Below are 144179 nucleotides of genomic sequence, written 5' to 3' on the forward strand. Positions count from 1 at the left end.
CCCCTGTAAGTTTCAAAAATCATAATCTAAGGGGGGATCTCCAGTTTTATTAGGGCAGCCCAATTTTTTTGCAGCCTTCCCCACCCCAAGAATCAAAGTGTAGTTCGAACCCTGTCTGCACCATTTTATTTATGCATTCCCAGTTCACAACCCTACCAAGTCTCAGGAACTCCTGGGCAACCTCCTCCTAGCCCTGGCCCTGGCCAAGCTGGCCATGTGCCTGACCAGGAAGGAGGCTCTGGCCAGGATGGTCCCCAGGGGCTGCAGGGCTGCTTTGCTTGCCCTGCTTCGCTCTCAATCCCAACTCCTTACAGAGTCCCTGGAGACCCTCCCAGCCACAGCCTCCTTCCTGGTCAGGCACACAGCCAGGAGGTTTCTGAAAAGCCAAAGTACCAGTGACACACAATGAGAATGTGCCTTCTTCGTCATGTCTCCAGTCCAACCTTTCTATATGACCTGCTCCCAATATTCTGCACAGGCCATTGCTTCTGGTGTTGGTGTTGCCAGATCTTGTGGGGTGCGTTGTGGTGCCATAGGGCATCTCGGGATATAAACCATGGTGTGCTTCTCCTGACAAACACATTGGTCAGTTGTGTGGAGACCACATGCTTTCATGAGAAAGATGCATCTTCCAAGACCCATTCTCAGTCTGTTCAGGCTTTGCCATGTATGCCATTTGTAGTTGGAGCCAGATGCTAATTCATCACTGGGGGTAATTCCTCACCAGCTCTCTTCAACAGTTTTGTTGCCTAATTTCTCCCATTCTTTTTGCCAGAGGGTAGTTCTGGCTGATTCTGGTGATGTGGTCAATGGTGTGGTAGAGGACAAAAAGCTATTTCTTGATGAGAGGCGACTTTTTTTTACTGAATGCATAGTTAATTTGTGGGATTAATTGCCACAGGAGGTGGCAGAGGCAGATGGTATAGCCAGGGTAAACAACGGACCGGATAAATTCATGGATAATAGATAGCTCTATTAATGGCTACTGAACAGAATGGTTGGAGATATTTCCTTCCAATAGCAGAAAGGGTATTGAATAAGGCATAGATCACTCTAGGGCAGGGGTCGGCAACATTTTTGGGCAGAGTGCCAAAATACTCACAACCTTGACTTACAAGATGTTGGCATGTCAGGAGTGGACACTGGGGGAGCTGCAAGTGGCTCGATTCTTGTTGTGGCAGTAGAGCCCCAGCCCCTTCCCTGCCGCCTGCCCCAAGGCCCGTGTGCCAAGCAAAATGCCTTTCTGTGCCACATTCTGGCACATGGGCCTGGGGTTGCCTACCCCTGTTGTAGGGAAACCTGGCTCAGCACTCTCCCTGTATAGCGTCCCCTTCTATCACTGTCAGAGACAGGATCCTGGGCTAGATGGACCATTAGTCTTAAGAAGTGCCAGTATAGCTAGTATGGCACTTCTTAGGTTCTTAACCCTTTCAGACTCAAGACCCCCTTGGACAATGCCAGCTTGTAGTTTTCACTTGTTTCCTGACTACAGAAAAGTGCAAGAGCAAAAAACTCAAAGACCCCAGTAGAGCAAACTGTCTTTAACACTCTGGATTCCTTTTGGAATCCTTTGGGTTTATCTTGTGAATCACATTTGTACTGACATCGGGTGGCACCCCATAGCACCCTGAAAAGGGTCTCAAGGCACCCTGGGGTGCTGTGGCAGCTTAATTGAGAATCATTGCTCTATACACTTGCCAGTGACAATGAAATCCAGGGAGGTGAGCAGGAATGCCACAATGGGCTGCAGTGGCCTGCTCCCACAGCACTGTTACTTGTGGGGGCAGGAACTACCCCAGCAGTGTGCCTGGCTGAGCAAGTGAGTTACTCTGGCTCGTGCCCCTTCTGTATTGGCAATGCGTAGGAGGTGCATGTGCACCTCCTTAGATTGGCAGTGCACTCCCTGAAAGAACTGGCACTGACACTGCTGGCGACATCTACGGGCAGTCGCCGATCACTGCTGGCTGCCGTTGACACTGCTGGTGGCATCTGCAGGTGGTCACCAATCACTGGTTGATGCACGCAGCCCCCCAGCCGCCACCGCCAATACCTCCACAGCTGCTTGCAGGAGCTCCCTGCTTATCATCACCACCTGCGGGCAGTCTCCATGCCCTCCCCGCCCCCCGCAGCCTCTGGCGGCATGCGTTGTTCACGCCCTCCTGCGATGCTGAGAAAACATGTTTGCTGAGGGGTGGCATGGCTTCTGTGCCTCACCAGGTGAACCAGAATGGTTTAGTGAATGGAGTCTAGGCAACTCAATCATCTCCACTAATTCTGTTTGTGGCAGGGCTGGTAGTGCCACCTGTACTTAAGGTTGCCCACATTTAACAGCCAGGCTTTCTGGTTTCAGGTTCTTTTAAATGTTATCAAACCTAAATCATCCAGCATCGATGGTTCTACATTGGTATCTGGTTCCTGCTGAACTGTTTTGAGTGTCAACCATAACAATGCTCCAGCTGCTTTAGGAGTGAAGCTGAAGAAAATGCACTGTGTTGCCCAGGTTGAAAACACTCCTTACAACTGCATGATTAAGACACTGTGCTTTGAGCGGGGATTAAAATCTGGCAGATAACATCCTGGTGTCAGGGATGTGCCAGTGGCTGTTTCCATTAGGAAACCACCCAAAGCTGATTAAGCTCCAGCCCCTCTCAACCCTGTGGGTTGACTGGCCTAGCCTGTACAGCCACCACCCTGACAAAAAAAATCCCATTGTGTGCTTCAAGCTCAGGCTGTAAGGGCTGACTAGAAGTAATTGCTGGTCCTTACTGCTGTAGGCCTTTTTTGTCTCAAGCACAGGCATCAAGAGATGCAAGACTTAATGTGCTCCTTGCTGACAGCCAGGCAGCCTGAAGAAGGAAAGATTCACACACAAAACAGTTGTCACCTTGGGGTGTGGAGGTACATTGGTGCAAGTTTTCTACAGGAAGACTGGGAGCACCCTCTTTCTCACCTGCCACATCTCGTTGATAATTATTATGAATAGGGAGGCCGCCCTCGAGACTGTTTGGACACAGTCCTGATGGACACCACTGAATCCTGTGGGGTTCATGGGGGGGTGGGGGAGGGCTTTTGGGTCCTGCACAAAATGGTTGCCTCATGGGGCACCCTGAGCCTTACGGGCTAGATGCGTACCTACAAAGCCACCCCTTTACCACACCCCAAGGCTTGCAGATGGTATTCACACATGGTCCCTCTGACGCCTTAGTTAGCTTGGCCTCTGGTCATCGCTGGGCTCTCCATGCCCCCGGCACTGGTTTCCCCACATTGTAGTGCCCACCCTGACTCACGAGACCTCCTCCTTCCCCAATAGCCTCAGCCCGATGTACTGGTCTATAAACAGCAACTAAAATATGAGCCCCTGGGCTATAATGTAATATAAGCAGTTCAGGGTGTGCGCTGTCCCTTTAAATAAGTCAACCCCCACTAAATGCCTTGCAGGCCAGAGTACCGGGTGAGCTCCTGGAGCCCCATTTGCCTTAAGTGCCGCATATCAAGCAGCCACAGCATCTCTGGTGATTCCTTCCTGGAGGCTCCTTCCCCTGGCTGCTGCCAGAGAACTAACCCCTCCTGGTCTCAGCCCTGGGGGTTTATATATGTCCAGGGCCCTGCCTTCTTCTGGTCAGCTGACCAGGTGCAGGTGCAGGCTAATTCCCTTGTTAGCCTGCTGCCATAGTAACCTGCATCTGTGGGGCAGGTTTGCCTCTTAGGGCCCTCTCCCTAGGTAGTTTCTGCTCTTAAAGGAGCAGGCACCTTAGTGCCCAGCAACACACACAATCCACATTTTATCAACTCCTAGTCTTTCACCTTCTGATAGCTATGTCACCAGATCTTTCCAGGTCTATACACATTTTATAAAAATACTTTAAATTAGGTCCTGCCTCCTCTGCCTCACCTCCCAAATACTTCAAAAATCATTTGAAGTTATAGCACCCAGACAGAAATAAACCACTCATTTATGGACTGGGTGATTAAATGTTTCTGAACCCAATTAAAAATACTGTGTCCTAGTCATAATTCAGTTAACATTTACTTTTGTGCTTACTGTTCTGCAGGATAGAAGATGTGTGTGCCTCGACTCTGCTGAAAAAGGCATCGTTCAACGGCAGCGCAACTAGCTGCTATTCACTCCATTCCTTCTGCTACACACTACCAGAACCTGTCTAGAGGAATCACTAGCAGAGGTTTCAAAGTGTATGGGAGACACAGAGGATTTGCTTTGGTTAGCCCTGTGGTTTTCAACATTTTTTAGGCTCAAGGCACCCCTCCGTAACTTTTCTGAATTCAGTACCACTTCATTTTAAAATGCCCCCTCTTAGCTTTCATTTATTTTTAGCAATTTTTCAGTGGCAAAGAACTCAGAAAGACAGCAACAGGTCAGAATGTGTTTGATCCCTGTTTGAAATCATCACACACAAGAGAAAGCATTACAAATTGCTTTCACAGAACATAGCTCAGGGGAAAAATGTTGTGAAGTATTGATTTTACAGAATTCCCCTCTAGTGATAATGAAGCATCTAGATTTTCTTCTAAATTGTTCTGTCCTAATCCAAGAATGTAATGTTTTTTTTAAAACAAAAACAAAACATAAAAAACCTGGAGGGCAGAGGGTGGGAAGAATGCTGTATTGTTACAATCCATAAGCAGAAGAGCGATTGTGGAATCTGCTTTTGAAGATGTAGCAAGTTGATGTTTGTATTAAGAAATGGACCATAATTAAAATGACATCACAAAAATAGGTATGGCCATTACTATTATATAACTTACCCATGTCACACTTTACACTTCCATAGCATTTTCAATCTTTAGAAATCCAAGACATTTACAAAAGGTGGAAAAGTAAATTTTCTCTCATCTGATCAGATTTCCACCAGATCTCAACACTGAGAGGTACATCAAGTTCATCTGTCTCTAATGAAGGGATAATTTCCTTATTTTATATCCCCTATTATGTCATGATTTCAGTGCAGCTTCTGGGATTCAGGTCCCAGATCTAACCTTTTGATCTAACCCCATCATTCACAGGCAGACAAGGTTCTTTGGGTAGATGTGGTATCTTTTATTAGACCAACTAATTGGAAAAAATGTTCTTTGTACATTTTTGGGTACAAACACCCTTCTTCAGGCATACAGAGTCTTACCAACATACACACATACCCACTCCCCAACCATACTCTCCGACACACACCTCCTACACAATATACAAGAGTAAGACTTTATTTTTGAACTACTATGCAATCACCTCTATATATGCTATGCAAACACACATAAATCAGGACAAAAATATTTTTGAAATAAAATTAAAATATATTATAGCACGTAGGAAAGACTTAGCTCAGCTGGACAAGGAGCGGAGCCACCAGGATGCTGTGCTGGAACTGGAGCTCGGCAAAAATGAAATTGCAGTGGATGGGAATACTGTGGTGAAGAAAAAAAGGAAAAAACTGCTGAGCCAGGAGGAGCTGGGACAGGCTCCCATGTCGATGTGGGCACACTTTGTAGCTGGGACCAATTTGCTGCCTGGACCCCTGAAGCCAGGATAAAAAGCCCGGCGGGAACTCAGCAAGGGGGACTGGAAGTAAGGTCCCCGACCAGCCCATAGGGGTCAGATCCAGAACACAGTCCCAGTGCAGGGATGTGGTGGCTGCCCCAGGAAGGGGCTTTCTTAAATAGTCAGAGCCAGAGACAGCCCCATAACTTACCTGAGGAGACTCCGTGGATATCAGATATCTACAGCACAGACTGGATCCCGGCAGGACCAAACAGGGCAAGGACCGATAAACAACTGACCCACGACAAGTATAAAGCCTGAATTGAGAGTGGGACACCTGGGGACAGGACAGCCTGGGATCTGCATGAATTAGGCAAGGTGCGGTAGAGAATACTCAGGTCGAACAACGTTCCGGTCCCACTATCATAGATTTAAAGGGCCAAGACACCCAAAGTGCACATGGTACCAACTCTAGTGGCCCAGAGAATGACAGCTTTGGTTGGCGCTAGGCGGGGTGTAGGGGAGGAGGAGCCCCAAGCAGGAAGGACAACCAGGACAACTGAAGGAAGGTACTAGGAGGGATGAGACAGACCATCTTCCTCCCCATTGAAATAATTTTCCAGCAAAGACATGGCAAGTGAGACCCCCCAGGACACAAACCAAGGTACAACCCATTAACAAGCCTGTTTCTTCCTCAAAGTGATGGCAAAGCCAGAAAACACCACACAAACTCGATGCACAGGTGAACAGCACAGGAGACTACATAGTAGATGCTTGACTTTCAGTGTATGATTTGGAGGTTTTTTTGGTACCAAGATGGCAATTTCCACCCCTTCCCTCCCCAAGAATACTTCTGGGGGCAAGGGGAGGGACTTCTGGTGGCAAAGATCAGTGGTTAGGGGGTGGGACTTCAAGTCCCAAGATGGCAACCAGGGGCCGGGGTAACTGCCAAGGGGCAGGGCTACTGTTGCAGCCCTTGACAACTCACCAAAACTCATTAAGGGGCCCTCCAGCCAAAATAATTGCCCACCCCTGATCTAACTCCACAGTAGATTAAATATTTGTGTTTTGCTTTAACATTGGAGATGCACCAGCAGCTGGTGCATGAGAGAAAAAGAAACAGGAAATTGTGTATTCTATTAAACTTTTCAAAATAAATTGTTATTTTTGTTTTGTGGAAATATCATGTTTTTTTAAAAAAAAACTTTTAGAGGTTTTGCATTTTATATACATTTGTTCAGTTTTACAAATACCCTGAAAATTTTGAATAAGAATACTTAAAAGTTTTGACCAGAATATTTAGCCATCTTCATCCCTTTGAAAGGATCTGACGACATATAGCTTACTTCCTTTTTCAGTAAGGAGTAAAAATTATTTAGTCTTTCATTTTGTATACAATTGCCTTTTACAAGCTATTTTCACATATACCTATATATGCATCACATCCACAGTATGAGTTTTGACTGCAAAATCCACAAGCTTTGTATGTGCATATTCAGTGTGCCTCACAAAGGAACTCTGATCTTGTTTGGCATCCCTGTGCTATACTGTAATAAATATTAAACAATAAGCAATATTTGGTATATCAAAGCAACAGGTCACATTAGAATAGTCTTCTTAGGGTGCAGAAGATAATTATAAAAAAAACTCCTGCTAAACTTAGTAAGAGGTCAGCGGTGGCAATGATTGCAGCCAAATTAATTTCTGGTGTGCATTAATGATTTTTAGTCATGGAACTCTTGCTAGTATCCAGTAATAGAAGCACTGGGGCATAATAAAGGGATTGAAGGTGAGAGGAGAAAAATAGAAAGGAGGCAATTTACTTGTTTTGTTTCTTTTTGCTGTTGATGGGAGTTCTAGTTTGGAGTGTCAGTAACATAAAATAAACAAAAAGATCAGTTTGGCAGTAAGGTGCAACAAGTCAGTGTATTCCCCTTTTCAGTGGAAGGATATAAACTTTTTTGCAGATTTCAGAAACACATTTATCTTGAGGGAAGAAGAGGAAGAATATATGAGTTATTTGTGAAATCTGTGTTCAAACTAGCTAGGGTCTGGCAGGTTTTCTGGAAGTAGTCACTGAGGCCCTAATCCTCCAACAAGTTTTACCCCCCCCCCCGAGCACTTCCCAGGATTCCCATCTTGAACACACTCCAAGTAAGCTGCTCACTTCACTTCATTCAAACCCACTGCATCTGGACATATTTGTCTAATAATGACCTTTTCTGATCCCTAACATATTGAGAATTGTTTTTTAGGATGCAGTGTCTTGTCCATTAAGAACTGGACGTTTCCAAATCTGAATAAGTCATGTGATCAGCAGCTGTTAGATTTATTGGTCCCTCAATTTAGTCTTCTGAATAGGTTCCCTAACAACACAATTGTTAAGTGCTTCTCCTTGGAGTAGCAAAGCATCTTTCCTTGATAGGTACGGTGTACATACAATTTTGAAGGAAATCTGAGATGGACACACATGCGCGCACATACCCCACTCTCTCCATGGATGAGCTGGGGCTGGCACCAAAGCAGCAGCACAAGTGGGAGCATGAACTCGCTGCAACCTTTCCCCCCTCTCCCCCTGCCCCACGCACAGCCCAGAGCCAGCATCTGCCAGCCACATCTGCAGCAGGAGCGCACAGCTGGACTGAGCCAAGTTATTAAGTATGGGGTTCCTCCCCCTGTCACCAGCTATAGCTCAGGGGTCTCCATTCCTCAGCAACGATTGGCACTGCTGTGATCCGGGCACCATGAGGACCCATCAAGGCACACCCCCCTTACACATGCCCCCCCATACACACATGCATAAGTATGCCCCTCCCCTTGCACATGCATACACACACACACGCACAACCTTGCAGCTCCCAGAAGCACTGATGGCAGGGTGGGATAGGACACCATGAAGCCCTGCGGACAGAGAGCTTCCCCTCCCACTTCTGGCAACCATCCGGGGCCACTGTGTTCAGCCCATGCCTCAGCAGTGGTCCCAGTACCAGGACATGAGGCTGCTGGCAGCAGGTGGCCGTATCAGCTCACCTTACACAGCTGCCTGAGCCCTGGCCCTAGACTCCTCCCCTGGCCCAATCCTCACCCCAGGTAGTTTGCTGTCACCAGCCACTGCTCAGAAGCTGGGATGGACAGGTGTAGGCAGGGTGGCACCAAACCTGGACTTTTGCTTCAATTTTCACTCACTGGTCGGTAGAACTGGAGGGTCTATGAAATCCACGACTGTCTCAGGCAAACCAGGACATATTGACACCCTATGGATAGGGGACGTAACAACCATCCAAAATGTCAGGCACAGCTAGAAGAAGAAATGTGCTGCTACATAAATAGGTATATAGGCAACCGTTGATCCTCTGGATCATGGAGTACGTGTTAAAAGGTCCAGTCAGGTGCCTGATGAATCTGCTTGTGGCTGAAAAGCCCAATTCAAGAGTGACACAGCTTGTTACAAGTTTCACAAATACGTGTGTTGTCTGAGTTGGAGTCCAAGTTTACAGCACAGTGCTTCTTTTCTCTTGTTTTGCTTCCATCCACTGGATCAAAGCAGCTTCATATTGTTCTGCACCCAGTGCCAGGTGCTCCCTCCAGATCACAGGAAGAGGCTATGTAAGCACAAGGCCCTGTTGTTAATGTAGATATGCAGATCAGACTGGTTAGGACATTCATGACAGCACTGTACACAGAGACAATTGGTGTTTAATGTACAGCAGTAGTTATTTATTTAAAAATTCCTCTTTTCATGCTTTGTCTTGATATTCCAATAAATCTGTATGGTACAGATATCTTCATTGCACCAAGTTACTTCAGTGTACAAATTAATAAAAGCTACCACAGCTGAGTGCTAAGAATAAATGTTTTCATTTCTTCTACAGGTTTATTTAAGTTTCAAGATTGGCAAAATAACCTGTTTCACACATTCCTGATGATTTTTTGCATTATGCTCAGCAGCCTGCTCACCCTAAGGGACACAACAACATTGTTCACCCTTAATTGAATAACAAGATTACTTTACCTTAATCTGGGTTGACTTCTGATTAAGGTGCTGATTCAGCAAGGTGCTTAAACATATGAATATAGTTCAACCGAAGTCTGTGTGAATATCAAAAAGTAAACACGAGGTTTCTATTACCATTCACAGTTTCATTTACAACCCTGATATTTAGATGGTAATTTATAGTGTTGGGCAATCAGCTGTAAATTGTACTGTATTATCAGGATCCAGGCACATCCTGTAATCATTTTCTCCTAGCACTATGGTGCACATAGCAGTTTACATAAGCACTTATCCTAAAGTTCAGCTTTACAGAGAAACACAATTAACCTCAAAAAGGTCATGTTTATGTGATCACCACCCCTCAGTCACATCGCTCCAAGTGACACCTTAAATTACATAAGGGAGAGTCTAGTTTTATTGACTTTGCACACATTTGATAGCACTTTATGTAGTCAGAGTACTGTTTCCCTTGTGAATTTTCACATATAAATAAAGAGAAAAATATTGTTTAAAAAATGCACAGGAAAGCATGAGTGGGAAAGCCACAAGACTGCCAGCAAGATGCTGTCCCAGATGCTATTCTATGTTAAAAAGCCAAATAACTTTGGATAGATAATGTAGGGCTAATGAACTTGCAGCATCAGAGGCAGAAGTTTTCTCTTCCATTACATAGTTACTGCAGATTGTATCATATCCTAGCAGGGGTAGAGCAAAGGGGGGCGGGGAGAAGGGTTTGGGAGGACTTGCGTAGAAATGTAAGAAAACATCTTGGTATCCCTGCCCCAACAATCTTTGGCTTCTTTACCAAGTCAAACAAGTTTGGCAGCGGTAGCTTCTCTGATGCAGACCCCTGCCCACTAAGACAACAACCACCCCCAATTTCAAAAAAAATCTGGGTGGTGACATCTTTCACTCATTCACGTGGACTGGATATGAAATCCTGGTGACCCAGACAGAAGTCACCCTATATCCCAATCACTTCAGCCACTCTTGTTTTTGAATTTGTAGGCTAACAAGAGTTGGCTAGAGTGATGATGAACATAAATTTTGTTGTTAAAAAGTCAGTGCTGGCAGATCTCATTGGGCACAATTCTAATTAAAGCTTACAGAAGCCTTGCCTGAGTAATGACTGAAGATTGGCCCCATAAATGTAGATGGGAAATTAAAAAAAAAGAAAAGCCAAACTAAGCAAAAAGCCCCAACCCAAATTAACATACGTAAAACCAGATCAAAATGTTTCATCAGGTAAAAAAATTATTTAAAGGCAGCTAACACTAAGAGTGTTACCTTCAAAAATAAGACATACAAAATGTCTTCAAGTATTTGAAACAAGTACACATTAGGTAGTCTACCTCCTTAGCACTATGGGAGCACTTGGGCATACAAAACATTTAGGAACTATATACGCTCAGCTAAAAGCTTTTGGCAGTTAGAATAATAGAAAATTAGGGTTGGAAGGGACCTCAGGAGGTCATCTAATCCAACCCCCTGCTCAAATCACAACCATCCCCCAACTAGATCATCCCAGCCATCCCAGTTCATGCTGTGAAAAGTTTATGCTTTTGCTGAAGATTTCCCTTATTTCATACCCTTCAAAAACATCTTTTCTAAGCAATTCAGAGCCTAGCACAAAAATGCTAAAACCTGATTATTCAATTTTTCAATCATTTTCACTTTGGTCCTTACCCATAAAAGCATATGCCAGCATACTGCCCCACTTCTACTTGGAGCATGTGCAGACACACACATATACCCACATACCCACACCCACATATGTTTAACAGCCAAATTTTTCAAATGGAGTTGCACTAGTTTAGTCAATAGTGATTTTGAAAAAGTTGGAGTTCTGCCTGAGAAAGACAGTCAGATTTGGTCTTATACAGTAGCATAAATAGGGGATAGAGGGAAGCAACTGGGGAAGCAGCCTCAGTGTTGCCTCTGTGCGTCTGGGGAATGGGAACACAAAAAAATCTGTGACCGCAGTACTGTTCTGGGTATCACATGGCTGCTTAGGGTGCAGAACTGGCCAGCTATGCCTGTAGTCTTATGCTCTTAATAAGGAATGTATGTCACATTAGAAATGTGTGCAGGCACACATGAGAAAAGGTGTACCCCTCAAAGAATTTAAGTGAATGCTAAAACTTCCCTTTTGACTTTTTTAGAGAAACGATATAATTAAAAAAACCTCTTGCCTTAAGACAAAAATCTATAATTATAACACAGAACAACAAAGGGCAGCAAAAAACCTCCTCAAAAGTGTTTCCTAGATTATGCTTTAGTACTTGACAAGTGAAGAAAATGGGCTATTAAAAATGTACATGGGTTAAACACGTTCTATTCAGCATTTATTGCTCCTAGCGCTGTTCTTGATATGATTGCTAGTATACTTGTCTAACAAGTACTTTACATAAGGGAGTAGAGTCCCCAAAGAAAGTTTTTGCATTGGCAATATAGCTTCTCACATAACAGGAGAAATACATACATAGGAACAGTACAAGTTTTTAAATATCCTGTTTACAAGTAGGCTTAAAGTAAACTTAGAAAAAGTTTTTTAGCATAATATATGCACAGAATAAGTATTTGCATAATTTAATTACTTATGGCTAATATCAAAGGCCTCACTCTACCTACACTGAGTTAGCAGTTCTTATGGAAGGTTGTCTTAACCAGCATTTTATATCTGCTTCCAGAAACATACCTGTTTCCAATTAATACAAATTGGATCAGGGTTTCTCTCCTTCCACTTTCAGCCTAAGTAGGCACTCAAATTGAGGCCTATGCTGCCATTATTCAGTGTTTACTAAAGAAGCATTAACCACAGTGGTATGTCACATTTTTATAGTGATCCAGTCATCTAATCAATACAACTTCTTGGTGTCTAGCTAGAAGTTAAATGTAAATTAGATGCTTAGCCTAAAAATACAACCTTCCCAGTTGTACCACTTTCCTGTCCCATCCACACAAGTCAAAACCCTATGGATGTTAGCAAACAGGAACAGAAAGTGAACAACAAGTTATCTGTACTGCTTTTACCTGGGAAAACATTTTGCTACAAGGCTTTAAAAATTAGAGGTGTCTTGGGAAACAAGAAGCCAAGCTTCGTCATTTTTATTTCTGGACCACTGTTTTAGCAAGTATCATTTTATGCATGTCATTACCTGTGTTTACACCTTCTAGCACTGTTTCGTAAACAACTGATCATTTGATGTGCAAGTATCATAAGACAGCATAAAGTTTTATACACATGGTTCCACTTGGGTGCCATTCAGTTTGCTCTTGCTTTTGTTCTTAGAAAGAATTTTCTTGTTAAAGATTCGTGTTAGTGTTGCTCCCTTCTTTCGTGTTTCATCAGACACTGGCTGCTGCAAGTAAACAAGATCATTGTGCGATTGGCTCATTCCTGGATCCTTCTGATGGTGTCGGCGACGGAAAAAGAGTTTTGCACTTTTTTTCAGAATTCCACCTGCGTAAGTGAATGACGGGGAAAAAAAAAAATCAGGGAGATTTTAGGTAAGCTTTGTTTTGGACCAAGGCCCAATTGTGTTTTTAAATAGAGTGGTGCAGCTCCAGTTTAAAAACACAAACTGATCTTTAGTGTTTGCATTTAAGCTGCATCCTCTTGCACATCTGGTGCGCAAGATAGCTAGGAAACAAAGAATGGTGTGAGCTAATGTAAAAAATATTAAAAGTTCTACAGGTTAGAGATCAATGCTACATCTGGTTTTGATTTTAGAAATATTTTTTCCACAATACTTAACTATTTGCCAATGCAGGTAATGTACAGGCAAACTCAGCTAGATGCAAACTTTTTCAGTCCATACAAGGTGCATGCTACTGTATTTCTCCCCCTTCTCCCATCTCATCCTTCCCAACATGTACACTAGGGAGTTCTAGCCTCTTAATTAGTGGAAATATACTTATTTGGTTCCCCTCAATCCATGCAAATGTGTCATGCAAACAAACACTCTGACTGAGATTACAGTTATTATACACTTGCATAATAATTATAGTAAACAGTAAAGTCATAGAAGAAACAGTTAATCTACTGTAAGAGCAAAGAAAGGTTCACTGATATTGTTGGGAGTACTAAAGAAGATGCCAGTTTGCTCTTGGTCCTCAAAGAAGGTTGGTGAATGAAAAGGAAGAAAAGCTACTGTAAAGAAATGGATTTAGGAAAAAATATTCTTATTTGTGACCTTCTGAATTCACCCACTTTTTACGGCTAATCTGCAAGTTTTATAGGATTCTCTTCCTTACTTGCTTAGTACCAGTTGGTCTTTCAAGGCCAGAAACACCACTTATGAATGTGCAACATTAACAGTGTGCTGCAACAACCCAGGAGTTATGGGTTCTTTCATTTAATTTAGGTCTCAGTCTTTTAATACAGCTAAGTACAACAGGAAGCACAGCATATGATGAGGAAGAGATAGGCAATGACCGGGAGAACACGTTCAGAAAGAGGGCAGTGGGGGAGGGCAGAGGAAGGAAACTTATTCCACAAACCACACGCAAGAAGTGTTTGCTATATTCGTGTTGATTTTGGCTGAAATATTAAGGGTATAACCAGTTATGCACAAAATAAAGGGGCATTTTAATTCCAAATACAGGCTCACAATGGCATCTGCAAATAATGCCTTTTGATCAATGCTATGTTCAACATACATATACAAGTCAAATAATGTATTCCATGTCAGGGGTTGGCTACCTTTTCAGGCTGCGGGACAGAATGACTCAGTTTGGGTTAGAGGCAGGCTGCACATGAACGGCAGGCACTAGGAACCAGCTGGCACTGGTAGTGTTTTTCCCTGCAGCGGTAGGGGGGGCCTCGGCAGCAGTTGCTTACCCCTGCCACTGCATGGACACATGTCATCTGTGGACACTCCCCTCATGCCCCCTTTGGGGATAAGTGGCAGCAGTGGGTGCTTTCCCTGTGCATCCACTGGGAAAAGCAGTAGTGGCAGCTTGGTTCTAGTGCCCACCCACAATGCACACAGCTTGCCTCTGACCTGAACTGGACAATCTGACTGCTGAAGCCCCATGTCTGTGAAAAGGGTCAAATGGCTCTGCAAGCTGCATCCAACCTGTGGTCTGTATGTTGCCAAACCCTGTTCTAGATGTATCTACCACCTTAGCCAGCTACAGCTAATGTTGCCCAGCAGTTGCCACAATAAAAAGACCCGTCTTTAGTCTGGGCTTACCCTTCTCCATGTTTGGGATCCGTCTCAGGTTCCCTCTCCCAACAAAGAGTCAAGCCATTCTGCTCTGCTCTTAAAGTTCTTAATTCTTTGAAGTGCTTCGTGCATTAAAGTAAGACCTTGAAATCCGGCAGGGGACAGATTTCATAGTGGAATGAGGGACATGGCTGTTACAGTTCCCTGCAAAAACCACCTGAATTTGGCAAAAACTGAAAGTTTTGTGGTTGGCAAGTAGTGTCTCAGTTTGTATATGCTCAGTACATACTCCTTAAGAGTTTGGTAGCTCACTCCAACCCCACTCCAGACTTTTGTCAAGATAGGTTATTGAAGTGACAGGTAATGTTTTTATGTCCCAATCCTGTAAATCTTCCCTCTTCCCCCCGCCTTTTTTTTTTTTGCATTTTTTATAAGGTAGCTTGAGTTGCTTATTAGTTTGAAACTTTTCCCTGGTAGCTATGTCAAACCTGTTACATAGTCATTCCAAATATAACCAGTACCTCAAAGTAACTTCCTGTTCACAACACAGGTTATCAGTAAGCCTTTCATTACAAGAGTGTGGATTGTTTCTGGGAGCTGTTTAACAACAAAAATGTTAAAATTCTGTCTTCAATAAATGAACGTTACTAGCACAATTGAAACTGTGAAGTGAAGTACTAGCATGGAGTTTATACTTTCATAGTTAGTAGGGTCGGAAGGGACCTGAGCAGATCATCAAGTCTGACCCCCTGCCATGGCAGGAAAGAGTACTGGGGTCAAACAACCCCAGCAAGGTGATTGTCAAGCCTTGACTTAAAGACCCCGGTAGGAGCCAGCACCACTTCGCTTGGAAGTCGATTCCAGATCCTAGCTGCCCTGACAGTGAAGTAGCGCCTCCTGATGTCTAATCTGAATTTACCCTCTGCCAGCTTGTGACTGTTATTTCTAGTCACCCCTGTTAGTGCTCAGGGGAACAGTGACTCCCCCAATGCCTGCTGGTCCCCTCTGACTAGTTTGTAACAGGCCACTAGATCCCCCCTCAGCCTTCTCTTGTGGAGGCTGAACAGGTTCGGGTCCTGTAGCCTGTCCTCGTAGGGCTTGCCCTGCTGCCCCCTGATCATGCGAGTGGCCCTCCTCTGGACCCTCTCCATGTTGTCCACATCCCTCTTGAAGTGCGGAGCCCAGAACTGGATGCAGTACTCCAGCTACGGCCTGACCAGTGCCACATAGAGGGGGAGGATCACCTCCTTGGACCTGCTTGAGATGCATACCAAGGTGCGGTTGGCCTTCCTGACTGCATCCCCACACTGCCAGCTCACGTTCATCTTGGCATCAATGACAACACCAAGATCCTTTTCTGTCTCTGCACTGATGAGAAGGGAGTTCCCCAGCCTGTAGGTATGGTGCTTGTTCTTCCTCCCCAGGTGCAGCGCCTTGCACTTGTCAGTGTTGAATCCCATCTTTTTCTCGTCCGCCCACCCCATAACCTGTCTAGGTCTGATTGGATCCTATTCCTCCCTTCTAGTGTGCTCACATCCCCCCCACATCTTGGTGTCATCTGCGAATTTGAACAGGATGCTATTTATCCCCTCGTCCAAGTCACTGATGAAGATGTTGAACAGTGCGGGCCCGAGGACCAAGCCCTGCGAAACCCCAATGCCCACATCCCTCCAGGTCTAAAATGACCCATTCACTACCACTCTGCTGGTGCAGTCCTCCAGCCAGTTGGGGACCCATTTGACTGTGTAGGTGAAGTCCTCCAGTTTCTTAATGAGAACGGGGCAAGAGACAGTGTCGAAGGCCTTCTGAAAGTCCAGAAAGACTATGTCTACTGCTACCCCTGCATCTAAGGATTTGGTGATCTGGTTGTAGAAGGCCACCAGGTTGGTCTGACAGGACCTGCCTCTAATGAACCCGTGTTAGTTGCACCTAAGCATAATCTCCCCTGCTGGCCCCTCGTGGATATGCGCCAGGATAATTCTCTCAAAAAGCTTACCCAGGATCAAGGTAAGACTACCTGGCCTATAGTTCCCTGGGTCCTCCTTTCTCCCATGTTTGAAGATGGGAACCACATTGGCCCTCTTCCAGTCCTCTGGCACCACACCAGAGCACTACTAGTGCTCGTAAAGCCGTGCCAGGGGTCCTGCAGTGACCTTAGCTAATTCCCTCAGCACTCTGGGGTGGAGATCGTCCATCTGGAGATCTGAATACATCCAGTCCCTCCAGAGTTCCCTGACTAGATCCTTACTAACCCTTGGCCTAGGTGGACCTCCCCCAGGGTCTGAGGGGGGCCTGATCTGGTCCCTGCTCAGGAAAATGGAGGCAAAGAAGTTGTTAAATAGGTTAGCTTTGTCGTCTGGTGTGATGACCAGATTTCCTAGAGTGTCTTACAGGGGCCACACATTACCCAGTACTTTCTTTTTGCTCCCTATGTATTTAAAAAAGGACTTCTTGTTGTCCTTGATCCGGGAAGCTAGTCCCAGTTCCATCTCCACTTTGGCCTTCCTGACTGCCCCCCTGCATCCCCAAGCAGCTGCAGTATAGTCCTCCCTGGTGATGGCCCCTCCCTTCCACTGGGTGTACACCTCCCTTTTAGCTAGGAGACATTCCTGGATGCTTTTGGTGAGCCACGGGGGCTTTTGCGCCCTCCTGCTCCCTTTGTTCCACGTTGGGATTACCTCTCTGTGTTTAGAGGATCGTCTCCTTAAGGAGCAGCCACTCTTCTTGGACACCTGGCTCCCCTCCCCTCCCCTCCGGGACCTCAGTGCTTCCCTGACTATTTTCCTTAGCTCATTGAAGTCTGCCCTCCTGAAATCTAGGGCTGCTGCCTTGCTGTAGGCCTTTGCCACCTTGTGCTGGATGGTGAATTCCAGCAGGTGATGATCACTGTTGCCCAGGTCGAGCACCCGCAGCCCCCTCACCAGGTCATCACACGTGGCCAGCACCAGGTCCAACAAGGCGTCTCCCCTGGTGGGGCTGTGCACCTCCTGGGTTAGATGGAGGTCCTGCATTTGGGCTAGGAACCTACGTGAGCGGTCAGACCTGGCTGACTGCTCTTCCCAGAAGATGTCTGGAAAGTTCAGGTCACCCATGATGACCACATCCTTTGACCTAACTACCTCCGTGAGCTGACTTAAAAATTCCTCGTCTAGCTCTTCCCCTTGGTTGGGTGGTCTGTGGTAGACCCCCACTATTAAGTCTCTTTCCCCTCAACTGCCTTGTATTCTAACCCAGAGCACTTCAGTGTGCCCCTCCTCTGACTCTGTGCTACCTCATGAGGATGTGTATTCCTCCTTAATGTAGAGCACCACACCCCCGCCTTTCCTTCCTGTCCTGTCCCTCCTGTACAGCCTATAGCCCTTGATCTTCACCGCCCAGTCATGCGTTGGGTCCCACCACGTTTCAGTGAGCCCCACTATGACTGGGTTGGTGTCAGCTATCAGAAGGGTAAGTTCCTCCTGCTTGTTTCTCATACTATGAGTGTTTGTGTAGAGGCATTTGAGGCCTCCTGTGGATATGTGCGCTGGCCCCCTAATCTCAGCATTGCCCTGGCCCCTGTTGCTTACCTGTGTATATGTTTGGCTTGTTGGTCTAGGTTGACAGTAGGAGAAGCCACACCTAATTTCCAGTACAGCATCATGCAAAGGCTTCTCTGGGCTTTTTTGGTTTATACATTCTCAATAAGTAACAACAACAAATGGCATGAAGATCCTATAGTGATGGGTGCCAGTGCTAGAGATGTGGATGCAAGCTGTTGTGACTGAAAAGCATTGGAAAGTTATCAGTGTAGACCATACTTTATTCTTGTACTAGTCTGAGCTCCATTAGATGGCTGTCATGATTTCTGGGACCCCAGTAAGTCATGCTAAGTTTTCTTCATTTTGAGAACCAGTTTTCCATCTGCTGGAAGTCTGCCAAGAAGGAATAAATGAAAAGGCCACTAATCAGTTCTGCACAAAATAGTTGTCATTTGAAAATTAGATTGCTAGACCTTTGCCTTCAGACCAATTCAGCATGACGTCTCATGTTTTGTATCAGCACCAGCTAAATCTAGGTTGGTGGATCTCCTCCGGGGGGCTTTAAACTAGGCTTGTCGGGGGAAGGGGAAGGGGAAGACGAGGGAGGAGGAAGCCTTGGACTGCTAAACCAAGCAGCACCCACAAGTACAGCTCAGCCTAGACCAACAAGCCAAACATATACACAGGTAAGCAACAGGGGCCAGGGCAATGCTGAGATTAGGGGGCCAGCGCACATATCCACAGGAGGCCTCAAATGCCTCTACACAAACGCTCGTAGTATGAGAAACAAGCAGGAGGAACTTACCCTTCTGCTAGCTGATACCAACCCAGACATAGTGGGGCTCACTGAAACGTGGTGGGACCCAACGCATGACTGGGCGGTGAAGATCAAGGGCTATAGTAGGTATAGTATAGTATGGTAGGGCATGCAGCTGGGAAGGGAGCTGCTCCAGGGCTGGGAGCTTGTGGCGGTGACTGTGTGGTCCAGAGTTGGGGCAGAGCTGCAATTCACTGCCTGTACACCTCTATAGGGGTCTCCATATAAACCAGCCACAGTGATTCAGGCAGGGGCTGCTGGGAAATGGAGTCTGGCCACTGGCCAGATCTGCCATTTTGCCCACCCCTGATATAAGCACTTCTCTAGCAGGTTCAGAAAGCATGTGGCCAACTGCCAGCTGGAGCCTCGCCACCCAACTGAGATCAGTCTGCAGATAAATTAAATTTAGCATGATCAGATCAACTGTTGGAGCTGCTGCCAGATGCATGCAGTGCTCTTAAAGTTTTATGGGACAGATCACAAAGCTTCACATGCTCAGGAGGTTACTGCTGGGTTACCATACTTGGGAGTTACTGAATTGTATTAGGGCAACTGCTTAGAACCAGGCCCGCCTTGCTTCCAGAAAGACAGACAAATAGATGCACTCTGTGTAAGACGTGAACAGTGTGCTTTTAACATCTTATGAGTGAAAAGACGATTTTTGTAGCTTCTGTAATTGACGCTTACGTTAGTCACGGCTTCCAAGAGCTTTTGCCTAACAGTAACCAACACACACAGAGTCAAGTCATTTGCTGTTATGAGATCATATTCTCTCAGATCACAGGCAGATTTTTGGTAGGTTCCTATATGCTACAGGGATGGGTGCTACAGAAATGCAGAGAGATGTCAAGAAATAGCAAGAACCACTCACATCTCTGTATTTGTTATTTTGAATCCAATAATTACTATGGGAGTGGGGCAGGGAGCTCTTCCTTTCTTTATATCCCCATGGTATTTGTACAGGCAACAGATTTACAGTTAAAATGATTTGCCACTATGGTTTACTCTGATAAGAATTCTCAATATAAAATACAAAATAAAATCATTTTTTGAAGGGCAGGGTGACACAGGGAAGAAGAGAACAGGACACAAAGTTTAGCTTAACTTCTACAATAAGCGTCTCAGTAAAGCTACGTTTTCTTTAAAAATATTAATATATTAAAGACAAGGCAAGAAGAACTTACTGTGTAGGCAATTAATTCTGGTTGGCATAGTAGTCCTCTTAAGTTTACAAAGGGAATGGGCAAGAAAGATGAAGTCAGAAAGGTAAGAAGTAAAAAAACGGAAATATGCAAGAGTAAAATAATAGTATGACTTTTTAACCATTAACACTGTATGTGATGCCTAAAAAAAATAGAGAAAACATACACTTGGCAAATGCTCTCTCTCAAAATGACTGCAGAATAGTTTAAAGACCAAAAAGCATGCAAAAGCAAAGCTTCTCTTGAATTATCAAAACTAAAAATGAAAGCAGGTAGGGAGGGGAAGAACGTTTCTGTTTTACTTCACAGAAATAACTATGCTGTCAGACAACAAACATACAAGAGTATGAATCTGTAATGAACCATTTGCTTTGCTTTTCTGCTGAGCACAATACTGACATCCATGCACTATGTAAGAATGTGACAGTTCACCTCAATGATGCACTGTACTTTTTTAGCCTCTGTATTGCATCATGATGCTTCACTGCTTTTCCTTCATAAGAGAGGGTGACATGCTGAGAACTATTATTTTAAATAGACCTTTAAAAAAAACCATTCTCTTTACAAAGCTCTTCCTAGCCATTAGTATGTCAAATCACTCACTCAGCATGAGAGATTCAGGTCAGTGGAAAAAAAAGGCATGGTGTCGGGGGAGGGGGGGGGCGGAACAAGACAGGAAAACCATGACTGAGTTGGAAAAACTCTAAGGCCCCTGGCAGACGTTCACAAACGTAGGCTCCCCCTGCACCAGGAAGTTGAAAGCTTGGTACCTGGCAATCAGCTGATTGTCAGCTTGGCCAGGGACCAAACTGGAGACTGGGACCAGCCCTGGTGTCTCCACGGGCCTGACAATCAGCTGATTTTTGTCTGGGTCCAGTGACTGCACTGGGGTCTGGAACATTTTTATGGCTCATTCCTCATTTTATGGCACCTTAAATCAGGTGTATGCATAGCATCCTGTGCTAGCATGCTGTGATTAACACCTTAATTGCAGAAGGAATATAACATACAGAAGGAGCCTAAGATGCACAGGAGATCTGTTTCAGATATCTCTGTGTTTGGGGGCAGACTTTTTAAATGGTATCTGTAAAGGCCAGGAAAAGAAGGCTTAACATGGGTGGGCTGCACAAGAATTGTGTTAACTCCTAATGTGCAGCTGTTAGACTTGTTTGTCATTAGTTAAGGGGTAGCAAGTGAGGAGTCAATTGAACCAAATGCCCCCAGCACACCTTGTCTTTATTAGTCTCCATTTGACTATCTATATACTTAGAAAACAAGCAGCGAGACTGCTGCATTTCAGTTATCAGCAGTAAGGAGAGGGCAGTGGGCTCACAGGGGAAGACAGGATGTTGAGCCATGGGACCTTTTGGGTCACTTGCAGCCCACAGATACTCAATGGGCACGTTTACATGTGCATATTAATGTAGTGCACTAAACTCTGGTGCTTATTGCACTAGAGTATATTGCTCCTGGGTGAGTATTTGCATGTGCACATGGGATCATAGCACGTTGAGCTGGGTCGAAGCAGCCCTGGCTGGCAAGAGGTCTGGGAGGAGGTCAAGCTGTCAGCCTGGGGCTGCTCCCCCCAGCTCAACATGCTGTGGAGGGGCTGGCTGGGGCACGAGGTTACTTCAGCACGGATCAAGCTGGTAGACAGCCTCCACACTGAAGCACTCTCATGTCCCAGCCTATCTGCATGTGAGCAGCAGCAGGATAAATTAGTTTACTCCAGCCTAATAGAGGTGCATCGTAAACGCATGATGTTAACTGTGTAGCAAATTAGTTTACTGCACAGTAAATGTCTAGTGTAGACATCTGCATTTAAGAAGAAACTATAACAGTTTGTCCCTTATTTAGAGAAAATAATCACAGCCTGTGTTTCACTGTTTTAGTAGTCCTAATGCTTTAGAAAAGGACTAGAAGAAAATAAAAAAGCTAAAAAGGAAGAGAGGGAGAAACTGTTCAAATAGGTAATTTAATGTGTACAAGCAGCACTAAGTGACTCAGGGATATGAGTATACCTTTTGGGGGAGGGGTGTAGAATGGAGAAGTTACATACTTAGGAAAGATGGATAGAGAGAGGAAGGAATAAGTAGTAACTGTGGATTTGTGCCATTGTCACCATCATACACATTGGCTTCCATCACTATAGGTCTAAATGGATAAAACTCAATTTGCATCAAGAAAGTGGCAGTTTGGTCAACAGCCTGATCACACAAACCAGCTGGCTGGACTGGACTGAGAGGAAAATACCCTGTTACTCCTGGTGTGTGTCTTTCCAATCCTTAAAAGAGGCAAAGTGCAGGGTACCTGCATTGTTCATTTTGTGGTTAAGCAGAGGATTCCAGTAGTCAGTGCTATCATTTTGGTGCCTTTAATCAGAACCAAATCCACTCTGAGAAAAAAGGGAAGGAGCTGCTTGACAAAGACCAGCTACAGGAGTCAGTTGTCTGATACCACACTAGGCAACTGTCAGAAATTGTCACCTACCTTTAGGTTTTTTCACACTCCCTGATTCGGAGACGCTTAATGAACTCCCAGACGTCTCTTCACAGTTCTGGTCTAACAGTGCATCACTGTTCCATAGCTGGCTGCCATCATCCAAGCCCCAGGTGCTATGGTTACTTTCCTGTGGGTCAGTGGCAGGTAGTATTTGTGAAGCAGTTAGCAATAGCTTTTCATCTGAGGGGACTTTGGTGGTTGAGTCCTCCACAGTGGAAGGGTCTTCTTTACATGAGCCATCCATGGCTGCTGCATAGTCCATCATCAGCGCAGCTTCGCTGTCCTGAGATAAGGAGGTCTGTCATGGAGGGGGGAAATAAGAGAAAGAAATGCATAGAATGTTTTCTGGAGAAACAGTTTTCATCCCAAACTCTCATTATTTCTTTATGTTTCTATTTGCATTGCCCAGAGGCTGCCAGAAATCTAGCATTGTACTCTTTGTTCCTTCTTCCCAGCATGGAACTATATTAACTTTATCTTTAACAAATGAACTAGGCTTCAATTAGATCGGTAGTATTTACTTGAATCTAAATCAACCCTGAATTTAAGATGACCTTCCAATAAATTAGATGTTATCTATGGAAAATTTATATATTTGTTATAATTTTCCAAGTATAGAATTCAAAGCACAGAAAGCAGTGGCTGGAGGGGTCAGGTGACTAGGGGGGGGCAGGAAGTCCCTTTGCTCTCTGTTCCCTGTCTTCCCCCTGCAGCCCTCCTGTCCCCACCCCTGACCCTGCCATCTGCACTCCCCCCCCCCTGCTCCCCAGAGCCTCTGCCCCTCCCCACAGTGTCTGCCTCTCCTCCCTGCCTTATTGTTAGACACTGCTCAGGCTATAGTCCCTCCCCAGAGCACAGCACATAGAAGCGCAGCCCTTGCTAGCTGCATAGTAGTGTTGGTGGTGTTGATTGGCTAGGCAGCCAATGCAGCAGTGTCTGGGCAGGGGATGGAGTTTCCATGTGCTCTATGCCAGGGAGGGAATCCAGCCCAAGTTGGACCTGAGCTGCACCTGATAGTAAAGGGGTGGGGGAGCTAGAAGTGCAAAAGGGAAACAGCTGTGTGTGTGTGGTGGGGGAGGATGCTGCTATGGTCCGACACAGGCTGTGGCTTTGTATGCAAAATCTAAGTTGGGGGGCTTTCCTCCCCATATTATGACTGAAGGAAAAACCTTGTCTTAGATTTGAGTAAATATGGTATATTTTATTTATATACACACAGACATGCACACACACATACACATGCCTAGTCACCACTAGCCAGTAAGGCTGCCTATACATGTGCTCATTGGCATTCTAATTAGAACAATTAATCGAGTCTGCTCCACATTCTACCTAAAAGGCTTCAGCGTTTCAAAGATTTCATAAACATCAGGGCTGGAAGGGATCTCGGAAGATCACTGAGTTCAGCCTCCAGCCCCGGGGGTAGGAAGTCAGCAGGGATCATAGGATCCCAGCAAGATAAACATCCAGGTGTCTTTTGAAGGCGTTCAGAATAGGTTCTTGAATCACCTCTGGCAGTTCCAAACCTTGGGGGCTCAGACAATAAAGAAGTTCTTCCTTATGTCCAGCCTGAAATAGTCATGGAGGAGTTTGTGACCGTTTGATCTCATCATCCCTTGGGGCGCTCTGGTAAACAGACATTCCCCCAGATCCTGGTCAGCACCCCAATAAACTTATAGGTGGCCACTAGGTCCTCCCTGAGCCTGTGCTTTTCCAGACTGAAGAGTCCCATAACTCACAGCCTCTCATCATAAGTTCTGTTTTCCTGACCTCTGATCATGCCCATGGCTCTTCTCTGCACCCTCTCAAACTTCTCCACATCCTTTTTGAATGTGGAGCCCAAAACTGGATGTAGTACTCCAGCTGCGGCCTCACCAAGGCCGAGTACAATGAGAGAATGATGTCCTGGGATTTACTTAAGAAGCATCTGTGGACGCATGCAAGCATTTTGCTCGCTTTACTAGCAGCAGTATCACACTTAGCCAGTTTTACTAAGAGGTGATAATGGGATACCAGATCAAAGGCTTTTTTAAAGTCAGGATATACGACATCAATCTCCTCTCCTTTGTCCAGGTTATGGGTCACCTGGTTGTAGAAGGAAATGAGATTGGTCAAGCAAGACGTACCTGCAACAAACCCGTGCTGGCTATCCCTCAGGATGTTGCCATCGGCCAGTCTGTTAATCTCTTTGATAATCTTTTCTAAGACCTTCCCCGGGATAGAGGTCAGGCTGATAGGCCTATAGTTTGCCGGATCCACTTTCCTCCCTTTCTTGAAGATAGGTACCATGTTGGCCTTCTTCCAATCATCAGGCACTTCACCAGACCACCAGGAGTTCTCCAAGATCCATGCCAAGGGCTGAGCTATGATGCTAGCCAGTTCCTTGAGTACCCTGGGGTGTAACCTGTCAAGGCCAGCTGACTTGAAGGTGTCCAGCCTCTCAAGGTGTTCCTTCACGAGGTCAGCATTGATGTGGGGTAAGGAATCTCCCTCACCCAGGCATCCCTGTCCCATGATGGGCAGGGGTGCCCCATGGGACTGGTGAAAGACTGATGCAAAGTACCCATTTAGCAAGTTTTTCCTGGGTATCAGTTGTCCCATCTGGTTTAGCAGGGGTCCAGTGTTGCCCTTGCTTTTCCTGTGGCTCCCCACATATCTAAAAAAGGACTTTTTATTCTCCTTGATACTTGTAGCTAGTTGGAGCTCCGTCGCAGCCTTGGCTTTCCTGCTGCAGCATCACTTGTATTAAGCCCCTGCATGATTTAAAATGGCCGTGGGGCACTTTATCTAAACCTCCTCAAATGAAGTTTAGATAAAGTGTACCGCAGCCATTTTTAAATGTGTGGGGGCTTAATACACATGACGGTGAGGCATTTTAATTAGATACTCCCCCTCCCAGAACACCTATATAGGCAGAATGAAACTTGCATAGCTGCAAATCCAAAGGAAGAAGTGAGAATAATGAAATTTATCAGCAAAATGATCCACTGGATTGCACTGGGGTATGTGCTGCTTTTATAAACAACTTCTGTATTTTGTTCTTAAAATGTAATTCAACTTCCCCTCTTCCTGCTGCTGAACTTAGTTCTTCAGGTCTTGCCTCCTTTCCCACCCCCAATCCTTTGCAAATGTACACGTAGAGAAGGACTTAAAGCAAGACGTATCAATCAAGCTGGGTGACAGCGACCACGAGCTGATCACCTTCACCATCCGCCGTAAAGCTGGCAAGTTAGTCAGCAACACAGAAGTCCTTGACTTCAGAAAAGCCGACTTTGACAAGCTCAAGAGGCTTGTCGGTCAGGCCCTCAGGGACCATGACCCCAGGGAGATGGGAGTTCAAGAAGAGTGGTTGCTTCTCAAGGAAGCGATCCTCAATGCACAAGCTAAATCTATTCCAACACGGAGGAAAGGCAGCAAGAAGGCACAGCAGCCCCCCTGGCTCTCCAGGGACCTAGCGGACCTCCTGCGGCTAAAAAGGAAAGCCTACAGAGGATGGAGAATGGGATTCACCTCCAAGGAGGATTACTCCATGCTGGTCCAGTCCTGCAGGGAGCAAACCAGGAAAGCCAAGGCTGCAACTGAACTCCAATTAGCTTCAAGCATCAAGGACAACAAAAAGTCCTTTTTCAGATATGTGGAGAGCCGGAGGAAAAGCAAGGGCGACGCTGGACCCCTGCTAAACCAGATGGGGCAACTGACAACTGACGCCCAGGAAAAAGCCAACCTATTAAATAGGTACTTTGCGTCAGTCTTTCATCAGTCACACGGGATGCCCATGCCTGCTATGGGACAGGGAAATCCGGGTGATGGGGATCCCTTACCCTCCATCAATGCTGACCTCGTAAAGGAACACCTTGAGAAGCTGGATACCTTCAAGTCAGCCGGCCCTGACAATCTGCACCCCAGGGTACTCAAGGAGCTTGCGAGCGTCATAGCCCAGCCCCCGGCATGGATCTTTGAAAATTCCTGGTGCCCTGGTGTAGTGCCCGAAGACCGGAAGAAGGCCAATGTGGTGCCGATCTTCAAGAAAGGGAGGAGAGTGGATCCGGCTAACTACAGGCCCATTAGCCTGACTTCTATCCTGGGGAAGATCTTAGAAAAGTTTATTAAGGAGGCCATCCTTGATGGACTGGCCCAGGCTAACATCCTAAGGGATAGCCAGCACGGGTTTGTTGCGGGTAGCTCTTGTTTGACCAATCTCATTTCCTTCTATGACCAGGTGACCTATCACCTGGACAAGGGAGAAGAGATTGATGTCATATATCTTGACTTCAAAAAAGCTTTTGATCTGGTATCCCACGATCACCTCTTGGCCAAACTGCCCAGTTGTGGCCTTGGCTCCACCACGATCCGCTGGCTGGGAAACTGGCTCCGTGGTCGGACCCAGAGGGTTGTAATTGATGGCAGTCGCTCATCGTGGTGCCCTGTAACCAATGGGGTCCCTCAAGGCTGTCCTGGGACCCATCCTGTTCAACATCTTCATTAATGATGTGGACACTGGAGTCAGGAGTGGACTGGCCAAGTTCGCCGATGACACCAAACTTTGGGGCAAAGCATCCACGCCACAAGATAGGCAGGCGATCCAGGCTGACCTGGACAAGCTCAGCAAATGGGCGGACGAGAACCTGATGGTGTTTAACACCGAAAAATGCAAGGTTCTCCACCTTGGGAGGAAAAACCTGCAGCATCCTTATAGGCTCAGCAGTGCTACATTGGATAGCACTACAGAAGAAAGAGACTTGGGGGTCATCACTGACCACAAGATGAACATGAGCCTCCAATGCGATGCTGCGGCTAGTAAAGCGACCAGAATGCTGGCTTGCATCCATAGATGCTTCTCGAGCAAATCCTGGGACGTCATTCTCCCCTTGTACTCGGCCTTGGTGAGGCCGCAGCTGGAGTACTGCATCCAGTTTTGGGCTCCACAATTCAAAAAGGATGTGGAGAAGCTCGAGAGAGTCCAGAAGAGAGCCACGCGCATGATCAGAGGTCAGGAAAACAGATCTTACGATGACAGCCTGAGAGCCATGGGACTCTTTAGCCTGGAAAAGCGTAGGCTCGGGGTGATCTGATGGCCACCTATAAGTTTATCGGGGTGACCACCAGGATCTGGGGGAACGTCTGTTCACCAGAGCGCCCCAAGGGATGACAAGGTCGAACGGTCACAAACTCCTGCAAGACCGTTTCAGGCTGGACATAAGGAAGAATTTCTTTACTGTCCGAGCCCCCAAGGTCTGGAACAGTCTGCCAGCGGAGGTGGTTCAGGCACCTACATTGAACACCTTCAAGAGTAAATTGGATGCTTATCTTGCTGGGATCCTGTGACCCCAACTGACTTCCTGCCCTTTGGGCAGGGGGCTGGACTCGATGATCTCCCAAGGTCCCTTCCAGCCCTGATGTCTATGAAATCTATGAAATTTTCACAAGATCTAAAGTGTGCTTAAAAACATAAAGAATGGACCCAACCAACCAGTTTTGCAACTTTATGGTTGCAAAGAAGGCTTTACAGATTAATATTAATCAATTCAGGTTTGCCATCTTCACTTGTAATTTATTTCCCTGCACCACACTGGGGAAAAAAGGAAAGAGAAGCCAGAGCCTTATCAGTTCACATTGCTTCTCCTACATTCTCCCTCTTGTCCCAAGGGTTCTGAGAAATGGCAAACACTGCAGTACACTACCAAGCTGCTCTGCAGCTTGAAAAACCTATGATGGGAAATGCACTGAAGCTATCTGAGCAGCAAGAAGGGAGATGGGAGTTAGGCAGGGCAGTCAAAAGGTCATATTGCGAGGGTGAGGGAGCTTTTAAAAGGTTCTTGTTCTGCAGGCAAGAAGGGATGTGTTTGCACATTGTCAAAAGTCAAAGAACTTTTTAGAGGCAGATATAAAAAGGTGAAGTCCAAGCGGCATCCAGGCACACTACACAGCTAAAATACCCAGTGACACCTGTCACCAGCTGCTGGATTTCCAATAGGATGTTATCTCCACATTAGTCCTCCCAACCTCCTTAACATCCCTCTCCTCCACAAGATATTATTCTTTGCATAGTAAGGCTACATATTAGGATTAACTTGAAAGATTTCTTGAAGCAATAGATATTTATACATGTCCTCCGGGGGGGGGCGGGGGCTTTAATTAGAGCATCTCCAAGAGCTGCTCTAATTAAAGCACTTGTAGCACCACATGTATCAGCATCACCATGCTGAAAAATAAATGAGCTTTAGTAAAAGCACCCCGCTGGGATTTTTCAGTGCAGGGATGCTGATACACGTGACACTGGAATCTGCTGGAGCATGGTAATTACTACATTCCAGCGCTCAATTAATCGAGTCTGCTCCGATGCACTGTAATTACAGTACATTGGAGCAGCCTCCCTGCATGTGTATAGGCGCCCACTGAGATGATGAGCCTTTTTTTTGGGAAGAGGAAAACACACCACAAGGTTGAATGGTGGAGATGAGAACATGTATTAAAGGGCACAAGTCTTTTCAGTACACAACATTAAACAGGACCATGATGTTCAACTCTACCTTAGACACTCCTGATATAATAATGGTGCTTTTCTTTCTAGGCGATTTCAGTTTCTGCTTTGCAGACTCACTTAACTGCCGAATGGCTGCTTCAGCAACTGGATCACTGCCGTTTAACACCAGCAGCTCTGAAAAGAAAGGAAAGCATTTATGGTGGGGAAAAAAAGGAGGCAAGAACTCAAGATCTGAGTTCAAAAGCAGGAAGAGGGGAAGCTGAATTGAATTTTGAGAAAAAAAAATACAGAAGTTGTTTATACAAACTGCACATACCCCAGTGCAATCCAATGGATCATTTTGCTGTTAAGTTTCATTATTCTCGCTCCTTCCTTTAGATCTGAGGCTATGGACATTTAATTCTTCAGCTTCACATACAACTATTTGCAAAATGCCTGAAGTGGTCTTAAAGGTCTATGGAAACTCCAATGTTAAGTGTTTAATGTGCACAAACCAGGCACATCACTGCAGGGACTGAACACACTCCTCCTTCCTACCCTGATCTAGTCCTCAGGCCAACAGTTCCTGTGCTGATTGCAGAATGTCCTACATACACTCTTGGCTACTCTGAGAGAAGTAAAATGCCACTGCATGTCTCATTTCAAGCTAGATATGATGATTTCATGAATCTTTCCAATTAGGAACTTCCATGACTCTTCTGAAGGATGTGACGGTTGTTGTGATGAGGAGTGACAATTTACTTTAAATGGAAGGAGCTACAAAATAGAATCCAGACTAAAGATCCCAAAACCCACAGCCTGAATTTTAACATTTTTTATCTTGTATTAATCATGTGATTTATAAAAGGTAGAAAAGCAGGCACAGCAAGGATACACAACTTGCCCAAGGTAATTCAACTGATAGAACTGGGAAGACAATCCAGCCTTTTGATTTTCATCTGCTACCTTCCATCAAGTTAAGCCCAAAGCATCCCTTCTGGCTGGCAGGCTTGGTACTAGTCCAGGTGGCAAGTTCTGAAGTTTTCCCTCCCAGTTGCATGTACTGTAGCCTATGGTGGAAGGGGTTTAGCAGCTGTGGATTAGATGGTTTTGCCCCTTTTAAATTCCACAGCCTGACTGCTGCTCCATTTCCCTTCTCTCATACCAGATTGTTTCTGAAAAACTAATTCCTGTCTTGACAGACATCTGCTGTAACCCACTGTTCTTCCTCTAGCTGTGACCTCTGTTAACACAAACACTGCAGTACGTGACCAAAGGCAACAGCCTATGGGTGTGCTGTTTAATGGATTAGGTTAATCCAATACACAGCAGAGAAATAGGTACACTAATTGCAAGCTTCAGATGTTTTCCTTTTACCTGTATCTGAAGATGATAAAGTTTTGCTGACTGGAGCACCATGACAGCTAATTGCTTGAATAGAAAAATCCTTCTCAATCACCTTCACCTTCACAGGAGTTTTCACAGGAGACTCTGAAGAAAAAAAAAAGTTTCCTTATTATTTTTCTCTGGACATTTTAGCAGTAGTTATTTGTTATACTTGTCTGGGGAAAAAAGTTCTTCTCCCAATATAAACTTAGTTTTTAGAAGAAGCCTAATGAATTTGCAATAGAAGTCACTAGTAATATAAAAATAACCCTCACGACATTTTAAAATGAATGAATTCTGTTTAGAAGATTATTTAAGTATTATTAAAACATTCCAGACAGAATACAGGTGCCTTAAAACTGACACAATAGATTTAGGAAAATAGGGCATGTATACAGGTGCTCCTGGAGTGGAGTAGGGGAGGAAGTGGGGGAAGGATGGTACTTTAATTAGAATGCTTTAATTAAAGCACCCAAAACATCATGTGTACCAGCATCCCCATGCTGAAAAAAAGGTGGTGGGGTGTTGAGTGAGCTTTAGTTAAAGTGCTCCCACCACCATTTTTCAGCACACATGACGCTGCAATCTGCTGGAGCATGGTAATTACCACGCTTCAGCAGACTTGATTAACTGAGTCTGCTCTGACACACTGTAATTACTAGTTGACTCGCTGTCCATAGCTTTTACCCTCCTAACTATTTTGGTGTTTTAGGTTTTGTGCCTATTGCAGAAAGGCTAACATCACCAGACACATAGTTAAACCAAGCACTGCAAGCTTCTTCACACAACACCACCGATCCACTTTAAAAATAGTTGTGTAGTTCAGGATTAGACAGAGCCACAGTCTAGTCCGTAATAAACTCTGCATCTCTGGGCAGTCTCTGCAAGACTTGAGCAGTTTCACTCATTTCTCTGGTAGTTCTGTCATGCAGACAAGCATCTGCCATATACCAAAAAACCTGTTTTGATTGTGATTCTGATCCTGAAATCTTAAGGTCTGCTTTGTTCAAAATTCTACTGAATACACTAACTCTTTAATGCCTGTGGAGTTATCAGATTGTTCTGTAGTACGGATTCCTGACTCTTATACAAACTACATGCTAGAATAGATTGGCATTATAGTGTTGGGGAAGAACAAAAAGATTATTAAAACTAAGTTTAAAACAGTGCACAGTACTATGGCTCAGTTTGCATCTTCTCTCATCTGTACATACATGGAGGGGACAAGATGCAGAATCAAAGAAAGAAAATAATTGTCTAAAATAGGGCTTGGAAGCCCACTCAACACTTTCTGCCACCCTCACCTTCCATGTGGCTAAAAGACAGACAACAGGAGTACTAAGTCATGAAGCTGTGCTTCCAGAAAAAAAAGTTATGTATGTGATTAAACAAGGTGCCTCTATAATTTCTTCTAATAGTACCACATATTTCATTCTTTGTATATTATTTTTCAGTACCTGACACAAACAGCTATATATGATTCTATGATCTTGTATGAGAGCATTGAAGGTAGTCAGTGTCACCTTTTGGAAGGAACAGATTGATTTAAGTCAACTTAATTGTACAAGAAAAGATACAAATCTACCGCATATGGGATATCTGTAGTAGGATCATATTGTCCACAATCCCCGCCATTTAGATATTCACACACACATATATACACAAAACCCAAACTTCACAAGAGAGAAACCTCAGATATTCAAAATATTCACTGAGAAAAACCTCAGATAATCCTCTCTCACCTGATTTGCGAGGAACCGAACTCTGTTTCTACTAAAGAATCCTTTTGGTTGAGCTCAGTGGCGTAAGAACATACATCATTCAAATCAGAAGAAATTTTTTACCTACTGTCACAAAAAACCCAGTTAGATCTGGACAGCATTACTATTTCTGCACCTGTCCCTCCACAGGTAACAAGCAGCATGCAAACATGTGCACACATACTCTCTTCAGAAACAAATCTAGATTTACATTTTAAGCTTAACAGTCTCCTCACCTGAGCTCAGGGGAGAAGATCTTCCTTCTAGACGAGGTTTGGTTTTTACAGCAGTGACAGTAGTGACTACAGTGCCACAGGGCATCACAGTTCGATCCTTCTCTACCTTAGTAGCAGGGAGTTGAACAGGAACTTGCCAGGACCTTAACTCACTAGGTTCAATGTAGCAGAACTAGAAAAAAAGGAAGAAAAAAAAAAAGAAAAATCTGTATTTAGAAATAAGAACTGAAGCTTAAGAGAAATGGGCATGGTTTCCATAATTCCAGCTGCTGTCCCTTTCTTCAGTTAAAATACCCAAATTATTCCTTAAAAACTTTTTCCATTAGAATCACAGCTTTTATTTGGAAGACAGGTAGGGTCAGATTCAGTGCAACTCTGCAGCTGCATACACCAGTGTTAAAGCAGCACACAGCTATTCTGATTTAGTAGAATTTCACATCCACTTTGAGCTGGTGTGAATATACACAAGGCAAAAACTGCACTCTTCTGACCCTGAAAGCCCAAAATACAAGCATGTTGATACCTCTGCTGTGACAGATCCTAACACTTGGCTACCACAGCTGGGTCTGCTGTTCAGTGTAAAGCTCTGCTGTCCGGAAGGCTGCTTCTTGAACAAGTCTAAAGGTACTGTTGCCCATGCTGAAAAGGTACCTAAAATAAATGGGGAAAAAACACCACTATAAAGTCACATCTCAGCTTTCAAAATTACATATCAGTAAAGATATTGATAAGGTTCAAGGGAGAAAAGTAAAAGACCACTGCTACTTCACACTGTTGAGGCACCTAATAGTGTAAGGAATAGTGCCCTTGGACATAGGGATGGGTCTTGAGCACACCTTGTCTACCTACTCCCACTTGAACATGCCAAACCCAGAAAGTATAAAAGAGTACCTATATACGTGTGTGTGTGCAAAAGGGAGGATGATATCCCAGAGCACCTTCACTGGCATATTTCTGATCTGGGGTACATGAGCGGGAGGGATGTATTCAGGAGTCCTTGACCTTTCACAATAGAGGTACAGTGCAGACATTTTGTATTGTGCTAATACAGGGGCAGTGGGGGTGGTGTTAATCTGAAAATAGCTCTAAAGAGGGAGTTGAAGAAAAGCATTTGAATTCTTAAGTTTCTTCAGCCGCCTTTGTTTTATTTTAAAGACGGCCCTCTGGATTCCCATTAGATGGGCATAATACATTAAGAAAGCTCTTCTACTAGTCTTCGTGTGGGGAGTTCAGATGCTCTCCCTCAAGTCACCTCATATTTGTACCTAAGGGCTGTCCAACTCACTTGGCCCCATGGGTCAGATCTAGGCCTGCATGCTGCCTCTGGGCTGCCAGCTGGATAGTTCCACTATACCTTGTATCCATGAATGTTGGCAAGGTAACAAGTATGGGACAATTTATGGGAAGAGGCTAAGTTGGCGAGATCACATCACAAAGACAGCGTACAAAACTGAATCAAAAAATCCTACCTCAATGAATAACATGAGCACAGTGTCTGTCAGTAATGTGCACCAGTACTGTACATGCCAATCTGAGCACGACGGTTTAGGCAATGAAATGAAGAAATGTACATTACATCATGATTTGGGCTGCTACTCATACATGCTGAACGTGCAGCAAACAGTTACCACAATGTTTTTCTGGCTGAATGCACACGGCTTGGCTAGTTAATGGAGGAGAATTACAAAAGCAGTATAATGGAATGTCTGAACAGCTACTGTAATTAACCCAGCAGGAAATTCATTCTCAAGTGGCTACTGGTGAGAAGTGAGTTTGGCAAGGCGACAAGCACAGATTAAAGTTATGTTAATTTTGCTAACAGCACTGTTACAATCTAAGATGACACATTCTCCTTTACATTTATCCAGGTGTTACTCTTGGAAGATACAAAAATTCTACAGTGGCAAAACTACCAATTTCAGCTGAAGCCAAGTATTTTTCACCTAGTATCTTTAAGCAATAAAGCCAAGCCTCCATATTTAAAAAAGCAGACATTTCTGTCTTTTTACTGCCATACTGCAGCTGAGCATCTGCAGATGACAAGGTTAATCTTAAAAAAATGCCATTTTACCATAAAGACTCTGATAACAAACATCCCATATACTCTATAAATCCCTATCAACAGTTAAAAACCTAAAATAATCAAAACATAAACCCTTTCATGAAGCAGAGTTCTGACTCTGGAAACTGAGAAGGGCAAAGACACCATGAAATCCTTAGAAGATTTTATTACTGCTATCAATTTTCACATAAAAGGCAGGGGCATGATGATCTAAAACAAACACAGGTTTGCACTAAAAGATGGTAAGAACATGGTGCATCAAACATTTGCAATAACTGGAAGAGTCTAGCAACAAATTTTCGTAAGCAACGATACAAACTTTGCATCTAGAATTAAAACTTACACCCTTAATAATTGTTTTGAGGAAAATATTCTACAATTCAGGAAATTTGTGAGGTTTTCTTTCCCTCTACACACATATATATATTCTTTAAAAAAGAAATGCTTCTTTGCATTCCAACACACGTACACAAAGCCCCCTACATTAACTTGCTGAAAAAAACTTTTTCCATCTTTTTGCTACATCACTGGTTTTCCTCCAGAAGCTCACTAATTTCCATTGACAAGAAAATCTATGAACCAAGGGAATTTTTAGAGTCCTAATTTCCAAAAGTGGGGGAAGTAACTCAATATAAAACATGCTAGCTATCCATACCATACTTGGTGTGGGTTATAGGGGATGACCTTGGGGGAGGGATCTGCAGATACAAGGTAACCTATGGGTTAGTGACCATCAATTGATTGGATTTTCTATCTGGTGAAGGGTGGAAAGATAACCAGTAGGGCAGAAGTGCTAGACTTCAGAAAGGCCAACTTCAATATGCTCAGGAAATTAGTTAGCAAGGCACTGATGATCAAAAACATTGGTGAGATGAGAGTCCAGAAAGGGTGGTCGTTTCTAAAGGGAGCGATCCTTCAGGCACAGAAAGAGACAATCCCAATGCACATGAAAGGAGGCAAAGGGGACAAAAACCCTTCTTGGCTGAACAGGAAAACCCAGGAAAGCCACGGGGAGAAAAAATAGGTATAGAGGCTGTGGAAGCAGGGGGTAGCTACCAAGGAGGAGTATACCTACTTGGCTTGTACTTGCAGGGAGTCAGTTAGAAAGGCCAAAGCTGCAATGGAACTTAGGCTGGTGATGAAAATTAAAGACAACAAAAAGTACTTCTACAGGTACACAGGGAGCAAAAAGAAGGCACATGGTAACACAGGACCCCTACAGGGAAGACTAGGGCAACTGGTGACAGATAGGAGGGACAAAGCTGAGCTCTTCAGTGAGTTTTTTGCTTCCATATTCCTGAACATGGATCAGGACAAATCTCCCAATTGGATTAAAGACGAGCACAGGAGGGAAACCAGGCCACCAACTGTTAGTTCCGACTTAGCAAAGGGACACTTGGAGGGGCTGGATGTGTTTAAGTCAGCAGGCCCAAATGATCATCATCCAAGGGTGATGAAGGAACTGGCCAGTGTCATAGCAGAACCACTGGCCAGGTTGTTTGAACATCCATAGTGCTCAGATCAGGTCCCAGAGGATGGGAAAAAGGCCAATGTGGTCCCTGTTTTCAAGAAGTGGAGGAAACAGGATCTGGGTAATTATAGGCTAGTCAGCCTCACCTCTGTCCTTGGGAAAACCTTTGAAAAAATTATTAAGGATCACATTTGTGGGAGAGTCCAGCAGGAAAAAAAATGCTGAAGGGCAACCAGCACGGGTTCATAGCAGGTAGATCCTGCCTGACTAACCTCATTTTGTTCTATGATCAGGTCACAAAATGCTTAGATGCAGAGAACAAGGTAGATGTTACCCACCTGGATTTTAAGAAGGCCTTTGATATGGTATCTTACCCTATTCTCAAAGATAAACTGAGCAGCTGTGACGTAGATGATTACATGGTCAGGTGGGTGGCAAATTGGCTAATACAGGCTTGTCCAACATACGGCCTGCCAAGCCATTTTCTGAGGCCCGAGGTCCTTTGCTCAGGACAGGCGGGTGGGGGAGGGGAGGGGAGGGGTGCTGCTTGCCCCTGTGGGGCCGGACACATCATGTGAGCCAGGTCCCACCACCACCGTCCCAAGGGCTGCCCCAGCCGTACCTGAAGGGACGAGCTGCGGACAGCACTTGCTTTTAATTCTCTCCTGCTTGGCCCCTTGCCCCCAGCATCCCGCCCACCTCCAGGGACCCGCTGGGCTCAGTGGTTGTGGGGCAGGAACGGGGGTTGGTGCCTGGTGCAGGCAGTTGGCAGGGCAGCTCCGGGGGGACCTCAGCAGGCAGCGTTCTGGCATGACCTCTGCGGGACAAGGTGGTGGAAGCCAGCGTCTGCCACACCCCGCACTCCGGGCTCACAGCACTGAAGCCGCCGGGGCTGTATGCGCGGGTGGCTGGGCACCACGGTGGGTGGGGCTGTGCAGGTGAGGGACTGCAGTGCAGCAGCCACCTTGCTCCAGCCCCGCTCAGGCAGCACGAGCTCATGGGGCTGCATTGCTCAGGGGATGGGGATGTGGAGCTATTTATTCCTCTCCTTCAGTCTCTGGGGCTGGCTGGATGCAGAATGGGTCTCTCTTGCCCCTACCTACCAGCAGCTACCATGAACCTTGCGGTAACAGGCAGGTGCAGTAGAGCTGCACAAGCAGGGTCTCTCTGGCCCAGGACAGAGGGTGTTTGAATATGGCTCGCTGGCCCCCTGGGTGATAAAACGTTCATGATCCGGCCCCATGTTCAAAAAGGTTGGATACCCCTGGGCTAATACGATGCACCCAAAGAGTGGTCATGGACGGATCAGCATTGACCTGGAAAGATGTGAGCAGTGGAGTTCGCCAAGGTTTGGTCCTTGAACCAGTGCTGTCCAATGTCTTCATCAGTGACTTGAATGAAGGCGTGGAGAGTACTCTGTTCAAATTTGTTCTCATCAAGAAACTGGGGGACTGTGGTGTTGGCACCCACAGTCAATTGGGTCGCCAACTGGCTGGAGCACTGCACCCAGAGAGTGGTGGTAGACGGGTCATTTTCGACCTGGAGAGATGTGGGCAGTGGGGTCCCCCAGGGCTTGGTCCTCGGGCCCGCACTGTTCAACATCTTCATCAGTGACTTGGACGAGGAGATAAATAGCACCCTGTTCAAATTTGCTGATGACACTAAGATGTGGGGGGACGTGGGCACGCTCGAAGGGAGGAATAGGCTGCAATCAGACCTAGACAGGTTATAGGGGTGAGCAGATGAGAACAGGATGGTATGCAACACCAACAAGTGCAAGGTGATGCACCTGGGGAGGAACAATACCTACAGGCTGGGGAACTCCCTTTTTTGTCAGTGCAGAGGCAGAAAAAGATCTTGGAGTCATCACTGATGCCAAGATGAACATGGGCTGGCAGTGTGGGGATGCAGTCAGGAAGGCCAACTGCACCTTCTCATGCATCCACAGATGCATCTCAAGCAGGTCCAAGGAGGTGATCCTCCCTCTCTATGCAGCACTGGTCAGGCTGCAGTTGGAGTACTGCGTCCAGTTCTGGGCGCCGCACTTCAGGAGGGATGTGGACAGCATGGAGAGGGTCCAGAGGAGGGCCACTCGCATGATCAGGGGGCAGCAGGGCAGGCCCTACGAGGAGAGGCTATGGGACCCGAACCTGTTCAGCCTCCATAAGAGAAGGTTGAGGAGGGATCTAGTGGCCTGTTACAAACTAGTCAGAGGGGACCAGCAGCTTTGGGGGAGTCCCTGTTCCCCCAAGCACTACCAGGAGTGACCAGGAATAATGGTCACAAGCTGGCAGAGGGTAAATTCAGTTTAGACATCAGGAGGTGCTACTTCATGGTCAGGGCGGCTAGGATCTGGAACCAACTTCCAAGTGAAGTGGTGCTGGCTCCTACCCTGGGGGTGTTTAAGAGGAGGCTAGATGTATACCTTGCTGGGGTCGTTTGACCCCAGTACTCTTTCCTGCCATGGCAGGGGGTCGGACTCAATGATCTGCTCAGGTCCCTTTCGACCTTAGAAACTATGAAACTATGAGGTAACGTAAACACACTAGTTCAATACTTTTGATTTCTAATATGAATACTCATGTCCTAAAGCAGGAGTGGATTTACAAATGTTAGGCCCAGTTTTGAGAGCTTCTCCAAGTCGGCTGCTGGGCTTGTTCAGTTGGTTACTTTTAAATGATTCCTCTCTGCACAAAAATGTGTTCCTCCCTCTATGACTGTTCTGCTCCAGAGACTTTCTGATGTCTTAGCTAAATTGGCTATACTTCAATAGGGACAACCAGGTAAGTCAGTAGAGCAATTCTACATTACATACAGGTTTATGAAATCTGAATCTCACACATGACCCTATATTAATATATAGGACAAAGAGGGATTTATTTTGAAGTCTTAGTAATTCCCATTAAATAACCATGCAAAAACTCAGTTACCATACTTACTGTCCAACTTTCCATCTTCTAAGATCTGCAATTGTAACTCTTTTGATCTGGCATTTAATTCACTGTGAAACAAACAAAACTGTGTTAAGCCTCCATGAACCTTATTTTATTTATCTTTTATTTATATGTTTTATTGTACATTCATTTTGAATTATCTGTCCCCCTCTGCTTCACGCTAGACTACAGTATGTCTCACTAGTACAACTCCAACCAGTCTCTGGGAAAACTGAACAACATGTCAAGGACCTTACTGAGAACTTGTGTCTAGCACCACCTGACCTCAATTAGCTTGAGGAAAAGGGGGAAAAGTGAAGGAAAACTGAACTGGAAGACTGAAATTGGATCTCTTTAGCATTATCACTGGAGTTGGATTGCCTGAATGTTTCCATTAAAACATGGCCTTTATATAAACACTGCCTCGAGTGTTATTATAAATGAACAAGAATTGGCAACCTGTAGCTATGACATGATCAGCATGACAAATTTTTGCTTCCTTACTGAAATGTATATTCCTTTATTCATTACCCTGCCTCCATCACAATCAGTTATTGACGCGAGACATAATGGATGTGTGTTGTGAAACTCCCTCTAAAGTTCATTTATTCCTCCTGCATTAAGTCCAAGTGCTCAAAAACATATATTTACATTATGCCTCTGTTTCAGCAGCACAAGATGTTCAGTGCAGCTGTATCACCTCCACGTGAAGGCACTATTGACTTAAGCTCAGCAGGGGTGGTTGAACCACAGAGACTTCCAAGGAAGTCAAAGGGTGCAGCAGAAAGTCAAGTGGTGTTGGCTTGGAAAGTGCCACCAATATGATCCTGGAGCACCACCCCTGAAAGGGAGGAAAGAAGGCATACAACCAAATCCTAACCATTAAGGCTGCATAACAACCTGGCTTGGGTCCAAAGTGAGATGGTGCTCTGGCCCAGTTGCCACAGTGGTGGCTTTTCCTTTACATAGCTTCTCCTTACTTGGCCTGCTGCTGCTGCTGCCGCCACCCATTTCCTTCCCCAAAAATGGAGGCCCTGGCACCACTTCTTGCCGCTGACTTCCAACCCTAGTAAAAGTCCCGACCAGGGCTGGATCTGAGGCTCTGTGGGCTGGATGGTACGAACCCCTGCACCAGAACTTTCTTGTAAGCCTGTATATCTTAGACACTTCTAAAAGCACCCGTTACTATAAAGAGACCAATATCCCTAGTGTCACAGTTAAATTCCAGTTATATTAATCACATCCTGCTTGCTTGACCTTTCCCTGCACTTTCAATAGGAAAGGGTATTCTTTGAAACTTCCTGTCCTAAAATATTGGGTGATACAGCTGCTATGCTATGTTGAACAGACACTCTGTTCCACCAACAGGTGGTAGAAGTGGTTTGCAAATGCAGTTGATCTATTCTGGAGCTTTTCAAAATGCTTTATGAACTAGAGTGTTATACAAGTATTGCCCACCACCTCTGTGCTATATCCAGTAGTGTGGTTGCAAAGAATCTTGTTGTTAAGCAAGAGGGTTGAGCCTGGGGCTTTACAAAAAGGCTTAAGTCTTAAGGCTTCTTTCTCATCACTAAATCAGAAAACAGAACGATAAACTAACACAGGACTGAGGTGTCTGAAAAAGGATGCTTCCTGGTTAATAAACTTTTATTAGACCTGACAGCAGGATAAGGGACAATCAGTTTGCACTGGACAAAGCTTCCATCTGAGCACGTGGTAGAATAAGAGAGCTTTCAGAATTGCTTTATGATGTATATTCAAAGGGCCAGGTCCAAAAAGATGCATATATACTTCCAACTTCAAATTCCTCTCTGCTGTTAAATCATAGGCTTTTCTGCACATTTTAATGGGACCAGCTTGCTGCAAGTCCTATGCTACCTCAGACTATATGTCCTACCACTTCTCTTTCAAAAGACACAAACTATTGATTATTGCTGCTCTCTCAGCCCTCTTGTCTCTTCTGTATGAACTCTGCAAATGGAGTTCAGGCAAGCAACCCTCACAGCTGTAGACCTCTGCACTCCTATGGTCCTTTCCCCTTTACACTGCAGAACAGATCCCTTCAGATTTCACTCCACGCTACAAGCTGGGAGTGAAGCAGTCACTAATCCTCTTCTGCTAGATCTGTTCTTTGGACACTAGTCTCTTTTCCTTGGATAAGAGAAGAGTTAGACAACAAAGGCTGCGCACACTTCCTATAGTGCACTTTTAGATAGTTTAATATTCTTACTTTCTCATGCATCTATATTAGAAGCTATATTTCTATGCTCCCCAGTCCTGAAAATAAAAGTGATTTAGAAACCCACATCAACAGTTGCCATAAGACAGTACCAGCACAACACTTTGTCACTTGCTAGTGTCATATCACATTTTTGGAGGACTTGGACAGAATATTTTAAAGACATTATTCCTTCCCCTAAGTAGCAGGTCACTGCGGAATGTGAAAACATTTAATAGAAGCCATTATCTCAGTGCAAACTCACAAGATGAACTCCTCCTTCCAAGAGAGGTTTGTAGCATTTTTGGTTACAGAACTGGAGAATTTCTGTGAAGGATCATTCAACTGACTTACACATATTAGGTTCAGGCTGCCTGTAATAGGGAAAGAGAAACACACAATAGTTGACTTCACCAGGAAGTATATTTACTTAAAAGGTGTGCAAGATAGGCATCTTATATACTGTGCATTTTTATTGACCACTGGGAAAATGCTGCCTCCCCATGAAACTCTCCTTGCCTCCACTTATTTGTATTACGTTAATATCCAGATACTCCAGTCAAAATTGGGGCCTTACTATTCTACATGCAATACAAACATAATAGGAAACAATTCATGCCCTGATGAGCTTACATTCATTTTAGACAAGAAGTGAAAAATGTGGGTGAAACAAACCCTGGAGGGATGGGAAGAGGATGCGGGTAACAATAACAGGAAGTGCTATTATAAAGAGCATCTAAGTGGTTTGAGATATGCATTTTTAAGTGACCTGGAGTCCCTACTGGCCATGTGCCAAGCAGAACTGCCAATGAATAATTGATGTGGACAATTTTTTAAAAATTAATCAGGCCAGTCGAGGGAATTGGTCTACTAATGCACAAATGTGCATGGGGTTGTAGGGAAAAGGTGTTTACTAGGTAAACTAGTGAATTTCCATGCAAGAATTGTTTGCATTAACAAGGAATATTTGTATTTTTCAGAAACTATACAAGATAATGATTTTTTTTTTGCATTCAGGTTCAGAAGTCACTGCTTTTCATCTTGGGATTCTGGACTATCCAAAATAGTTGCAAGAAAACACATGCACATCTGCATTAAGATTTGTAGGCAGAAATAAAGTTACATGCTACTTTAGTTCTTCTGCTAATTATGTATATCAGATTGTTTCAGATGTGCATTATTTGAACCCTGTATATGAGAGATGACCCATGTAAACACAAAGCATCTATTAGTGAACGTTAGCTTTTAAAATAATCCATAGTATCTGACAAAGTAGGAGGTTGCCTATGAAAGCTCATGCCTCTTCGAGCCAATTAGTGTTTAAGGCACCACCCTACCAACAAATCCTTATTAAGCCATTGTTATGGGTAGGTTAAAGTTCGTTTAAGGTTAAATTGTTTTAATTGAAGTAGAAAACAGAGAGGTAATTAGCTGTGTTAGTCTAAAGTCAGGGAGAAAGCAGGATACATTTGCACCTTACAGTCTAACAATAAAGCATATCAGAGATGTACTTTTGATTTAAGCAAATACATTTAAATTAAAAAAATAAATTTAAAAAATACATTTTAAATGTAGATATATCAATCTATAAGGTAGAAATCTACCCTTCCTTAAGACTCCTAGAGCATTCAGCACTCCAAATACTACCTTGAAAAACTTATTTGCAATAGGTTATGTAGGGCTTTCTCACATCCTCTCCACCTCCAGAACAGAAGGATTACATAAACAACATGAAACAGAAAATTAAAGCTACTATACCCCACTGCAAGAGTAGGATAAACGTAGGTAGGGAGAGAGTCTAATTAACCAAACTGTAATTTGGTAAGACTCAACAAAACGTTGTGGGATCACTAGTGACAAGAGATGACAGGACCTCAGTTTATCTCTCTCACAAAAACATTTAAGCAGGCAGGCTTGAGCTTGAAGAAGTTTAAATACTTGCAAGACAGGCTGAAAGCCTCCTTCTCAAACATAAGCGGCACAACTGGTTTCAGAGGACTGTGACCTAGTTTTTGGTTTCACTCTACATTTGGCCCAAACCAATGACTAATTTCCCCTCAGCCACTCTCACAGCATGTCTTTATTCAGACAGGACATTTTACTGATGATTTTGCTCCTGGAGGGATCGCTCAGGATTTATCAGTGTATAATAAAGCAGTTTCAGAATGAGCAACATGCAATTCAAGATCAGTGCTGTTTGGGTGAATCACAATATGATATAATAGTGTTTGTTGGTGTCTCCCTTTTTTATATAGCTAAACTGTCAGCTTTCTAGAACTAGAAAGTCAAACTCACTGACCATGTTTACAGGTTCATTTCATTGTTCTGCAGAGAAGAAAACAAGAATGATGGATTTGTTTACAAGAGAGTGGATGTATGAAGGTTAAACAAGAACCATACCTAATAATCATCTCAGTGCAATACCAAGTCACTTAATCATATACCAGAATGCAACAGCTTATGTTGGGGCAGTTTTTAAAACAGGATTGGCAACTGATTTAAGTAGTAAGTTTGAGAACTGCTTAGCAACAACACATATGAAATGGATCAAGAGGCTTCCTTGAAACCTTTTATTAAGATTTAGCTTTGCAGATTTTTAGAGCTGAAATAGGTCCACAGATTTCCATGAAAATTAGTTATTCCTGCTGGACTACTTCCAACTACTTCCCAGAAAATCTGCCTCCCTCAGTTGAGGTTCTCTGGGGGTTTTCCTTAGTTTTCCTACATGCCCAAATGGAAATATCACACCCACCCCACACATATTTAGAACTGCACACAAATAGTCTACATCCTTCTATTCTCAAGCTGCCCTTGATAAATATGCTTAAGAACGGGGCAATCCATCTCTGTGGAGCCTCTGTATTCTCACATTAGCAACAAGGTCTTCTGTTCCTTCTTCCTGGTCTCAGGCAATGCAACTCTTGTTAAAGTCTTGTCATAAAGGAACCACTGCTGCCTCAGAACACCCTCTTAATTGGAAAGGAACGGGGGGCAATGTACCATGGTTTGCCAGGGTTATGGAAGGAGCCCACCACAATTTGCACAGTGTATAATAACCACTATTCTGGTCCCCAGGGCTGCTTATACACATGCCAGGGGTTTACTTTGGTTTAATTCTCCCTAAACTGAAGCGGTGGGTTTTAAAAACATCCCTTTGGTGAGCTGCCGGTAGGCGGAGTGGTCCCTGAGCTGCCGGGAGAGGCTAGTGCTTCCTTCTGCAGTAGTGGTGGCGCTTCCCAGGCAGTACCTACCCACAGGCACCTGGCCCGGGTGCTCCCGGGAAGCACCAGCCCGCCCCCCCCCCGCAGCCACAGAGGAAAGCACTGGGACCCCATACAGCTCAGGCAGGCAGGCAGGCTCTGGAGAGGGAAAAAAAAAAAGAACAGGCTCACAGCATTTTTTTTTCCCCCCCTTCAGTGGATCCTGCCTGGACGGGCTTCCTGCACAGCTCCTGAGCTGCACAGGGACCGGTGCTTCCCTCTGCAGCTGTAAGGCAGCAAACTAAAACATGTTGGACATGTTTTATTTTGCTGCGTCCCAAAGTCATTTAATGCACAATACACTGCTGACAGTGTAAACAGCCTTTAAAGCAGTGCAAAAGGGCATTTAAGTCACTTTAAAGGTTATTTTTGTGGTGTGTACAAAGGCCTCTGGAGCCCAAATATAGCATACCACAGAAGTCATCTGCTTAGTATGGTTTTGGCAAATGGTTAAAGGGGTACTTCCCATAATGGCATTAGGGTATTGAAGAAGAAATTTTCTTGTGGTGATGACTGGCTGCTAAAATCCTTTTTGGAATAGTTATTTAATGCTGCTGGCATTTTGTTGTGTGCCAAGGTGCCTTGAGCTTTGAAAAGGAGTCTCAATTATTCAAATGAAAATAGAGTTATCCATCCCATGTACTCATTCTAGGAAGTGGAGGGGACAGAGGAGAGAGAACCCATTCTGCTTGACATGGGGGCAGCTGATGGGAAAGGGAAATCCACATCCTGGGAGAAAATAAATTAACTTATCTGATCCACCCAATTGCAATACATTCCATCCAAAAGCGTGATCATTAAGACTTTTTTGTTAATACTGTTCTCCTTGTAGCTTTGAAGCAGAACACCTGCTGCATTAAAGTAACTGTTTCACCTGCAGCACTGGGATCCATCAGGGTAGCCATGATATCCTTTACTAGCAGTTTCAGTTCATGGGCCCTTGGAGGTTTAGGAGGACTGGTGCCCTGAGGGAGAGTTCCTACGTTCTGTACATTCTGTGAAAATGAAGCAAGACAAGAGATGATGTAAAATGCTACTGGATGTGTCACATGCTCACAACCACCATGTTAAATTATTAAAAAACAAACAAAAATCCTGGAGTATAGCATTAGCTATTCATATGAGTTGTGTATTCCAAAATCTTCTGTGCCAATGGTCATGCAATTTTATGTTTCCCATATTTATTAACTTTATGACTTATTCACTGGGTCATGAATGCCCTTTTTCTTGAGATTAAAATATTAACAAAAAAAGGAGCTGGAAAAATGCCTGTACTCACCTGTACCTCCTTTATGTCTGTAGGCTTTGTACTCAAAACTACTGATGGAGAAACTGAAATAAATAGATTCTCCAAAATATCTCTGAGTATAGATATTGCACATGTCCCAGGCATCTGACCCTAGTAGGGAAGAAAAAAATCATGCTTCTAGTTAATCAGGAGAAGCAATATCAAATACAGAAATTTATTTGAAAGCTGAGCATGCAGTCTACTCTAATATCAGAGTATGCTTTGTCAGAAAAAGGTCTACTGCCAACAACCAGACACAGTGAGCGATTATTTAGTCACTTGATAAATAAAAAACAACGTTATGAGAGAGAGACCAAAATATGCAGCATAAAAGTAAAATGCAGTACTGACATACAGAAAGGGTAGAGTCCTTACTAACATCAAAATGGAATCTCAATGATTTCACACACTGTAACACTGGACCATCTCACTGGTATATATAAATGGATAGAAGAAAAAAGACGAAGCATATTATCAGGTAGTGTCAATCAGCACAGCTCCACAGACTTAAATGAAATGGTGCTGATTTACAATAGCTGGGAAGCAGTGCCCCACAGTCAACACAGACCAATCAGTAGGGTGGTGCTTAAGACTCTCTCAATCTTAACCAGGTAATCACATCTTGAGTTTTTACCTGGCAACATGTTAATGCAATTAATGGTGTGATAAAACAAAGAATAAGCCACAAAGTTACTACACAAGAAGTGTTGGTCAAGCTGAGGCTCCCAGCCCTGAAGTATACCCCCACGGCTGGGAGCCCTGAGAGCTGATCTGGACTCCCAGCCTGTGGCCACACCATGTGCTCCTGTGCCTGGGAGTCCCCAGCTGGGCTGGATCAGCTGAGCCCAGATCAGCTGACAGGGGTTCCATGCCTGGAAGCTTACTACTTGCTGGTGCAAGGACAGCCTGGGATTGTGATCCCAGACTCCCTCTTCACTACCAATAAGCTGTATTGGGATCTGATGCTGGATCCCACAGTCATGTCTCCTGTCATGTACATGTGGCAGAGCAGGAAGCAGGATTGTGAGGATCCCACCTCAGATCCTATCAGGCCTTCAGCTGCACATCTGACAGGCTGCTCAAGTCAGGAAACAAAGGCTACTATTCTTACTCATTTTGCTTAGCCACAAAATTCTTTCTAGATGCATTTCACAGCAACATGCATTTATCCTTGATCCTTAATGTTACAGGCATCAAAGTTCATTGCCAAATGTTTACGGAGGTAGGTTTACCAGATTGGTGCATTTTTATATAAAAATAAAATCGCAGTGAGCTGCTTTCTGTTGGTCTGGTATAAAGTTTACTGCTGGAGCTGATCAGTGACAGCATGCTATTCAACATTTATTTTTCTTCGATATTTGCAATTGGACAGGGCTTTTAAAATTAAATTATTGCACAGAAGCAAAAATTGTAGGGGAAGTGTTTCAGGCAGAATTTAGGTAAGGCTCAACTTCCATTCCTTTGAGATGAAGAGCAAAATATACAGACAGGCTGGTGCAGTGCCTCCACAACAGAGAACTCTTCTATGTATTTCCAGTAAGCCCCCAATATCCTGAGTATCATATCCCAAGAAGCAGATACTAGGCTATATAGAGCTGTGGATTGCCAGTATAGCATTTCTTATGTTCTAAAAGAAGAGCATGCTGTTACTGTCCAAAACTTCTAAAGAAAGGGAGCCACCTTACAGGATCTTATACAATACAGCTGTCCAATGGTGGCCCACGGACCACATGCAGCCCCCAAAGGGTTAGCATGTGGGCTCCAGGCTCCTGGCCAGCCACCACCCCTTTCCTCCCCCTACCTCAGTATTGCTCCTGCTGTGGAAACTGGGTTCTACAGGCTTACCCTCCCTCCTCCAGTTTTTACATCCTGCTTCAGCTGGGGACAAAGTGGCAGAGTAGGAGAGGGCAGGGTGCCAAAGCTGCATGCAAGTGGGAGAGGACCAGGGGCGACTGGGACTGCACATACAGCAAAGAAAAGAGTCGGGCAGCTCATAGTGCATACAATAAAGAAAGAAATTAGGGCTTCTTGCACTGCAGGTGGGTGGCGTGTGTGGCCAGGAGAGAAAGAGGAAGCGGGGTTTACTCAGGCAGCAAGGGGGAGCCAGGCTTCCTGTGGTATGCTTGTTTGGGGTGGTGAAGAGTGCATGTTAGGCTGCCTTCACAATTAGGGACAATGGGGGCGGGGATGCTGTCCACATCTCAAGTGGCCCCCAGGTCTATGGCCTGCACCTTTTGCAGCCCCCAGATGGCAACCTGCATGGCGTGTGGGCCACAGGTACCCAGAAGTTGGACAGCCCTGTTATACAATATAAACATATGCATAAATACATATATGCATTCAGTATACCCAATTATTAGTCACTGGAAGCCATACTCTAAACCATCGGGGGCCAAACTTTTTGGCAAGCATGCCATAAGTTAGCTCTGAACCCTCTCCACGTATCACTCCAATCCCTTCCTTCTGCCCAAACTGCTGCTTTGCTTTCTGCTTCCTGCCTCGTACTCCCTGCCTGACTGCCCACTCTGCCCTATATAGTACTGTGCTGCCTGTCTCTTCTTTGATCTACCATGTGCTACACACAGAGGTTGCCCATGCCACTTGTAGCACAGGTTGTTCCTCCTGCCCTAACACATTTATTTCTGCTAGAGCACAGCACATGCCATGTACTCAATTCAGATGAACCACATTATTTGGGTGGTTAAGAAGACCCTGTTGTAAAACCCAACCTATTTTAACAGGTTACTAGAAGAATCGGTCCCCATACTTTGGGCATCCAAATGAACACCCAACTTTGGGAGACCCTAAGCTCCTGCTGCAACACAGTGACCACATAACTCTTAGAACTTGGGAAAGGAATGCCCTATGCATCACAAACCTGAGCTCTTCCCTGTTCTAGAAAGTGAGGCAAATAAATCATCATTACAGGTCTACCTGAATTCAAAGTCAGAGTGCTTTCCTAACCTTTGAACTCCGATGGTTTATTAGATTTATTAGCCTGAAAAATTCCAACTGGCAATGTCCATAAATCCTATTTTGCTACCCATTATACAAGGCTGTCCTTTGAATACATGCAGGCATTGTTGACAGAATTAACTAACTGTATGTCACACATACAGATGTGCCTCCTATAACAAGTTTAGGCACCAGCAAAATGAAAAAAAATAAGGTGGGCAAGTTGCATGATACAATGCTCCACAATATCCAAAGGACTATTACAACTCAATTTCCATATTGTCCATTTGGGCATTGTCACTTTCCTTTGCACAACATGGAGGTGTATAGTTAAGTCTTGGTTACAGCCTGTTGAAAACTTCCACTGGGTTTTCATTTTTATTTTTTAACAAGACTTTTCTGGGAAAGGGGGTATAAAAAGCAATTTGCTTTAAAGAAAAATATATATTTTTGAAATCTGGAGAATTCCAGGAAACTCTAATTTTGGTAACAAGTAAATTTGCCAAGTATCATTAGATTATTTTTCAGATATTTTTCTCATGCCTGGTTGAAGCAGTTTCCTTAAAGTCTTAAACAAAAACCTTACCACATAAGAAATACTGGCCCAGAAGAACATTCCATCTTTTTATTCTTCTGTGAAATATGAAACATCATAAGCAGAAGGAGAAATGACTACATCCTTCTTACCACCAAACAACTTCAGGGTAAATAGACTATTCCAACTTTTCTCTCAGCCTAATCTGCATAAAATGAACTGTTTCAGACAGGAGATTTTACCACACCTTCAACTCTCCTATGAAATATGAACTTTCATTTCTACCTAGGAAAATGTTTACAATTTTTTCTTCTATGCCTGAAAAAGAGAGCTTGTGCCTGAAAGTTTGCAAATAAAGATTTCTTTGTTTTGCAAAAATCTAGTTGGTCTAATAAAACATATCACCTCCATCATGAGTTCTGATTCCTTAAACAAAAACCTGCACACACACTAACATTTAGAGCTAGATTTTGAATGTGAAAAAGTAAAAAAAAAATTAAAAATCTATAAACAGAGGTCTCTCAAAGATTACATTCCACTTGCTTGTTGACTTCTTCCACTTACTGTTACCAAGTTATGTACACAAGCAATAGAGAAACCATATTATAGGAAAGACCTGGTCATCAGTCAGAATTAAAACCTTGCCTATCTACCCTCCTGATCCAATAAAAGTATATTGGAAAGAACCTAAGAATTTCACGCGGAAGTCTATTTTAACAGCTTTTCAAGACAAGCTGCTACTCAACAGCTAATCGAGAACAGCTCCCAGGGTAGATTCCACTTCAGATTAATTAGGGTATTTCCAAAGTGAAGCAACTATTCAAGAATGAAGTATTTTATTCTAAAATACCATCCAGGCTGGTAATTCTTCTGGAATATCCTAACAATGAATTATTCTGCAACAACAGCTCCTCTACCCCATTTTCTTGTGAAAAGTTCTCCCTATGTAGACACGTTCTCTTTCTTGCCTTATGCATTTTTCAGACTTTCCTCCCATTCTTGCCTGTGATAAAATGCCTCTTTCTTTGATAACTCAAGGGTTTTTCTCTGCTCAAGTCTCCTCCTTACTACAGCTCTAAATCCAAAACAAGTTAACATGCAACCCTCACCCCAAATCTCTCTCCCTGTGCCCACACACGTGCATACACCGCATATTAGTCCCTATCTCCTTTCAAATATGAGCTTTCATTCAATCCTCCAAACACATGGAACATTAAAACCATAGCCAAGTTACTTCCAAAAATCTACAGATTTCATCTTGGGAATGCAAGACTTGTATGCAAGCAAGATCCTCAGTTCTTCAGAGTCAGACTGGAAAGTACTTTCTTCAAAAAAAAAAAAAAAGTGAGGTGGAGAGGGTGTGGAAATAAAGCATCCTTAAAATACAGGATGCTGAAACAATTTCCAAGTGTACACTGTTTACAGGTTTCAACATATTGGTATTTCCCCTCCAACATTAATACAAATCAAATGTACACCAGCAGGGTATATAACTATAAAACCTGTAGTTACTCCAATTAAGGTTTTGTTTGTTTGTTTTTTAAACCCAAGCAGAGAACTACAGATTCTGATGGCTCTCAATACCTGGTAGTCAGTCTTCTCAAAAAAACAGAGTTTTGAATACAGCTGGCCACAATTACTATGTCAGAACCATTATGATCTGTCAATATGCACTTAGCAACCATTTTATATGTGGATAACTGACCATAACTGCTTGGAATGGTATTTAGGTTGCTCCACATACACAGTAAATCTACATTTAAAGAAGCCTTCTGAAGCGTGTTTTGTTTCACATTTATGTAAAAATCTATGAAAAAACTGGGTTCTCCCTAGGTCACTAGTCAGTCAGTACATCTCCTCAGAAATAGTTTGGAACTGGACTAAAGCTTAAATACATAAGACACTGCACACCATACAGGCACCCCCTTAGTGAAACAGATGTAACAGGCCATAAAAAGGTACAACTCCCTAGTCTGGGAAGCATGAGGGTGAGGATAAATGAATGGTTCCAAATATGTGCACAGATCAGAAAGCGTGAACCAACTGCATACATAAAGGGAACTGCAGAAGGCCAAGGTATTTAGATTTTTTTGTACAAATAAAAATATGCCAAATTCAATACTGTTTCAGAGAAAACACTGCCATCCTCCAATACCAGCCTAGATGGTGCAGGGCCTTACATTTTTCAAATTAACTTGGGAAGCTGTAGTAGTACCTTAAATCAGAGTCATTTTATATAAAATTAAGAAAAATCAAAGTATGTCAGAATGAATCCAAAGATACAGCAAAAGGCTTCTTTCTCAGACTGTGTCTAATTTATTTCAACCAGGCTTTAATGCTTAGGCATCTTTGTAGGAGGCTAGGTGCATAGAAAATTCATAACTTAACCTAAATGGTTTTGTTGAAGAAACCAACAGAAACTTATTGACTGACCTCCTGCACTGCTTTTGGGTGGATTTCAATATTCGTTTCTGGGGCATTAATGAAGGACCACACAACTTCAATGTCTTCTCCTTTCTCTTTCATGCAGAGCTCCAGCTGTTGAAATGACATAGATTATTTTTATTTTTAAAAAGTCTTACAAATAGTTTGCCTTCTACAGAAAAGCAGTAGGTCAGCCTCATCACTGATGTAAGCAACTACAGTTCCACAGCAGTCAGTGATGCCAACTTTAAATTCAACTCTTAAGTTACAGTAGTCTGAGAAAATAGAAAGCATTATTTCAGCTTTTAAAGTGTAATCTGGGTATGGATCAAAAATATCAGATTTATAGACCAAAATGTTTAGCATCAGTCTACAAATATATAAATACCATGTTCTTTACCTCCGTCACTCTCCCTGGAAGGTTATACAACTAGCTGGGACACATGAGTATTTTTAAGTTAAGAATATAAATGTCTTTGTGACAATGAGATTCAAATGCACTATCTTGCTGGACCACACTATGACAGGTAAAATAAATGCAAAAAAGAGGTCCAATTACTTTCAAATCTTAGAGGTAAGGGGAGACGGGGGAGAGACAGAAAGATTTAAAACAAAGCACTTTACCTGCAAATGAAGTGGAGACAGTTTCACGCTGTACAAGTGACATTCTGTGGTAGCGTGTGAACTCTGAGACACACTGACAAAAAATTGAATAGAATCTCCCACTACATCACAAGAAATCACCTAGGGGAAAAAAAGAAATATGGCCTTCTTCAGATGGTTTCTTGAAAGTAAGGGTAAAATGGTTTTAAAATAGTCTACTCGTGTAGGCAGAGCAATTAAAGAGTTCAGGAATTCCTAACCTTGGTACATAGCACGTACAAAAGCCTTCATTTTAGCATATTAATTTAATAAGCCCTAATTAATTGAGAAATATCCCTCATTGTATATGAAGGCAGACTTAAGTGCCTGGATATCACATCTACACTCTTAGGGCACATCCACATGAGCACGCATGTGCCTCTTGCAGCGTTTCAAACCCCTTTGAAATGCTACAAGATGCACGTGCGGGAACAAAAAAAAAAAAACATTCCCCGTACTGCAAATATGCAGCATGGGGGCAAAATTTGATGCCTGGATATCCAGGTATCTAAAAATACCCCAGGAGAAAAAAGCGGGGCAGGGCACAGTTCCAGACCATGTCCTGAGGCAACCGGAAGCTCGGTCCTCCACAGAGATGCTTTGGTAGTCAGCCAGAGTGTCTCTCTGGCTGCTTCTTTCCCCAGTACTGCTGTAGCAATCTGGACCTGGGCCCTGTGCCAGGTAAGCAGGGGATTGAGAGGGGGCTGGAAGAGGGGATAGGGGAGTATGGTGAGCCCCTGCCTGGCCCCAGGCCCCCACTTCCCCAACTCCCCAATCTCTCCCCCAGCTTCTCCTTCCTTCCCCCAGCTCCCCACTCACTTTCCTGCTCAGCCCTACCCCCCTGCACAGCCCACACTCACCTGCAGTTGCAGTGACCGTCGGGGCCACTCAGGGCATCCTGGCACAGCCCCCTGCGTGGCACAGGGCAGTGGGGCTTGGCCCTGGCTGCCTGGCACCCGCACTGCCGCATCGCATGCCTGAGGCCCCACATGGCAGAGCACCACAGCACGCTTTTGGGAAGCTCAGAGCTGTGACCCAGGGCCCTGCATGCATGGAAGTGGCCCAGTCCAACGGTGCATGGGGCCCTCGCATGAGGGGCTTCACCTGGCATGGCAGGCGGCCCCCATGAACACTGCAGAGCCCCAGGTACAGCCCCGAGCTGCATGAAAGCGCACCATGTGGCACCCTGCCGAGTGGGGCTGCAGCTGTGCGATGCGGCAGCAACAGCACAGATGCCAGGAGGCCCCAATGGTCGCTGCAACTGCCAGTGAGTGTGTTGGCACTGGCACCAGCAGGGGGTAGGTGAGACCAGGCAGAGGAGTGACTGGGCTGGGGGAGTGACCAGGGAGCTACAAGAGTGAGCGGGGGGGGGGCTGGGGCCCTGCAGGGGATGGCTGGGGCTCTGTGGGGGGGGCCGGAGGGGCAGTCCATGTGCTGTCAGATGGGTTGCATCCTGTGGGCAGCAGGGAACCCAACCCACCTGAGCAGCTCCCCCACAGTCCCCCACCCCTACCCACACACCAACCCGCATCCCCCCACATCTCTCCACACCCACCCTCACAACCATACCGCTTCCCACCCCACTCCTGCAAACCCCACATCCCCCCATCACACACCCATTGTATGATAAGAAATCCAAAAGCAAACATCAAAACATATAGACATTTAGAATGTATTTTATTACATTGATAGGGATACTGGTAGGCTTCTAAACTGCTTTAATACTGAAAATATAGCAAAACATTGCCCAACTGATCTCTCCCTCTCTCTCATTTTATATATATATTAGTGGTCTTTTGTTCTACTTGTGGAAGAGCATGGATTTGGGGATATTTTAAAAAGTGATTTTGGGGATTCTGCTTCAGCAGTCCATCTGGCACAAGGGACAGTGTCCCCAGATACAAAGTAGCTGGGCCTCATAAGCTCCTCAGGGCATGAAGCCTTGGGCTGCTGGCCAGGGCAGGTTTTTATACTGCTGAGGCCAGGACAGGTACTGGCCCCAGCCTTTAGCTCGGGGTGGGAGGCCATTCTATCCAGCTCGTGGGACCCCTAAAAAAAAATGTAGAAAAATTAATATTTATCTGCCCTTTGTTCCTGTCAAAAATGACAGGAACCAAGGGCAGTAGGACCCAGGGGAAGCCCAATGGGCTCCAACAACAGTGGGCCTGCCTGGCTCTGCCCCCCAGCTGGAAGCAGTAAGGGGGGGGGGGACCCCAGGTTAGGAAGGAGCCTGCGGCGGGGGGAGAAGCAGCCCCTCCCTGGCCACACCTGGTGCCCCATGCTGCAGCTGCTTGCAACCCGTGTGGAGCTGCTTGTGCCCGCTCCATACAGCCCCATGCAGGCTGCAAGCGCCTGCAACGTGGGGCACTGGCTGTGGGTCAGGGGAGGGGTCACTTCCCCCCACACACTCAGCCTTTCCCCTGGGCTCCTTCCCTACGTGGAGAAAAGCAGCCCCTCGCCTACCCCATGCCTGACACCCCATGCTGCAGGTGCTCACAGTCCATGTGGGGCTGTCCAGAGCAAGCACAGGCAGTCCCAGGCAGGCTGTGAGCAGCTGCAGTGTGGGGCACCGGGCATGGGGAGGGAACGGGCTGCTTTCTGCCCCCACCCTGTGCTCAGCGCCATGCTGGTGCTGAGCATGGGGAAAAGCGGCCCCTCGCCCACCCCATGGCCAGCGCCCCACACTGAAGCCACCTGCAGCCCACATGAGGCTGCCTGTACCTGCTCCAGACAGCCCTGCACAGGCTATGAGCACCTGCAGTGCGGGGCACCGGCCACAGGGTGGGCAAGGGGCCACTTTTCCCCATGCTCAGCACCAGCTTTTTCTGTGCTGGCGAACAGGGGGTCGCGGCTGTGCGCTGCCCCCCACCTGTACTGCGGAGCTGGGGGACACTGGGTGTGAGAATGCAGGGAGCCAGTGGGAGCACAGGGCCCGCACCAGTGTCCTGGGACCAGCGCTGGTGGGGCCCAGAGCAGGGCAGCAGGAGTGCAGGGTCCCAGCCGGCAGGGGCTCTATGGAGCCAGGCCAACTCCCCACTCCCTACTAGTGCACCCCTGCCGGCCTTTGCCCCGCTCTGGGCCCTGCTGGTGCTGGCCCTGGGACATTGGTCCCAAGATGGTGACTACGGGGTGGGGCACCTGTTATGGGGTGGGGCTACCCATGTGGCCCTTGACAGCCTGCCAAAACTGGGTAAGTGACCCTCCACCCAAAATAATTGCCTACACCTGCTCTAGCTCCCCCTGGCAGCAGATCTGGGAGGAGCTGGGCTGGGTTATTTTGCCCCAAGTGGCACAATTTGCCCCACAGCAAAATGCATGTCTGGGCATGTGTAGTGAGGCAAAAAGCCCCAGCTCAAATTTGTGACACTTCTATTTGAGCTGCTGAAAGCGCACATACCTGCATGTGTGGACGTGCCCTTAAACTGCAAAAGATAAAGAATTTGAGAGAACAATTTTAAATCAGTATGTCCTCTGAAAGCTGGGGGTGAGAAGGAGAGGGTAAGGGGAGCTCATTTCCTGAGCACTGAATTTAATCTTTCATTTCTTACTTCAGTTATTTTCACACAAGTGGTTATTTGTACAAGGTAATACACATAATTCTATAATAAAAAAACCACAGTTTAAATGAAGACTCCAAAACCCCAATCTGGTGCTCAGTTTCTTTTTCTTTCAGCTTCAGCCCACAGCACCTTTCTTTCCTTTGGTTTGAAAACCTGTTAGTATTATTATTCTTAAAGTCTAATAATATTAAGACACCCCTTTCAAAATCTAAGAACTTTTTTTAATTAAAAAGGTCTTCCCTTCTTTAGGGTACTTTATCTACACGTGAACACACACAAACACACAACCCAGCCAAGCCCATTTAATCTTGAGCCAACAGAAGTAACACCAACCCCGGTGCCTGCTCCAACTTTTCCTTTAACCTTGTCTCAAAGAGAACTATATCATAATATCCAATATTTGTACAACTAGTTTAGAAACACAAAATATAGCACGCTAATGTGGTTCTTTCCCAGTGACAATCCGCTACCTATCCTATCCCCTGCTACCAGTTGAAAGAGTGAAAGAGAATAACAAAATAAGTTAATTACTAACTCCATCAGAAAAAAAAGAGAGACACTCAGGAAAATAAAGCACCCCTGAGCAAAGTAACATGTAAAGCATTCTGGCCTAAAATTAGCCAAATGCATTTTCATTTAAGAGAAAGTAAGAAATAAAGGAAAATTAAAGCCCAAATGCCCCCTCATTTGCTTTTTTTTTTTTTTTTGAGCTGTTTCCTTCAGATGCCTGGCAGAAATTTCTCCTTATTTTAAATAGACCATTCTAATTCTACCCACTTTTAAACAGACCATTTGCAACAGACCAGAAGCTACAAATCCTAGTATTTATAGTATCCTCAATTTATCCCCAACACCAACTTATCTGCCTTTACTGCATTCCTTTTTTCTGATAATAGGAAGAAAGAAGCCTTCAGAGAAATCCAACAATGTATTATTTGTTGCTTATATCGAAATGAGCAATAATACAGTGGAAAAATTAAGTGAATTAACAAGCCCACTTGATGGTACCCTTATTCCTATACAATATTTTTACTAGCACCTAGCATGAGGGAAACTGCAAACCTCCTATTTCAAAGTTAATATCCTCACATTCAAACAAAAACCCTGGCTAGTAATTCAAAGTTGGTGCTGAGGCGGCATCTCAGTCCTCTTAAACTGCTGGCTATTAGGGGTGCATGAAGTGGGCCCTATTCAATTGGGTCTGAATCAGGGCTGAATTCAATTAGTTGATTTGGATCACTGTCCCCAATTTGATTCGGCCAAATCCGAATCTGAAGATTTGATGCTGATTTGGAGAATCAGCAATTCAGACACAGACACAGTTTTAAATGTTTTTCTATATACATTGAGGTACCAGAGCGGCTCATGATCGCTGTGATGCTGAGGCAGATACAGTGTCCCACAGGAGCGCAGGGGGGACCCTCCATATGCTTCTGGTCCATGTCCAGGAACACTGGGGAGAGTGCTGGGGGGCCCCTGCACCCTCCTGACTCAGTGATCGGCTGCCGGGGGACCTGGGTGCCCTCCCAGACCCAGAAGGCACCAGGATGGGGGGCGGGGAGGGGAGCGTGCTCCCCAGTGGACCCAGAAGTGGACCAGAAGTGCTTCTGGTCCACTTCTGGATCTGCTGCTGAGTGCAATGGGGAGCTCGCTGCAAGCCTGTGGGACGTTCCATCCCCCCCTGCATCACAGCACCCACGAGCCACCTGCTACCTTAAAATTTAAAGCTGAGTCTATGTCTGAATCGCCGAATCTTTCCGAATCTCTCCAAATCGAAGGGTTCCAATTCGACTTGGAGAATTTAAAGGGTTCTCTGATTCAATTTGGAGATTTGGTCACTAAAATGGACCAAATCTCTACCAAATCAAATCAGGGACTGAAGCTTCACACAGCCCTACTGGCTATTTATGAACTCACAAGATGGCAGGAAGCAGGAGTTGGCTAAGCAAAATCTTTGATGGATAGGTAGAAGGTGGCTGTTTGCATAAAGAATCCATATTTCACTAACAAAACTGAACAAAAAGTTCGTGCATGTCAATGTTAGCGACATACAAAAATTCCTTTTCTGTAACTTCCCGACTCATTCACTGGTCCTGAAGTAAGAAGCACATAAAAATATACACTTTCTGTAATAGGAAAGGAAACCCTTAATGATAGTTGTAAGTCTAACAATTTGAGCAGTTATTTATGGAATTTTTTCTATATAAAACTGAAGTCCACAAGTTCAGAAACTTACAATTATTTTACTTTCATTCTCCACTCACTAGCTGGTTTCCACTAGATACCTCTGCTTCTCTTTCCTTCCTTGTACCTCCCAAGAGAGCTATAACATTGCAGTTATTTTTTCTCCCTGCACAAATGGCAACATGCAGTTAACTGCAAATGCAATTAAAAGTATTTGTTTCCTTTTACGTTTTATATGTTGGTTTCCCCCAAGTTGATTTTAAGTACACGTACTGCAAAAAAAAAATATCACATTTCACATGTTAATTTAAACATTTTTTTACGACTCAAGATCCTAATATTGCCTAAATAAGTGGGTGCTTTCCCATAATTTTAGTAGGAGGAGGGTTTTTAAGAATGATTTCTGGGTGAGTAATTTGATGTATTACAAGCACTAGTTGACTTCTTTGAAAGTGCCACCAAATAGCAAACTTTCAAGCCCAGATTCACCCTTGATTAAGCTGTCTAACGGTCTAAGCAGGGCTGACTAACTGGTGGCCCACGGTCTGCATGTGGACCCAGAAGGGCTTGCATGGAAACCATGGGCTCTTGCCCAGCTGCCACTCCTTCCCCCTACCCCACCATGGCTTCTGCCACAGCATCCAGATACGTCAGACTCCCCCTCCCTCCTCCAGCTTGTATTTCCTGACTTGCTCCTGGCAGGCAGTGCAGCACAGCAACAGGGGGTGGAGTGCCCAAGCTGCATATGGGCAGGGCTGCAGCAGGGTTGCCCATGCTGTGTGCACAGTGGGAAAGGGGGCTGAGCTACTCACTCAGCATACAACAATGGAAGAAGCAGGGATGCCTGCATTACAAGCAGCACATGTGGCGCAGAGGGGAAGGGACACTACATTGCCAATGCCAAGCTGCTATTGCTGTGTGCACTGCGGGCTGTGGGAGGGTGACAGCTGCATGGTGAAGAGGAGCCCACTGCAGAGGGGGCACCGACAACTCCAGGGACTGTAGTCTGCATGGTGTATAGCTCCCAGCTGCCCAGAAGTTGGACAACTCTGATATAAATAGTAAGTTAAAAGTAAAAATTCCTTTCAAGATACCGTCCACAAAAGGAAAAAGAAAAGAACATGATGTTGAAAAGCCAGAAAATTAAAGCCAAGGTTAAATTTAAAATAAACCCAAACATCTGACAATGTTAATTCATAGTCTGGGTGCCTGAAATATCTTTACTCTGTTTCTGGAGGACTGAGAGAGAGAGAGAGAGATCGCTCTTAATTCTCCAGAGCACTTTCAGTAACTAGACAGTTTTACTTCTGACTTATGGATTCAGCCTAAAACTTCACTATAGAAAAGTCTGTTTGGGGAAAATGTCATTAATTTCTTAAAATAGTAAAAATAATAACAAACAAAAATGCCATGGGACCTACAAGAAGCTGTGTCCAGCTGTAGGACTCTGCCTTGGTTAGAAATACCTAGGCAGTAACTTCTTGGCAAACTGCAGGAGGCTCCTGTCCATGCCCCTGCTTGTATTACAAAAAGTGCTGAAAAATCTCTTCCAATAAATTCCCTCCTGATCTTCCCCAGCTACAGGGGAGGCAAACCCCACTTACCAGTGAGGACCCAGATCCTTTATACCAGCTTACTGAATGACACAAAGGCAATAAGAGACAACGGCATTTGTCCTATCTCCCTTCCTCCCCCAGGTACTGAGACAGTTCTTCTACCCTCAAGGCCGATTTTAGTCTAAGCAAGAGCAAAATAAATTAGATGCCATCAGAATGATATAGTCAACCTGCATGACTGGAGACGCAGATTGATTGGGCTGTTTATTGCTCAGAACTGTTCTGTTCCTCATGACTTATTGGCTAAAACATAAAAGTTCAACAGCATTCATGTCACAACCAGTCAGATTTGAAATAAACCCAACTACTTTTGTCTGCTTTCCCCTCCTGCAGGAAAATGATGAAAACTACAGGAGCTTATACAGTAAGCTGACGTTAGCCAACACGGGTACCTACAAGCATGCTGGGATACTCCAAATGGGTTGCTTCCTAATCCAGAAACACTATAGGCCCAGAGTCTGGCAAGCTAGCGCTGGGGTCTGGATTCAGCCCTCAGAGTCTCTGGATCCAGTGGTAAGGGGTCCTAACCACACCAAGCTGCAGTTGGTACCCAGGGCTTTGCTCATCCTGTGCCATGATCAAGTGAAATGGGCTCTGGCCAAAGGAAGAAGCAGTGATGACAGTCAGGACCCCATGCCCTCCTGTCTCTGACCCAAGCTGGGACTTTTCATTCCCACCTATCAGAAAACCTTTCCACCTCCAGCTATAGCCACATCCACACAGCACCACAGGTAGGTTCATGAGGGCTGCTGAGTGAAATGGCTCATCATCTCCTTCCGTAGCAACTACCAAGCTTGCAACACAAGATACACAGAATAGTTTACAGAACAAAGCCATTGACCATCACAGACAATGAATCTTAAGATATAATAAAGATATAATCCTGTGGTCCTCCAAAGCAGAAAAGAAGATCTTATTCTCACAATTGCATTGAGAAATGGTGGAAGTAGCTACATTTCTTCACAAGTGTTATCAATTTGGCTTTGCTGTATTTGACACATCAGCAAATCTGCTAGCAAGAAATGTAATGTGAAGTGGCACTTTCTGACACTGCATAAATAGTCCAATAATTTTCATGAAGAGTGCCGCTTTGGAAAGGATACACCTTTCAGTTAGGTGCATGCTTCAAGTCAATATTTCTAAGTTGGACCATATACAGTAAAAATACTGAAATCTAAATTTAGGTCATCTTAGATTCATTACACAACGGACTAAAATACATAATGACAGAGCTCATATAAGAGATGGTCAGAAAGCAAACAAACAAAGGGGAAAAAATACCCAACCTGTTTTTGTAATTCAAGTTACAATAATGTAGTCTATGTAACATCATAGAAAGTTATGTTAGTATGAAAAATATTAACATAGTTAAACTCCTAATTATCGGTATTATAAAGGCTTCATCTTAAACTGAAATTAAAACTCACTCATGCTCAAGCAAACGTTTATGGGTAATTATCATTGAGCATTCATTAAGTCCTACCAAAACAGAATGCTCTGTTGACTGGATAACATGCGCGCTACACGCAAGCGAGGCTGGAGTGACATGTGGGGTTGAACCAGCAGACTAGACTGCAGACCAGATTCCGTGAGGATGGAGTTGAACACTGTTAGACTATAACTTTAAAAATAATGTATTCATTCTGTTAAGAATATGCTTTCTAGCTGCCTCTGGAAATATGTGAGGTTTCTATAGCATTCAGGGCTCTGCTGCCTTTCTTCTCCGTGTTTCAGGTAAGTTTTTGGGTTTTTTAAAAAATTTTTCCCCCGGCCCTCCATCTTCTTGATGTTTTCAGGCCATTTCTAGCCAAATCGCAGTTTTCTGGGCTTCGTGGGAGATGCTACATTTTGGGCTTTCCCCCGAAATCCTCTGAAGCTTGAAGTACAGTGGTTCCTAAGAATAAGGAACTGGCTGAAGAGAGACAGCAACAGGTAGTGTTGGAAGGAGAACCTACTGGGATGAAGGCAAGTTATTAGCAAGTTCCTCAAGAAGTCTTAGGATAAATCTTATTTAACGTTTTCATAAATTTAATTTGCACAAAAGGTAGGACTTGCCAATGAAACTGAGGACACAAAGTTGAGAAGTATCATTAAGAGAAGGGTAAAAGTATTCTACAGGAGAAACTGGATACCTGAATAGAAACAGAATGAAAAATCAGCTGCACAGAGTACAAGGTTAAATACCTGAGTACTGATAAGGATTTCTGCTATAAAGAGGTAGGTGCCTATCATTTGAAATTGACAGAAGAGGAAAATGACTAGCACCTGGGTCTCCTGTGAAAAAAAACTCCACAAATCCTATTATAGAAATGTCTCCCGAATGCATCCTACAATTGAGACGAAAGCATTAATGTTGTTTTGGAAGTCAATTAATATAGCTCTGATCATGTTATTCAATGATTAACTGAGATTGGAACAAGTGAGCAGAGAATGACTGCTATTAATAAAGATCAAGAGAAAAGAAAGCCTCTCTTACATGATAAGTCAAAAAAGAATAAAGCTTATTTAGCCAAAGCTAGAAAGGGATAAAGTTGTTCTCTTGCTCTCTCCCTCCTTGGTGTTTATCCACCTGGTGTGTTGACAGGGAGTAATGTCACAAAAACAAGTGGGTATAAGATTACTAAGTTTAAGTCTCAGGAGACACTACTGAGGCAGGGACAGCCCTAACTAACAAGCTCCAAGAAGAAAGGTGATGGAAATAAAAAAAGAACTGTTTGAAGGAAGAGATATGGCCCACACTAACGAAAAAGCATGGTTAACCATTTGCAAACTGAGTAATGACCTGAACAAAGCAAGTAATACCACAACACTGCAGCCAATCAAGGGACTCAGCAGCTTCTGCTCAACAGTAAATTTATTTGTACAAACAGGCTAAAATATGGATTAGATGGCATACTGAACTGGAGAAAAATCATTTTAGCACACTATCTATACACAACAGATGAACTTGATACCAGAATAAGTCACTTGAAGAATGGCAAAGCAGCTGGACTTGATGACATGCACGGAGCGGAGCAAGCACTCTAGTCCCACTACCATACACCTTTTTAGCAATTGCTCATCAACCCTTAGGATACCTAAGTTATGGCAACAAGCCTGAGTAATAGCTGTGTTAAAGCAAGGAAAGGATGCCTCTGGGCCAGAGAACTTTAGGCCAGTGTCACTTCTGTGCCATCTTTATAAACTTTACAAACGCCTTATTCTCAATCTCCTTTCACTTAATATTGAACAACATCTAATACCAGAACAAGCCAGATTTAGACCAGGCACTGGCCAAATACTAAACATTACCCAGCATATAGAAGATGGATTCAAGAAAGGGATGGTAACAGGTGCTGTGTTTGTAGACATATCAATGGCATATGACACAGTCAGCCACTGAAACCTGCTTGCCAGAGTCCACAGTCTAACACACCACTACCACCTAGTGCAGCTCATTCAATCTCTTTTGCAGAGTAGACTTTTTTTTACGTAGAACTGTGCAGGAAATGGAGCTGCTGGAGACAACAATGAAATTGCCTCCCAAAGAGTCGGTTGCTAGCACCATTCCTTTTTAACACATATACCAATGACCAATCCATACTGAGTAATATGTGGAGCTTCATATATACTGATGAACTATACATCATGCCACAAGAGAAGGACCGTGTCACTGTCGAGAACACACCGACATATGCACTAACCTCTCAGATTACTACAATAAGAATCAGCTTTGTACCAACTCAACCAAGACGTAAGCCACAGTTCACCTACACCACAGAGAAGCCAAGCAGAAATTAAACGTCATCTGGGATGGAATCCCACTGACTAATCACCTGAACCCTGTGTACTTAAGGAGGTTACAGTGGAATGAACACTTATCTTCAAAGCACATGTAGAGAAAACAAAATGGAAAGTCAGCACCTGACCTGCAACAACATGTTTTGAAAGTTGGTCACCTCAATGGGGGAGTGAAGCCAGCTGCACTACAAACCACTACTTTTGCCTTGTGTTACTCGACTGCAGGGTACACATGTCCAGTATGGGACAGATCCGTTCAGGCCAAGAAACTAGACACAGTTCTAACTGACAGCTGCCATGAAAGAACAGGTTGTCTAAAGCCAAGACCAAACGGTAGCCTGTACTTACCGGCTGGCATTGCACCACCTGATATCAGAAGAAAGGTCATGAACAGAAAAGAAAGATCAGGGCAGATGGAAGACCCCAGGCATCCACTCTATGGTCACACAGACGTAACTAAATGGTTAAAGCATGGAAGAGTTTTGTTAACACTGTTGCACCATTGGACACAACTGCTGACAGGACTTGACGGAGGTTATGGAAAGAAAGATTACATACAATCAAGTGCTCTGAAATGGGCCCAGAACCCCAGAATGGCTTTCCCAAAGGGGCTGATCTACACTGGCCAACATGGCGATGCCTTAATTGTCCCTTCCACATCTTTATTCTTATGTTTGCAAGAATCTGACAACAGGTGAAATTTTTCTCAATAATGAACTCTTGAGGAAACTACAGGTTAAGATGATGGGACTGATATAAATGGTCCCAAACCTATCTTAAGCCTGATCAAAAAGAGAGCGAAAGAGCTGAATCCCCACATTAGTGCTAGCTCAAGCGCCCAACTCTTGATGATTTTTGGCTCTTCAAAGAACTGCCAGAGCCAACTGGTTCAATTAGGCCTTTCTAGGCAGGCTGCGTAGCTTATCTGATGATAACACCTCTCTCCTACTGCTGCCCATAATAAAGCCTCTCTTTCTCTCTGCCACTTCTCTTTGGAAGATTCATAATTCAAACTGTTCAATAGTCCTTTGAGATTTATTTAATCTAGCATTACAATATGGTCATTCTTAGGAAATCATTAGCTGTTGTATAATTAATGAACTGAGAACAGCTGATTATTTGAGGATATTTTTAAAAGTATGCAAAGTTAAAGTTTTGGGAAAAAAATGGGAGAATTGTATTTTAAGGTTGTTATATTTTGAAGGTTGTTGTATGCTGTATTTTAAAAGTTAATAGAAAGATTCTGAAAGTTTGCTCTTGCCAAATTTGTGTGCCAATTTCTAGACCACCATATTAAAGGCTTTCTGGATTACTTTACAAAATGGATGATCTTAATGGAGCTACAGCCAAAATGAAATAAAACAATGCAAATAAATACTTACTACTTACAAGCAGAACAGTTATATTCTATACATTTAGATCCTGTCCAAGCTATAATTAGTTACTGGCCTGAGTTTTGTCATCTTAGCTAGTTAGAAAGGAAATGATCCAAACTTTACCCATCCTGGGAAATGTACCAGTTTCTTGGATTTTAAGCTCTTCAAAGCTGGTGAAGTATGTTGGTATACATTTACCCTGAGTATGATATAGTGGGGCTCAGAGCCCAAATGGGTCCTCAAAGAACTACTATAGCATTGTTACTTTGGCTAGTTCTCAGATAGCACTTCAGAAGGAAATAAGATGCCTTGGAAGACTTGTAAGCAGCATAGAACAAGCAGCATAAGTAGCACATCTTACTGCACAAAGATCTAAGGCAGGGGTTGTCAACTGTGGGGTATGTGTACCCCCCAGGGATACTTAAAAAGGTCATAGGGGGTACATGTAGACAGATGCGCAGTGGCAGCATCTCCCCCGATGCATTCCCACAATTTGGCTCTTACCCAGGGGAGGGGGAGGAGTATTCTGGACACTGCTGACTCCACACAGCACACCACAGAGCTTCCCCCCAACACCTCAGCTTGCTCTCTTCCACCCCGCTCCTGGAGAACAGCGAGGGTCTGAATAACAGGGAGGGGAGAAAGGTGGGGAGTGTGCTTCTGTGTCTGATCCCAGGAGCAAGTGGCATCCCTTTGTGGGCAGCACAGGTACTGCTCAGCTGGCTAGACTGGGGGGGCTCACATGTGGTGGCTGCCCACTGCCCTGCACTGCTGCCACCACTTTCCCACAACTGGTCACATGGGCTGCTGACGACTGGCCAGGCATGAGGCCTGTCAGCAACCCGCAGAGTGGGTCTGGACGTGGGAAAGCAGCGGGGGAGCAGCAGCAGCACCACAGGATGGTGTGTGGCGGTCACAGTGGTGACTGCAGCAGTGGCTACTGCGTGTGCGCTTCCACTCCCTCCCCCCTGGTCATCCCTGGGAGGGTATGGCGGTTTATGCCACCAGAACTATATGGGCTGCCACTGCAGGCCGGCGCAGTGCTGGACTCTTCCTGGTTGGGGGGCTGGGGGGGAGTTTGGGCCATGCTGAGCTCGGGCCAGGCAGCGGCAGAGCTGGGAGGAGACTGGGGGGGGCTACAGTGAATTCTGCAGTGACTGTAGCCCCTCCCATAGCTCCGCTCCCAGCTCTGCTACTGCCTGCCCTGAATACAGCCCGGTCTGGCCTCCCACTGGAAAGAGCCCAGCTCTGCCCTGGCCCCAGCCCACCCCATGAGCAGATTCAGGGACACATGCCACCCTGTGCCCTCCAGACGAGCCACTTGCACATCCATCGTGCGAGCATCCTGCCCAGCTGTGCAACGCCTGCACCAGCCCCACTCCCTCCCTCACCCTGGAGGCCTCAATCTGCACCCACACCCTCTTAAAAACAAGAAAAAAATGTAAGCAGGTACAGGAGTTGAAACTCTGTGTCAGGTTTTCTTGGCCAATACCAATTATTAGCCAGCCATACTGGCTGATACCAATCCAATAGCCAATTTACAGGAATGCAGCTGGGCAGTGTGAACAGCAGCACTCTGCAGGTAAATCTGTGGAGGCAAAGGGAAGGGGCTGGCGGGGAGCAGATCGAGGCCCCCACAGTGAGGGAGGGAGTGGGATAGGGGCAGGCGCTACCCAATCAAGGCAGTAAATGGGACCAGGGGCCAGGAGCAGGACAGAGCCACAGGCAATTCGTCCAGGGGATGCAAGGCAGGGGAAGGGAAAGGGGTGTGGTGCCTTGCTGCTGCATGTGCCACCGGGGGAGGCATAGGGGGGCATATGCCCACCTGGATTTGTGCATGGAGTGGATGCAGGCGGTAGACTCAGGGCCAGGGGCAGCCCCAGCCTCTTCCCAATGTAGGGGCTGGGCCAGGGCTGGGCTCAGAACAGGCAGGAGCAGATTGGGTGTGGCTGCACAGGGTGGGTGGGTAGCAGCAGTGCTGGGAGACATGGCTAAGGCAAATTTTGGGGTAGCTATAGTTCCTCCAAGCCCACCTTTGAAGTGCCCCAAGCGAGAGGCCTTAGCCCCCCCATAGCCACACTCCCAGTACTGCAGCTGAGCCCACCCTGCTCATGCCCGCACTGAACCCAGCCCTGGCTCAGCCCCTACATTGGGAAGATGCTTCTGCCACCCCTGACCCTGAGCCTACAGTTGGCAGTCCACATCCACCCTGTGCACAAATTCAGTGGGACGCATCCCCCCCCCGACACTAATGATGCCCACGCCTCCCCTGGGGGTGCCACCTCCTTTCCCTACCCTCCCCCCCATCCAGATAAGCCACCCACAGGTTTGCCCTGCTCCCAGCCCCAGGGTTCCATTCACTGTCCTCATTGGGCAGTGCCTGCCCCTGCACCACTCCCTCCCTCACCATGCCCCTTCCCCTTCACAGACTTACCTGCAGGGTGCTATTCTTCACACCACCCAGCCACATTCCTGGCCACATGCATGGAGGCTGTGCGCATGCACAAGGTGTCCAGGGGCCCTGGCTAGAAGGCATATTATAATTTAGCAGTGACATTAGCAGCTACACTGGCCAAAAAAAAGCTGGTAGTTGATAATGTTAATTTTCCTTTTATCAGTGCTGATCCAATATGTGACCAATATATCAGTGCACCTCACTAAGGACACACACACAGGCATGCAGCATGCTTCAGAAGATTTATGCATAGCTTTGTTATATGCTGCATGCTTACTGTCCTCCTATCCTCAATCTTCTGTTGTATCCACTTGTTACGTTTTGTTATAATCCCAAATTGTGAGCTATCTGGTGGAAGAAATGTATTTTAAGAAACTGGCAAAGCACATGGCATAAGGAAGGCCATAAATATAAATAATTTAATAATTTATTTAAATTATAAATAATTAAAGCATGCTAAAACAGATACAAAAAGATAGCCATGTGTTAACTGAAGCCATGAGCAAGGGCAAAGTGCTCTTAGTTGCCTGGGTGTTGATAAACATGTAGTGTGTGGTTACAAAGCAAGGTTTAGAACCCGCAGACCAGTAACACATTACAAACTTCAATTAAAAGTTGCAGTGTGGATGGGCCTGAAATTTCAGTTATGTAGCACTTCCAGTAATATATTTGCACAGGCAAACCAGTTCCGTGTGTATAGAAGTACATGGGGGTTAGCCATTGGTCCATGAATTTGTGATAGATACTCCTTGGCTTGGCAAGTCACATGCAAGAGGAACTCCCAGAAATGGTGAGAGAAAACAAATAAAGAAAAGAAAGAATTTAGGACAGGGGTAGGCAATGTTTTTTGGCTAGAGAGCCAAAAAAACCCACAATGTCTACCTTGCAAGGTGCCAGAGTGCTGGCATGCCAGAAAAACAGAACAAGGGAAGAGGGTACATAGCAGGATGCCCTGCTTGTGCCCTTTGCCCCCTACCCAAAGCCCCTGCCCCCCAGCATTGCTGACCCTTGCCCCCACCCAAACCCCCTGCCCCCAAGCCCTGCTCATGCCCCTTGCCTCCTCCACAAAGTCCCTCCCCCCATCCCTGCTGCCCCTTGCCTCCACCCAAATCCTCTGCCCCCCAGCCCTGCTGCCCCTTGCTCCCCACCCAAAGCCCCTACCCCCCCAGCCCTGCTGCCCCTTGCCCCTCACCCAAAGTCCCTACCCCCCCAGCCCTGCTGCCCTTTTCCCCCCACCCAAAGCCCCTATCCCCCAGCCCTCCTGCCCCTTGCCCCCCACCCTGAGCTCCATGGCTATTAACAGCTACCCAGAACCTGAACCAGCTGCAAACATCTGCTGTCTCTCGGTCCCGGCCCCCTTCCAGCTCTAAGGAGGCAGCAGATACCGGGAATGCTCCCCACTGTGCTGCCCTCACCGCTGCTTCTGCAGAGCAGTGTTGGAACCTGGTGAGGCAGGGCACAGCAGGGTGCACACAAAGCTGCCAGCTCTGAGTTTCCTGCTGCCCTGGCCACGCTTCCCCTGTAGGCAGGGGCAGCAGTGAGGGGCATAACCCTGAGTGCTGCCCACGCTGCTCCTATGCACACAGGGGAAGTGTGACTCAGGCAGTGTGGAGCTTGCAGGAGCAGGTAGCTTCCCTGTCCCGGGAAGGCAGCAGGTACCAGTACTGTGCCCGTTGGGGCTGGGCCAGGGCCAGGGCCAGGGCGGCAGCAGCTGTTTGTAGCCTCCTGGCTGCAGCTGGCCCAGGCTCTGCATAACTGCTGATAGCCACAGAGCTCGGGCTGCTCCCAGCAGGGCTTGCAGCCTCCCACCTGGGAGCAGCCCGGGCTTCAGGCTGGCAGCAGCTACCCAGAGCTGAGGCTGGCTGCAGCAGGAAGACTGCAAACAGCTGCTGCCTCCCCACCCCCGGCCCCAACACATGCCGAGGAAAATGGCCTTGTGTGTCATGGTCGGCATATGTGCTGAGGGTTGTCGACCTCTGATTTAGGAAAAGAGTTAAAGTACTTCTTCTCAGAGGATCACTCCCCTGTGTTAAAACATTACACTGAAATTCAAATAATACTGTTCTTCCTCTACAGGGTCTGCCCTAAACTAGTGTTCAACCTAAAGCCCTGATCTGAAATATGGGGCTCCTCACAGGTCCAGAAATTTGGCATCAGGGCAAATAGTAGTTGGCAATAGTAGTTATTATCTCCTGCCATTAAATTTTCAGACTTGTGAGGAGTGCTGCAAGCTGGATCACACTACTCCATGGTGTCATTCAGTAGCCAGATCCAGCATAAGAGACAGGGCTGGTGCACAGGATCACAGACCTTGCAGCCTGATCCCACACTGGATCCAGCCTGCAGACTGACCCTGCCTGCGGCACTTTGCCTCTGGGACCAGAAGGTTGAACTGCCCCAAACTAAGAGTAAGGAAATTCACAGACTGAGTCTGATTTTCCATAAGTTCATGGCCTACAAAATTATAGAGGTCAACAAAAACCTGTTTATACTGGCAAAAACATTTTGATTTTTAAGATATGTTGAACCACTGCTGAATTCTGAAACCATCCCACAGTTCCCTTAGCCTTCAGTGCTAATTACACAGGCAACACCCAAGCCGGTTCTAACCTCTAAAGAGACACTACTACTTGATAAGCATGTCACCCAGTAGTGTAGTTACAGTGTTTAGGTACTGAAGCTCACTTGAAAGGCAAGACCCCCTATTAAAATAAAACCTTGCTAATCACTGTCTGTCTCTACCATTCTTAGCCAAGTTGTAATGGTATAGCACTATACTAGTGATGCAACATAAGCAATTAAAATTAGACTACAGTTGTCAAACCAAACAAAAAAAAAACTAGATGTTGCAAGATTTATATGCATTTTCAATTGTTTATTCACTTGTTAGTTTTTTAAATTTAAAAATTCCATAGCTAGTTTCAAATAATTACAAATACACCCATACATGTAGTTTAAAGAGTTGTGCTAAAATACACATACTACTACACCAGGGGTAGGCAACCCCCAGCATGCATGCTAGAGTGTGGCACATGAAAGCATTTTGGCTGGCATGAGGGTGGATGGCAGGAGAGCTGCAAGGGGCCCGATCCTTGTGGCAGTGCAGCTCCAGCCCCTTCCCTGCCACCAATTATGAGCCCGGCTGAGGTTCTGTGGACCAGGGTGCAGCTGCTTGCAGCTTCCCTGCCACCTGCTGTAAGCAGCACAGGCTCTACAACAAGCAGCAAGGGCCTTCTCAGAGCCTGGGTCGGCTGTGGCAGACTGCCACAAGGCTGCAAGTGGCTGTGCTGGGGTCCAGGGAGCACCACCTGGCTAGTTGCTGGCTGTTGGTGCACGCATGCCTCAGGGCAGATGGTGGAGAAGGGGCCAGGGCTGTGCTGCAAAAACAAGGATCAGGCCCCTCATGTTTCCCCAGCCATCTGCTCCTGGCATACCAACATCTTACAAGTTGAGGTTGTGGGTGTTTTTGGCACTCTGCCCAAAAATGCTGCTGACTTTTGTACTATACTATATTTTTGCAAGAGATCCATGTTACAGGTGATACGGTAACCATAACTTTATGGTACCAGGAGACCTTAGGCCAAGTTCTAATTCCTACTTGCAACAGAAAGCAGCCCTAATAATCTTGCCCAATCCAGATTCTTTGGATTCTACAATGCCAAGAAAATCCCTTTAGTGGTATTAAGCCACCAAAACAACAACTGCTAGGACATAAGATAGAGTTGGAGAAGAGCAATATGATGTGGTATTGCTAAATCCTTGTTAATCTCAGTTGCCTGACAACCAACTGGGGGAGGAGGGTGGTGGTGTCAGTTAAGGGCAGATGACCTGTCAAAGACATCTGAGCACTGTGGATACTTAGCCCCACTCCCTGCAGAAAAAAATGAAGTCAATTCACTCTGCTTCATATGCCTAAAATTAACCACTCAAATTCTAAACTTAGTCACTTATGTCTACAGTTTTGTCCATATTATAACTCTAAATTCAATCATCATTTGAAGGCAGTAGATTTGGTCATATATACCTTAAAGAAAGAGTATACATTCTACCATATTTTAAAGTATTTTTATGCCAGTCCTCACTTAACACATACTTAAGAGAAGATTCTGGCCTTACTGAAGCCAACAGTAGAATTTAACATTTCCAGAATTCCCTCCTTAGACTTTGTACCTATTTAGCATAGCCTTTATGATGTACAAAGTACACCTTTTGATCTTCAGAAAGAGAACAAGAAAAAGGCAATGAGAAATATTTTTGCTCGCCAGAAACATACCCTTCTTTCTCTCCTTTCTCCATTCTACACATGCTTTAAAAACAGTAATGTGAGCAGGAAAGAGAGTCTAAAAAATAATATTTACCATGTGATCTTTATAAATGCACATATAACCTAGGAATAAACGTGTTTTGGTGATAAGCATTTAGCAGCACTGAAGCACACTTTCCTCAAACTTGCAAATGGCTTAGATAAGCATGCATAGAGCTTAACACATTCCATGATGCAGTCTTTCACCAGCCTTGACAAGAGCTTAAGCCCATATGCTCAAAGGTATTTAGGCACCTCACTTACTGAAGTCAGTGGTAATAGAGACTGTTTCAATAGACTGAAGGTCTGAAGTTTACCTTTTCATGGGCTGACTTTACAATGCTTACAACTCTTCTAACTGCTAGCTCCAGCGGTTCAGGAGTTGTCTCCTCTTCAAATGTAAGCAGCAATGAATCCTGAAAAGCAAAAAAAGAACATTTGAACACAATTTTATCATTTTCACTTTCACAGAACCATAGAAAATGAGGGTTGGAAGGGACGTCAGGAGGTCATCTAGTCCAGCCCCCTGCTCAAGGCTGGACTGCCCCCAACTAGATCATCCCAGCCAAGGCTTTGTCTACTCAGGTCTTAAAAACTGCCATGGGTGGAGAGTCTACAACCTCTCTGGGTAACCTGTTCCAGTGCTTTACCACCCTTCCAGTGAGAAAATGTTTTCCTAATATTTAACTTAAACTTCCCTTCCTGCAACTTGAGACCGCTGCTCTTAATTCTGTTAAAAAAGGAGGATGATATACCTTGTCCTTGAGTTCTTAAAACCAGAGAAAACAGAAATGCAAGATCCAGTATACGAAACTGTAATTCTTTATCTCCTCTGCTGCATTCTACTTCATAATGCAAGGCACTACCTAGAAAACCTATACTTAATTTCAGTCTCACAAGGCCTGATCATGACTCATCCTGTCAGGGTACTCAACACTGCAGAATAAAGCCCATACGTAGTCCAGCTGAAGGTATTATTGTGAGCAAGGATTATTCAGAATTATTATAGTATAAACAGGTGTTTTCTGCATTTAGTCTGATAACTGAAATACTACTTTATGGACAGTTATACGACAGCATAATCTACTGCAAAATGAATAGCCCCTTTAAATACTAAGAATTGCTTATCTTTGAACACACAAGTCACTCACAACTCAACTAACCAAAAAGTCTGATGGAAACATAATATGGATTGAGGGAGGAGAAGGAGGAGGGGAAGAGAAACAGAGTAGGGAACCTGTTTTGGTGATGAAGTCATGTTTTCACAAACAACAAATAATTGAATTTCACACAGGCTGTGCATTTCCAGCAAGCGAGTGCTGCTGCATTAGCAGTCTCTCTAGGTTGAGTTCTGCTTTGGTCCAACAGCACATGCACAGAAGAATTTCATTAGCTTTGTGATGGTGATATTGTTTTGGGAGTTTGGGGAGCCTGGCTGGAGGGAGTAACACCATATTGCAGTGCTAGGCAGTGAACTCAGAAGAAAAAGCTACAGCTGTTTTCTTGGGGAGAGCCAGCACATCAGAAACAATGTTACTTCCTGTATTTATTTGTCTTTCCTAGGTTTTAAATTTTTGTTTCCCAATCCACCTTAAACAACTGGACTTGGGGGGGAGGGGGGGCATCATTCAAATCTTCTCTCACAAGAAACCCATAGTTTTTATTGACACTGCAGTAAATATTTTAAGACACAGGACATTCTTTGTTCACCTTCCCAGTTTATTGTAAGGCTTGGGAAGTGTTCCCTCTCCCCACTTTTCTCCCTCTATTCTCCCCTCTATTCCCTCACCTTGCTCCCTGCCCTCTTCTCTAATGCACACATCAACAGGCACTAAAGGATTGCTTGGGAAAGCCAACAAGCCAGTACGGTCTTGAAGGAATGGAAGAATCCACAGTAGTTTTCAAATTCAAAAGGTTAAACTTTTCCCAGATGGTTCAGAACTGGGCTTTTTCCACTGACACAGCAAGGATTCAATTCACATCCAGGAAATTAGACTGACATGACCTGACCTGGCCTTGCATCCTCCTCCTCCAGTCAGACCTCTATTCTGCGTTTTCAAAATTGTACCTAACTGCAAGGCCTTTCCAAACAGGAGGGAAGGAAGGGGAAGGGAAAGGCAGCTCAGTCACATTTGGTGCTTTCCAAAATACAGGCATGTATAATGAAGTTAAAACAGCACAAGGCATCAAAAGTCTTGGAAAGAAAAAGAGCCCTTGGATTTGCGCAGAGGAACAAGGCAACTTAGAACTGACTAATTTTCAGAGTTTTTTTATTAGAAGAAAATTCTGGCTCTCTAGTAAACTAGGAGTCATGTGACAAGTCAGGAAGTTTCTATTGTTTATCTCCTCTGAGGCCCTAAACAATGTTATCAGTGACATAAGCAAACAGACCACCTTGATTGTAGCAGGAATGCTACTGACCCTTGCAGCTACCCACACACTCCCAGCCACCTCCTGTAAAATAAAATTTAAAAACAAGAAAAAAAAGATAGCAGCTAGAGAGGGAGATTTGTAAATTTTGTTGGTTAAAGATATTCTGAAGTCATATGTTTTGAACTGCAATCTTCTTGCCCCTTAAGCTAAACAATGATCAAAAAACAGGAAAAGTAAATGCCAAGATTTGATTTAAGCGCACATAAATATGTTTACCTAATCTATTTTATTAACAACAATATATTGATAATTTTTTTCTGAAGTTTGAAAAACTAGACGTGTGTCTCACATACTAAAGCATGACTTTAGAAAATGACTGTGAGAAAACACTTTTAGTTTGAACTTATGACAGATTCCACCACCACCACAAAAAAAAAGTGCTCCAAAAAGAGGTTGTGGGTCTTTGGGTTAAAGTCCACCCAACCACCCTAGCACACAACCCATTCACCTAATCTTACAGAAAGACAGCTACACACAACAGGAGCAACTGAGAGCAGAAATGTTCCCTTTTTATTTCAAATGGATGACAGTTTGACAAAATGGCCCAAAAAGAAAAAAATCCTATTTATTTGGCAGGAGACAGATTTTAGTTTAAACCTTCCAAAAGATAATGGTATGAAACACAAGGGAACTGGAAAACACCTGAAGGAAAAGAAAAATGCCAGTTTACTTTATGATACAGCCTTAAAATTATATGGTTGCGTGTGTGTATAATATGACTCTCTCTTTCTCCCCCTCCTCCTCCATATATATTAAGTGTGCCTCTAGATGTGCCACTATATAGATATAGATCCATCTGTTCATCTATCTATATATACAGTGTGCCCCTATATACACACAGGTATATAGGTTAGAGTACACACACACACACAAATATAGGCATGTTTTATATATAAAGAGAGGTTATATAGAGAGTCTATGGCCCATATATAAGCAAAGGACTCTCTGGAAGTCTAGCCTCTTCTAGATAGGTATGTATCTGTATAGATGTACTTGTATATCTCTCTACATGGAAGAGACTGGATACTAGTATAGTACAGTATAGTAATACACACACATAATTGCTAATTAAACTATTATCTAATACTCTTACATTATCCAGTCTCTCTCTCACTATGAATTATACTAGCATACATAGTAATGCATATATAGCATGCCTCTGCATAGGTTAGAGCCCTGAGGGCTCCCTGGAAACCCAGCCTCTTCTGTATCTACCTGTCAATATATTTATCTATCAATTAGGTATACAAAAAGATAAAGAAAATCCACATCAGCAGCTGTCTCTAAGCGGCTGGATTCCCAGGGAGTCCTCAGGGCCCTAACCTATGCAGAGGACTACACTGTACACTATGACCCCGTCCCTTCCACACATACAGATACATAGCAACATCTGTGAAGAGCCCTGTGTAGAAGAGGCTGCATCCAGGGAGTCTTTGAGGCTCTCACCTAGGCTAGAGGAGTAGAGCCTTATCCCTCACGATGACACTGCGCACCCCGGTGGTGCTGCCGAGGCCCCCGGGGGGCAGGAGCCCGCCCCGCCCCGCCCCCGGGCTGCCCCCTCACCGCTCGGGCTCTGGCGGCCGCGTTGAGCGCGCTGGTCCAGGCTCCCCGCCACTGGCTCCTCCAGCTGCTCCGCGCCAGCACCCAGGCCAGGAGCGGGTCGCTGTCCGTGGGCGGCGGGGGCCGCGACTGGCCGAGTCGGCGCCGCCAAGCAATGCGCACGTACTGCACCAGGTAGACGGCCAGCGTGGCCAGGGCGGCCGCGAAGAGCGCGACCAGAGCGAACCACTGCAGCCTCCCCCCCTGCCCGCGGCCGCCCGGGACATGGCTGCACATGCCGCAGGGAGGAGGCGGCGGCGCGGGGCACCCGGCTCTGCCCGGCTACGGCCCGCGCCGCTCCCTCATGGCGCACAGCCGCCGCCCGCTGCTGCTGCAGCCTCAGCCGCCGGCTCCTCCCCGTGCCCGCCCGGCCACAGCCTGGAGCCGCCCCCTGCTTCCCCGCCGGCTCGCACAGCCTCCGCCCGCCGGGGAGAGGAGGGGTAAGGCACTCTCCTCCCGCACCACAGCCCGCCCCCCTCCCTGCGGAGTAGCCCGCCCACGCCGCCTGTGCAGCTCCCCTTGCCGCCGCCTGCCCAGTCAGGCCTGACGGACCCCTACCGGGAAGGCTGGGGGAATCGGCCGTATGTCGCCTGGAGAAGAGGAGGCGGAGGGGGGATTTCCTAGCAGCCTTCGGGCACCTGAAGGAGGGCCCCGAAAAGGACGGAGCTGGACAGGTCTTAGAGCGGGCAGATGCCAGAGCAACGGGCGCCACTTGCAGCAAAGGGAGGTTTTTGGTCAGAGTAGCGGTTCCCGATCTGTGGTATGCCTACTCCCACCGCAGGCAACCTGTCAGTGGTGCATGCTACCAGATTTATTATAATGACTTCATCCGGCAAAAATGGGCTGGTGGTACTTAACGCTGAACTGAAAAAAATGCTGGTATTTCAGGTTGTATGGTTTCAAATTGGTGGTGCACCATCTGTCAGAGTTTGGGATAGATATTAGGAAAAACTCTTTCACTGGGAGGGTGGTGAAGCACTGGAGCAGGTTACCCAGAAAGGTGGGGACTCTCCATTCTTGGAGGTTTTTAAGGCTCTGGTAGACTAAGCCTTGGCTAGATTGATCTAGTTGGGGATGGTCCTGCTTTGAGCACCGGGTTGCACTAGATCAGTGGTTCTCAACCTTTTTTGTACCAGACTAGGGTGGCCATCATTGAGGACAGTCCGGTTGTTCTTTGTCCTCTATTAATATGAAACCAGACATCTTTGTCCTCTATTTTTCACTTGAAGAGAAAATTAGAGGACATAAAGGCATCTGGGTTTGTATCAATAGATGACAGAGTAGCAGAAAACCAAACTGTCCTTGATGATTTGTAAACGTTGATGGCCAGTCCCAGCCCAGTGCCCCATCACTCCTGACCTGCTGTCCCCCACTCCCAGCCCCCCCAGTGTGTGGGGCAGGGGGTTGTTGTGTAGGGCAGGGGGCCTCAAGCAGCCCCTTATAGGCAGAGCTTTGCCAGCCTGTAAGGAAAAACCCATGGCTTCGCACATTTTTCTCCTTTAAAGGAGAATCCATTTTTCAAGTTTGCTTGTGACCCTTTCATATATTCTTGCAACCCACTTTTGGGTCACAACCAATGAGTTGAGAAACACTAGACTAGATGACCTCCTGGAGTTCCCTTCCAGCTCTGCTTCTCTATGACATGGGGCTTAAACCCACAGAGCCTCTATGGGGCTTAAACGCACAGAGCCTTTCTTTCTAGTCAGGCAGTGCTGATAGAATCACTTCACTTCATAGCTCATTTCTCATCTCTCTCATTCCCTATAAAACCCTGGGGTGCCTTTGTGATTCTGTCAAGGCTGCCGCACAACATTAGCCCTGTAAAAATGTTTCATAAGATTCAACCTAGAAATTTCAAATAGGAATCTGTAGTGCTGGGCAGTAGATTTAGGATCCTGAAAAGGAGGGTGCATAGGGTGAGGTGCATCAGCTCATGTAAAAACAACACCTAGTTTTTGCCAGTTCATAAGAAACAGAAGCTTTACTAGGATGACTGGGGCCTAGGGATGTATTACTCAGTTTAAGATTAAAGCCAAAACAAATATCACTTCATTGGAATGAGTTAAAAACAGCCTGCAGGGTTGTGAAATAGGAGGTTCACGACAAGGAGCAGCTAATAGACTTCAGAATAAAGGCTAGCCTGATGGGTGAAACATCAGGCTCATTAAAAAGAAGAGAGGATGGTTAATCATCCCTGTGGAATGAAGAGTTTAGAAGTGCCAGGTAGATTATAATGAGCCATGCATTCTAGAGGTGCATCAATACATTGGTCCACATTGTATCAGCACCGATAAAAGGAAAATTGACATTATCAGGTTTTTTGGGCTGATGTGGCTGGTAATGTCACTGATAACTGCCACACACATGTGCACAGCTGCAGCATGCATGGGGCCAGGAGTGCAGCCCTTGGAGAGCAGTGTCTGGCTGGTAAGTCTGTGGGAGTATGGGGCGTGTGGGGGGAGCAGATCAAGGCCCCCATAGTAAGGGAGGGAGTGGAGCTGGGGCAGGCACTACCCAGTTGGGGCAGGGCAGGGTACAGGGTGGAGCTGGTAGCTTGTCCAGAGGCTGCAGGGGGGTGGGGAGGGGTGGCTCCTGCCTCCGCACCCCCCCCCCGGGGGAGGCATGGAGCAGGGCATATGCCCCCTGGATCTGTGCACATGGTGAAAGTAAGCTGTCTGCTGTGTGCTCAGGGCCAGGGCTGTTCCAGCCTCTCCCTGGAGCCTGCATTTGGGCCAGGTGGGGTGGGGCAGGCAGTGGCACTGGCAGGGGAACTGTGGGGGGGCTAGAGCCACTCCCAAATTTGCCGTAGCTCCTTGTCCCCAGCGCCACCACTGCCCACCCTGTCCCACCCCACCTGACCCAAGCACAGCTGCCAGGGAAAGGCTGGAGCAGTCCTGGCCACAAGTGTGCAGCAGGCAGCCTGCCCTTGCCCTATGCACAGATCCAGGGGGGCACATGTGCCCTGTGCCTGTCTTGGAGCTGCACGCAGCAGTGGAAGCTGCCCCCCGCATGAACCAACCAGGCTCTGTCCCACTTCCTGCCCTGCCCCAGCTAGGCAGCGCCTGCCCTGTCCCTGCCCAAGCCCCACTCCCTCCCTTACCACAGGGGCCTCGATGGTGCCTTCCTTCCACACCTCTTCTTCCCAAGTGACTTACCAACTGGACACTGCTCTCCAAGCTACCAAGCTGCATGTTGGCAATCAAATCAGTATCGGCTGATATGGCTGGTTAATAATCGGCCATTGGTATTGGTCTAAAAAGTCTTTATCAACTAATGAATTCAAGTGGGTGCATTCTGACAAGTGCACACATGTAGTTTGCGGTGCCTCAAACCTAATTGAGGTGCTGCAAACCACATGTGCACCCATTTGCCACACTAATTTGTAGCGCAACAGGTTTTTTTGACACGGGGAGATCCCAATTAAAAAAAAAGAAAAAAGCTGATTTAAAAAAAAAGCAGTATGATGCATGCAGCAGCAGCATACGCTGCCAGAAACAGATCCTGGCTGGCTAGAGCCATACTCTGGATGCCAGCCAGGCTCTGAGAGGTCGGCTCAGTGCTACTACTACCCTGGGAGGCTCCCAGAACCCCAGATAAGGTTGTTGAGGCCAGCACAGGTGCTAGCCCCAGCCTTCACTAACTTGCCTGAGTCAATTTGCCACGTGCCAGAACACACATCCAGGGGCATGCCTGGGGACAAATAGCACTGGCACAAATAGCTGCTGCTGCTGTATGTGCCACTGCTATTTGTCCTGTGGGAAACACTTGTCTCTGCACATGTGCACTCATTGGGACACACCCAAGTGACTCCCTCAGAATAGCCTGACTAGAAAAGTTGCTGCCACTGCCAGGCAATTGGTTTTAAACTTTGGGTGGAGGAAGAATCAAAGCAGGGTGCAAGTGCACCAGTGCATCCTTCCCCGGATCCACCCTGGGAAGAGACTGTGATCCTGTGGCAGCCTCAGTCCTGCAGAGCCTCTCCCAGGTAGTAACACAACCAGAAGGCAGAGTAAATTTGCACCCTAGAGACTAATCAAAGTAGATATGAGTGGATCTAGCATTTTGAAAAGGGGGGTGCAGATGGTGTGGTGCATCACCACATAGAACATACTGCACATTTTTCTCCAGGTAAAATGGAATTAGATGAATTACTATTATGTTAGGGGGCCTAGGGGTATGTTATTCCATTCAAGAAAGAAGCAAAAGAAAAACTTTATTGGAACGTGCATTAATTTGCTACGTCATATATTATGTATAACAAAAGTAGACAAAAATAATCAAAGATGTGGTTTCATTAGTCCTGAAGTCACTAGAATTAAAGGTACATCTCTTTCTCCATAAAACAAAAACTAAGCCTTCTTGAGCATCTTGACAGTGCCTCCAAAGCTTCACTGAAAGTTTTTTCCACACCTGAGTTAATTTTTTTAGCTAGAGTTAAAAACAGCCTGCTGGGCTGTGAGATAGGAGCTACATTACCAAAAGCAGCAGCAGACAGCAGAACTGAGGAAGAAAAGGTAACTTGATTAGTGGAAGCACTGAAAAGGGGAGAGAGTCATTAACGCTTGTGGCATGAGGAGTATAGAAAAAATCAGAGATACGATAATGAGCCACAAAGTCAACTGACTCTCTCAGCACTGTCTGAATAGAAATACTGCCACCCTTGCAAGGCAGCTAGTTTTAAACTTTGGGTGGGGCAGGAATCAAAGGAGAATGGGGAGGGGTGCAACTGCATCTCCTCTTTCCGGATCAGCCCCTTTAAGAGAGAGAGAGAGAGAGAGAGAGAGAGAGTATGTGGAACCCCATGCCCTTGTACACAAACTGTCACTCCACAAATAGTTTTGTTTGTTTTAAGTTGACATTTTGACAATACAATTTTTGAGGATGAACAAAAAAAATGGGTAGAACTGTTCTTAATTTTGAGCGTTGCTTGTTCTGGTCTTCTGCTGGCAACATCAGATGAAACAGCTTGAAAGCTCTTGTATGATCTATCTATCTATCTATCTATGCATCTATCTACCCATCTTCATCAAGTTAGCTTGAAAGCGTGTATGATTATGTATATACACATCATATATATCATATATATAGATATAGATATCATACACACTTTCAAGCTCATTTCACAGATGTTGTCAGCACAACACTGGAAGGAGCAGAGTGCAAAATCAGGAACAGTTCTGCTCATTTTTTTTGGTTCATCCTCAAAAACTGTATTGGCAAAATGTCAACTTAAAAAAAAAACCCAACCTGTTTGTAGAGTGCCAGTTTGTGTACAAGGGCACGGGGTTCTCAAATGAGCTGCCTCACTGCTCTGTGCTACAGTTCTGTAAGGGTGTTGTAAAAAGAAAAGCAACAGCAAAACAGACGTCCCCCCTAATTGACATTTTGACAAAGCCCCACTCGGAAGGAGTAACATCATCTCTATGTGTGTGCTGAGGGGTAGGGAGCGTGGAGCTCTGTAGTCCTTAAGAACCATCATCTTTGCAGGAGCACAAGGCTGCAGGTCCAGGAAGTGTACAGGTCATAACTGGCATGATCACAGTAAACACAAATCCTTATGATTATTATTTGTTATTTGTGTTCCAGTAGCACATACAGGTCCCAAGGCAAGCTTAAGGCTCCACTGTGCTACAAAAGTGTACAAGCTCATAACAAGAGATGGTCTCTGCCCTGAAAAGCGTACAGTCTAAATAGACCAGAAAGGTTAGGAGGGAAAACAGAGAGGCAAAGTGGCTTGTCACTGGTTACACAGCAGGTCAATGGCAGCTCCAGGAATAGAACTCTGTTCTCTTGGTCATGAATCCTGTTTGTGGAGTGAGAGTATGTGTGTACAGGCACACTGTCTCCGAGAGGAGTTGCCTCTGCAATGCAGCTTTGAGTCACAATTCTTAGAGGATTTAATTCCTCCCCAGGCTTAGATAGATTCCATCAAAAGGAAATTTCTTGTCAAGTTGAATTCGTGACTCCCTAATTTTACAATTTATTTTACTGTTCTAATTCCTTTACAGTTTAGAAAGAGTTATTGCCACATCATACTGCTTACACTGGTAACTTCACTGGAAGCTAATACGTGTCTCATCACATTATCAACTGAGCTGATGAAACACCCAATTTAAGCACAAATGGCACAGTATATCCACTTTAGCTGTGTTGATTCCTGTTCTGGACCAAACAGCTCAGCTCCATATCCTCACTAGTATTCTTCAGTTCCACAGCTTTTTAGATACCTGCCCAACAATTTCAAGCACATTCTCCAAAAGCAATGGATTTTGAGAGAATTCAAATGCTGGGCTGCAGTTAGAGGACCAGTTGAACCATCCCTTCATTCACATTTAACACTGCAAATTGAAATGCTACTTAAACTAATTCAAACAAGATTTTGCACACAGATCATGCAAATAGACTGGATCAGTACTCCAAAGTGTTCTACATACATGCTTAGAAGACAAAACAATTTCTAGTACAGTGAATTATGGTAGCATAGACAAGTGCAAAAGCCAGAATGCATGATAACAACAATAATAGCTCCAATTTATGTTTAAAAAGTAGGAATATAAATAAAGATATTGGGATAGAAAAGATTTTCAAATGCAAAAGTCACATGCCAAAATGCAATTGATTTTCACTGTCCTTTATGCCTTTGAAAATCTCCCCTTAGCATGTGGCATCTTTGTTAAATTGGGATCTACTTAATTTGTGGTTTTGTGGATTTTGCAGAAAACGCATTGTCTGTGAAATTAGGCATGGTCTGTGAAATAATAATAAAAAAGACTTATTAAGAATAAAATGCTGGCTCCCCAGTAGGAGCCAGCAGTCCTCATGGCCACTGTGGGCCAGCCTCACCGTCTGCCAGGGAAGGTAGCTGCCAACACCAAGGGCAGCAGTCCAGATGGCAGCCACTCCTCATCCCCTCACCACTGATTGGCTGAGAGGGCTGATTGGCCCTCTCACCCAATCAGTGAGCAGCCAGCAAGAAACAGGGCCACACAACAGACAGCCTTTTTGGTCAATCAGTGGCGAGGAAGGGGGGGGGGGGGTCACATGATGAACAGCCCTATTGGCCAGTCAGTGGTGAGGGTGGGGCCCTACCATGGTAAGCCTGCAAAAATGGTGGCTGACCCCATGGTTGGCCCACAGCGTCAGCTGCCTGCTTTCTTGACTCCAATAGGTCCCTATAAATAGCACATTAGAACTGATCTCTCAGTACCAGATGAGCATTTTAGAAAGACACCCCTTCAAAACAGCGTTTTAGAGGGGATAATGCTCTCTGTTACAATTTTTAGGAAGACTAGATTAGAACAGGTCTTCAATCACCCTCTTGCCCCTCTCACAAGATTTTGTGGGACGAGATGAATGGGGTGGAAGTACAGTAGTTTACTATACATTTTCTCTTTTCCCACAATCTCCATGACGTAGGGAATCCAGACTTATCTATTCCTTCCTCTAACCTCAACATCTCCTTCTACTCTATGTCAGGGTTGTCAAATTTATTGGTGGTCAGAAATATAAATGCAAAAGTAAATGCTTCCAGTATCAAATAGGGAAATTACCAGGGGGTAACATCAGCAGGTTTGGAAAAAATAAAGGGAAGTACATGGCTTGTGTGTACTAACTGAATTATTTTGATTTGTTCAGTAACTTATTGTTGCATTTGCTTTTAGCATGCTCCCTTCTAGTTTTCAGTGTAGTCTTTTGTAAGCCTACTGCTGTTTCTGCCCTTTGTTTTCCTTCCTTCTTCATCTTTCTCCCTTTCTTTACCATTTCCTTGTCTTTGTGGGGCTCCTTTCCTTACTGGTTGAACTGCATTTCCTTACTGGCTGAACCTTCTAGTTCTTAACCAGTAGAATTCACTCATACTGAATTTCCCAACTGTCCACATATTGATTAAATAACTGATGTGCATACTGAAGTGGCATTTTAAATCAACACCCTAGTCAGATTTAGAATATTAACATTGTAGCTATAAGTGCTAAAAAGATTTTATTTTAAATGAAAGCTGAAATTATGAAGAATTTCAGTATGTTATGTGGACCCTAAATATAAATATTAAAGGGCCAGATTAGACCTAATTGCCTGAGGTCTCATACTTTATCTCTTTGATTTTCCCACAAGTAGCTGTTCTTTGTCTTTTTGAGGAAGCCCTGTAGATGGCAGCAACTCAACTTTAACTTACTTGGTCAAGGCAATTGTTTAGTCTCCCAAGCACCAGTTTTTGGGATGTTTATCTCCTAATACTACATGTTTTCATGCAAATTTCAAGCCACGCCAGAGACGTGATCCTCCCCCTCTACGCGACATTCGTCAGGCCTCAATTGGAGTACTGCATCCAGTTCTGGGTAATTTAAGAAAGATGTGACCTGCCTTGAGAGGGTTCAGAGGAGGGCCACCCACTTGGTTGGAGGGCAACAGGGCAGACCCTGTGAAAAGAGGCTGAGGGACCTGAACCTGTTCAACCTCAGCAAACAGAGGCTGAGGGGGGATTTGGTGGCTGCCTACAAATTCATCAGGGGAGATCAGCAGCAAATAGGAAGGATCCTATTCCCCCCAGCAGCACCTGGGGTGACGAGGAACAATGGCCAGAAGCTGCTGGAGAATAGGTTCAGGTTAGAGATTAGGAGGCAATATTTCACTGTTAGGGTAGCTAGGATCTGGAACCAACTTCCTAGGGAAGTGGTCCTTGCTCCCACCTTGGGTAAATTAAAAAAGAGGTTGGATGAACACCTGTCTGGGGTTGTGTGATCCCACTGTGTGCTCCGGCTAGTGGCGTAGGGGTCAGACTAGATGATCTATTTAGGTCCCTTCTGACCCCAAACTACTATGAAACTATGAAATGAAAAGTTAAAAATAGAGACAGGAAAACTGTTTATGGGATGCCAATACATTATATTAACACATTGTTCAGTACTTTATTTTTAAACCACAACATTAAGACGCCAGTGTCCTTCCAGCTCATGGAAATTTTGCCTGAGAAAAGACTGGGGAATTTGTGGTTCTCAACCTTTCTAAACTCAAGGCACACCTTGGAAAGTGTCAGCTTTTAGTTTTCACTCATTTTTGATGACAGAAGAACAATTCTTAAATAATTCTGGCAAAGAACTCAGGCAGACCACAACAAGTCAGAATCTCTGGGTTTGTCTTGTGAATCATGTTTGCACATTTAACAGTGCTACCATTGCTTGACACCCCGCAGAACCCTTGAAAGGATCTCAAGGACCCCAAGGTGCCACAGCACCCTGGTTGAAAGTCAGGATGTAGAACATGGTTTCTAGAAGAATCACATTTTATATAGCAATACAGGTGGCATAGATCAAACACTGCTACTGTTACTCCCTCAAACAAGAGTGCTGAATCAAGGAGCTGTCTCATTCCTCCTTTTTGTGAGCTAGGAATCACTCAGTTATGAAAAGCTAAATTCTCAGAATCTTGCTTCTTATCATGTTAGAGCAGCAGCAAGCAGCACCAGTCAATAGGATAGCAGCTGTGTACCTTATCTACCATCCTGTTTTAATTTTTGATAATGATAACACACTGATGCCTACTGTCATTTCTGGGTAACAGTCACTACCAGTTATACAGGTTTCCATTTCAAAGCAAACGTTTCAATGTTTGTCTTTTTTTCTGAGCATTTCAGCATTTGTTTTTATCATGCCTGTGTGCATGTGGAATATCAAGTTATATGAATAAGCCAGTGTGTCTACAAGAGATGTTTTACTGCACAGTAGACTAATCTACTGCACTGTAAGGCATCACTGTCTACATGTGTGCATGTTTACTGCACAGTAAATTAGTCTACTGTGCAGTATTAAACTACCTGTAGTGCATGTGTGGATGCTAGAATGCTTCACGCAGCCTGGGGCTGGCCGGGACCTCTCCCAGACTGAGACAGCTCCCAGACAGCCATGGGCTGTACAGGAAACCCCCACCGGACATGGAGCTTGTCTCCATGTGCATGGGGCAGGAGAGCTCTGCCGCAGCAGCCGTCTCCCAGCCATGTGCACATCAGGACTCTTCCCAATGTGTACTGGGCATGCTACTGCAGCTGGCAGAGCATTCCTGGTCCTGTGAACATGGAGACTGGCCCGTGTTCCCTCCCAGCCCCCAGGCTAGCACCCAGGGGGAGCCTGGAGCTCCCACTGGCTGCTGCAGGGGGGCAGGATGTGGCAGGAGAAGCCCTGTACTAGTTTGCTCCCACTGGGAGCAAATCTGCTCCCAAGAGGAAGCACATGTAGTACTGTCTTTTTTAATTAGTACTTTTAATTAGTAGAACATATAAATGTGCCCAGGAAGATCATTCACTGAAGAGCAGCAATGGGGACAGTGTCTGCATAGAGCATGGTGTGTCTGAAGGCAAACACTCCTCAGCATGCCCTGGCCACCACCTCCTGCTTGTGCACATCAAAGGTACACTGGGACTTCCCTTGGTTCCTGCAGTTGCCCGCAAGACCTCTGTCTCGAGCATGCTCTAGAGTGCCTCTGTGGAGCACCTCTGAAGCAAGTTTAACATTTGCAGGTTTGGTGCAGAGCAAGTTTCGGAGGGTCATTCCTTGCATATGCCAGGGATGTAATAATCACATATCATAAGGGCTAGATCCTCTTTCACTTTACATGCCCAAATGGTACTTCCCAACTGCACAAGTGCCATGTTTAGCATTTACACACAGTTTGTGATTTGTTTTCACTTTCTGGCAAAATAGGATCATCCTGGATGGCTGCACATGTAACAACATGGAGATGGAGGGGGACTTTTCCTATATTTTAGCCTTCTAGCCTTGTAGTTAAGGATTCATGTAGCAAGAGGCCCTTGTTCAAGGTCCCCTACCTCATACAGAGGGAATTTACAGTTACATCTCCTGCTTCCCAGCACAGTGCTTTAACCACGACTACATAGGTTAGACATTAAGCAGTCCCTTCTCCAGTCCTCTTGCAGTTGAAACACTGTACCTCACATCCAGCAATCATTGGATAAATTAGATGGAGAACACTTGAGAAGTTTCTGCCCCATTAGAAGCAATAATCTAGGCTAAAACCTGTGAATACTCTTCTTTTCAGGGTAGCAACAGCCACCTCAGTGCACCATATACTCTCTAACTTCATAGTTTTATAGTAGGTAGGGTCGGAAGAGACTTGAGCAGACCATCAAGTCCAACCCCCTGCCCTGGGCAGAAAAGAATGCTGGGGTCAAATGACCTTGGCTAGGTGTTCATCCAGCCTCCTTCTGAAGACCCCCAGGGTAGGAGCGAACACCACTTCCCTTTGAAGTTGGTTCCAGATCCTAGCCAACCTGACTGTGAAGTAGTGCCTCCTGATATCTAGCCTGAATCTACTCTCAGTTAACTTATGGCCATTATTCCTTGTTACTCCCAGTAGTGCTCGGGGGAACAGGGAGTCTCCCATAGCCTGCTGGTCCCCCTTGGCCAGTTTGTAGACAGCCACCAGATCCCCTCTCAGCCTTCTCTTATGGAGGCTGAACAGGTTCAGGTCCCATAGCCTCCGCTCATAGGGCCTGACTTGCTGCCCCCAATAATGCAAGTGGCCCTCCTCTGGACCCTCTTGATGCTGTCCACATCCCTCCTGAAGTGCGGCCCCCCCGGAACTGGACGCAGTACTCCAACTGCAGCCTGACCAGTGCTGCATAGAGGGGGAGGATCACCTCCTTGGACCTGCTTGTGATGCATCTGTGGATGCATGACAAGGTATGGTTGGCCTTGCTGACTGTGTCCCCACATTGGTGGCCCATGTTCATTTTGGAATCAATAAAGACATCAACTTGTTCTCTTGGCCCCAGCTTTAAGGGGAGGGTTCTGGCTGAAGCCTAACCCAGGGCCTGGTGGTTAGACACTGTACTGGGAAGCAGGACATGTAGATTCAACCCCACCATTTAGCACTCTGTAATTTGAGGCTAGGCATCGTGTTTTAGATTCTACGAGTTTTTGGCTATGCCAGACCCAGTGTTCTCTCCAGCACATATATTGTTTTCTAAAATCTCAACTTTATTATTCATATTTTTCTAATGCAAGTCTCTAGCTATCATGGCTGTGAAGAAAATCTGAAAAATGTGAGCAGAGTATAATTGCTGCAGTCTGCAAAGAATCCGGAACAATAGCTCAGAGCTGTGAACTGCTTCATGCCTCTCAGTGAAGGTTAAGTCTGAAACTGATAATTTCAAATTAATGTTGTTAATACTGTACAATAAAACCTCATTATAAAAGACACTGTTTATAGCAACTCCTTGCTTTTAACAATTCCAACAGTGGAAACTGATTTTTGCACTATTATGATACAGCAAATGACTAACCCTATTATTGCAGACAGCCTCTTTAATGACAGTATCTCCCAGTCTTGTGGGTGTTCATTATAATGAGGTCATACTACAGCTTAATTGCTCATGTAGGAAAGGGAAGAGGAAGATCACAAACCTACACAACTTACTGTGGTCTGATCTATACTAGAATATTTTACCAGAAAAGCTACATTGCTTAGGGACATGGAAAAAAAACAACGTAGTGTTGATATGTCAGCAAACACCTACATATAGTTGCAATTATTACAACAAAAAACTTATTTTTCCAGCTACATATATACTTTTTGAGGAGCTGGTTTAAGTTATATCAGAAAAATAACTCTTGTCAATATAAGCTGCATCTCCATTTGGGCTGTTTTCAAGTATAACTCACTAGGTATAACTTCTTTCTAGCATAAAAACAGCCTGTGAGTAACACAATTGTGGCATTTGGGGGAGACTGCCATTTATTTTTTCCTTCTGAAATCAAGTCCAAGGGGCAGAAATGGGGCCATCGGAGGAATCCAGTAAGTCCAGTGCAAGGAACTCAGGAGAGCTTGGAGAACTGCAGGATCATATTTTGGACAGCTGCATAGGTCACTGCAAGTCATGCCTTATTTTGATAACTTACATGGGGAGCGCTTGGAGTAGTATAATTTTTTCCCTCCAATTTCACACTTGTTAGACACTATTTATTGGAACAATGGGACTCCTTTATGAAGCAATGATTATCTGGGCCACACACATTCCCAATTTTTTTGGTGGGGCAGGGGGAAGGGAGTGAAACCAAGCATTGTAGGGATTTGTATTATGTCTGATTAACTCTTTTTATACTAGTCAATTTCATCCTCTGGCTGCTCGGAATCTACTACTGTTAAAATCGTTGGCAAATGTCCCATTGAATTCAAAGCAGAGAGAGGGTCAGGGTCGTAATTACTTAACTAATGACATTGTTATAGCTACCAGGAAGATAAAAAGAAACACTAAATTTGATTAAAAATCATTTATATAATTACAATGCTGGATGAAAAAAAAAAAAAATCAATTCTCCGTGTTTATACCACAAAGCTCTAACTTACTAATATGAGAGAGAGAGAGGGCTTCCCCCTCGGGCCCCAGGGGAGGCACACCTGGGCCAAGGGTTAGTGAGGAACTAGTTAGGGAACTTCTGGAGGGACTGGACGTATTCAAGTCAGCCAGTCCGGATGATCTCCACCCTAGAGTTCTAAAGGAATTGGCCGAGGTCATTGCAGGACCCCTGGCACGGCCTTATGAGCACTCATGGTGCTCTGGTGCGGTGCCGGAGGACTGGAAGAGGGCCAACATGGTTCCCATCTTCAAAAAGGGGAAGAAGGAGGACCCGGGAAATTATAGGCCAGTTAGTCTTACCTCAATCCTAGGCAAGCTGTTTGAGAAAATTATTCTGGCACACATCCACCAGGGGCCAGCTGGGGACTGCATGCTTAGGGGTAACCAACACCGGTTCATCAGAGGCAGGTCCTGTCAGACCAACCTGGTGGCCTTTTACGATCAGATCACCAAATCCTTAGATGCAGGGGTAGCAGTGGACATAGTCTTCCTGGACTTCCAGAAGGCTTTTGACACTGTCTCTCACCCTGTTCTCATCAAGAAAATGGGGGACTGCGGTGTTAACACCCACACAGTCAAATGGGTCGCCAACTGGCTGGAGGGCCGCACCCAGACAGTGGTAGTGGATGGGTCCTTCTCAGCCTGGAAGGACGTGGGCAGTGGGGATCCGCAGGGCTCGGTCCTTGGGCCCGCACTGTTCAACATCTTCATCAGCGATTTGGATGAGGAGGTGAAAAGCACTCTGTTCAAATTTGCTGATGTCACTGAGATGTGGGGGATGTGGGCACGCTAGAAGGAAGCAACAGACTACAATCGGACCTAAACAGGTTACAAGGGTGAGCAGACGAGAATAAGATGGGATTCAACACAGACAAGAGTAAAGTGATGCACCTGGGGAGGAACAACCGGCATCATACCTACAGGTTGGGGAACTCCCCTCTTGTCAGCACAGAGGCAGAAAAGGATCTTGGAGTCATCATTGACTCCAAGATGAACGTGGGCTGGCAGTGTGGGGAGGCAGTCAGGAAGGCCAACCATACCTTGTCATGCTTCCACAGATGCATCTCAAGCAGGTCTAAGGAGGTGATCCTCCCCCTCTATGTGGCACTGGTCAGGCTGCAGCTGGAGTACTGCGTCCAGTTCTGGGCGCCACACTTCAAGAGGGATGTGGACAACATGGAGAGGGTCCAGAGGAGGGCCACTCGCATGTTCAGGGGACAGCAGGGCAGGCCCTATGAGGAGAGGCTACGGGACCTGAACCTGTTCAGTCTCCAAAAGAGAAGGCTGAGGGGGATCTAGTGGCCTGTTATAAACTAGTCAGGGGGGACCAGCAGGCACTGGGGGGAGTCCCTGTTCCCCCGAGCACTGCCAGGAGTGACCAGGAATAACGGTCACAAGCTGGCGGAGGGTAGATTTAGGCTGGATATCAGGAGGCGCTACTTCACAGTCAGGGTGGCTAGGATCCGGAACCAACTTCCAAGTGAAGTGGTGCAGGCTCCTACCCTGGGGGTTTTTAAGAGGAGGCTAGATGCACACCTTGCTGGGGTCATTTGACTCCAGTAGTCTTTCCTGCCATAGCAGGGGGTCAGACTAGATGATCTACTCAGGTCCCTTCCGACCCTAGAAACTATGAAACTATGACACAGGAGACAGGAGAAAAAGAACCTTTTGAAGGTGCCATGCAGCGCTAGTGGAGTTCATTCTTAACACAAAGCCTACACTAGGAAAGCTTGTATGGTAACATGGGATGTATTTGGTAGCCCTGTTGGTCTGAGACAAAAATTTCTTAATAGTATCATGATACTCCTATTTAATACCAGTCAAGTGTTTGCAACGTGTGTGCTGCTTACACTGTATTAGAAGACTGCACTTTGGACAGGAGAGCTTATTTCAGCACACCCCCACGCTCCACAATGCTATAAGCTACACTTAGTAGCAAAAGCACAATTTCAGCAGTAAAATTGCATGTACCTTTGCAACTTTTGCTAGCACAACTTTGGCAGTCAAGGAACATTCCTCTTCACAGACCTTACCAAAATAGCTTTGCTGGCAAAAGTCCGTAACAGTGACCTTGCCTAATTCACAAAGAAGCCTTGTTAGAAGCAGCCTGCATCCAAAAACAGCTAAACAAAGCAGAGCAATCAAAGTTGGACAATTAACTCGGCAACAAAGAGGAGAGCTAACCCCAGGGCTCTCATGAGGACTTGCGTACCATATAGGACCCTCCAAAGAGAGGATGGGCAATTCAGTGGAAGCAACGTAGCTGTACTGTGCAGCAGTAACAAGAAAGGAGGGCAAAGGAGTCATTCACTCTGCACGTCACACATGGAGCCCAGCTACACAGGACTGCCCAAAGTGGTGAACACAATGGGAGAAAATGCTAGAGAATGGAAAGGCCAAAGGGTTTGTCACATATTTGCTAGTCCTTTCTCTTCTGGAAGGGAAGGATCTATGAAAGCTACTCTAGCTAATGCAGAAAGCTTGACTGGTGTTGTGAGGCAGAAAAGAGGATTCCTTGACTTCTTCTGTCCCCAGTGCACTTCAGGCTGGGAACCAAGCACAGATATTCATCTTAAGGGCTAAGGGGTACACAGGACCCAAATACATCAAACATTAAGGCAAATAAATCTAGAAAAATATGCTATCAATGGCTTTTAGTCCTTAGTTTTAATGTACTGTTTTACAAAACATAGTTCAGTTCCCATGCTTGCTAATAACTTTTGAGTTCTTTTGCCATAGCACAAATGAGATTAGTACCTTTAAAAATGGTATAAGCAAGACTGGTGTGTGTATGTGCACCCTCCCCATGTAAGCCATATTGAACTGTCCACAGAGTCTCCTTTTCCTGTAAACCCCTTGATTCTACAGCCTAGTCTGATTTTACTAAAATCATGAGGTTCATGTTTATCCTTCCAAGACACCCTTAATGCAGAGGCAGCATAGCAGCAACTGCCCAATATCATTTGAATAAAACCAGCCTTTTCGCTGGTGGGTCAGCACTGTCCATGCAATACTTGGGGAAACAGAAATACTGTACATTTTCCTGAAATACATCTTGGGTGCATCTACACAAGATGTTACATTGCTGTAGCAATTGGCTACGGCAATGTAGTGTTGGCAGGAACAAACTGTGACACCAATGCTATGTCACTGTAGCGATGAGGTACAGCACAACAGTGACATAGTTGCTAAAAATAACTGCACCACTGGGACAGACCAGTAACACCTGTTACTGCACCATCATTAGGACTTCCTAAAGCAAATTTTAAATGACAGTGCAGTAACAACTGCGCCATGAGGTGCATGTGTAGATGCACCCCTTGTGTATTTTTTCCATTTTACCAGTGGCTTATTCTTTATCCTAAATAGAAGCAACAGTCATCCTTTGAGATGTGGCAAACGTGTTGCACATCTGAAAATTGTTTGGGAGTAAACAGTTCCAAAGGAGGCATAGAATGTATATTGTGCATATATAGTCCTAAGTAAGGAATGTCAGGCACTTAAAACAATTTGGACAGAAATGGCTTCCTGTCATCATCCTATGAATATACAAACCAGAGGGAAGCTGTTGAGAGTTTTTCCTAAAAGCTCTGGCTAACTGGATGTGTTTTGTATCTCTCCATTTTTACAAAGTTATTGGTGTCCATGAAGTGAGCCACTTGATACCAGTCCCTTTTCATTAGCAATGTGCCTGGTTCGCATTTATCAGATCTATATCTGGATTGATATTTCTGCTTACTCAAAAGGGCAAGAAAGTTCATATTTGGGGGTGGTTTGGGCTCATTTTAAATGCAGTCATCCCATCAATAAAATCTGGATTTATATTTCAAACTCATGCATTTACAGAAAGTTTAGACTATAGGGTTTAGTTTAAACCCATCTCTATTTGTAGTTTGTGCCACAGAGCTTTTACCTGCTTGGGACACTTGTCTGTTAGCTTAGAGAAATAATACCTTACCTCTTCAATCTACTCCATTCCCTTCAGTTTGGAGTGGGGGATTCCTTCTCCTTTCTTCCATATATTCAATCAGCTAGTAGGAAGCAAATTGTCTGACCACATCATTTTGCATGCATAACTAAAAACAAAAGTGGGCTTCATAAAGATGACTAGACCATAGGGGATAACTGCATGACTAACATGACATGACACTGACTTTCAATAATGCTTTCAGATTCGCATTTTCTTGCCCCAAACCACCCTATTTTCAATATACTTAGGTATTTCATGAAAATCTGTGAAATGTGGTTGCACGTTGAAGACATTTGTCATAAATTTTCAAAAATGTCTGCTAAGTTTGGGTGCTCAATTTGGGATAACATTTTGGGTTTGTTTGTTTTTTGATAAACTGATTTTGTTTGTTTGTTTTTGTTTTTTAAGAGAGTGATAAATAAATATCACATTATCATTGGCCGTCTACCCCCATGACCTATGAACCTCCTGCAACCACAGATTTGGCAGTATTATCTGAACCAGGTGACCTGTTTGCCATCAACCAATGCAAAATTACATTCCTGAGCACTTCTGAGCAATGATCAGCAGCAAACATGTCTACAGTCTTATCATTTTGTACAGCAAATATCCGAGTGCCCTGGTTTACTAGCTGTTCTTCTCTTAACCACTTTATAGTAATTACTTTCTAATTGATGTTATGAAAGATCCGTGAACTTTTTCTTTAGTTGCCTCCAGATGTGCTAGGTAACGTGAAGGCCCCTAGTGATTTATCAACATTCTGTTGTTCTCTAAAGTTTCCAATCTTAACAGCTGTAATATGCAAAAAGTATATATTCTTAGCTTTAAAATCATCCAGCTACTGAATTCCAGTCTAAAGGCGTATATCTTTTTCATACAAGCCATATGCAACCACAGCTCAACTAATGACATCCTAGAAATAATCCACCCCTCTTTATGGAGGCCTCTCCTTCTCTCCCATGCTGTCCTGGCTCATACCATCCTGGAATTTTTGAGTTTCCCCATTCTTCTCCCATTATTGTAACTGCCAGACTCTCCTTCCCTATCCCCATTCTTTTCCTTCTCTAGAACAGCCCTGCATTCTTCCTGTTCTCTCCTTTTCCATAGTGATGTCATCTACTTTCCACTCAAGTCCACTCCATCGTCTTCCTCAGTCATTTCAACTCCTGGTTCTCTTTCTCTTCCCCTCCTACCAGTCTTCCACGCTTATCTTTGGTACTACAGCTTCTGCACTGATGAACCATTCACAGGGATTGAAAGAGGCCTTTTGGACCATCAAATCCGGTCTCCTGCATTTGCAGGCAACCATTTACCTCAGGTCCCTAAAAAATTTTCCCTCAAATCTCTCTCACACAGCTACTAGGGAGAAAATCTACTAAGCACACCATGACAATCCTACGGGTTGCCACAGATAAAAGCAGGGGAGATGAAGGTGCTGCAAATGTCTGGATACTGTAAATCACAACGAAATTGGTTAATAAATGCTCAAATACTTTTCACAGAGGATGATGTGCTGCACAGCAGAGGAAGGTAAATCCCTGCTACACTTCACTTATCTGACCTAGGGGAAAAATATTTCCTGATCACATCTGATTTGTAGCTTTGGACCAGCTCTCTCAAAGAGCCATTCATTTGACTTGGACTTCACAAAAAACAGCTCCCTTTTGTCATTTCTTTACTGCTCAGTCCATCTTCTCTCACCATGACCTGATCCCTAGTTATTGAAATCTGCCCCTCTCATCCTGTCACCCAGCCCTTCTGTAACCTCAGATTAATCAATTCTGATGACTTTTTATATCCTCTCTCCTCTCTTTCTTTTATTGTAATAGTCCTGTTCCAAACCCTAGGAGGAGAGCCCCTTTCTCCTCTGGTCCCAGCACAGCAGCCTAGCCCTTCCCTGAAGCCAATTGCTCCATTCACAGCTTGCTTCCTTTTCCTTTGGCTTCCTTTTTTGGGAGATTGAAAGCTCCCAGTTGGACACTCCCCATTAACACCTGCTTTACTTTCCTCCATCTGTAGCAGAGGCTCTTAACCCCTGCTACTTGAGGGGTGGGGAGCCAACACCAAAGAGCTGCAGTTAAGTAGGCAGGGGACAGCTGCAGAGCTACATGCAGCCATAGAAGAGCAACAAGGGATTAAAGAACAGCGAGGGGAAGGGAGGAAGGCAGTGATTGGTTCAGGGCTTAAGATGCAACACGTGAGAACAGGCTGAGGGCTGAGCTATGTGACAGGAGTAGACAGAGCCAAAGCCCAGTGATTGTCAAACTTTTTTTCATTTGTGAACACCTAAAATATTTCAAATGGAGGTACAGACTCTTGGAAATTTCAAATGGAAGTGTGGACCCCTGGGATGGTAAGTGTGGGTATTTACCTACTTTTGATTGATCATAGTCATCTTAAGAGGACCCCTTAGACACAGTCTGCAGATCTCCCAGGGTCCATGGACCATAGGTGAAAAACCATTGCCTTAGCCCATTAAAACCAGCATCCAGAGCCAGAGGGGTCAGTCTATTCCCACTGCAAGCAGAACTCCTGCTGGCTGGAGAGATGACAGAAGGGAACCCAACCAACTAGGTATGGGAGGAACTGCTACAAACCCAGAAGCCAAAGGGTAGGGGATAGCTGGGAACCCAGGGAGACCCAGAAGGTACAAAATAACACTGGAGGACCGCTGTGGCTGTAGGGGTGGAAAGGAGGCCACGTGGGTAGCTGAAAGGCATGTCAGTTTTTGAGGATAAGACTGAAGCAGGCTGAAACTCAGGCCAGAGCCTGGGGCTAGAGGAGGTAATGAGATGCTACCAGTCCACAGCTGGAGTAACCTGTAGGCTAGGGCTAAAAAGGACCAAGCTCATACAGGAAGGTAAACAGTGACAGAGTGACATCTGCAAGGCATGGACATGGCTGTAGGGGTAGAAATAGGGCATGAATCAGCCTTTAAGGGAATTAGGGCCTGAGCCACTAAAAAAACTGTGTGTAGTAGGGTTGGAACTCCAGGCTGAGAGAGAAGAACTGTCAGGGTCTGAGCCCCAAGTCAAGCAAGCCAAGTCAAGCCCACGGAGGACTAGAAAGAGCACCTGGAGCTCCCCAGCCTCTAAGGCAGGGGTTGGTAACCTGTTTGGCCAGAGTGCCCAAAATACCTCAACCTCAACCTATGGCTTGACTTTGTGTGCCGGGGTGGGGAGGAGGGGGAGCTGTGAGAAATCTGATCCTCATTGCTGGCAGCAGGTGGTTGGACACCTCCAGGAGGATGGCAGGGTAGGGACTGGGGTTGTGCTGCCCTTGTTCTTTCCCTGCTGTGTACCCTGAGATGCATGTGCAGCTGCCACTGGCCATGGAGCCTAGGCTCCCAGCAAGCAGCAAACAGCCTGCAAACAGCTGTACTGGGGTCTGCAGCTCTGGCCCTGTTTCATGGCTGGTGGCAGCTGCACATGTGCCTCAGTGTGTATGGTAGGGAAGGGGCCAGGACAGAACAACCCTGACCCCACCCCTGCCAGCAACAAGCCAGGCAGGGGCTCTGTAGATCTCCAGTGCAGTGGCTTGCAGCCTCCCAGCCATGTGCTACAGCTGCTGGACAGGCCCTGCCACCCTCTATGGAACCTGGGTTGCTTACAGCAGGTGGCAGGGAGGCTGCAAACAGGTGCACCAAGGTTGGCTGAGTCGTGGCCCGACTTGCTGCTGGTGGCAGCTGCATGTGCATCTCCAGGTGGACAGTGGAGGAAGGACCGGGGTTACACTGCCCTGGCCTCTTCCCTGCCATGTGCCCTTATGTATGCGTGCATCTGCTGCCGGTGGTGGGGCTTCAGAGCCTGGTGCAGCTGTTTGCAACCTCTTGGCTGCCTGCCACATCTGGCTAGAGCTCTGGGCAGTTGCTGCCTGCCACAGAGTCCAGGCTGCTTGCAGCAGGGTGTGCACCCTCCCAGCCACCTACTGCGAGTGGCCTGGGCTCCATGGCCAGCAGCAGTTGCCCAGAGCCTGGGCTGGCTGTGGTGTGCCAAGCAAAATGGTTTTGTGTGCCATACTCTGGCACATATGCTGGGGGTTGGTGATCCCTGCTCTAAGGGTAATCTCCCTTCTTCATTAATACCATGAAGGTGTGGTAGGTAAAGCACCAGGATGAGACCCTGAGAGGCTGGAGAGAAAGCTGAGTAGGACCAAGACAACCACCAGGGAGCATCATGGCCACCCTCTGGGTGCATCCTGTTACACTATCCTTGTCTCTTTTGTCCCTTTGCAAGGCTGTCAGCTCCTAGTCCTGACCTACCTCCACCATCCTTTTCCTTTGCTTCTTTTGCTACAGGCCTTCTGATGGGAATTCTGTAACCAGCTTGACGTTCTTTTTTCCTTCAAAATCTGCACTCCTTCCTCCTCCTTGATTTGTTAGCTGCTGTCAATACACTTGGGATGCTCTTCTTCATACCTTGTTCTCCCCTGGCTCCCATGACTCCATCCTATCACGTCCTGCTCCTCTAATCATTCTTCTCCATGTTATTTATAGGATCCACCTCATCCCTTTCCACCTGTTTGTGAGGGAATCACAGACTCTGCCTTTGATTCCCATCTCTTCTCCCTCTATGCATTATCCTGGGTAATTTGCATCTGCAAATTCAACTACCAAATCCAGGCTGACATATCACAGATCTCTCTCTTTCTCTCTCTCTCTCTCTGTTCCAGATCTGTCAGCCAAACTTAGGTATTGTCCATAACTCACAACTCTGGAGTTGTCTAGCCATCTTAACATGGCTGAAGTATAACTCTTAATTTACCTCCCACAACAAGCCCTCCCTCCCTTGTACTTTCTTGGTCACTGTGGACAACACCACTGTCTTGTCACTCAGGCCTGTAATATGGAGGTCATCTTTGACCTGTCCATCTGTGCAATTCCTCAGAACCAGATTCTGTCCAAATCTTGCTGATTCTTCCTGCATCAAATCTCTAGTCATGGTCTCTACCTACACAGTGAAAATTCTCATTCCATACTCTCATAATCTCTCACCTGAATTACTGCAGTCTTCTTCTCTTTGCTTTGACAAGTTCAGTCTTGTTCCACTAGTATCTATACAAAGCATCAGTGCAAACTGAATATCCCCTGATCACATTTGGGCACATAACCTTTCTTTCAAAACAAACAACAGTAGGTATCTGATCCACTCTATCCCCAATTTCTGCTTATATAAAAATTGGGAAATATTTCCTCAGTAAAATTTTCACATGAACATCATCAGGGTTCCTTTGGTACTTGCTCCCAAATACCCACATCTCAAATGCTTAAATAGGTTCAGCAGCAGCAGCTCCTGGAGTTTTCATTTGTTCAAAAGTATAGTGGTTTTTATTTTTGCTACAGTATCAGATTTATAACTGGCATGGTCTAGATCTAGAATGATACCCTGGGGGCAGGGGAACCCCATAAAGATCATTGCTGACAAAGCTAGATGAGTTTTCAAGACAAAACCATCATCAACTTTGGCAAATTATAATTCCAAATTATATGTTAAGCAAAGTTATAACTTAAAGCTTACAGATAATAGCACTAAAACCAAACATACAGCCCTTAGGTGCTTATCATGCACTTGGATCCTATGTATGCACAAGGAATAGAGGATGGGCTATAAGCAGGTCCCATAGCCTGCTGGCTTTTGTAGGAAAATTTACTCCCCAAGGAGCATCTCAGCCAGTGCTTCAAAGCAAAGTTCAGTCTTTAAACCAACAAATAAAACAGTCCTTCTGTTCTGTCCTGTTCCAGATACTGTGAGAGGAGCCCTTTCTGCTCTGGCCCCAACACAGCAGCCTGGCCCTTTCCTGCAGCAAACTGCTCTCTTCCCTGCTTGTTTTATCTTCCTTTTGCCTCCTCTTCTGGGAGGTTTAAAGCTCCAGTGGGACACAAACTGCTTACCTAAGTTTCCAACAGCTGGGCTTTCTTAACAAGGTAGCCTGTTCCTCCTGAAAGGGCAGACTGCCCTGCTACATGGGCCCATAATTATATATAAATAAAATTAGCAGGTATATAATTACAGGAACAATAATGTGTTGATCTTCATAGTTAGTGTCATAGTGTCTAGGGTCGAAAGGGACCTGAACAGATCAAGTCCGACCCCTGTCCTGGGCAGGAATGAGTGCTGGTATCATAATACCCCAGCCAAATATCTATCCAACCTCCTCTTGAAGACCCCCAAGGTAGGGGAGAGCACCACCTCTCTTGGGAGCCCATTGCAGAGCTTGGTAGCCCTAACCATAAAGTAATGTCTCCTGATATCAAGCCTGAACCTGCTCTCAATCAATTTGTGGCCATTATTCCTTGTTATCCCAGGTGGTGCCTAGGGGAACAGAGCCTCGCCTATTTTCCACTGGTTCGCCCTGGTGAGTTTATAGATGGCCACCAGATCCCCTCTCAGTCTTCTCTTGTGGGGTTGAATAGATTCAGGCCCTTTAGTTTATCTTCATAGGGCCTGGCCTGCTGCCCCCTGACTATGTGAGTGGCCCTCCTCTGGACTCTCTCAAGGTTAGCCACATCTCTCTTGAAGTAGGCGCAGTACTGGATGCAGTACTCCAGCCCAGAACTGGACGCAGTACTCCAACTGCAGCCTAACCAGCACTGCATAGAGGGGAAGGATCACCTCCCTGGACCTGCACGTGATGCATCTTTAGATGCATGACAAAGTGCAGTTAGCCTTACTGACCGCTTCCTTGTATTGGTGGTTAATGTCCATCCTGAAGTCAACAATGACTCCAGGATCCCTTTCTGCCACTGTTGTTGAGAAGGGTGTTCCACAGCCTATAAGTGTGTTGCAGATTCCTTCTCCTTTGATGCAGCACTTTGCACTTGTCTGCATTGAACTCTATCCTATTCTCATCTGCCCACTTCTGTAACCTGTCTAGATCTAGTTGGATTCTGTCCCTCCCCTCCAGTGTTCCCACTTCTCCCCACATCTTTGTGTCATCAGTGAATTTGGACAGTGTGCTTTCCATGCCCACCTCCAAGTTGCTGATAAAGATGTTGAATAGTACAGGGCTGAGGATGGAGCCCTGGGGAACTCCACTGTCTGCATCCCTCCAGGCCGAAAACAACTCGTCTACCACCACTCTCTGGGTGTGACCATCAAGCCAGTTTGCCACCCATGTGACTGTGTAGGCATCAATGCCACAGTTGCCTAGTTTTTAGGGGGGAATGGGGTGAGAAACAATGTCAAAGGCCTTCTTGAAATCCAGGTAGACAACATCCACCTCAACACCTGCATCCAAGGACTTTGTGACCTGGTCATAAAGGGAAATAAGGTTAGTCAGGCAGGATCTACCTGCACTGAACCCATGTTGGTTGCCCCCAAGCATTACCTCCCATGCTGGGCCCCCGCAGATGTGCTCCTTGATAATTTTCTCAAAGGTCTTCCCAAGGACTGAGGTGAGTGACTGGCCTATACCTGGGTCCTCCTTTCTCCCCTTCTTGTAAATGGGGACACTTTGGCCCTTTTCCAGTCCTCTGGAACCTGGCCTGAGCACCACGAGTGCTCAAACAGCCATGCCAGGGGCCCTGCTATGACTTCTGCCAATTCCCTTAGTACCCTCGGATGAAGAGCATCCAGACATGCTAAATTAAACACGTCCAGCCCCTCCAAGAGTTCCCTAACTAGATTGTCCCTGTGGATCATATATATTCATCCAAAACACAGCTGTTTCACTAGTTAGTTTCAAATGCCTCTTATTTCACTGCATAGATATTTCAGAAGCCTTTTATTTTACCACATTTGCTTCGTGAATGTACAGTCACTACATTGATAAAATATAGCCAACAAGGAACTAGTAAAAGCTGTAACATAGAAGAGACCCTGCTCTTTTTTGATCCTACATTTTCTTTTGACTCCTCAACAAGGGCTAACTAGATCCCCCGATTTATGGGTGAACTGGATACAAGTAGTTTTTGAGGATTCTGAGTACAAACTGCATTACTAACCTTATTATAACCTTATTTAGGACTTCTGGGTTTTTCTTGTAGTATATTTGAATTTTAAGAAAACATTTTATAAAATGTCTCACAATTTACTCCTAAAATTATGTAGACTGGCTTGGGCAGGAATATTTTTAAGTGGACCAGGAAGTAGATGAACGGTTGTAACTAAAGGGTGATTATAAATGTCAATACAACAAGTTGGACAAAATATCTGGGAGATAAAAATTTATAGGAATAGGTATTAATGCAATTCTTATTACATGTGTTCTATAATGATCAGAAATAAGGAATAGACAGCACAGTACTTAAACTGGTGAAGTGAGAGGAATGATCTATGCCACAGAGAGAAAAATAAAAGGAAGATAAGAGAGATGGACAGAACGAAGTATGAGTCATCTTTACAAAATACAAGCATGAACAGAAACAATCCCAAAAGCAAATAGCCAATGAAAGGAGAACTCTGGAAAGCATTAACTTCCAAATAAATTTGTCTAATCTGCATTGTTATCACCACTAATTTTGCAGTGTGTTTTCTCAAGAGGCAGCTGGCAGTAGTGCAGATTCTACAGAGCCTGTCCTCCCAATCAGAAAACCAAAGGGCAAAACAGGGTGGTTCCTAGGAGACTGACTTTAGACTAACATAGCTAACTCATCAGACAACAGGTGTTTAGTCTGGAGGTGAATAAATTCGTTTTCATTCCTTTCTCTTCCCTTTGCAGAATCCCTTTGCAGTCTGTTCCCCCAGAGAATCATATGGAGATGAACAAGAGAAGGAAAATATTCGAGTAGCCCTCAGCATCTTCAGGATAAACTATCCCCATCCCCTGCTTCTTTCCCAGAAAGAATACTGGACAGTGGAGCCACAGTGTAAATTATACTGCCTCTCCATTTTCCCCATTCAAAGACTTTACTTACCAAGCAGGCTTCTCCCAAACCTTTTGAGGCCACACTTCAACCCATTCTCTGTGACTTCTAGGAATCTATGCTCTACAACCCTCTGCTAGCCTTTGTACTCCTCCCCTCTTTCCATCGTCCATAATGCATGAGGAGAGACATGGCCTTAAACATCATTCTTCTTTTTTTTGCCAGATTCCCATGTATCTTTATTCATGGAATGACTGCTTAACTTAAGAATGCCTCTTAAAGATTAGGACTATTGGGATTCTTTAATGCCCCACATCTTTCTAAATGACCCCTGTGGGGAAAAAGAAGTGGCAAAGAACAAATATTCGGATTTGCCTTTCCATAGGAAAATACATGTGAGAGAGAAGAATGCTCTAGCAATACTTTCTAAAGTACTGGAGACTCTCTTAGCATATCCAGATACAGTGGTGTCTTGCCTGTGTGTGCCCCAAAAGCCTACCTGTTGGATTCAGGCACCCCAAAGGTAGAAAAGGTTGGCTTTCACATCTTAATCCACTGCCTTCCATTCAAAACAATATTGAATGGATTCCAGTGTGTCCTACAGAATGCTTTTCCTAGGAAAGGTGAGTTGGGCATATAGAAACCCTTCAAGCTAAGGAGCACAAACAGCCATGATCACCTCACGTAGGATGGCAGTTCAGAGACTTACTGAGATCCAGGCTGAGAAACAGGCCTGGTCTAGGTTGTCAAAGCTGTTATACAAGAATTCGTCTGAGCACCCCTTGGAAGTCAGTACCCTGGAATATGTATTGCATTCTTTCCATCTAGGATGACTTCTACCATGGCACATAGAACGGTGTGTGAAGCTCATATTCTTAGAATGTGCCATAACGGGCAACAGTATTGAAAAGAGCATCTTCTGGGATTCAAAAGTCCCCATAATTACTGGAAGACATCAGTTGGAATACATGCAATTCTCAACATTTGCTGTTCTTCCTTAGATCCACCAAAAAGTTACTTTTGGGCTGCTCCCTCCCCATCCCCCCCCCAAAAAAAAGTTGACTATTTTGGATTTCTATGCTTTAGTCCAGATATAACTTGATAAAAGGAAACACATGACACTAGATAGGAAAATTGCTTTCCTTTCCCTTTTACATAAGTGCTTGTTGCTGAGGTACCACAGTTCCAAGGCAGAAAGTCTTCTGTACACCTGTATTGTTGTAGGTATGTCTCTCGCAATTCTGTCTTTTGGCCCCCACTCCTACAACCTTCCAAATTAAATACAGTAAAATCTTATAGTCCCACATTCTTGGGACCAAGCACCTGCTGGAAACATGAAAATTCTGGATTTTTGAAACCAGAGTGGTGGCAAATCCTGGAGCAGGGGGTAGGGGGTAGCAGTGGGCAGTCCCAGAGCAGCAGCCACATGCGGAGTGGTGATGCAGGGTGGTGAATCATGGTGGCAGTTGCCGTATGCAAGCTTCCCCCTCCACTGCTCTGGGATCAGCAGCCACTACTCCTTGATGGACCGTAGTTTTAAAAAGTGCTGCATTTTCGGTAATTTTAGATTTTCGATATCTGGATTTATGAGGTTATGCTGTATTCACCAAGAGGAGAACTGAATGTTCTGGGAAATAAGAAGTTAGATACAAAGCTTTTGGATACAAGCTTAAATTATGACCCACGTGAGTGGTGTAAAAATTACGCCAATCTCATGACTGTTCAATTTGGGGTGTTGAGTTAATTGGTGTCTATTTCTCTTGTTGGACAATGTCCACACCTCAAAAATTGCTATGATAACTGGTCCCTGTCTTAACAGAGTGGCCAAGGACTCTTTCAATCAAACACCACTATCCTTCCTCTGTTAACTGAATTTACTCCAGTAGGTACATTGATAGTGGTGGGGTAGTAAGTAAAATTAAACTGATAGCAGAAGGCAGTGAGGATCCAGTTAAGATTTTTTTTGAGAAATTCCTGCAGCTCAACAGGGAATTTCCTTCAATGTTATGAAACTGCACAAAACAAAATTCATTGTTAGGAGCTCCCAGGTATCTGATATTTTATTTTAGAAGAAAATTTGTTTAGAATATAAAACACACTTAAAATACATATTCTTAAGAATGTACATATACTAACCTTCATTAGATGCCTTCATTGCTTGCTAACAACAGGTATATCAAGCTGTTTTAGTAGATGGGAGATTGAAGCCTTTTGCTTCTACCTCTTTTACCTTTTTGCTCATGCACAAAGCATGGAAGATGAGATAAGATGTCTCCATTCCAACTGCAGAGAGGGTATTTTAGGAGGCTAGGGGGATCCACTATGGAAAAATGAAGGAACTCCATGGCCAAGGAAGTAAGATGAAATTAGAGGTTATACATCACACAAGAAGCTTAGTGTAGCTCCATCAGAACCACACTTCTGCTAGGGTGGTGAGGACTGGGGTCGAAGTGAATTCTTGGGAATTTGTGGAGTTTCTGGGTGGGTTTCAAACACTGTTCTCTAAGGAATAATCCCTGTCCTTCCAGGAGAAACCACGTGGGGAAAACTTCCTTAAAAAACCTTTACAGGACTCCCTTCTTCAGCTCCCTCTCACAGATTTTACAACAGGAGGGAGTGTGCCAATTCATTATTAGCAGCAATGCAGGGAGGATCGCACTGGGTGAAACTAACAAATGAAAGATAAAAGAATACTTGCACATTAAGGAAGAGACCAGAAGAACCAGTGTTTGGAACTTGCTACAAATGATACCCTAGAATATCAACCCAAAATGATGACTATTATTACATAATGGAACTATATCTAAACCAGTGGTTTTCAATCAGAATGCCTTGAGATCCTTTCAAGGGTGCTGTGGAGTGCCACACAATTTTAGCAGTTGGGTGCACAAACATGGTTCACAAGATAAACCCAGAGATTTCAAATAGGAATCCAAAATAGTGTAAAAATATTCTGATCAGTTGTGGTCTTCCTGAGCTCTTTGCAAAAGAAAAACTGCTCTTATTACATTTCTGGGTCAAGAAACAAGTGAAAACTAAGAGTTGGCATTTTCTGATAGTTGCCTCGAATCCAACAATGGGTGACTTGCATGTAAAGCTACACAGGAGCCAGTGAACAGGCCAGAAAGCAGGGGAGTTTGAGTCGGAGTTCTGCGTGGGAAAGGAAGCTGTGGCTCTCTCAGCAGAGGCCTTGTAAGTAATGGTGAATAAGAAGGCCTTCCTGGGTTGGGCTTGGTGGTACAGCTTTACTCTGGGAGATATATGGTAAGCTTGTTTGAAGGTAGGATCTGACTGTGGCCAATTGTGGATGATAGTGGTTGACTGGGGCTGATTGCAAGGTGAGCAAGGAGGTGGGGTTTGCCTAAGCAGAAAGCCTAGTCTTGCCATATCACAGTGACAAAGAGTCAGCAACACCAGGGCCAGCAAACAGGTCAGCAAACAGGTGAGTCTAAGTGGGAGTTCTGCCTCGAGAACCACAGACCAGTGTGTCTGACGTCTATACTTGGAAAGATCATGGAGCAGTTCTTCAAGGAATCCACTGCAAAACATCCAGAGGAAAACAAAGGGACCAGGAACAGCCAGCATGAATTTACCAAGAGCAAATCATGCCTGACCAGCCTGATTTCCTCCTATGATTAAGTGACAGGGTCTGTGGCTGAAGGGAGAGCAGTGGATATGGCATACTTTAACTTTAGCAAGACTTTTGACACTGACTCTCACAAAATTCTTATTAGCAAGCTAAAAACATTTAGACTAGACAAAAGTACCATAAGGTGAATACATTGCTTGGATTATTGTACTGGGCAAGTAGTCTTCAATGGATCAATGTCTGCTTGGGAAGAGGTATCAAGTGGGGCTCACCAAGGGTCTGTTCTGGGTCTGGTATTGTTTAGTATTTTCACCAATGATGTGGATGAGGGCATCAAGTACATGACTCAGCAAATCTGTGGATGACAATAAGTTGGGTGAAGTTGTAGACACTCCTAGAGAGTAGGGCTAGGATCCAGAATGACTTGGGTAGCATGGAGAAATTGTCCACAATCAATCAAATGGGACTCAACAAGAACAAGTGTAAAGTCCTACACTCAGAACAGAAAAATCGCATGCACAAATACAGCCCTGGGAGTGAGTAGCTAGGCTGCAGTAGGACCTAAAGGTTACTGCAGACAATAAGCTAAATATGAGCCACCGGGGGGTGGTATTTTTTTTCACCAAGGACAACAGCATACTGGGCTATATTAACAGAAGTGTCACTTGCAAATCAAGGGAAGTGATTATTCTACTTAATTCAGCACCAGTGAGACCTCATCTGAAGTACCGTGTCCAGTTTTGGGCCCCACAATTCAAAAAAGATGTGAACAGCTTAGAGAGTTCAGTACAAAGCAACAAAAACGACTGTCAGCCTAAAAGACGAAACTTATGAGGAAAGGCTAAAAGAACCAGTTATTTAGTCTGAAGAAAAGACTGAGATGTGATTTGATAATAGTCTTCAAATAACCCGAAGGGCAATTATAGGATATAGATGGGCTTTTCTCTGTGGCTAAATTGAGGTTGGAGATTAGGAGGAACTTTTTGACTACGAGGGTGGACAAGCATTGGAATGGGCTGCCTAGAGGAACTGTGGAATCTCTATTCTTGGAAGTTTTCAAAAGCAGGTTAGACACTTTGGCTGGGATGTTTTAGCAGAGGTGATGCTGTCTTCAGCAGCCGGCTGGACTAGATGACACTGTGAGGTCCCTTCCAGCCCTAACTTTCTATGATTCCTAAAACAATTGAGAACCTCTGGTCTAAGGTTGTAGCAGGATGCAACCCTAGTATCGCTGTGCTCTCCCCTAGGGTGTCCTCCGTACCGTGGCAAGCATTCTCTAAGCACCCTCGGAATCTTGCCTGCCACGTCTTTGATGTTAAGTATTTATTGTAGGGAGGCTGCCCTTCATTCCCTTGGCTACGGTTTCCTCCTATGTGCTGGACCTGCCTCAGTCTCCCGGGCACTTGAGTGCTCTACAGCCCTCACTCGCTCTGCGTCCTGTTGATGCCCTGTCCTTTCACAGTCTTGTCTCACTTGGGCTCTCTGGAGTCCTGCCTCACACTGCACCTCACGGTGCTCAAACAGTCGCTGCCCCTCTCTCTCTGGGGCTTCTCGCTCACCCCAAGCCTCACTGGCGCTCAGGTTCTCCACAACCTTGTTCTGCCTTCTGGGGTACTTGGGGTCAGCCATCTCCCAATACTGCACCTTTGCCTTGGCGCTCAGGATGGCACCTTCCCCTTTGCTGCACCCTTACGGATGCTCTGGGTCAATACCCTCCCTGCACTATCCTTTCTGGCAGTCTGGGAGGCACACTCCCTCTGGTGCACCCTTTTTGGCTTCACGGTCACTGCCCACTCTCTCAGGGCCTCTCAGCAGCGCTGTCCACTCTCTGGGGCTTCAAAGGATAGCACCCACAAAGGATAAACCCAAACATTTACTGTTTCCTCCAGCAGCATTTGCAGATGGCAAATAATTGTTGACAATGCCCTGGAAATGGAAAAATAAGTGAATTATTGTGTGTTGTCTGTGGAGCAGCACTGTCTTGCTCAAAAGCGAGGCCCTGGAAAAATGTCACAACATGAACCATTAAAACAAACATTTCCCTCACTGAGCAGCCATGTGATCTTATGCTTTTACTCCCATTTTAGTCTGATTCTTGACTCTCAGTTTGCACTCTAGGGCATCTTTTCTTATTTTTGTGAACTGCATAAAGAGCTTCAAGTTCCCCAAAATAATGGCTAAAAATAAGACTTCCCCAAAATGATGGCTAAAAATAGACTTCAGTGGACTATCTGTAGCTCCTAAAGCAGTCTGCAAGAGGCAGCTATTACAAGAGGGAACTGAGTTAGAAAGAAGTACCACATTTACTCAGTTCTACGATGTGGCTCCCCACCTCCCATTTAACATGGGGGGAAAGACTCCTGGTCTTAGAATCGAGTATGAAGGCGGGGGAGGGGAGGGGAGGCTGGACAGGCAGCCTGTGGCTCAGGCTCCACCCCCTATCCAGGGTCAGAGCCATAGCTGCAGCTGCTAGCTGGCCCCCTTCCCTGCTACCATTGCTTCTGCACCTCACCCTCTTCTGCCCGACCCCACAGTCTCTGCTCCCTCACTTGCCCCTCCACCTCTACCACTTACTTTTGCTCTGTGCTGGCAGGCTCCAAGCACATGGCGGCCTGGGGAACTGAGCACAGTCCCAGCCCAGAACTAGCAGTTGTGCACAGCTGCTATGGGGGCTGGGCTTGGGCTGGGCTCCTTGCTCAGTGCTCCAGGCTAGAATGGGAATGGAACTTGCCAGCACGGAGCAAGAGTAAGGGCAGGGTGGGGGTGGGGAGCAAAGCTTAGGAGTGGGGAAGTAAGGAGCAGAGGGGCTAGGGGAGATGGGGCATAAGGGGGAGTAGAGGCAGAGGGGGAAGTGCCCCTCCAGAGGCTGTGTGGCCGGGGACAGGTACAAGCAGGGGGCAAGCTGCTTGACTTCCTCCCTCCACCCCTCCTGAAGTACTTGGGGGGGTGGGAGGGAAAGGGGACATAATTTAAGATGCCCCTCCAATAATTATATATAATCATAGATAGATCAATCAATCATAACAAATTTATACATTTTCCATGTATTGAATCCAATTATTGGGGGTCACCTTGAATCTACGATGACCCTTAATTTAAGTAAATATGTTAAAAGCATTTGCTCAAAGGCAACCAATATACTCATGGCAGATCAGGAGTAGGTTCTGGCTATTTTGAGCTGCAGTTTAATATTCTTTCCACTAGGCCACACTATTTTAATTCACCATAGTCACTCTTAATATTACATTGTCTTTGCCTCACACAGTCAGGCCTTTATAAATACATGCTCTTCAGTTCAGGCAATAAATGCTATGACTAATTCTTTCCCTCCTGTGCTGCACCGGGAATAAAAAAACTTTTCTTTGAAAGACCCAGCAACAAACAGTCAACCCAGCCTAATAAGAGAAGAGAGCAGAGGGCTAAATACAGGCTTCAGCATAGTTACACTTCTTCCACCTAGTTGTCCCACAGTAGCTATGCACTCAGAACTGGGATGAGGACTAGATACAGTATACAGGGGTCTTTAAAATCTGCAGTAATGCAAGTAATTCACTTAACTGGTACCTTGGCTCTACGGAAACATGCTATCCAGCTTTTTAAAAAATATTGATGAGTCTCTTCCAACAAATACATACCAACCTCCCATTTGTATTGCATGTGTGTCCAGAGGTGGCAACATTTTTGTTTTTTGTTTTTAAATTCAGTAAACAAAGTTCAGGGGTTTATTGAAATTAGTCATTAACAGAAACTGAAAGACCTCATTAAACCTGTAATTTACATCCTTCTCCTTGCTTACAAAGCTGTTTTAGTTTTGTAATCCCAGTACAACAGGCCTCAGAAAAAGAAAAAATAACAGACACCTTTAAACTGGCACAGGACTTTTCCTATACACCATTTTCCAATTTACTAGGACTAGGAACAAGTCATCAACGTCTCAATGTCTACTTGGGAGGAGGTATCAAGTGGAGTCTGTCCTGGGTCTGTTTATATTTAATATCTTCACTAATGGCTTGGATGGTGACATCAAGTGCAAAGTCAGCAAGTCTGCGGATGACACCAAGTTGGCTGGAATTGCGGACACTCTGAAGGGCAGGGCCAGGTTCCAGAATGACCTGGGTAGATTGGAGAAATCGTCTGGAATTGATCAGATGAACCTCAACAAGGCCAAGTACAAAGTCCTACACTTGGGACAGAATAACCACATACACAAATACAAACTGGGGGACGAGTGGCGAGGCTATGGGACTGCAAAGAAAGACCTGGTGGTTACAGTAGGCCTTAAGCTGAATATGAACCAACAGTGTGCTCTTTTCAACTTTATTCAGCACTGGTGAGGCCTCACCTTGGCCCTGTGTCCAGTTTTGGGCCCCACACTTTAAGAAGAATGTGGACAGGTTGGAAAGAATCCAGCACAGAGCAACAAAACATGTTGCTGGGAGCCAAGACTTATTTGGGGGTTGGACTCGCTGATCTGTTCAGGTGCCTTCCGACCCTAGAAACTAAACTATGAAACTATGAAAGGATAAAAGAAAGATTATATAGTCTGGAGAAGAGAAGACTGAAGGGGTGAGGGTGGGATTTGATAACAGTCTTCAAATACCTTATGGGCAATTATGGAGAGGATGGAAATGGGCTTTTCCCTGTGGCTACTGGGGACAGGACTAGGAGCAATGACCTAAAGCTGCAGCAGGGGAAATTTAGGTTGGAGATTAGAAGGAACTCTCTCACTATAAGAGTGGTCCAGTATTGGAATAGAGATGTTGTAGAATCTCCATGTTTGGAAGTTTTCAAGAGTAGGTTAGACACTTGGCTGGGATGGTTTAGTCAGGGATGATCCTGCCCTGAGCAGGTGGATGGACTAGGTATGGTCCCTTCCAGCGCTATTGTCCTATGATCACATGGCCCTATTAAAGAAGGGGTATTCTCAGCATTTTGTGGTATAAAGCCTCTATTCTAGGACCAATGGTTCCCAAGATACTGGGTCATGACTCTCTGCAAGCTGAAAGTATCTTTTCCAGAAATAAAATTCCATGTTGGAAAACTGCCTTTAACAAGGAGCTTCGGAGCAGTCAGAGTGAGAATGTGTGTGTCCATGTGTTTGTGCGTATGTACATGCACACACACAATAATGAGTGTATGATTAATGGGAAAATGCAAATACAGAGGCCACACAGTCACAGGAATTCCACTGAGTTCCAAAGGATAGACCCCCCCACCCCAACTTATTCCAAGAGAGGAGAGTGGGCAAATACCAATTCTAAACAGAATGAGAGACAAGTAGTTGTGTGAGGAGACTCTCCTCCTACCTTTCATCCCAGTAAGCTTTATTGTGGAGAAGCAGGAATAGTAGAACCACTAGTGCTCCCATGAGAGTTGGTATCAGGCACCATAACTGCTCCTTGTGGTGTATTTTCAAGCTTCTGTCTCAGTCTAGTTTCAGATGATAAACAGTAGGATTTGCAGAAGACTTCAGATTTGATTTAATAGTGCTTTCATCAAATTTACCATTGACTTTAGAGCCAGTATTTGAACAATGCTGCAGTTTTTTTAACACCTCACCTCCAAGGCAGAGATTTTAAGAAGTATTTTAAATGCCACTTTGTTTGTTTTATTATTCCTTGTATCTGCATAATAAAAGTTTCAATTACGCACTCACTAAAAAGAAAATAATGGCCTTTTAAGCTTACGTCCTCATCACTACAGCTAAAAATTGTCAGGCTGTATTTACAAAGCAGACAAATTTGCTTTTCTGAGAAAAATTTTCACCAAACAAAAGGTGATGGTATGCAAAATAATGGAATATGAATTTACTAAGAGATTCCACCACGAGACGCAATAATTCATAAGAAAACAAGTGTAAGTTTATTGGACACCAACATCTCTTAGTCAAGTTCTAAGTAAAGAAAACACACAGTAGAAAAAAGTCATACAAAGCAGCAATGGGTTTACATTACATTAAAGGAAGAGTTAACCTATCCTATTAATTCTCAGTCCTAAAAAAAGTAAAAACCTACTCATAATTAAAATTCAACACTGATGTACTGAACCAATATACAATGGCTACAAGATATACAGTATTATAAAAAGTTTATTTTGTCTTCTATAATCCTTTAAAATGACAAGTGATTTTTTGTAACTTTAATAGGAAAATTCTACAGCTTGCATGTTGACACTGGACAACTCCAACTTCCAGAAACTGCAGGAAATTTTTTCCAAGCATTACAAGTGATTTCATTTTTTCCTGTTATTTTTAAAAAAGGGACACTGTCAAGGTGAAGACTTAAAATTTGCATTTGATAATTTTTATATGTTCATGCATATTTACAGTATTATATTTTTAAAAGGGTTTTTTTAATTTAACATTCTGTTGTAGTGGTAGAAATGTAAACACAAAACTGAAGAAGGAAATTGATTTGTCTGTTTTAACAGCTATAGAATAGTGAAAAGCAAAACAAATACAAGAGTCCAAGCCACAAAACTCAGATCCATATTTTAGACATCGAGCCAAGTTTGAAGATGCCTTTACATGGAATTTTCGTGTCTACACAGCTTAAATGCTAAAAACATTTTTGGTTTTTTTAATTATTTCACTTTTATTAAACTATCAATAATGTTAGTAACACAGGTAACGGCTTTTATATTATGATTTTATCTTGATAGTGTCCCTTAATGTACAACAGTTATAGTACATTTTTTCACAAGTCATTTTAAACAAACAAGAATCAGTAAGACATTTTAAACCCCAAATACTATCAAGGCTGCTTTCAACAAAAGGTTTTTAACACTGATTCACTAACAGCAACGTAAAAAAAAAATAAAAAAAAAATAAATCAAAACTTGCTTTGATTTTCATTTAGATCTTCTGGTAGGAAAATGTAAACAGTTTTACTGAACAGCATAGGCACAGGCCAGATTTTATAGGCACATGCCAGATATTTGCACCATAACTTCTAGTGCCAGGAAGTCAGGGCTATAGTCTATCTTTGTCCCACATGAGGAACTTCCAGTTGTGAAAGTGGAAGGTGGGACAAAAACAGTACAAACACAGCTCAGGACCAAACCTGCATTCCCTGCTTGAGAGGGAGGAATTTTCATGAATATCCATGTCCAAGAGGGAAATGCAGGATCAGGTCTCTTACAGCTTTATATTTTGGTTCCCTGGAGGTTTATAAGGCTATAATTGTGTTCTGAATAAGATAGACAAGTTACCTGTCATCCATTGCTTCAGCAGATTACAACCTCTGAAGTTAAACTGTTAGTCTTCTTTCATGTAAAGAAAGTACAAAAGCAGAGACAGCAGCACTACTGTTACATGTCCTCTGTATATTTTGGTAACATTGCATACGTAACCTCTCTTCAAAGGAACATTAAATTTAAAAACATTTGGTTCTACCATTCTAAAGATCATATGTGTTTTTTTTTCCCATTGCTTACTTTAAAAGATTGGTCACGGCCTCAATTCAACACAGCATTTAAGCACATGCTTAAAGTTAAATGTGTTTAAGGCCTTTTGGCTTCAATGGAACATGAGCATGTGCCTAAAGTGCTTTGACAAATCAGTGCCTAAAATAAACTAAGTTTAGTTCCTGGCCTAATCCTGTTCCCAGTAAAATAAATAGGAGTTTTATCACAGGATTTCAGATGGAACAGGATGGGGCACTGCCTGTTAAATTATACTGACAGATGATAAAAGTAATCAAGATGATAAAACTGACAGAGAGAATTAAAACTCTGATTTATATATTAAAAAATCTGCATATTTGTCATGATGCCATACAAAAAAGAATAAGAAATCTCAAAGTCTGAAGGAAGTCAGATTAACTTATATTAAATAATCAGGCAAAAACCCAAAAGCTTCTAACCTTTTAAATGTGTGCTTTAGTATCCAAGTCACACAGTTGCAAAATTAAAATATGAAGACAGGTTTTTTTGCATCAATATGTTACCTTTTATTCTGGTTATGGCCAACTAGGCATATTCTTTAAAAGACTTTTATTTATAATAAGCAACTAACATTTTATTTCATAATTTAACTTTTCTAATATATATTAAAGTTACATGAATGGAAGTATATCTATTCCATATCTTCCAAAATAAACACATCTGTCCCAGGGTTTTTTAAGGTACTGTATAAAAGCTAATAGAAAACCAGAACTGCTATATAAACATCTCATATTTAAAATTTTATTTAGAGATCCTGTATTCCTTTACCGAAGAACAAACAGGAATTTAAAAAACAGAGAACAAGTTCAAAATTAGAAACAGAGTTTAAAAAAATAATCTAACACAAACTTTAAAGGAGACTATTTAGATCATCAAAATCTTTTTACTGATTTTACAATTTTTATTAGAGGGAAAAACCCCATGGTTTCTTCAAAAACATAGAACAAATTGTTTTAAGTGTGTTGTATTTGTTATTACGTTATGCTAAAATGCATTAGAATTACATTCCAGATGAAAATTATATAAATATTTCAGATTTGAACTGGTCATCATATTGTCTTAGAAGGGTATATTCAGATGGCTAGGCAGACTGTCAACAAACTAATTAGGAAATACACTATTTTAGAGGAATCACCAGTGAAAACTCCGGCACCATTTTAGAAACTGTGTTTTCACATTTTGTCCACACATATTTCTCCTTCTAAAAGATGTTTCATGTATTTAACATGGCTTTATTTCATCCTGATATTGTTAAATGAGCAAGGTTAAGCATAATTACTATTTTATGATGAAGCTATTTAAACAGTTTATTTTTATGAGATGGAATAAGTCACAAGAAGAAGTGTCATTTTAAAAGACAGAAGTAAGACTCTTGTTTTGATTGCATATTTTCATCTAAGATGCTGGCATACTCTATCAGATTAGTATGATCACATTTTCACATGAGATGCTTGTTTAAGGACAAAGCACACTACAAGCAGGTGCAAATGTAGGCATTTGCATTTAAAAATAGTTTTAAATTTTCACCCACTGCTTCAAAGTGAAAGACTGTAGCTAATTAGTGAAAAATCGCTGGTAGTTGAAAGTATGAATGCCATAGTGTACCACTTTGCAACGAAATTAAAACAAAACTTAAAGGATGACAAAAGCTGGTTTTGATTGAGGAAGCCATTTCAGTCAAAGGGCCTGCTCAGACACTTAGAGTTTAGCCTGTGCTTAGCCTTGCTCAGGTTCAGATCTTGAACTTTCAAAATTTTCACCGTAGTCCAAACTTTTTCTATTAGCACCTCAACCTGCATTCCCTGGGACTTCTCAAAGAGTTCTAGAAGCTGAAGGAGTGTATAAACTGAATTTAACAGGATTAAAGGCTTGATCCTGCTCCCACTGAAGTCAGTTACAAAACTCCAATTTGACCTCACTGAATGCAGGACTGGGTCCTCATCACATAGGGCTAAATGCAATACTCTCTCTTTTGTTTTCCCAGGTGAAGTTGGCCAGATCCAAAGTGGATCCTTGTAACTACTGTTTGCAGCATTTACATTCCTACAGTTCATTTTAATCCATTCTCACTGCACTAGATTTAAAATCCCAACAGCAGGAAAACCATTTGCACTGAGGTCCCAAATGAGAGAAACCTATCACCAAAAGTGGGTAGTAAAATAACTTTGGACCCTTGACAAGGTTTCTGGCAAATATCTCCAGTACCAATGATGCCAACTCTTCCAGCTGCAACTTCAAGCAACTGAATGGTACCACACTTATTAACCATTATTACCATGATCTTGAACAAACAAAAAAAAAATCCAACACAAAAGTATCACAAAGAATAGAAAGCGGCAGAAAAAACATTCTATACACTGTAGTTATAAAAATGTAACAACTGTAGTGTGGTGCTTTTTTCCTCTGCTTTGAACTGGATATGCATGTTTCATACAAATTTTGAATACATACTTCATTAATTTATACAGGTGGCTATGTAAATATTTACATTTGAATTTTCCTCAAAACCATGTTTTTGTATTCACAGCCAAACCTACTGCTGCCACACATGACAATTTTGTTCATATCCTCTACCCCCCAACAAGCTTCCACTTTTTAAGTCTATATATTCATACATCCTATGTAGTTAGAATTACACAACTATACAAACCAGTGGAAACAAAATTGTGAAACTGCCTGACATCCATTCAGTGTTAGTCCATATTTATAAAGAGTACTGTTGTTTGCATTTTGAGACTGCTTTAACACTAGAGTTACCAAAATGCCTATAGTAAATTACCTTTGGGGTGTTTTATAGACAGTGTATTTTTACCCATAGTCTTCCTTATAAACTTACAATTAAATGGCTGAAACCAGGCTTGCTGCTACTTTTTTGTTTTATAAAATCTAAGTATTAATATTGCTGATCTTATACTCCATTTTATTTTGCACAAATTCCATATAATAATAAAACAATTCCTCACTACCATAAAATACCAAACATTCATTTCCAATAAGTGTCAGGGAAACTCAAACTTGAGGTTTATTAGTTATTGCTAAAGATTACTAAGATCTAAGTCAAAACAGCAAAATACTCCATCCACTTCTTCCCTGTCTTCAAGGGCATGGCTAATCTTTATATGGAGCTCATGTGTTTGTTATACTCAAAACAAGAAGTTTCTTACAGTATTTCACTACTGTAAACTCAGCTAGAATCAAAGTTGTTGCTTTTTTTGTTTTTAATATACATTTATATATACTGACACCACAGGATAAGGATCCATGCATACAATCAAGATGTGATCATATTTCAGTATTAATTAAATTAAATTATTCTGTTACTATAAGATCCCAGACCACAATATTTAAATTATTTAGATTTCTATTTACTAACATTAAAGTTAGTTTACCTTAATCTTCAAATCCAAGCAGCATCACAAATTCCAACTTTACTCTTTTGATGTTTCTTGTCCCCTTAGATTTCTAGTTTACATGGCATACTTCTGAAATAGCCTGGAAATGGTCTCCATTTAACCAGCTTTTTAAGCTACCTGTTGAAGGTCTCTAGCTTTCTAATTGTGTGTCTGTTCATGGCTCCAAAGACTAAAAGCTGTCTTGAATGTCCTGTGACAAAGTTTACACATATACTGTCTTTTGAACGTGATGGCTGAAAGCGGTGGAGCGTGATAAAAGAGTGTGTCCGATTCTTGTGGAACAAATAGTTTCTCAGTAGTAGTGGAGCTTTCAGACAAACCTGTTGGACTATCAGGCTCCAAGGGCTGGATTTTGGGTAGAGGTGGAGGCGGTGGCAAAGGTGGTGGTGATGGAGAGTTAGCTGGTTGACAGATCTCAGTCTCTTTGTTAACAGATTCTTCTGAGGCCTGCGACATATGAGACTGGAAGTGACTCCACAGGCGGAAGTTGGTTCGGAAGGCCTTGTTGCACACATGACAAATAAATGGTTTTACAGAGCATAAAAGCTCTTGGTGACGTTCCAGCTGCTTGTGTACAGTAAATATTTTCCCACATTTTTCACAGGGCCACAAGCCAGTATCTTTGTTAGAGACAACCTCTTTAGTTTCCCTGTTCATTTCAGTGATCTCATCTTCTATGTCATCTGCAGGTTCTTCTTTGATTTGAATTTTAAACTGTTTGGAAACACTTAGGTCTTCAGGGAGGCATGATGAATCCTCCGAATCAAAATTAATTTGTTCTGAAGAATCACTGAATACTCCATCTTCCTTTGCAGTAACAAAATTGTTTGCTTTGTTAGGTTCCGACTGAGAATGCAATCTTGAAGCACTAGTTATTTCACCATTGTGATCAAGAATCGGTAAAGAAAAATTCTCTGTTGGGGCCATTGTATTTTGATTGTGAACTTCAACTTGATGACGCCAAATACTAAAGGATGATTTAAAAGTGCGCATACACTCAAGACAAGTGAGCTTCTTATACTCACACTTGCTTTCATGTTCCTGCTTCAGTTCTGCAGAAGAAAACCTAAGGCTGCAATAAGGACAAACTGTTGCATTTCTACAGAGTCGCTCATGATTTCCCTGTTCAATAAGAGAGGAGAGCTTTGCATTGCAAAGACGGCATTGGTACATTTCTTTGTTTTCCACTGGGCTTTCAATTTGAATATGCTCTTTCTGTTTAGGAGCCTTACTCCCTCCTATTGGTTTTTCTCCTGGATGCATCTTTATGTGCTGTTTAAATTGTGAGAGAAAACGATAAGCTTTCCCACAGTAGGTGCAAATGTAGGCTCCTTTGGCTCTTGATCTTAAGTTCCTTTTGATGACTTGTTGTGCTTGCGATGTGGACTGTCCCTGAAAACCTTGTTTGCCACGTCTTAGTTTAACAATCAGAGCTTTTTTAATTTCCCTCTCTCTCACTATGTCAATTAATTTTCTTTGGAATTTTTCATCCAAGACAGCATGTGAACTGGAAGCTGGTGAGGGGTTCTTCACAATTCCATGCTGGGTCTGGCAATGTGTCCACACTTTAAAGTTTGTGTGAAATCTCTTGTGGCATATATCACAAGCATATGGTTTCTCTGGGTTGTGGTACATATTAACATGACGATGAAGGCCTGCTGTAGATCTGAAAATCTTAAGGCAGTGCTTGCATTTAAATTTTTTATTTGGTCTTGCTTCTTCCAGCTCACTGTACTCATCTTTACTGACATCAGAATCTGGAAAATCAGCATAAAGGTGTGTGGGACTTGAGCCTTCTTCAAAATTTTCCTCTGACCCAGGTGAACCATGCTCATTCAGTTTTAATCTTTTAAGTGGTAACCTTCTGTCTGTTTGACATCGCCTTTTGGCTGGAAGTTGATTCACATCCCTGTGGTCATCTTCAGTTTTAAAGGGGAAGTTTTTATTAGCAGAAGCTGAAGCATCCCCCACTGTAACTCTTATTATTTCAGAAGGATCTGAAAGTGGACTGCTAGGTTCAGTTTTTATTCGTACCTCAGGAACAGGAGAAGCAACCTCCCTATCAATGGACTGAGAGGCACTAAAGGATCTAAGGCGATGTGGGTGTATTACCTGTGTCTTATCATCTAGGACTGCTTTTTCTGGAGCCTCTTTCAGAGATGACTTCTGAGATACAATGTTGAATGTTTTCCCTTGTGGGTCGTTAGTCACGGATGACGATGATGCCTGGGAAGGTTTTAAATCAACAGCAGGTGAATAAATAGGAACCTGACTATCCATAGACAGTGACCTGCGAAGGAGACTTTTTACGAGTGGGCCACTCCTATCAATTCGTTGATTCTCAGGACCAGATCCACTAGATGGAACCACTAGTCCTAACTTTGAGTAGTATAGCAAGTTCCTATCTTCTCCTTGACCATTTCCTTTTCCTGTCTCCCGCAACAAAAATGTAGATTCCGATGGGCCGTGGAGTGATAAAACTGGAGGACGAGGCCTTTTTAAGGACATTTCTGCGGGTTTTCCTCTTAAAAGCTGACTGCTCCCTCCTAGATCATCAGCTGTAGTTTCTTTCTCAGCTAAAGGCTTTTGTGGCAATACTGCATTTCTTTTCACTAAGCTACTTCTGCTTTGATCATCTATAATTCCAGGTTCATGAAGCTTGGGGTAGCTCGCAGGACTATCTTTTAACCACATTCTTTCACCTAATGATAAATTGTGAACTGCTTCAGTTGGTTTTGAAATTTGTTGTCTATTAGTTTTAACAGAAAAGGAGGAGGAAGGCTTAGAGGTATGGCTTAAATCATGGTGTGTTTGACTAACACTTTTCCCTTGTGCTTCATTTCTGCTCTGGCAAACAATGACACTTCTCTTCTGAGAATTGTTTTCATCTTCCTCTTGAAACAATATTTTCTTAATGGGACATGTTGGAAAAGGAGCTTGAGGAGTCTTAGAAACAATATTAGTAAGAAAGGAAATTCCAAGACTGTAGCCCAATTCTTGCACAGCTGCAAGACTGCTTTTCTCAACAAACAAGGATGAAGAGTAAATATAGTTTAATACATTATCAAAAGCATCTGGTTCACAGAAGTCAAGCTGAAACACTGATTGGGACTCATTCTCCTTATTTGTGAACAGTGTCTGGAAGTACTCACTGCTGGCAGCCAGAACATTTTTGTGAGCTCGAAATTTTTGATCTCCCACAATAAGAAGAACATCACAAAGCTGTCCTTTTAGACGCTCCTCGTTCAAAGCACTTAAGAGTGAAATGGCATGTGCTGGATTTATGTAATGCAAGAGCCCCTCCATGATTTTGATGTACCTGAAAACAAAAAATAAATGTTATGGTCTATTTTACATGCAGTTTTTAGTATAAAATGAACTCCTTGTTCCTTAGTTTTAGAATGCCAACCAAAGCAGCCATTTTTCTTTAGTATTATGTAATCTTAGCCTTTGAGAACAGGCATGAATTACAGGAACAAAGCAAACAGTATTCACAGTTCTGGTAGGTTCGCAATCATGAAAAGAAGCAGCTTGTGATTCTGCTTTTCCAGTGCACCTTAAATAATCACACTGCTCATTCAGATTATTAAAGCTAAACAACAAGAGCTATGTTTTCTAATTGTAGCATATGCTTACTCCTCTTCATACAAAGACCCACAGTAAACTAAATGATGGTAAAGGAGGTTCCCCGCCCCACCGATCACTACCCCTGTAGAAAGGCAATTTAAAAAAATATATTGCTGAATCTGGGTCGTATGATTTTATAGAAAATCACTTTTGAGGCTAAAACCATCTTGATGGTATCCTTTTCATTAAGCAAACTTTAGTCGCTTCGGTTTTTTCCCTTATTGTTCAAAATAATGATAAAAGGACAGTTCATGTTCAGCAGGGAAAGACAATAGTTTTAATTGTCTCTGATACACATTATTAAGTTATCATTTTTACTTACATTTAAATAAGGCAAAAGTATAATTCACAATTTAGGAAGCGTATTACTTCCTAAAGTGTGAAGAAAAAGAAATTCATCCTCTGTAACTGAGTGGCCAAATATTCCATCTTCCTGGGAATTTCATAGTTTCAGAGATGCCCTAGTGGTGTTTTTCCATGGCTCAGTATAGTCAACTGACTCAACCAAACACTCATTCTTGATTCCAGCACCAGATGACTTGCCGGGTGCCCTACTGTATGAGAAACAGCCACTTTAGGACTCTGATGATTGTAGTGGAGCATTACAACTTCACTGCATGCAACAATCCCCATATAACATCTGTCTCCTACTGCAGAATATCTGATAATTCAATAGCAAGCTTCTTGCTACATCATAGGAGAGAGTTAGTTAGATATAATGTGCATCTTTAAAAACAGGAAAAAGATACCTTAGTACACAGATCATCAGTGGCACCAACTCTATCTTCCCTTTTCTTAATAGAAATTGGAGTCCTGCCAGCTTTTTAATGGAATTTTACTTTAATTCTGGTAGTAAAAAGTCTTAGCACCAACATTATGGATGGCACTGTAAAACAAATCAACAATAGGTCTTGCACATTTAATAAAAAAACCCCTTTGTTTTTATTAAAGTAGTTGATTGAAAGTGAAATTACTTTTTAGATATGAAAAAGGGCTGGCAGACATAATTGCAACGGAAAGGTTTCACCTTTCACTGACTTATATGTGAGCCTGAATAACTCAAATAAATAATATGTTATGAAGTTATAACCCTATAATTAGAAAAAGTAGAGGGAAGAGGTAAAATCCATTAGCTAACAATTACCAATGAGTAATGCTCAAACCCAGTGTTCTACATTGGCCTTGTTAAGGGTGTAAGTCTAAAAGGTATTGAGAGCACAGTGGAAAGCTCTACTCATAGATATGATTAGGCCAGAGACTGTAATTTAAGCATGCAATACATTTTACTTAATATATAACCACAACAGAAGTGTTGTTTCTTTGACTCCACTGAAACCAGTGCAAAGGCAGCATCTGTTTAAAATATTAGAAATATCTCCCAGAGACTAACTCTGATAAATCATGTAGGGCAGGGTTGTTCAACTGGTGGCCCATGGGCTGCAGAAAGGCTTTACATTGCAGCCCCCAGTTCCTGCTTGCCTGCTTCTCCCCTTCACTAGGGCTGCAACAACAGGCAGGAGCTCTGGGCTCCTCCCTCCCTCTCTGGCAGCCACTTCCTACCCCGACCCCAGGGGGCAGGAAAGTATGGGAAGCGGAAGCCAAGTCAGGCCATACAAGTAGGAGGAGGGTGACACAGTGTTGCATCAGAGGCATCCATGTTGTCCCGGGGCCTGTGGCTTACACTAGTATGGGCTCCAAAGCATGTCACTCAGAAATTGGACCCTCTTGATCTAGGGAGCAAGATTATAACTAATGGTACTAGACCATGAAAATGGAAATTTAACAGAATTTTGCTTTAATAGTTTTGGGTTGATGCATCTTTAGCCAAATTATTTATTCCTAATTTTTCCATTAGTATTCCATCTCCGTAAGGGAAGAACATCATGCAAAAACTCCTCTGTAACAAAGCACATTCAAGGAAAAAAAAAACTGGTAGGTATAGAGTATATTTTTTATATAAATAAGTTGGTTTTCTGTTACTCTATACCCTGTCCAGGCAGCTCAGACAATCAACATTATAGTACATTGTTTACTTGCTTGACAGCACACTATTTTTCCCACAGGACCTCTGCCTCATTGACTATACAAAATAGATTGTGCTTAGTGAATGGGTTACTCAGTATTTCTTTTTATCCTCATCTAATACATGTTCACTGTCTTATTTACAGTTTATCTTCCAAACACTGCACAGTATTCAGTGCAACTTTTCATGAGGTTTTTCTCTGGTGCTGAACCTCACAGCAAGTGAATGCTTCACAAACCATAACAAATCCATCTTTAAAATACCCTGTGAAGTTTTATCTGAATTACAGAGTTGAACTTTAAAGAAAAGGACAAAAACCCCACTAATTGGGGTGTCCAAACTGAAAAACCTAACACTTGGTGTGACAGACCACTTATTTTTTACAGCACCTCACCTCTTCCAAAGACAGTTCCTAATGACTCAGGTTGCAGTTACGGGCTCTGAATTTCTAAAAGTTAGGATACAGATTTCTCTCACAGAAAATAAAAATCACACAATCAGAGGCCCAGTGATCATTTTCATAGATTCACAGAACTAGGCTCAGGAGGGACCTCAACAGGTCATCGAGTCCGACCCCCTATCTAAGCAGGAAAGAGTGCTGCGGTCAGATGACCCCAACCAGATGCCCATCCAGCCTTCTCTTAAAGACCCCCCAAGGTACAGGACAGCACCGCCTCCCTTGGAAGCCCATTCCAAATTTTGGCCACCTTTACCGTGAAGAAGTTTTTCCTGAGATCTAGCCTAAATCTGCTCTCTGTCACTTTGTGACCATTGTTCCTTGTTAGCCCAAGAGGCGCCCTGGTGAACAGAGCCTCTCTGATCCCTTGCTGTTTCCCCCTAATGAATTTGTAGGCAGCCACAAGATCACCTCTCAGGCTTCTCTTGCAGAGGCTGAAGAGGTCTAGGTCCCTCAGTCTCTCCTCATAGGGCTGTCCTGTAAGCCCCTAAACATATGAATGGTCTTCCTCTGGATCCTTTCAAGTCCATCAACATCCTTCTTGAAGTACGGCGCCCAAAACTGTATGCAGTACTCCAATGCCACACAGAGGAGAAGTATCATCTCCTTGGATCTATTTGTCATGCATCTGCTGATGCATGATAAAGTGCGGTTAAGCTTTGCTGATGATTTCATCACACTGACGAAGTGTTCATCTTGGAGTCCACTATGACTCTGAGATCCCTTTCCACTTGTGTGCTGCTGAGACGGCCACTTCCCAGCCAGTAGATGTGCTGGATATTTTTGCACCCTAGGTGCAGCACTCTGCACTTGTCCTTGTTGTACTGCACCCTACTGTGTAATGCCCACTTTTCTAACTTGTCCAGGTCTGCCTGCAATTGTTTCCTACCTTCTGGAGTGTGCACTTCACTCCACAATTTAGTATCATCTGCAGACTTGGACAGAGTACACTTCACACCCACATCCAAGTCACTGACGAAGATATTGAAGAGTACAGGTCCAAAGACCGAAACAAATTTTGATTTATATTACTTGCTACACACTACACAAGAATTTTGTGGCAGGTTTAGGCGTAGAATCCAATTATTAAAAGTAGCATTCAACTCCTTTATGCAGAAGACCATCCTTCCCCTTCCTGCAATCCTATCTCATTTACTATAACATGCCATCCCATTACTTCAGCCACTGAGCCAGGGAACTTGTTACAACCCAACTCATTAAACCAGCCTAATTTATTCCTAGAGCAGTCTATCCTGTGTTGTGGATGATACAAGACAGAACCACGCCCCCCACCTCCTCAATATACAGTCTTAACAACATGAACATACCAGGACATATAATGGGGCAAAATTAATGATGCATGTGTAGCCTTTATTCTGAAATTTCCTGACTTTTGAATGCCTGACTTTTCAATCACACATTTTACGTTTTAAAATTTTATTTTTAAATATAATTTCCTAGGTTTTTAAAAGGAAAAATGTAAAAAACCCAGAAATTCCTTCATGTGAAACTGTGTGTCCTCTGAACTCATATGGGTTAACAGCACAAGTGGACTTTTCAGCTTTTATAAAGCAGATGTTTCAGTGACTTGAACACACAGGCTAAGTACAGACACTTAAAAAGCCTAAGCCTGAACTGATTCAATCTTTGCAGGTTAGTCTAACCTGTGTAGATGGAACCAAGAACAAGTGAATAGACATTTACTTTTGATTCTGGAAATGCAGCCACATCCCTGCAGTGGCTTAGGCTATAAGCCAGGGGGCGCTAGAGGAGCCATCCCTTGCCTTCTGCAGCAACAGCAGGGCTGGAGGCAAGCGGAGCTGGGGGTGGGGGTGGGAGTGGCCAGGCCCCTGCAGGCCGCTGAGTATGACTGGGGAGGGATTTAAAGCCTCACCCTAGCCTGTGCCAAGAAGGGGAAGCAACCTGGACTTTGCCAAGAAGGGGAAGCAACCCGTGCCAGGTTTGTCCCCAAGCAGCAGGGGGTGTGGCCAGCTGAGGGTCTGGGTAGTGCCTCAGACTCAGGAAAGGAAGGGAAATTAAACCCCCTTGCTCCCCTCTCTTTTACCAGTACAGGACTCCAGCCGGGGTCTGCCAGCTTCCCCCCCCCCCCACTCCGCTGGCCACTCAAGTGGTGGGGGGCATGGCCAGCTGGCAGCTGGGGCAGTGTCTCAGGCTTGTGGGGGTGAGGGAGGGGAATTAAATCCCTTTGCCTCCCCTCTCCCAATGGCATGGACCCAGCCAGGGTCTGCCAGCTGGGGTCCCATGCTGGATTTAATCCTCCTCCCTTTCCTCCACCTGAGCCTGAGGCACTGCCTGGGCCACTGGGTGGCCATGCTCCCCACCACTTGAGCGGCCAGCGGGGGCGAAAAGCCGGCAGACCCTGGCTGGGATCCCATGCCAGTGGGAGAGGGGAGGAAGGGGAGTTTATTTCCCGCCCCTGCCACCTAAGCCTGCTGTCCCATGCCCCTGTCCCCTCCACTCCAGCAGGGAGAAGTCTGGCAAGGGCTGCTCTGCCCCGGCTAGGCAGACCGGGCTGCATCCCCAGCTGGGTTTCCCACCCTCACCCCTTTGTCAGCCAGCTGTAACTGCTCCAGCTAGAGAGCAAAGAAACAGGGCCAACCCTGCTCTGCTTGAGCAGACAGCGCAGCCCAGGCCAGGGCTGCAAAGGATGCTGGGGGACTGTGATTTAACTTGAACCAGGGAGGGGTCTAGGACAGAAGTTCCATCAACTGGTTTGACCTAAATCAGTTAAGTCTGATTACTACATTCAACCAGGTTTCTCTTAACCTATTTTGGCCATTTTGAAATCAGTTTATGTACACTGAGCTTCTGTTCTGTTACAGGTTTAAACCAGTTTCTGATCACTGAAACCGGTTTGTGTGCAACATCTGTCCCTAGCTGCGGAGTAACTAAAAATGGTAGGCTGTTATCCTCTATACAGGAACTCCATTAAGTTACATATTTGTCTTTGGGTTTAAGAGACATTTATTAGCAAAATTATGCTTGGATTTAGCAACTCTGACTCTTGCTCCAGGTTCTTGAGGAGATCAAGCTCTGGTGGCTATAGATCACCTTGTCCCATTGATCCCAAGCTTGTCCTCTCCATCCCTGTACTGTTTGCTTCTATCCCCTTCTAGCAGTAATTTTGTCTATGACCTTGCAATGCCACCTTTACTTTTCTACCCTGAGTGGAGTCTAGGCTACTTTCTATTTTCTTTCACACAACTTATGTGCCAGCATTGGGAGCGTTTCAAATGCTCACTGCCATAGCAGGTACTGGCAGTCAGAAGGAACAACTGCAGAAAAAGTCTACTGTGAGGAGCAACAGTAGTAAGGGTCCTGCACATCCTCTGTAGTCCTGGGTTGGAACTTGCTCAATGCAGAGCAGAACCATCAAGGAACTTTGGGACCAGCTTCTAGCAAGTCTCTGTCAATTGTCTGCAAACAGTAATCTGCAGCCTTATAACTGTGAAATCTGGGCAGATTGTTACAGAATGGCTTCTTGCCACATTTCATATTTCTGCTCCAAAGAAAGAAGACACAAGTGCATCTCTGTGAATGGTCTATCAGAACTCAGCATCAGAAAACAAATCAGTTAGTGTTCCTGAATCTTAAAGAGACAGACAATCCGCATGGAAAAATTTGGTCCAAACAATAAAATCTGATAAATGTATAAGCAACTAAAATAGGACTAATAATGGAAATTATTAGGCAGCCTTAAGTACACTGCTGCCATTTCTACCAGTTACCATTAATAATGCTTTAACGGAGATGGGATGGTATGCTGAAACCAGAGAGTTTCCATGGCTATTAGGAATTATACTTAGAAGCAGAAAAATGAAAGGAAGAAGATGAGAAATGAACACAAATGAGACAGGCAGCCGGGGAGTGCATGGAGAAAAAAAAAAATGGCCAAAACTTCAGGCAAAAAAAGAATGGACTATGGAAACTGATTTAGGAACACAAGTGTTCTACTGGGCATCAGCTCTCACTACCTTGAGGGTGTGAGAAAGAGGTACTGCTTGTGTTTTACTTAAGGTGTGGACACAGAAATGCTTACAGCATGACACAGGTGTAAAAAAGATTTCATAGATTTCATAGACATTAGGGCTGGAAGGGACCTCCCAAGATCATCAAGTCCAACCCCCGCCCAAAGGGCAGGAAGTCAGCTGGGGTCAGATCACCCCAGCAAGATAAGGATCCAAGCGTTTCTTTTACATTTACATTGAAAATGATCGATGCAAAAGTTGCAACCTCCGTGGTCACCCTGCAGGCCACAACTTGCTGAAAGCACCCTGAAAGGCACCAATGTGTCAAAACCCCTGGCACACGGGTGCCTTCCAGGATTCCCACAGCAAGCCATGGCCTGAACCACAACCACAAAGATTGAAACCCCTGCATCAATCACTTTCAGTGTAAAAGAAAAATGGTTCTGCATTCAGACCCTGCAGACTGCCACTTGGCAGGGTTTTTTCTTTGCTTGTCCACCTTTCAGGGAACGAGGTAGTTGAATGGGGATAGTGGAGTTGGGGGCAAGGGGTTTGAATTTCAGAATTTGCAGCATTTGTCTGCAATCAAAACAAATACACTGCTCAAAATCTCTGGTCACATTACAGAGACAAAGAAAGACATCTCAGAGGCACCAAGAATGTCACCAAGCCCGAGGCAACCCTTGCTTTGCTCTGGCAGTTAATTTCTAAAGCACCTTCTGGATTTGAGACCAGAGAGTGATGCTCATTCTTAATGTCATTGGCTTGTTCAGTGCTCTATTTCTTTTATTCAACTGTCTAAGAGATGGTGCAGACATTTAAATGGAGTAAATTTGATCAATCTGGTAAAGAACTGTCCCTGAAGGAATTGGGGCAAAACTCGTAGCAGTGTATGTTGCACTAGGTTAAGTTTCATCAGTCCCCCCCTATCTCAGGCAAGCCAGTTGCTAAATGTGAATAGATCGTTTTTTGCTCCCCTGCCATCTAGTGGCAGATCCTCGTAACAGTGTCTGTTATAGCAGGACAGCTGCATGTCCTTTTGTCTTCCTGATCTTGACAGAAGGCAGGGAAGAAGTGCACCTTAAGTTGATGCCCTCAAGCTTCTACCTAGGTATAACTTCCCCTATTGCAACAGCAGTTGGAGTCTCTGGGCTTCCCCTCCCATCTCCACCTTCCACTTCTGTGCACACTCCAGGGGGCAGCACAGTACAGCAGTGTGTGCTTAAGTGAGGCTGGGGCTGTGTGGCACATGGTGCAGTGGTGGGAGGGGGTTGCAGCATCCATGGGGGAATTGTTTCAGTATTGGTGGGAAGGGATGCCCACATGGGCACCCACTGCAATAGGGTGAGGTGATCACGCAGTGTGTGGTGTAGGGGCAATGACCCCCAATGGTGTTACCCATGGTAACACTAATGGTGCATGCCACTAGTGTGGCATGCAGTCCCTAGCTGCTTACAAATTGGACAGCCCTGGACAAGTTGAAGAACTGCATAAGTCTTCCTGAGACACAGTACACTTCTGATTCCATTATTGTATAATGCACATTTTAGTCTATAAAGTAAGTTACTTTAGTCTATAAAGTAAGTTACTCTATAAAGCTGAACTTACTGCATAAAGGTGAACTCTCTTCACTGTGCATACACTACACAGCCAAGGAGGCTGTGGCCATACCCACTTTATCATGATCATGGATTTCCCATGGATTTCCTTGTTATGTCAGGAGACTCTAATTGCTCTGAAACGTGCTCTGCTTAATTGTCTAAATAAGCACACCCTGTTAGACACCATTCTTGTAAAGTTGCACCATAGGCCAAAGAAAATCTGATGCAACTGGGGACAAAAAGGCATCAAGGTGTTTTAACAAAAGTTCTCTTCAGGATGTTTGGAATAAATCTAAACCCACGTAGCAAGTTTCAGTTTTGGCTTCAAACTTTCAAATATCATTAAGGGAAAAATTTTGAGAGACTTGAAGCACATTTAATTTTATTATTTATTCTGTTTAAGGATTCAGTCCTCCTAAATTTAATGAAATGGCGTTTCAGTTGTTATTATGTGAGGTATTAATTATTGTAAACTTTCACTGAAAAGCAAATTTATGAAGTGCTGGTATGTGTTAGGAGGGAAACCTGCTAAACTGAGAAGGTTAAGTAAAAAAAAGTGTCCATTATAGATTAGATCAGCTATTTATTACTATTACAATTAAAAAGTGCTGCATATAAAACATAGGGCCTTTCATTATCTGCATGTAGCAGACAGACTTTACTTTTCCCTTCTTACTGTTCATATAAGAGTCCACACAATCTGGAATGTTACATCTTTACTCTCTTCAGTTTAAGTTATATTACAGACAATTACTCCTTTCTTACACTAACACACAAATGCCTGGAAACATATCTATAAAATCCCTTATTTCAATGTGTCTAGTGCATTCTTTATTTACAAATAAAAGAGAAGTGAAGGTGAGCTATATGGAAGTCCAGCTAACATAACAGGTCAATATTACATTAAACACAAAGGCAAGGATTTTTTAGTGTGATATCTTTTAATGGACCAACTGTATAGCTGGGATAGTTAGACAAACCTTCCAATTCAAGACATTCTTCTTGAGGCCTGACCAGAACAAGCACAGCGTGGTACAAACTAAGTGCAGCATGCTGTACTTGGCTTGTTCTGTTCAGACCTGAAAAAATGTCTTGCATTTGAAAGATGGTCTAACTCTACCCCAACTATACAATTGGATCAATAGAAGATCTCTTCTTAAAAAAACTTTGCCTCTCAATTTCTGGACCATCATGGCTTATCACTTTTATACTACTGTTAAACACAAAAAGTATTAATCTTTTTAAAAGGATTAAACCCAGACTTTTTAAAGAAATCCAGCCCATGTCCATCTGCAAGACGATAAGAAATCTCACTCCAACCAATTTCCACTACCTACTCGCATTTAATTTTTCTGTTTGGAATAGCAAAGCTACATAAAAAGTGAAAAACACAATACATTATTAGGTTGGCAGTCCTTAAACCTTTTGGACTGCTCAGCCCTTTTTTGGTTTTGTTTTCCTGTCATTCACCCCATTGATTCAATGTTACAGACACTAGTAAGTAGGGATCCAGGTTCTCTAATAAAAAAAACAAACCATTTTTTTAATTTAAAGAGGTAACCCAAAATCCACGTTTTTCAGTGTTTCATTTTAAATCACAGAAAAATGTGGATTTTGGGTTACTTTTTAAAACCAAAATTGGGGATTTTTTTTTTTAAAATCACAGAAAACCAGGATCCCTACTAATAAGGCCACCCCAACCACTTAAATAAAAACAAGTTTTTATGATCCTGTGGAAGAATGAGGATTGTTCTTATCTCTTCTAGAATATAGCAATGATGTTCCAAGGACAAAGTTTCCAGTAAAGGGTTTCCCTTACATAGGAATGTATTCTTTCAGTAACCTTGAGATTGCCTATTAAATTCTTCACTGCCAAGCTGATTTACAATTGTCTCTTTGCACTTGCTGCTACAGTTTCTAGCCTGATGTCCTTCATCTCTCAAGTATCTGTGATCTCCACCAAGCATATCTGTTAATTGCTGAGAAAATTACACCCTCCCAGACAACTTCATCTACCAGACTGTCTCCCAGGCATCTAAACCTTCACATGACTTCCTACATCTACTCGCCTGCATCCTCCAATCCAAGTCTGAAGTATCAAGTCATTTTGTATTTACAAACATAATAGTTTTATGCAGGGTATGATTTAAAAGTATGTGCAAGGATGCATCAAGTTAAAGTCTTGGACAATAATGGAATGAAAAAGATTTCCAGCTATCTCCTGATATCTTAAGGTGCACACGCATCTGTGGAGGGCACTTCTTCACTCCAGTTCAATGAACAAGACATTTTTTTTTCTTTTCAGTGATTTTAAGTGCAAGCTACTGAGCAACAAGTAGTTTAACAGCAACCTACAAAGAGTATCAAAAGGTATTAGGCTTTTAAATGTTTTAGCTTCTTTACGATGATTTAAATAGAGGTCGAAAGGGTTTAAAATGAACTTTTCTCCACGTTAAAATATCAGAAAATGTTTATTCTGACCTCTGACACTCCTACTAAGAGCGTAGTTAATCATCATGGAAAAGAACAAAGGGGTTTAAGCAAACTAAATATTCCTACCCTTTTCAGTTATTTCTTTGCTTCACTTCTGTGATATCATTTCTTTAGTTCTCCAGTCACCACGGAGCCTAAAAGACTAAGTAGGACCTGAAACTCTAGTATAAATACCAAACACCCACCAGCCAAATTTAGGGGAAAAGAACTTCTTAAGCCTTCTTGACTCAGCAAGAATCTGCAAACAAAAGCAGGAAGCCTGTCTTTACTACTTTTGCAGATAGAAGTGGCATCCTACTAGGGCTCCTTAATAAAATCTTCTGCAATACAGAATGCAGTACTCACTCTCCTTAATGGGCACAACTACACAATAGCTTGTGTTGACATGCATAAGTTGTACTGATTTAATTACAATGGTATAGTGAAAATGGTACCAACACCCAAATTGACAGTACTGATATAAAGGCACTTTCACTGGTATTTTTCATTATTTTATGGGAAGGAAAATAAGCTACACTCATATTTTCATCTCTGTATTAACACAACTGCATCCACACTTGGGTATGTGTAACTAGCTAGTTACAGAAGAATTAAAAAAAGAAAGCCCTCAACTGAATGCTATACTGGTACAAAATCAATACTGGAGACCAAGGATCAGGAATTGCAATCTGAGGGCTGTAGTAGTCAGGGAAGAGCATCTTGTATACAACCCTCTTATGATACTGAGCAGATACAGTTTCGATTCCACTAAAACTGTCCTGAAATAATCATAGCTCTAACCAAAAACAGTGATGGTGGCAGGGGCAGAGTTGGGTTTCATGATAAAGTAAACTGGGAAAAACATGGGGTTATGAAAATCATATGAAGGACCTCCTACTCATGTTCTTTTCTATAGCTGTTAATAAATATTTTTCCTGCACCTGAAACAATACGGAAAAAAAGGATAAACAAAGGATCTAAGATTCTGCCCCGACTGCAGGACTGTGCCCAAACCCAGTTCCTGTTTTCTATAAATATCAGTTGGTACTTTTTATTAAGGTTATGAGACTTCTACATAGACATGAAACAAAAATTAGCCCCACCCATAAATATAAAACTTCTATGAGATGGAGGTGTTTATTTCAAATAAAAGTATCCACGATTAGAGAAACAAAAAATGTATATGAATCCTTAAGGATTTTCATGTAAGAGATTTTTAAAGATTGCTTAATATAACTGTTTTTGAAGGATGTGGAAAGATTTTCACAAAACATCCGACATCTCACTAAAATGTGAAAGGAGTTATTCATTAATGAGAACAAGAATAAGTAATTATCTAAGCATTCTTATCACATTGTTACAAAGAACATAGGACAAGTGGAGGAGGGTGAAGCAAGTGCCCAAAAGAAAAAATAAATATTTTTGCCTCTCTTAAAGAATTCAGTTTAGGAAGTATGTAAGAAATGACAAATCTCATGCCAATATATTTAAAAAACCTCCACTCATTCAAAAAACTCTAAGAAAGTCTTACACTGTCTCTAGCTGTGACACTTTGAACAAAAGTATATTTTAATTCACAGAGCAAAATGTTAATGTTTCCAAGAAGCACAAAACAAAAATGATTATAAAATGGAAAATATTTAAAAGTTCTCTTAATCATTAATTCTAATATTATGAAAAAATGAAGAAGCCTGGGAAGGTGGAACCCAACAAAAGGTCTCTCTCACTTCTCAGATGATTCAATTTATAAACTGTGCACAAAGTAGTTTATAATGCCATGACACATGATGCTTTCATTTACGGAAGACAGCAGAAAATATACTTCTCTTCAATCAGTTGTGAAAAAGTACACCTGCTTGCCCCGTAATTCATCACAATTGCAGAAGGGAGAAAAAGATAGAAGGATGGAATGGAAGGATACAGTTGGGGAAGATGTATTTACACTGTTAGAGCATCTCCATCTGTGAGGAAGGGTTTTGCTGCATCTTTAGATGTTTCATAAACATAATACTTCTTAGCTGTTTCTACTCTAAGACAACTCACTCATATGAAGGTTTTAATTTACAGTTAATGTTGATATTTGACAGATACAGGAAGTTGACATATTTAATTTGCTTATTTAAAAAAAAGATCATTATAAATCAGTATTAGCAAGTACTAGAGTTAAGTTTCAAAATAACTTTAGTTATATTGTGACTCATATGAGGGTTCATAGTTTTCTGAGAAATTCTTTAGGTTGAATTTTTTCTGTTTATATGCAAAGATGATTCACATAAAAAAAATTATGGTCAGCCCTTGGTCTGAAGGTGGAAAAAGCAATTATTTTCTCATTCTGACCATCAGTATTTATAGTCTCATGTAATTAAATCAAAGACTCAGTCTGGAAATCCATATTCAGTATCAAGCTGTTGCCAGTGATGTGAAGCATCTTCAACAAGTTAAAAAACTAGATTTTGAGTCAAAATAGTTGTAAGGTTGTTAGAACACAACTTGGAACATATACAGTAGGGGGGGAAAGCATACTCCAGTGGCATAACTAGGGTGAGGTGACAGGGTGAGCCCCTCTGGGTGCCAAATTGCAGGGTGGGGAGGAGAGGAGGTGATGTGCACAAAAAAAGGCTGCACCTGTACAACTGCACCAGCAACCAGAAAGAGGGGTGAGGGGGGGTGCCAGTGCCCCACGCACCTGGCTAAGTCACTATACCTCTGGTGCTGGGGCTCATTTATAATATTCACATGCACATAATTAAGTGCCCAGTAAAGTTACTTTTCCTTCCTCTGTTTATTGCACTCTCTGGTTGCTTCTTGTCTTAAACTGGCCAGTTAAGCGCTACAGGGCAGTCAGTCTCTATTTCCTGCAATATAATTATAAGGCCCCTACTATCCCAAGAAGCATCAATCCTAAGCAGGCCCACAGGACACTACCGTTTAGCAGCAAGGGGTCGAAGAAGCAAGCCTTTGAAAAAGTACAAAAGGAACAAGCTCCTTAACGTTGTCTCAGGTGCTCAGACCTGAAATGGACTTCAAAAGGCCTGTGCTACACTTTCGGAGGGAATCCTGCTAAGTTCCAGGCTGGGACAGAGTTAATCCAGGTAGAATCACTGGAGCTTTCAATTGCAATGCTCTAATGACATCCTGACTTTGTATGAGACCACCGGAGTTCTTCAAAATCCCACAGTTTGGCCAAACTGGGATGGGTTTTTGTGGGCTTGGCAAAAGGTACATCCCTGCAGTATTTCAGTTGATTGTTCCCAAGCATGGGGACCGGTATAATTTCTCAATGAGAAGGTCACTAGAATTTTAAACATATTTTCCTCTGGCTTCGTTCTAAGAAAATCTGAACTTCCCCCATATTTCCCCTTCTCTTCCTCCCCCTCCCACAAACTCATTCTCAGGCAGATAATCGGCATAAACATTTTCAATGCAGTTTAGAAAAGTTGTCAGGAAATGGAAACAGATTCTTCAAGCTGGTAAATGCCAGGTCCCACATACTAAGCTGTGCTCTCAGATTCTCCTAAAATAGAGCACTGGGTGCATCTACACGTGCAATTCATCCGAACAATAAACTCTGAGAGAAGTTTGAGATGGACACAGTGCCTACATGTGCACCTAGGACAGCAGCAACTTGTGTCACGCCAGATGAGTTTATGCCAGGGCCTCTCCTGCACTGCATTCCAGAAGGGCTGGCTGGGGCATGAAGGTGCTGAAAGCGCAGAGCCATGTGGCTAGGCAAGAGTCTGGCCCCTGCTGGCTGGGCTGACTGGGTGCAATTTATAGCCAACATCAACATCAACATCTACATATGTGTTTAATCGCAGTTAATTACTCTGCTGTGAGACAGTACTACCTTACTGCAGCATAAATTAGTTTACTGCAGCCTAATACCATTGTAAGTGTAGATGGTGATGCTTTACTCTACAGATAGTCTACTCAGTAATAAAGTGCAGGTATAGATGCAGCCCTTGTGTATCACTTAAATTCACTTTATATATGCATGAACTGTACATAATGATACGGCAAGTTTAATTCTGTCACTTTTGTAAGATCCTTATTTTTTTTTTATTTCTTGACTTATTTTAAATACAATCTTAATAATGTATATATATAACATTACACACATAACTGTACATCTATTTTCTGTTTGAGAAATTACATAACCAACTGAAAAACTGTATTCTGCCCTTTTTCTCTGAAATCTGCATAGCCCATTCATTCTTCCATTCTACCAAAATTAAAAAAATTGGATAGCTTTTAAACAGATAAAAATGAAAAGAAAAAAAAACTCCACTTGTAACAAAATACTAGATTAAAAAGTGCAATCTCCTGCCTCTCAGAAAGCCAATTTACATTATTTTAAATGTTTTAAACGTTTTTTATGGTTGATTCTGCTTTATCATTTATTGGCATATTCTAGTTATTTGTATTTCTCCATAGGACAAAAAGATTACTATTTTTGCCTTCCATTTAACCTAGTTATTTGCACATTGACTTTTGGCATATTTAATTCTATTGCATAAACCAAAACTAGAAAAAGAAAATTTAGGAATGGTTAATCAAACAACTCAGATGAAGTAGAGTGTGGAAAGAGATTTCTGTTTGCAACAAAAAATCTACCATAATGTTTCACATATTGAAACGTTTTTGTAATCTGTTGAATAATTACATATGGCTTTTTTCATTTAAAATTGTTAAGCACATCACTTCTTTGAAGGATAAACAGCATTTTTCCTGTCATCAACTACTGCATTAGCTATCCTAGATTGCTAAGAGAAGGAGAAGTGATTTGTTAAGTGTGGAATTTTGTTGTCATTATTCACAGAACGTGGTCAAGCATAAGGACATAATGAAACATGAGATGCAACTGAGGAGCAATTGACACAATTATTTTTTATTAATTTGCTTGCAAGGCTTGAAGAGCTGACAAAAATGAGTAGAACAAGCTGCAGTTTAGTACCACATTATAAATGGAAAGCACACTACTGGGCTTTGGGTCTGTATTTTCTCTGATCTATTAGCATAATCTATTTATTTGTATAATCGAGCTCGAAAAAAAACATATGCACACAACAGGAATCTATTCTACTTTTCATAGATTTCAGAGTCATAAGGGACCTCAGTAGACCACTGAGTCTGACCCCCTGCCCTGGGCAGGAAAGAGTGCTGGGGTCAGAACGACCCCAGCTAGGTGTTTGTCCAGTCTCTTCTTAAAGATGCCCAAGGTAGGGGAGAGCACCACCTTCCTTGGAAGCCCATTCCAGATTCTGGTAACTTATTCTGTAAATAAGTTCTTCCTAATGTCTAGTCTAAACCTGCTCTCTGTCGGTTTGTGGTTGTTGTTGCCAGTTACTTCAAGGGGCACTCTGGTAAACAGAGTATCTCCTATTCCTTGCACCCTCCTTCCCCAAACAAATTTGTAGACAGCGACCAAATCCCCTCTCATCCTTCTCTTACAGAGGCTGAAGAGATCTAGGTCCCTCAACATCTGCTTATAGGACCTATCCTGCAGGCCCCTAAGCATATGAGTAGCCTTCCTTTGACCAGGGGTGGGCAATTATTTTGGTTAGAGGGCTGCTTACTTGAGTTTTGGCAAGCCATCAAGAGCCACATGACAGGCAACCCAGGGCAGATAAATATTAATTTTCTAAATGTTTTAGTGGTCCTGTGGGCTGGATAGAATGGCCTGGCAGGCTGCATCCAGCTCCCGGGCCACATTTTGCCCACCCCTGCTCTAGACCCTCTCAAGGTTATCCACATCCCTCTGGATAACCCACCCACTCTAGCTGTGGCCTGACCAGTGCCACATAAAATTATCACCTTCCTAGACCTGTTGTGATGCACCTACTAACGCATGATAGGGTGCGGTTAGCTCTATTGATCATTTTGTCATATTGTCAACTCATGTTCATCTGTGAATCAACTACCACTCCAAGATCCCTTTCTGTTGTTGTGCTGCTTACGAAGCCCTCCCCCAATCTGTATGTTTTGGTGATTCCTTCTCCCTAGGTGTAGTATTCTGCACTTATCTTTGTTAAACTGCATCCCATTTTGTTCTGCCCACTTTTCCAACTTGTCCAAATCCACCTGAATCCATTCCCTGCCCTCCAGTGTCTGCTTTGCCCCATAATTTAGCGTCATCCACAAATTTGGACAGTGTGTTCACTACGCCCTTGTCCAAATCACTGATGTTGAACAGCAGTGGCCTGAGGACCAAGCCATGGGGGACTCTACTACTCACATCTTTCCAGGTTGATACTGATCCATCCACCACTCTAGTGTGTACTTTGATTATTTTTGCATTTTCCCATAAAACAAAAACATGCCCTACCTGATTAAATTGCACCCCATTATTTGCATGTTAGGAAAGGCAGCACATATATTGAATAAGTAAATAAGTAAAGAGCACCTTTTGGCTTAGTGATTGAGCCAAAACTAGAAACTAAAGAAAGCCAAGAATTCGTTAACAGAATAACACAAAGACTAGGCATTATTTTGTCACAAATTTCCACTGACTATATACAGATAGGATTACAGTAATGTTGCAAAAATGCTTCACAATTTAAAAAATCACAAATGACATTTTGGCCCCTGGAACCTGTTCATTTAAAGGTGTCATGGGATCCAATCCCTGATCCCAACAATGGAAACATGATTTTGGGATCAAAGATCAGATCCCTCCGTACCTGCCAGTGCAGGGGAGCCCAGAATCTCCCTACACTGACAAGGTGAAAGCCAGGTGCCTGCAACTCAGCATGACCCGGGGCTGTAGACTAACAAATCAACTTATTTGTCAGCACCAGCCCTGGGGTAGCCCTGGATATGCCACGCCTTCAACTGAAGGTGCTACACAAACTAGTTTGCTGGTTTATGGTGCCATTAAATTGGGTGCTCATATAGGACACTTGCCATTTATGCCCAATTAACCCATCAATCATGGCACGAATGTGATGTAAAAGGGCCCTTATTGTTCTAAATTAACTGGCACATTTCAGGGTGTTTGAAGGTATCCAGGTTGTAGCCATATTGTTTTAAAGGAAAAAGCAATCAGGGCTCATGGTAAAGGTGATAGCTTTTATTAGACCAACAGGACTTTTGCAAAAAAAAATTGAATTGTTTGCATTTTGGAATCGTTTGAAGGACACTCAACATGCCCCTGGTCATTAGCTGCTGTACTGGCCACAGTGGATCCTGCATTCCAGTCTCGCCTCTTGTCTCATGCAGGATCTCCTTATTCTCTCTGTCTGTCTCTGTCTCTCTCTGCAACATAGCAGCGTGATGGCAGCAGGGGGAGGCAGACATAACCACATGCCAATGTCCAAAATCATTGCCATCAAGTCTTTTGAGACAGGGGGGCCAAGCTGGGACTAGCCCTGAGACCCGGCTGGCCAATTTGCTTATGTGAGTGGCACCCAGCAGATCAATGAAGTGGCAGGCCACACAGCAGCATGGAGCAGAAAGCAGAGCAGCAGACTGGGAAGGGGCTGGGAGTGGCACACAGAGAAGCAGGGGTTGGGTTTGTCAAAAAGGTTAGTTTCAGAGCAGAGACGATGGGTGCAACTCTGGGTAGGAATCGGATTGGAGAGGAGTTAAAAAGCAGGGCTTATTCCAGCCTCCTCCCTGTCCTGTCCTGTCCTGTCCTGCTCAGGACAGCCAGTAGCGCTGGGCAGAAAGGGCGGGGGTACGACAAACACCCATAGTGACGTCACCAGGAGCGTGGCCCCGCCCACAACCACACGGTCTACTGCGCATGCGCGCCACAACTCACACCCCCCCCCCCCGCACGCGCAGTCAGAACTACGGCGACCAGCCGCGCGCTCTCGACAGTACGAACGGCCACACAGCGCCCGCCCCACTCCCTGCGCACGCACAGGAAGGCCGGAGCGAGGGTTCCACGGCTCGCGCGCAAGCGCCGTAGGAACGTGTGAAGTCTCGGGCAGGCGCACTCTGAGCTCCCAAGGGCGGGCTATGTGGCGGGCGTGGGCGAGCGCCACGGGAACGGAGCATGCGCGCTGAAGGGGGGAGGGGGCTAGTTTCGTAACCGGCGCAGGCGCAGTGCGGTGCTCGGGGACCGCAGCCCCGCTCGGTGGGGGAAGGAGGAAAAGGAGAGAGCGAGAGGAAAAAAAAAAAAAAAACCACCTCAGAGTTACGTCAGGAAAAGACGCCTTTGTGCACAGCCAGACCCGTATGGCCCGGGCAGCCCCGGAACGGGCACGAGACGCGGCCGTTACTCACCCGCTCCGCCGCCGGCCGCGCCCCCCCCTGCTGCCCCCCTTGGCGCCTCCCTTCACGAATCGCCCGCGCGCGCTGCTGCCACCGCCGTGATTCCATCCATCTTGAATTTGACGTCATCCCACACCAGGGATGAGGTCATCGCAGGGAACGCTCGTCACGTGCGCAGCGTTCCGATTGGCCGGCGCGGGCGCCGGGGGTGAGGCGCTCGCGCCGCGGGGCGGGTGGCGGTTGGAGACGGTTACGGGGGATCCCCCGACCGACAAACCGCCCGTCCGCTTCCCCACTCCTCCCCCACTCCCTCACTTAGCGCGGTAGCCTTGGCGCGCTCCCCGGGGAGCCCTCCACTAGCTATGGCCCTAGCGAGAGGGGCCGAGGAGACGCTCCCACCCGCCCACGGCGGGGCAACTACAGATCTCTCAGCAGCGCCCCAGACACTGGGCTGCTTGACTGCCCTCCCCGGCGGGGGGGGGGCACGTGACCCCTCACCTCGTGGCGCTGGCCCGGGCACGTGGGAGGGGGCGCTGACGTGATGGTTGGGGCACGTGATCCCTCGCCCTGTGGTACCTCTTCACCTACTAACGGTCTGGCGCCCCCCTAACGGAGCTGACACTGAGCAGGGGGTAGGATCTGCAGGCCTAGGCTCTTGTGCTGGGGTCCCATGGGAGCTGGAGCGGAGTTTGTGCCCCCTAATGCCACCTATATACTGTGTTTGTCTCCCAGCCTCACTGTGGGGAGTCCTGGCCTCCTGAAGCCTTGTTTGCACCTTTGTCCCAGTGTCAGGGGTGCCCTTCCCCACCTGCTGTGGGTCCATTTGTAGGCAGCCTTCAAGCAGGTTTGTTCTGTCTTTGCCCAGCTGTGCTCAGGGTTTTGGCCTGCCAGCCAGCTGTGTGATGCTGAGCTGGTTAGCCAGCTGGATCTGGACCTGTGCCGCCCCTGTCCAGCCCCATGTGCCAGGATTGGGTCCTGTGTGCCTGAGCTGGCAGCAGGACCACAGCCCACAGGGCTCCCCTCACAGCCATAGGCTGGATGATGCAGTGCTGGATTTGACTCACAGGCCAAGGGCTGAGTACTCCTGCTTTAACACATTATAGACGTGTGAGCATGCTCTGGGCTGTGCTGCCTAGTGGAGTGGGAGGGACCTCAGTCCCCCATACTGGGTGTCCTTGAGCACCATTAAAACAGTTAGAAATGCCTTACAATAAATGGAAAGGCTTTCCCAGGCTTTGCTGGGCTATGGATGAGGCCTTTAAGCATGTGCTAAGAAAAAGTGGTAGTTACTCCTCGTGATCAACTTTAAGCCTAGGAAATTTAAGTGAATGAAATGAGCATTTGCACTATTTCAGTCCCTGTAATGCAGAACAGGCCCGTTTTGAGTTAAACAAAATACAGTTCTTCTCTGCCAGAAAGAATGATCTGGGCCTTTATCAAACTAGAGATACATGTTTAGTCTTTTTTTGGATTAAAATCTACATATAAGGCAGCGGGGGGTCTTCTTAATATAGTTTAGGATCTTTAATAAGTGGGCAGGAGCTGTTGTGATAAAAGAAGTTATCTTTAAAAAGCTATAATAATTTACACAGTATGCCATGCAGTTGTTAATTATATATCAATATTTCTGGATCAACTTCATGGTAACCATTTCTAGTAGTGAGATGTGATTAAATATAGAGTGTCTGATTCTGATACATGTGGAACTTAGTAAGTTTATCTGCATTTTTTATCTCAGGAGGATTAAATATTTCATTGCAACAGCAATATGAGATATAGTACTTAACGATTATGATGTTTAATAAAGAGAGAACATATAGGTCTCAGTTTAAATAAGTCTTTTGGGGCATATGTAATCTCACTGCCTTAGTTGCGATTGCTTACAAATTGAGATTCCACAGATGCTTGAAGCAGCTTGCTAAATCAGAGCCATCAAGTTAATTAAGTAATTTATAATGTAGACTTCTTTTGATTTTTAAAAAAATGCAAAACATTGCCTCTGAGCAAATTAGGGGTAGTTGCCTCAAATTTATTTGCTGAAACATACTTGACAAACTTCCTTTAATATTTTTGGCTTTCAGTTGTTTGAAAAAATTGTTACAAGTGTTTGACATTTGAAATACTCTGATAGAACTTGTTTCTGGTCTTTGAACAAAGAAGCACAACTGTTATAATCTAATACTAATATTCATGTTGACAAATGAAAAACTTTTCAGGTACAGTATAAAATATTTGCTTATACTTTATTACAGCTGAATATTCCTCCCAGTAAATTTACTGGAATACTGTCAAAAAATCAAATCAAAGGTCGATCACAAGCATATTCAAAGTAGTAATTATAAATTTTTGAGGAAGTACATGTTTTGGGTTTTTTTGGTAAGATACACCTGTGTGAGTGAAATCATAATTCATTTGTCATTCATACACACACTTAAAAAAGTAAATCTGCCTTGTACATCACGTGCTTCATTTTTAGGCCTTTTTCTGTACGGTGTGTGATTTTTTTTTTTAATGTGAATATTTAATTGTTTTAATACAGTGAAAATTAAAATCTCAGATCTTGGAGTGAAATTGCCTTTCTGTATTGGGAACCAAATGTAAATATGAAAATTCAGCAAGCTGGATCTTTCTCAATCTACTTTTGCTTTTGTGAGGAGCTTGGTGGATCATGGGTTATTCTCATCCTCTTAATAGGTTTCTTATGGAAACTGGACATTTTTCAGAGAGGTCCTTTCTGCCCATACATGGAAGTAAGCCTTCAGGGATATTTTCTGCTGCTCTACTGTATCACCTGCAGCTAGGTAGCACAGCACTTCCATAAATGGAAAGGGAGTATACAAAGGTTTAGAGATGCAAGAGCGGACTGTTTCACACTAAGGGAATGATGGGTTATCAAAGAGATCAGAAAAAGATTGGAGAGGGACATAAGATAATGTTGTTTTCCATCTGCATTGTCACTCAGACATTGAGCTGAGCATGGCACAGCACCTCTGCTAATACAGTTCCTCAGGTCAGAGCTCTCCAGCTGGGACCTGAACCCACCAGTGGGCCACACACCTGTGGGTCACATCAGGGTAAACCATGCAGCCCCAGTGCTGCTCACTCTGCAGATGCCCCACCATGTTACTGCACTTGTCTTCCCTTCCCTCACTGCTGTACAATGGATGTGCCCACTGCATTGCACTGCATGTACCTCCCACCCCCAAATGAATGGTGCCTGCTCCTCCGACTCACTCTCAGCGCTCCTAGCCCTGCTGCGCTACATTGCCCTACCCCCCTGAGGTGGTGACAGCAGTGAAAATTGGAGGAGAGTTGGGGAAGCTGGACACTGACTGCTGTTGCTGAAGTGATAGGGGAAGCAGCAGCTGGGCAGGAGGCAGGTGGCTGAATAGGGCTGTCCTGTCTTGGATGTCTAGTTCCACTCCTGAATGCCAGACAGGCATGAAACTGAATGCTGTTATCAGCAATAAAGATAGTTGAATGAATCTGTTTCTTGCTGTCTCTGAACTAAAGAGCAGAAGTAAATATCTCATTAAATACTATGATATAAGCTGTGGTAGTTCCCAGTGGAGTACTGGAAATACTCCTCGCAAAAATTTATGAAGGTTATAACTTACCAAATGTGTGGAAATAATTCTTGAGAGGCCCATTGCTGACAACTATATTTGAGGAACGAAGCCAGGTTTTTTTATACAAGTTGTTGTGCAGTCTGGGCAAAAGAAAAATCTCATAATGACTGTTGCTAAATGACATAGGTGGGTTCTAATTCATTCTTGATGGCATAATCACTTTTATAATAGACTACAATAATTAATGGTACAGAGAGTGAAATTTTAACCAAACTAAAGTACACAAATAGAATATTTTGAATATGCGCTTTCCCAAAAGAATTATGAAACAGTCCCTAGCTTTATTAACAAATAAATTAACCACCCATAGGATAAAGTGTGGGTAAAGTCTTCACTCCAAATTTGACAGCTTGTATTTCCAGTCAGCTTAACTCATGCCCTAGATCCTTTGAGAACCATTTCCACTTGATACCTGTGTAAGGTAATGAGCACTTCCAGTGAGTCAGCAAAGCCTACTTAACTGTTTCTATTCAGAATCCATATCTGCTTAACAGGTTAGAGTGCTTCTGGCAGATATTGCTTCTAGTAGATCACAATGCTACAACAGTTGGCTAAATGACAGCAAGCACAAACCTATGTTGTGAAAATGTAAAGTTAATGTACAAGACAAGTGATATAAAGGACAAGAATACCAAAGGTACATATGCCACAAGCACACACTACTAGACGTTTCTGTTATGGTAAAAGTATCTTCACACCATGTACCTAGAACTCCAATGCCTTCAGAGATGCTTTAAAAAAAAGAATCTATGGCCTTAAAAAAAGAACATAGACAACTCATATCATTTGTCTTGCCATAATAAGGAATATAAGGCTTGATTTTTATTAAGTGTTAGTTCTTTCTACTCCCATTAACTTATGCTAGAGTTGTTAGTTTTTGGACTCTTCTGATGAGGTCCAAAGTAAGTTGTTCATAGTATAAGAGTAAGATAACTTGGCATTGAGTTTCTAGGCACAATTGTATACGTCCTGACTCTGTCATAAAGTAATGAAATGAAATGCATTGAAATACAGAGAAACAAGATGAACAGATGAAAATGAATGGTTAGTCTGGCTGGCATACTTAGCAAGTATGCTTATAACCATAAGTCTGAGTGGGAAGAAGCAAAAAAAGGTTGTGATAACACTGGAATTTCATTTACAGTTTATATTGATTACAAAAAGAGCTCTCATGCTTTTGGTGATGTGCAGGTAAATTCATTTTCAAGAAAAATGAATTGTTCATATCCATCTGTGCTTTAGTACAGTAATTACATTTATCTTCCTATTTTTCTGTAAACAAGGCTTTAGGGAGCAAATTTTTCAGCAGAAACTACTGTTGCTAGAGCAGCAATTCTCTAGAAGGTTTATGGAGACGGATCTGATAAAATAATGAGCTGTTAGTGTTATGGAATATTTAAAGTCAGATGTCTTAATAATTCCTCAGTATTATGTAACATTTTAGAGACAGAGGTGACACGCAAGTAGATTATTTTCAGAAATGTAGCAAATGCAGTTATGTTGAAGTTTATATACCAAGAGGCTGCATCTACATGAGCCGCAGACTGAACAGTTATTGGTACTTGCGTATGCATGTTTTTTTCAGATGCTATTGCACAGTAGCATCATGTCACAGTTAATGCCTGCCAATGCTGCTGCGCAGTAGCATCTCGTGTAGATGTGTCCTCAGTAGCGTAGTACATGATAAAGTAATTTGCGAAAGAGAGTTAAGATTGTTCCTCTTTTAGAAAGCCTGAATATTTAGGCACAAAAAGAGTTATGATAACTTCATCAAATACACATACTTTTTGAAAAATCTCCAATCAGTAATTCTCTTAATATATGTCCTGGGTTTTTGTTCATTTTTATCAGATAGTGTGAGAAGCGTTCTGTAATTTTTTCATAATGTTTTACAACTTGAACAATGTAACAATGTTACATGTTTATTTTGTTTAATTGAAGGTTAT

General features: G+C 44.0%; 2 protein-coding genes across 2 annotated transcripts; both read right to left on the bottom strand.

The window, feature by feature from the left end:
• Positions 1 to 9183: 9183 nt before the first annotated feature.
• On the bottom strand, positions 9184 to 76001 carry C2CD2 (C2 calcium dependent domain containing 2). Its single transcript, XM_090061195.1, has 14 exons — positions 75596 to 76001; positions 71917 to 72015; positions 52308 to 52427; positions 51693 to 51797; positions 45761 to 45880; positions 45356 to 45476; positions 41487 to 41595; positions 39010 to 39071; positions 33061 to 33188; positions 32538 to 32709; positions 30533 to 30646; positions 29223 to 29350; positions 22681 to 22990; positions 9184 to 12945 (listed from the first exon to the last, which is right to left on the bottom strand). The coding sequence occupies exons 1-14, from the start codon at positions 75866 to 75868 to the stop codon at positions 12719 to 12721; spliced, it is 2088 nt and encodes a 695-aa protein (XP_089917321.1). The 5' UTR covers positions 75869 to 76001; the 3' UTR covers positions 9184 to 12718.
• Positions 76002 to 111201: 35200 nt separating this feature from the next.
• ZBTB21 (zinc finger and BTB domain containing 21) lies at positions 111202 to 140055 on the bottom strand. The gene is made up of 2 exons (XM_090061129.1): positions 138617 to 140055; positions 111202 to 119537 (listed from the first exon to the last, which is right to left on the bottom strand). Exon 2 carries the CDS (start codon positions 119522 to 119524, stop codon positions 116357 to 116359), a length of 3168 nt encoding a protein of 1055 aa, XP_089917255.1. The 5' UTR covers positions 119525 to 119537; positions 138617 to 140055; the 3' UTR covers positions 111202 to 116356.
• Between the last annotated feature and the right edge of the window lie 4124 nt (positions 140056 to 144179).

This window comes from Crocodylus siamensis, chromosome 1, assembly GCF_052110815.1.
Source record: "Crocodylus siamensis isolate JL-2025a chromosome 1, ASM5211081v1, whole genome shotgun sequence".
Classification (NCBI taxonomy): Eukaryota; Metazoa; Chordata; order Crocodylia; family Crocodylidae; genus Crocodylus; species Crocodylus siamensis.

Coding starts and splice junctions, on each gene's coding strand:
- ZBTB21 (XM_090061129.1), bottom strand. CDS start 119,524: ATGGAGGGGCTCTTGCATTACATAAATCCAGCACATGCCATTTCACTC.
- C2CD2 (XM_090061195.1), bottom strand. CDS start 75,868: ATGTGCAGCCATGTCCCGGGCGGCCGCGGGCAGGGGGGGAGGCTGCAG. Junction 52,428..71,916: donor TAAAGTCAGCCCATGAAAAG/GTAAACTTCAGA, acceptor TTTTTCCCCTAG/GTGATTTCTTGTGATGTAGT. Junction 45,477..45,760: donor CAGACATAAAGGAGGTACAG/GTGAGTACAGGC, acceptor TCATTTTCACAG/AATGTACAGAACGTAGGAAC.